This window comes from Pseudoliparis swirei, chromosome 4 (genome assembly GCF_029220125.1).
Source record: "Pseudoliparis swirei isolate HS2019 ecotype Mariana Trench chromosome 4, NWPU_hadal_v1, whole genome shotgun sequence".
NCBI lineage: Eukaryota > Metazoa > Chordata > Actinopteri > Perciformes > Liparidae > Pseudoliparis > Pseudoliparis swirei.
In genome coordinates, this window is record NC_079391.1 from 32,929,363 (window position 1) to 33,072,557 (window position 143,195).

The 143,195-nt window shown below is 47.0% G+C and overlaps 5 protein-coding genes and 1 long non-coding RNA gene across 15 annotated transcripts; 3 read left to right on the forward strand and 3 right to left on the reverse strand.

Moving 5' to 3' along the window:
* Nucleotides 1-3,814: 3,814 nt before the first annotated feature.
* Nucleotides 3,815-5,424, reverse strand: cartl (cocaine- and amphetamine-regulated transcript-like). Its single transcript, XM_056413387.1, has 3 exons — nt 5,241-5,424; nt 4,510-4,584; nt 3,815-4,058 (listed from the first exon to the last, which is right to left on the reverse strand). Exons 1-3 carry the CDS (start codon nt 5,370-5,372, stop codon nt 3,951-3,953), a joined length of 315 nt encoding a protein of 104 aa, XP_056269362.1. The 5' UTR covers nt 5,373-5,424; the 3' UTR covers nt 3,815-3,950.
* Nucleotides 5,425-6,680: 1,256 nt separating this feature from the next.
* On the forward strand, nt 6,681-51,835 carry iqgap1 (IQ motif containing GTPase activating protein 1). Of its 2 annotated transcripts, none has more exons than XM_056413237.1 (37): nt 6,681-6,998; nt 8,038-8,140; nt 24,090-24,246; nt 25,051-25,128; nt 25,740-25,816; nt 26,844-26,911; nt 27,084-27,197; nt 27,681-27,874; nt 28,748-28,832; nt 28,916-29,073; nt 29,157-29,241; nt 29,333-29,496; nt 29,897-30,057; nt 30,360-30,484; nt 30,913-31,076; nt 33,167-33,257; nt 33,372-33,539; nt 34,354-34,496; nt 34,578-34,748; nt 34,834-34,917; nt 35,466-35,537; nt 35,767-35,836; nt 36,217-36,581; nt 36,665-36,828; nt 37,493-37,717; nt 39,459-39,599; nt 39,722-39,806; nt 41,466-41,698; nt 41,769-41,901; nt 42,889-42,991; nt 43,657-43,792; nt 43,863-43,950; nt 44,650-44,859; nt 48,649-48,815; nt 49,554-49,676; nt 49,819-49,927; nt 50,467-51,835. In XM_056413237.1, the coding sequence occupies exons 1-37, from the start codon at nt 6,953-6,955 to the stop codon at nt 50,578-50,580; spliced, it is 4,974 nt and encodes a 1,657-aa protein (XP_056269212.1). In that variant the 5' UTR covers nt 6,681-6,952; the 3' UTR covers nt 50,581-51,835. The 2 variants fall into 2 exon arrangements, with proteins under 2 accessions (XP_056269212.1, XP_056269211.1); XM_056413236.1 differs by having other exon boundaries at nt 6,682-6,998; nt 28,745-28,832.
* LOC130193063 (uncharacterized) lies at nt 13,080-13,664 on the reverse strand. Its single transcript, XR_008831497.1, has 4 exons — nt 13,623-13,664; nt 13,410-13,526; nt 13,204-13,293; nt 13,080-13,110 (listed from the first exon to the last, which is right to left on the reverse strand). It is a non-coding gene; the product is annotated as an uncharacterized LOC130193063 (long non-coding RNA).
* Nucleotides 51,836-53,339: 1,504 nt separating the features above from the next.
* Nucleotides 53,340-75,112, forward strand: crtc3 (CREB regulated transcription coactivator 3). Of its 7 annotated transcripts, none has more exons than XM_056413286.1 (15): nt 53,340-54,495; nt 58,334-58,441; nt 59,195-59,323; nt 61,029-61,090; nt 64,349-64,411; nt 65,329-65,432; nt 67,875-67,925; nt 68,010-68,095; nt 68,309-68,358; nt 69,052-69,287; nt 70,020-70,255; nt 70,338-70,550; nt 71,373-71,456; nt 71,819-72,020; nt 74,713-75,112. In XM_056413286.1, the coding sequence occupies exons 1-15, from the start codon at nt 54,364-54,366 to the stop codon at nt 74,910-74,912; spliced, it is 1,956 nt and encodes a 651-aa protein (XP_056269261.1). In that variant the 5' UTR covers nt 53,340-54,363; the 3' UTR covers nt 74,913-75,112. The 7 variants fall into 7 exon arrangements, with proteins under 7 accessions (XP_056269261.1, XP_056269263.1, XP_056269264.1 ...); XM_056413288.1 differs by having other exon boundaries at nt 70,338-70,544; XM_056413289.1 differs by having other exon boundaries at nt 69,052-69,272.
* A 12,897-nt stretch (nt 75,113-88,009) lies between these two features.
* Nucleotides 88,010-112,617, forward strand: adamtsl5 (ADAMTS like 5). Its single transcript, XM_056413695.1, is given in 15 exon segments — nt 88,010-88,526; nt 94,383-94,458; nt 97,273-97,352; nt 99,626-99,716; nt 100,791-100,896; nt 101,427-101,554; nt 101,665-101,782; nt 102,730-102,816; nt 107,251-107,414; nt 108,879-109,068; nt 109,791-109,965; nt 109,968-110,068; nt 110,199-110,270; nt 110,341-110,659; nt 112,004-112,617. Coding segments are annotated over 15 exon segments (1,782 nt in total). The 5' UTR covers nt 88,010-88,488; the 3' UTR covers nt 112,041-112,617.
* A 797-nt stretch (nt 112,618-113,414) lies between these two features.
* On the reverse strand, nt 113,415-134,575 carry serinc4 (serine incorporator 4). 3 transcript variants are annotated; one of them, XM_056413310.1, is made up of 11 exons: nt 134,085-134,575; nt 130,666-130,833; nt 126,958-127,136; nt 126,315-126,394; nt 126,008-126,101; nt 124,760-124,971; nt 124,214-124,309; nt 115,679-115,805; nt 115,480-115,592; nt 115,200-115,350; nt 113,415-114,216 (listed from the first exon to the last, which is right to left on the reverse strand). In XM_056413310.1, the coding sequence occupies exons 1-11, from the start codon at nt 134,202-134,204 to the stop codon at nt 114,003-114,005; spliced, it is 1,554 nt and encodes a 517-aa protein (XP_056269285.1). In that variant the 5' UTR covers nt 134,205-134,575; the 3' UTR covers nt 113,415-114,002. The 3 variants fall into 3 exon arrangements, with proteins under 3 accessions (XP_056269285.1, XP_056269284.1, XP_056269286.1); XM_056413309.1 differs by having other exon boundaries at nt 115,200-115,353; nt 134,085-134,574; XM_056413311.1 differs by lacking the exon at nt 124,214-124,309 and having other exon boundaries at nt 115,200-115,353.
* Between the last annotated feature and the right edge of the window lie 8,620 nt (nt 134,576-143,195).

The following is a 143,195-nucleotide window of genomic DNA, read 5'->3' on the forward strand; positions in this document are numbered from 1 at the left end:
ATGACGTCACCCCCGTTCTTTTTTAGTACTTTCATAAAGAAACGAATCCCGATTCCAATAAATATTTTTTTTAAATTCAGCTTGATTTTGCTTTAATTATCTCAAAAATAATTACTCCAATCTGGTTCTTCTCAGTCCAGTGTATGTCTTCTGTTCCTTATAATTTAAAAAAGAGCTGGAAAAAACTACTCTGCCTGTTTTGAATTACAGGTGACACTTTATAATTATATATTTTTTTTTCTTTCTTCTTTTCCTTAATGTTTCTTTGAGCGTTAATAAATGCTTCAAGCCTCCGTCGATAAAGCTCAATGTGTTTTCTTATAATAGAGTTCAGTATGTTAATAACTAATTGTCCTATGTGTGTTAGCACTCGCACAACTTTTTATTTATTTGTATATTTGTTTATTTTTGGTTGTAGAATCGTTGATTTAATCGTCTGCTTCTGAAATCTCTCCCTAATGTTTCATCATCATCATCGTCATCAAGAAGCCCAAAAGAGATCAAAGGGAAACAATAACAGGTCAGATTTATATAGATATTATATTATATCAATAAAATGTGATGTAAGTGTTTGTTTTTGGCTCGGTCCTCCAGTGTTTACCATAAAGAGGATGATCAACAGGCTCCATCCTCCACGACACCCATCAGAGAGGATCAATAGTATTGATCAGCTCCGTTCACCGGGGAGGAACTTAGCAATGTTGCGTCTCTCGGTGTTTTGGATGTGTTGAGATAAATGATGACGCTCCGCCTCATCACGGGTTCAAAGGTTAACCGCTCATCCTCTAAAGGACTCTCTGTCAGTCTGCTAGTCCCAGTGAGGCCTTCAGGGTCTCCAGTAGACCACGGCTCTGAATCTGTTGAGGAGCATAAAGACGTCTGAGGAAACCTCCGATGATCAATATCCACCAAGACGGGTCTGGTCTTACATCACACTGCCTATAACACATGAAGAGACTTCTATACAACCAGAGGAGCCCCCTGGTGGTCAGGAGAGAGAAGGCAGCTGTAACACATGAATCATAGGCTTCTATACAACCAGAGGAGCCCCCTGGTGGTCAGGAGAGAGAAGGCAGCTGTAACACATGAAGCCTAGACTTCTATACAACCAGAGGAGTCGCCGCCTGGTAGTCAGGAGAGAGAATGCAGCTGTAACACATGAATCATAGGCTTCTATACAACCAGAGGAGCCCCCTGGTGGTCAGGAGAGAGAAGGCAGCTGTAACACATGAATCATAGACTTCTATACAACCAGAGGAGTCGCCCCCTGGTGGTCAGGAGAGAGAATGCAGCTGTAACACATGAAGCATAGACTTCTATACAACCAGAGGAGTCGCCCCCTGGTGGTCAGGAGAGAGAAGGCAGCTGTAACACATGAATCATAGGCTTCTATACAACCAGAGGAGCCCCCTGGTGATCAGGAGAGAGAAGGCAGCTGTAACACATGAATCATAGGCTTCTATACAACCAGAGGAGCCCCCTGGTGGTCAGGAGAGAGAATGCAGCTTTAACACATGAAGCATAGACTGGGATCTGGTTACCGGGGCAACAGAGCTGCTCTCACACAGGAGCTCCGGACACAATGGAGTCCGAGTGGCTTCACCCATCTAGACTGGATGAATGGATGAATCCACAGAGATAAGAACTGAAATAAAAGAACGTTTTAGTTGCAAAATAGTTGAATCCATAATCAATACAATGCAGCATTCATCGAGTCTCTCGGTCTGGTATGACCGGGAGCTAACGGTGGCTAACGCTAGCTACCTTCCCTTTGTTTACGTTAACTTTACCGACTTCGTGACGCTTCACATCTTCTGCTACAGTGACACAACTTGTATTCGTTGTCTTGTATTTGTTTGTCTCACGTTCACAAGATTGAAGTTGCAATGAAAGTGAGAACATGGAGGCGTGTGCTGCTGCACATGTGACATGTTTACATGCACCTTTTAAATGTTCCTGTGAGAGCTTCTCTTCCACATGAAACACGATGACGGGCCTCGAGGTCACGATCCCGACATATTGTGTGAATGTTCTTAAAGGTTTTACACTATATTTGGGAATGTGAGCACCAGGAGAACCTTTGGAAACATGTGAATGCATATGTGTGTGTGTGTGTGTGTGTGTGTTTGTGTGTGTGTGTGTTTGTGTGTGTGTGTGTAATATATGCCTTTTTATATTTTGACTTGTTGAATCAGGTTTTAACTCAGTACATATTTGTGTTATGTAAAAACTCTAAATAGACAGTTATGTAAACACTCCGGTTGTAAGACCTGTTCACATTACAGTGAGGCTTAGAATTAGCATAATTAGGGGCGTGGCTTAAGCTTTTGCTCTTTAATAATTATCCCCGTGAACGTTGTTGTCCTTTAGGTTCTCCCCCTGGGTTCATCCTCTTCAGGCACGTGCACAGATAGAGCCCTCGTGGTGCTCAAGCTCCGCCCTTTTGCCCTGGATGAGAAAAGTGCCCTTTTTGCTGGAGACACATTTTTCATTCATCAGTATTTAAGAATAAAAGTTACTCTCTCTGTCATCAAGTCCCCCCAAATGTGTTTTAATATCCGACGGGGCATTAATTTGAGTTTGTGTGAGAATTTCGCCCCGACCTGCTCCGCAGCGCTCACGAGACCCCCCCCCTCTCCTCCCCCGCCGCGCCCCTCCCTCCTCCTCCTCCTCCTCCTCCTCCTCCTCCTCCACTTCCTCCTCCGCGCAGTGCTCCTCGCGCCACCAAGCGGCTGCACCTCCTTCTCCTCTGACGCACAGCACCAGACAAACAGGTCATGACGGTGTTTGTCCCCTGACGTTGTTTCTGATAAATCAACCACAACATTAGCGCTGCTGAAAACATGACGTCACAACTGGTCCGACGTTTCCTAAACAAATAAACAAACAAAAACTCACGAAATCCGTGATTTCAAAGCCTCGTCCAGCTGGTTACTGAGTGTTAGTTATGTTTAGAGAATAGAGAGAGGGAGAGAGAGAAGAGAGAAAGAGAGGAGAGAGAGAGAGAAAAGAGAGAGAGAGGGAGAGAGATGAGAGAGAGAAAGAGAGAGAGAGAGAGAGAGAGAGAGAGAAGAGAGAGAGAGAAAATAGAGAGAGGAGAGAGAGAGGAGAGAGAGAGGAGAGAGAGAGAAGAGAGAGAGGAGAGAGAAAAGAGAGAGAAAGAGAGAGAGTATTCTTATTCCGTTCTATTTAACATGGGCTAGTCTAGGATGTGCGTGGCCAGACTGAAAAAAAAATCATAATGCCTCTGGTATTGTTCAGAGGGCCGGGCCAAATGTGGAGGCGGCCGTATCCGGCCCGCGGGCCTTAGTTTGAGGACCACTGCTCTTGGCTGTTGATGTCTATCAATATCGCTCATTTTGAAAATGACGTAAGAGGGCAATACGGATCCGTATCAGACCAGGAGGAGGGCAATACGTGGCCATTAGCCAATCAGAACGCTTGTACTGTTGTTGCTATATAATAATTCCTCTTTATTCATAAAGAAAATGAAAGCTAGTGGTCTGATGCTGCCAGAGGAAATGCATGTCGAGGATGTATTGCTTCATCAGTGTATTGCTGCTAATGCTTCAACTCTGTCAGAATATTTTTTTTGGCATTGGGTGCCCTTTTTTGGGGTTTGAGCACCTGCCCCCCAAAATGTCTGTGCACGTGCCTGATCCTCCTCATCATGTTTATTGGGCGGGTCCAGTTGGTGACAGCGTGGGCTCCATGGCAACGCAGCTCTGACACCTCCATGAAGCAGAGGGGGCGGGGCTTAGCAAAGGGCCAATCAAAACTGGTTTCTCTGTGTAAATAAAGCAGCACAACGACGTGTCCACGGAGATATTTATTGAACATTAAACATGCGCACAGGAAACTATAGTAGTCTCATTCTCAGGCCACGGCTGCCATGACGACGGGATGAGAAGAGGAAGAAGAAGAAGAAGAAGAAGAAGAAGAAGAAGGCTTCAGATGCACTTGAGGAGGTAGGAGTTGCAGTTGGCTGCTCGGCCGCAGTCACACAGCTTCCTGATGCGAGGCCCGAACTTCACGGCACAGCGGTCACCTGTCCCACACTGGAGGGGGGGGAGGGGGTAAAGGGGGTGTATTACATCACTATACCAGGTAACGGTGTATGACATCACTCTATCAGGTAAAGGTGTATTACATCACTCTATCAGGTAAAGGTGTATTACATCACTCTCTCAGGTAAAGGTGTATGACATCACTCTATCAGGTACAGGTGTATTACATCACTCTCTCAGGTAAAGGTGTATTACATCACTCTATCAGGTAAAGGTGTATTACATCACTCTCTCAGGTAAAGGTGTATTACATCACTATACCAGGTAACGGTGTATGACATCACTCTATCAGGTACAGGTGTATTACATCACTCTCTCAGGTACAGGTGTATTACATCACTCTCTCAGGTACAGGTGTATTACATCACTCTATCAGGTACAGGTGTATGACATCACTCTCTCAGGTACAGGTGTGTCACATGATCAGAGAGTAGAGCGTCACCATAGCGATGCTTCCTCTCTTCTCGGCGGGGCGAACCCGACTGTGTTCCCTGAGCAGAACCTCCAGAGCCGAGACCTGCAGGAACCAAGAAGGAGGATTCAGGCCACAAGGAGGAGGAGTCAGGTCACAAGAAGGAGGAGTCAAACACATGGAGGAGGGGTCAGGCCACAAGAAGGAGGAGTCAAACACATGGAGGAGGGGTCAGGCCACAAGAAGGAGGAGTCAGAACACAAGAAGGAGGAGTCAGACGGCAAGGAGGAGGAGTCAGACCACACTCTTAATATGTCAACAACAATTTACACCATTTTTTTTTACCCGGCTTCCCCCAAATTTTACATTTCTTTTTTATAATCTTTCATAAATTAGCACATACTTAATGAGATAATATCTCGGTTGCACATGACGTTTCAGAACATCTGTAATACAGAACATCTGATAATAATAATAATCAAAAATCAACTGATCTATAAGTTATGTTTGACACTTATATCTGTTATGTCTTTTTAAACGGTTGCGCAATAAAACAGATACAAATAAAAACAGTTATTTCAAATAATTTCAGCAAGTTATTTTCCTCTGAAGCTGAACTAAACAAAAAAAGATGCACTTGTTTATTTTTATCTTTATAAAATGTAAATTATAGAAACGTTGAAACATCGACACATGAACAAATACACACGGAAAGAAGAAGCTTGTTAATTCTGAGAAAGTTGAACCCTCCCGGGTCTCACCAGGTCCCGGTCCGGCTCGGCTCGGTCCGGTCCGGAGTCCTCCTCGGAGACTTCCTGGGACGTCAGTCCGCGACACGCGACGCACAGCAGGGCGGCGAGCAGCAGCGCACGCAGCATCCCGGAGCTGTCCATGGTGCTGGAGGAGGAGGAGGAGGAGGAGCAGGAGGAGGAGGAGCAGGAGGAGCAGGAGGAGGAGGAGCAGGAGGAGCAGGAGGAGGAGGTAGCAGCAGGACCACCGGGAAGTCTCGCTCCACACACCGGACCTGCACGCTCTCTTATACGGACTCGGTAAGCCCCGCCCCCGTGAGGTGTTAAGGTGAATGAACCCAACGACCAATCAGATTTTATCCTCTCCGGACAGAATGGATGAACACGTGGTCACGTGACCTTAAATGAGGTCTTCACTCCTCAAACTCCCGAGAGGGCAAAACAAACTAATTAAACACGTAATTTAATCCAATGGAGACATTATTTATAAAGTGTTATCAGAGTTAATGAGTTAATCAGTGTTATCAAAGGAAACACGTTAATGTAGACACTTCTCAGTTACTGACTGTAAAAGTACTTTTCGGACTGTAATGACGTGATTTAATATGCAAATGAGGCATCACATTATTAAATGTGTGAGTTAATTAAATTAATAAAATGTTGTTGTTGTATTTGAGTCAAAGGCAGAAGAGAAATGTTGGATATCTCTTGATATCATAAAACAGAATGCTGTCAGGTTTGTTTTGACTCTGCTTAAAGTATATTTACTGTTTTTTTAGCATGTCTTAAAATATATAAATCCTAAGTAAAGCTTATTGTTTTTTGAGCTGATAAACAAAAACAGAGAATATATGCAATAATAAATAAAGAATAATTTAATGTAACTCAGTGGATGATGATCTGATGTGGAGAAATGAAACTTTGTGTTTATTATTAATAAATGATAAAAAACATAATTACAATTAAAAAGTTAATATATATTCTTCTATCAGAAAATAATATAAAATAATAATCAATGAAACAGAAACCAAAAATATGATACATGAATATTTTCTTTTTTATTGCATTTAAATAAATTAAACAGAGCATACGAAATTAATAAATACAATAAAAAGTGTTTCAATTAAGTTTCTTCTCATTTTTTAAAATAATATAAAATAAAAATGTGAAACAAAAAAACAGAGAAAAAGAGAGAGAGGAGAGAGAGGAGAGAGAGAAAGAGAGAGAAATTGAAGTAGCTGATTATAAATAGATAATTATTTCCAAATTCATTTGAATTAACTTTGACTTAACAATTAATAATAAATGTTATTTTATAGGTGTGTGTGTGTGTGTGTGTGTCCCCCACGCACACACACCTTCGCCCCACGCCTGCCCCGGCCGCCCCGGCCGCCAGGGGGCGCCGCGGCTGCAGGCCCGGGCCGCCGCCCCCTGCAGGCCGCGGAGCTCCGCTTCCTGAAACACATACTTCAGGATTCGGAAGAACACACCCAGTGACATCAGTGGGGTTTGAAAAAGAAGAAGAAAAGAAGAAGAGAAGAAGAGAAGTAGTCTCCAGTCCAAGCTGCGCAGAGGAGGAACTACAGGGCCGAAAGGTCCTCCCGGGTTTCCGTCGTTCTTCATGCTTTAAAAAAAATATTTGTATTGAAGTCTCCGGAAAGTTCGAGAAACAAACTGTCCCCTAGAAAGCTGAAGTGAGTTTGACTTGAGGCGCCGACAGGAGGATGTCCACGAGCGACGAGGCGGACAGGCTGCGGCCGAGATATGGCTGTAAGTTACCCCGTGTGTGTGTGTGTGTGTGTGTGTGTGTCCTGGAGGTGCTTCAGCCCCGCTGACCCGGGACCGGCGGACCGGGCCAGCGGGGCTCCGCTGCGCGTGCACAGGAACTTGAGGGTTTCTTGCGGTGTTCGCGGTGCCTCCTGACAGCATGGCTCCCCGAGACTTCCGCGTTAGTTTAAACGTGTAAAGCAGCGCGAGGAGGAGGAAGAGGAGGAGGAGGAGGCCGCGTGAGACTTAAACGAGTTTAAACAACTACAAGTTGCATGAAGGTGAAATGTGGAGAATATTGTAGGTGCAGAAGTTGTGAACACTCAACAAGCACCACCCGGGGATCTAAAGACCTCTGAACTCTGCTGGGAGCAGCACGTTGTTCCAGGAGAAAACGTGAGGTTCAGGCCTCCATCTTTTATTTTGGTTGCACAGTAATCCGTAGTTTAAGTGTTGTGAACACAGAGGACGGCAGTCCAGCTCCCAGCGGGTGGAATCAGGATTTACCTGTTGATGTGGCCAGAGCTCCCACCTCTGATGTGACAGGACCCCCCGAGACACGCCCCCGAGCCCCGAAACACGCCCCCTCCATGATGACGGAGGATGAACTCCAGTGGGGGACATTTCTCTGCAGGCTGGACTCTGGGAACCGACCCAGTGACCTCCTGACCCCCATTGTTGTTCTGTAGTTTATCCGTGTTAATGAGCACGAGACAACAACGAAGCAGGCCGGGTTCCTCTCGTTAACGGTTCTCTCGTGAAGGAGGCCGGGTTCCTCTAGTGTTTACGGTTCTCTGGTGAAGGAGGCCGGGTTCCTCTAGTGAAGGAGGCCGGGTTCCTCTAGTGAAGGAGGCTGGGTTCCTCTAGTGAAGGAAGCCGGGTTCCTCTAGTGAAGGAGGCTGGGTTCCTCTAGTGTTTACGGTTCTCTGGTGAAGGAGGCCGGGTTCCTCTCATCAGTTATTCTGCACATTCAGCCATTGCATCTTTTCTTGTGTTGCTGTCATTCATTTGTGTTGTTGTTGTTGTTGTTGTCGTGTCCCAGCCGTCCTGGATGGCGTGGAGCGGCTCACGGCGGAGGAGATGGACGAGCAGCGGCAGCAGAACATGGCCTACGAGTACCTGTGTCACCTGGAGGAAGCCAAGCGGTAAGAGCTGGAGCTCAGCGGGACTCGCAATCAAGAAATATCAATAAATATATAAATATATCTTTCTATCTTTTCGTTGGAACCCGTCTTGTTGGCGTGACAACGTCCCGGTTCAGTTATACTTAACATAATTGCGTGTAATTCGTGGACCAATCATGGCGTAATGAGGCGAGCGTTCCCCTCGGCGTCACCAGGACGTTCAGACCGTTGTGGCGTCGTCTGTTTCGCAGAAGAAGAGCGAGGCGACGCTCTCGTTTCACGATATTCAACTTCTAATGCGAGGCGATAAAATAACGACGATATCATCGTAGAGCGTAACTTTTTAAAATCAGCGCACTTCAGAAAAAACTTTTATAATTCTCACTATCTTTTTAATTATTTGCAATTGGTGAACAAGTGGTTGAGGACACACACACACACACACACACACACACACACAGAAAGAGGAAGCGTTGAGCGTGACAGGAAGTGACTCAGTCGGTTGACTTGAGTGTTTCCCACTGTTGCCACAGAAAACCACTGTTGTCATAGCGACCGGTTCCGGTGTTTGAGCGCACGTCGGTCCGTCCGCTCGCCTCGCCTGACGTGTGGCCCGCCGGCCGTCTCTGATCTCCAGGAAGTTCCCGGAAGAACTTCACAAGCGACGGTCCGTCTCTGAACTCGCCAAAATAAAAGCCTTTTTTCCCTTTTATTTAATTGTTAAAGCAGTTTTGTTCCGTTGGAATATCTCACGTTACAATCGACCGTGAAACTCTCTGCCGACGTTCTTCATGTTCATGACTCAACTTTTCCCGCCACATCACCAGAGTCAGACAGCTCCCCCCCCCTCCCCCGAGAAGTGTGCGCGTCAGAGTGGAATTTGCAGTCTTTGTCCAAATGAAAGAAAACTCGTCGTAGGATTCTGTTTCACGGCCCGTTGGGCTGATGAGTGCCGGAGTAGCAGCGCGCTGACGGGAAGCGGGAACACGTCACCGGTTCTGAAGAGGACTTCTTAAATGCAGCAGAAGAATAACTTTATAATAAGAAATGTTAAAGTTGTGTTAACATCAGCAGTGAACTCGAGAAGCATGCTGTCTCCAGCAGTAGCAGTGGTACTAACGGTAGTATTGCATTCGTAGTAGTACTAGTAGCAGAACTAGTAGGGGTAGCAGTACTAGTATTAGTATTAGAAGTAGCACTAGTAGTGGTAGTAGCAGTTGTAGTAGTCGTACTAGTAGCAGTAGTAACATTAGTATTGCATTCATAGTAGTACTAGTAGCAGTACTAGTAGTAGAAGTACTAGTTGTAGTAGGAATAGTAGTACTAGTAGCAGGACTATTAGCAGTAAAAGTACTATTAGCAGTAATAGTACTAGCAGCAGCAGTAGCAGGAGTACTAGTACTAGCAGTACTGTTAGCAGTAGTACTAGCAGCAGTAACATGACTCTGGTTTTCTTCGGAGCCGCTTCACTCAACAAGACGATGAACTACAAAAACCAAAACACAAGTAATTCCTGAATCTTTTAAATTTGCATCAGGAGGAATGTAAACGATCCAATATGGCCGACATCTTCACACTAAGCACCGACACCAGGGATCAACTTTGACTGTATAAACGTTGTCATAGCAACGGGCGCCTCGCTGTGGAGTCCACCTCCTGTCCTCCGCCAGAGAGACGGGGAGAACACACGATGCTGTGTTTTGAGAACACGCATGTGAGGGGGGGGGGACACCTGAACCTGCAGGGGAACGCCGGGGGGGGGGGGGGGAATGCTGTGTGTGTGTGTGTGTGTGTGTGTGTGTGTGTGTGTGTGTGTGTGTGTGTGTGTGTGTGTGTGTGTGTGTGTGTGTGTGTGTGTGTGTGTGTGTGTGTGTGTGTGTGTGTGTGTGTGTGTGTGTGTGTGGACAACCTGAACGCACACACTGTCTCTTTCTCTCGGATGCAAACTCTGTGTTATCGCTCATTTTCATGTTCCCTCCGGACCCAGAGGAGGCGTCTGAGGCTATCGCGCCGTATTTGAATGTTCGCCGACCTGTTTTGTCTTTTATTGCTTTCTCAAATACGAGATATTGTGTTTCAGGTCTCCTCCAGAGTTTGTAGGAATACCGACGCTAAAGGCAGATAAAGCCCTCAGCGGGCGGTAGTGGAGGTGGACGGGTCCGGTGTTGTGTCGCCTCAACCTAACTTGTTGGTGTTGTGTCGCCTCAACCTAACATGTTGGTGTTGTGTTGCCTCAACCTAACTTGTTGGTTAGTGGTGTTGTGTCGCCTCAACCTATCCTGTGTTTGTGTTGAGCTCGTCTGAACAAAGTGAGGTCATGTGACGTGTGATGATACAGAGTCCTCGCCCTCATTATACTCCCCAAATACTCCTCGTCTACCTCACGACGGTCTTCATCCTCTCCCCGAGCCTGTTTAGGTTCTGAGAGGGGGTTCAGGTTCAGGAAATAATGAATATGTTTTAGAAAGAAAGACACTCAAAATATTAGCCCGCATACGCTCTCATACTGGCGGCGCAAATGTGTTTTTTTTCACGTTGCAAGTGAACGCACCTTAACTGAAAAGTTCGCTGGTCATTTGTTTCATTTAATGTATACCGTATGCTTTGGAATTCACATTGTTTAAATACTAAATGTTCTCACTTTTTCATGTATAAACCGAGATTTCAGTTTGGTCATGGACATTTGGTTAAAAGTCCTGGAAGTCCATCGGTCAAAATGTGTAGTAACCCTGTGTTTCACTCTAACTGGTCGACACTCTGCAGGTGTTCTGAATGAACCGTGCAAGAAGGTGCTGACGTTTGTATGTCAAATACTTTTATTTAAATTCCTATTTGCATGCGACTGAGCGGAAGAATAACTGGAAACCTTCCACCGGCGCCCTGAGAGCTCGTCTCCAATGAAGGGAGCCAGACCGCTGCAGAGGCCCGTCCCTTCAGGCTGCCTCCCAAGCCACAGTTATCATAAACAACGGAAACTACAAACATGGCTGCCGTCAGTTTGGGTTCAATGAAGCTTTTTCTACATACTGAAAAGCAACATTTTGGGGCCTGGCGATGGAGGGCCTCAACCAGAATTGTGAATTTCTAGGAAGATTAGAACAAAATCTTGTGTAGGGAGAATTATCTTCAATGTAATTTGTCTAAAGAGTTTATAGTCACTCTGTTTATGTAAGACTGGAGGATGTAGAACATATAACTTCATTAATAATAGTTGTTGGCGCTCATGGTTGTCAAGCAAACGCACGTCTTTTTCATTTCATCATTTTATTCCAGGCGAAAGGAAATTATTGGACGAGCTTATTTCTTGTTTAAAAAATATTTCCAACCTGTCTTTGAGGCTGTGTTGCTCTCCATTTAATTTAATACCATTTTTAAATGCGGTGAGGACTCTGGTTGTAAAGGCCTCCAAACATGACAGGTAAAACCATGTGATGTGTTTGTGTTGTACTTCCTGTTGTAAAACAACACTTCTGTGTCTTTGACATGAAGTATTCGGACTTTTACAACTTTCCAGCTGCAGGCCGACGCAGAAAAGCCGAGAACTTCTCGTTCTCTTCCCACATGGCGGCGCTCACGTCGGCGCTTCTCGGTGCTGGACTGCGTTTTTTTTAAATCCCCGTCTTTCTAAAAAGCCGTCGGTGGCGGAGCGAGAGAATCCTCCTCCCGAAACAGAGATAGCGTGTTTTATCTCGTGTCCATCATGCAGGAGAGTCTTTCATCCTCGGTCCCTCTCTGTCTTCAGACGACAGATAAGGGCTTTCATCTCGCTCGCAACCCTCGAGAGGAGTCTGTTGTGGCGGATGTTATCGGCTCGCCATTAATGGGCGGAGCAAGTAGACTGTGGGCGCCTCCATGCAGCTATAAACACCAGTACATGTGCTCTTTATACTGGGTTACGGTAAAAGAAGAGAAAATCAACAGATCTGTTTAAAATTGGCAAGAGCAAAACTAACGTTAGCTAGTTAAAGTTGGCTGTTGGCGGCACAGTTCTGCTAAGCTAACAGCGTAGCATCGCCTGTTGTTTTTGCTCTGGTTTGTTTGATGAGGGACTTTGCACATTAATAATAACATTTCTGTAAATGTACCAGTTAGCTAAGAGGCTATATTTCATCTGTAGTCACGAATAATAATGTCATGCTCCTCCTCTCTCTGCTAACAGCTAACCGCTAACTCGGGAAGGGTCCATTGATCGACGTTATCGTGCGTTCAAGCTCCAAATAGTTAAAAAACAACTAAATAGATCTTTATTAGATGTAATATACTCTGATCTTGCTGATATCCCTGATGATTAGGGATGGGTATCGTTAGGATTTTATCGATACCGGTATTGCTTATCGGTATCGGTATTTTTCGATACTCTTATCGATACTTTTCAATAATTTGGTGCTCAAAATTATAGACATGAATACAAGATGTGAAGATTAAACAGTTATTTTATTGATATTGTCTTGCAGAAGTAACTGTATAACTTACATTAGCTTCTCAGAAGCAGACAAAAATAAATATAATAACTTAAAGGGGCCTGGCTCTCCCTATCATGCTTTTTGGAGTTTTCCCTCAAACAGAGGATGAACATTTTTTGTAACATTAATGCATGGAAACATGTCCCAGAATGAAAACTAAATACTGCACTCAACAGTTTTTGTTTAAAAGATAAGCATGTTCACTTTCTCCGGAGATCTCTCCTTACTGAGAGTGTTGCCAGCTGTGGAGAACACTCTTTCAGAAGGCGTTGAGGAGGCTTGAACACAGAGGTAGGTGGTGGAGAGCTGAGAGAGGACAGGAAAAGTTTCCTTCTTTCTCCACCACCAGTGGACAGGGTCTTCTGATGTAGGGATGGGAAGGAGCCCTCTGTGCGGACAGCTCATTCCTGATGTTCTCGAGGATTGTTGGCGCTGTTGTTTCCTGTTGAATAAGGCTCCTCCATGACTCTTTATCCTCTTCAGCGAAGAGTTCCTCCCAGAGACCCTGGGTTTCTTGACAACATGAGGCTGAAATATAATATTTACCATGTAAATGTATTCAGGCTTATTGCTTTTGTTAGAACATATATCATTGGTATTACAGAATCATGTCTTACTTACATTTTCCACCTCCTCCTCTTCATCCTCTTCATCCTCGTCCACTTCCACTTCCTGAGCCTCCACTGGCACTGCATCCTCCTCTCCTAACATCTGTGGGATATCAACATATTAATGTTGCTATGCACATTATTGCAATACAAATAAAAATACACTGTAGTAAACATTGCAAACTTTTTCTTAAATATGTAATTTTGATAAATACTTACTTCCCTCAATGCTGCTGCCTTCAGTCGTTCCCAAACTTCATCAGAAGAACTCAGCTTTCCCTTGAATCTTGGATCCATAAGAGTGGCCTCCTCCAGAAAGGCCATTATGTCATGATCCTGTACACAAGAAAATAATAACACTTCACATAACACTTCACAGTGAGGGAGGGTATATATCGTTACTCATTATTAGGGAAAGATATGCAGCTGTACCTGGTAACGTTTGGAGAGGTCACCCCAGACCTTTTCTTTTACACAAATGTGGAATCCTCCTCTTTGACAGTTAAGTGGGTCTTCAGTTTTGCAGAATGGAATTATCTGGCCACATGTAGAAGACTTGTCGCTTGACACACACAGGGTACTTGTATACAGCATGCGCATCAGACTGACAAAGTCCTCAGCCCTCCTGAAGTCTTCATCTGTGATCTCTTCAAGTCTGATATTAAATTACAAAATTATAATGTATACTGTATTGACCATTTAGTTATACAATAATTTGTTTATATCATGACATGGATTTTCTTCATCCTGACAAGAATGAACTATCTTTAAGACTTATTATAATAGCATTATTATGTTTGCTTAGACCATTAATTAATTCATACCTGTCTCTCTTCATGAGCTTTTTGGCACGGGGTCCAAGAATGCTGCCTGCATTGCAGGTTCTTGCTCCACATATCTCTCCACCATGAGATAAAGAGAATTCCAGCGGTTTTGACATCAAGGACCACAGAATGGTCAGGCAGGCCTGAAATATATAAATGATGACCAATTAAAATGTATTTATTCCTCCTGTCCTGTCTGAATTACACTGAAACAATGAGGCAAAGTTTCTTACCCAGAGGCGCTGCTCTTTGAAAATGGTCTTAATCATTGAGGATCTTTTGATCCAAACGATCACATCCCGGATCCTTGCTGACCACTTGGAGATAGCTTGCACATTGTAAACCTTTTGTGCCCCTAGGTTTAGAGAATGCGCAAACATCAAGCTTTTTTGTTTGTAGCTCGTGCACACATCCATATTTGGAGCGTTGTCGACAGTTACGGGCGACGACCTTCTGTCTCACCCCAAATTCAGCCAGGACTTCATCTATTTGTTCAGCAACAACAGGCCCACTCTGAGACTCATATACTGCCTGTGTCTTAAGGACTTTCTGCTTCAACTGGCCTTGGTTAATGTAGTGGGCGTGACCGTTATGTAGTGGTCCTGTGTAATACTGGTCCACCCATCACTTGTAATGGCAACTTTTTCCACACTGGCAAGCTCTGCCTCAGGTTCTCTTTTTCGATGTTATACCAAGCAGGTATGAGTGTGTTGGACAGAGTGTCTCTGGAAGGGGGGTGGTAATTAGGGTTAAGGGCTGTGGTCATCTCCCTACAGTTGGAAAAATAGCAACAAGCATACATATTTAATTATATACATGTATATTGTAATTTATTACATCAGTTAAACTGAATAACTTACTACACTCTCTGTAAATAATATGTTACATCTTTGCACTTCTGTTTATATGCTACCTGCCATACTCTATGCTGTAGATTTTTCAGAACATCCAATTTAAGAAGTAACATAGAGTGCAAGAATGCTCACAACGCAGTCTGCTTATATTCAACACAGAAGAAAACGTTGGCAAGTCAAAACTAGGGCTAACTTACCTAACAATTAGATAGCGATTTATGCTAAGCCAGCTACCGGCCCAAAAAGTTCTAAACCAACTGGACTCCACTGTACTGAAGGGCTGCATATCCTTCACAATATACTTTGCGATAGCCCTATGACATGTTGTTTTCTGATCCTGTGTCATTGTCCCTCGTTTAGCTATAGAGAATGGAGAGGCCACCGCTGTCTGACTTCTCCTAACATTCTCCTGTGTGGATGCTGTCGCTGTTGCTGCTGCTTGACTGACGTTGTCTATGGGATTATTTGGGGACATATATTAGAAGTTGCTTGATGGCTCCGAGTTAATAATTGTAGAGTTATAAACAAAAACAAATGTTACCTTCACGTGTCGAGTCGAGGGCAGCCCGTCCCAACTCTCGCACAGGTTGCACGGAGGAGGAAGACGTTGTTGTTGTGCTAATGCTAGCACTATTAGCACTAGCATTACTAGCAGCCACAGTGTTTACTAGGCTGTCAAATATGCTGCACCGTTTGAGATTCAACGAGTGTCTCGTTTGCAAATGCTTCATCAAGTTGCTTGTGTTACCCTTTACAAGCAACGACTTGAGTACAAAGATTGCACTTTGCACTATCGCCACTCAATTTTGAAAGTGCACCCAGACCTTTGATCGCTCGCTTTCTGTCCGCCATGACTGCGGGAGTCTCACAGTCACAACACAAATCACAACAATGATAAGAGCGCGCCGCTGGCCAATCAGAGGGGTCTCAAACCGGGATGAGGGTCACGTAATATACCGATAGCAGCACCGTATGTCCAGCGGCTTAACGGTAAACCGATACCGTCAAATCAGGTACCGGTATTGACTTAGTACCGGTTCTCGGTACCCATCCCTACTGATGATACTACATTGTGATCCAATCTTTTGAAATCGACAGCAGAGCTAGCTTTAGCATGTTCGAGGATATTTACAAGCATGTGATTATTGGGGTAATGAATCACAATTATTACAATGATCCCTGTTTTCTAAAGTTAACTGTCACAACGTATCTTTTTTGCCTTGGGAAGCAAACGTTTGTACTAGAAATGTTGCCCAATTTCTGTCTTGAAAAAGAGATGACTCGTCTGAATCATTGCTCAAAGCCGAGGCGTAAACTAGACGGCAGTCAAAGACTTCTCTTTCAGATAAAGTGCCGTTGAAGTTCATGCTGTGGGTCGCTCTGTCGCTCTGCCTGCACACAGCTCCTCCTCCGGCTCGGGCCGCTTGTAATTTCCTGTTTTCAAATAGTTTCCAAACACCTCTTGTGTGCAGCCGCTGCTGCAATGCAGGTTGCGTAACCTCGAGCCTCCATATTGTGTTTGATAAGAGCCGAACAATGTGGGTGATACCATCTGTCCTCAGGGGGGGGTTCATAAAGTCATGAATATGTATTCCTCGGTGCCCGTGGATGATAACTTCAGTGGCTCGTCTGGCTGCTGCACACCAACAGACTGTACTCGTGTTAGCGGGCTGTGAGGTGGACGACATGTTCTGGTTCTGGTCATGGAAAACCTGGAAAAGTCATGGAATTTTAAAATGGTCGTTTCCAGGCCTGGAAAAGTCATGGAAAAAACGTAAATCATAAAAGTTTTGGAAAAGTCATGGAAATGTGTTATCACATAATTTAGGCCAAGTTTGAAATAATGAATGTTTTTTAAAGAAAGACGCTCAAAATATAAGCCGACGTACGCTCTCAACACGCAAAATGTTCTAAATTGTTCATGTTTTTCCCGATAATTTCAGTTTGGTCATGGACATTTGGTTTAAAGTCTTGGAAATTCATCGGTCAACATGTGTAAGAACCCTGATCATGTGACCTGTTGAGGTCAACATTCCTGTGCTGGAAAACCCTTTACAGTAAATTACTGTAATCACAACATTTAAGTGGCAGCAGCTTCTCCAGCAATATAATGTACAATTTACAGTATATTTACTGTAAAGGAGAAATACAGTAACCCATTGTAATCTAAATTACAGTAATTAGTACTTTGCTGTAATTTAGAGATTACAGCATTTTAGTGGCAGCAGTTTCTCCAGCACTGTTACATTTACAGTATACCTACTGTAAAGGAGTCATTTATTGTAATAAAAATGTACAGTAATTGGTAAATGCTGTAATTTGAAGATTACGACATTTTAGTGACATTAAGCTTCTCCAGCAATATAATGTTACATTTACAGTATACCTACTGTAGAGGGGAAATACTGTAACTGTATTGTAATCACAATGGGGAGTATTTAATAAGCGGTAAATATCTGGAATAAGAAAACGGTTACGTTCTGAGTCCCAGAATGCATTGCTTTAACAGCAGCATGCCGAATACACGCAGTTACAGTTTCACTGTGACTTTACATGCCGGTGTGATCGCGATGCGTTCGAGGTCTGCAGCGCTGCAGGCCGTGTTTCCGGTCGCTGTGTAAACGTTTCCTGCCAGAACTCTGGCCTGAGTCAGTGTCAACAGCAGAGAATGTGGGAATGAAAGGGAGAGGGATGGGTGCTCCGCAGAGGCCCCGCCCCCTCCGCAGAGGCCCCGCCCCCTCCACTGACTCTCACCTGGCCGTCTGTGAAACACGACGCCGCGAGTTACTCTTCCGGTTCATGGAAATCCGTCACGGGCCTGGGATCAGTGCTTTGAATCGGTCACGGTGATGAAACACACACACGCACACACACACACACACACACACACACACACACACACTCTTACCCCCCCAGGCCTACCTGACTCTCTCTCACGGCTTGATTTCTTAATATTTGCACAGTTTGACCCCGGCTGGTCGGATGTGATTGGTAATGATCCTTTTGGATTGCCTCTGGGGTCAAAGGTCACACCCATTAAAAGTCTGCTCTTCGTAAAGAGAGGGCTTTTCTACTAACATAATGGAGACTGCAGCACATGTGATGTATTATATGTCTAGCTCATTATTAAAACTTTCATGAACCATGATTGTAATGTCACTAATAGAAAATGAATGACTCTCATTTGAGAAAATAAAGATGTTTTTATATAATTGAGCTTGTTCGACTTTTTAGGATCCATTCAGCTTTCACATCAGCGTTTGATTCATCAACTTTATTTCCTCATCACGTTTACTGACATGTGAACTAATGACTCCGTTTGTAAGAAGACGACGTCCCTCTGGGTTAAATGTCCCTCAACGATCAGTTTTAATCACATTAAAAATTAACAAATTCTCAATTTTGAGAACCGTGAAAGATTAGAGGAACGTAAAAGGCACAATGTTGACCGTTATCTAAAAAAAACTAAAACGATGACCTCATCGTAGTGAGTTTGTTAATCTGCAGAGACCCGGCTGCTCGGATTGTTTGTTATTTTCATGTTTTGGGACGTTAACGAGAAAAGAAAAAGAAAATCTCTCCCGTGCAAATATGATATGTCCAGGGCTTTTATTTTGAAAGTTTTTATAAATATGGTGACGTGTGAATGAATAACCCCAAAAATAATACATGTATTGTCTCGTGGAATATGAAGATAACGTCTGTGGAGTCGGGTCACCAGCTCGGCGGCAGCAAAGCATGAAACGGACATCGTGGCTCTCGCGTCTCCTTTCTCTTCTTCTCTTTCTCTCTGTGTGTTTTCCTCTTTTCTTTCCTCTCCTGGTTTCACTCCCCCTCTTTGTGCTTTGTGAGCGCTCGCTGGGTCTGAACCAGACGGCTCTTAAAACCCCGTCTTTAATTAGACTCGTCACAATGGAAGAGGTGGGCGGGTAACAGGAAACAGAAAAGTGTGTGTGTGTTTAATAGCATCTGTACCTCGACATTGTGCTGCTGCCACACATGATTTGCCTTTCCAGATATTCTGTAAAACACACAACACTTCCTCCTTTTCTGCTTTCACTCATTTATAATGGGGAGGGGTGTGTGTGTGGGGGGGGGTGCGGGAAGACGATACAGGACATTGTTGTGTACAATTAGCATCATGAACTTTGGCCCTCCTTTGTGTGTTTCTGGTCGGACTCGTGTTGTGGAGAATGCGTATCTGTGTACAGCGGGGGGGGGTTTCACTGAGGCTCAAGTGGAGGGCGGTTCATGCGCTGGCTGAGCCTCGCTTTAAGGTCTAATGATGAGGCTCGTCGCCTCGTGACGATGGACCGACTTGTTTTCAAGGTTTTAACTAGGGCTGCAACTAACGATTATTTTGATAATCGATTAATCGGCTGATTATTCTATCGATTAATCGATTAATCGGATAAAAAAACAAAAAAACTTTAATTTTCAACCCTTTATTCAAAACAGGGTCCGTACAGTCATGGAAAACCTGGAAAAGTCATGGAATTTTTAAATGGCTATTAGCAGGCCTAGAAAAGTAATTGAAAAAAATAAAATCCCAAAATATTTGGAAAAGTAATGCAAATTTGTTTCATTCAAATTTTAATTTACACTGTATATATACAGTATGCTTTGGAATTCTCATTGTTAGTTTAAATACTACATCTTCTCACTTTGTCACGTATAGACAGAGTTTTCACAAAATGTTTAATCATGGAAATTTGGTTTAGTCATGGAAAGGTCCTGGAGACCCACTGGTCACCATGGTGATGAACCTGTTCACTGGTCACCATGGTGATGAACCTGTTCACTGGTCACCATGGTGATGAACCGTCACAAACAGACTGACAGCTTTCCTCTCCTGAGCAGTGGTCCCCATGTGGCCCCCTGAACAATATCAGAGACGCGTTCCGATTTATTATTTTTCTCACCTGGCCCGCTGCCGTTGAGATTGCAGTGAGACGCGGAAAAAATGTGAAGTGGTGCTCTTCGCAATAAAACATCTTTGATGGACGTGTCGCGTCTCGGCCAATCAGCGTTCAGATGTCCACAGCGTTTGGGAAGTTAGGTTAGCTTGAATGTTAGTCCGCTACATCTGCTGCTGTCACGCTGCACGGTGTAGCGATTCTAACAAAGTACCCGTACGTTAAAAACGATGTGATTTAGCATATTTTTAGTATCGATACTTCATTAAAAGAGCGATCAGAGCACACGCGCTGCTCCGCTCCGTTAAATGGTGTCTGCACGCGCAGCGCTCACAGCGAGTCGTGGTTTATCTCCGTTGCCTTTCTCCATGGAAAAATATTTTCCGCTATCCGCCACGGAATAAATAACCACGTTTTCCACGTTATACTCTTGTGGAAATGCCACACACGTCGTGACATGTAGCGCCCTGGTGTCTGGGTTCATAACGTCACCCGGAGGCTCACTCAGCTCCGTGAATGTCTCCGACGACGTGAATGACTTCCGCATCCAGCGCCACGTGAGCAGCAGCAGCCAATTAGATTCATCAACAGAGGAGCAGCTCAGCGCTGATTGGCTCTCACAACGCAGCGTTCAGTCTCTCCTCTCGCTCCGCTCTTGTTTCTCCAGCGCCGCTCTGCGCTCAACTCAACTTTGTTTATACTCCGTGACTTATTGAGCGCCGTAATAATCGCGCGACACAACGAATCGATAATGAAATTCGTTGCCAACTATTTTAATAATCGATTTTTATCGATTCGTTGTTGCAGCCCTAGTTTTAACCAAAGCTTCGAGCTCTGAAAATAGATATTATTAACTTCATTAAAGCAACAAAGAGGAGCTTTTATTTTGTGTTTGTTCTATCGCCCCCTGTGGACTAAAGTGGTAGTGTTGGTTCTGGTGCCCCCTGTGGGCTAAAGTAGTAGTGTTGGTTCTAGTGCCCCCTGTGGACTAAAGTGGTAGTGTTGGTTCTGGTGCCCCCTGTGGACTAAAGTGGTAGTGTTGGTTCTGGTGCCCCCTGTGGGCTAAAGTAGTAGTGTTGGTTCTAGTGCCCCCTGTGGACTAAAGTGGTAGTGTTGGTTCTGGTGCCCCCTGTGGACTAAAGTAGTAGTGTTGGTTCTAGTGCCCTTCGTGGACTAAAGTGGTAGTGGTGGTTCTGGCGCCCTGTGGACTAAAGTGGTAGTGTTGGTTCTGGTGCCCCTGTGGACAAAGTGGTAGTGTTGGTTCTGGTGCCCCTGTGGACCCCTGTGGACTAAAGTGGTAGTGTTGGTTCTGGTGCCCCTGTGGACTAAAGTGGTAGTGTTGGTTCTGGTGCCCCCTGTGGACTAAAGTGGTAGTGTTGGTTCTGGTGCCCCCTGTGGACTAAAGTGGTAGTGTTGGTTCTGGTGCCCCCTGTGGACTAAAGTGGTAGTGGTGGTTCTGGTGCCTCCTGTGGACTAAAGTGGTAGTGTTGGTTCTGTCGCCCCCTGTGGACTAAAGTGGTAGTGTTGGTTCTGTCGCCCCCTGTGGACTAAAGTGGTAGTGTTGGTTCTGTCGTCCCCCTGTGGACTAAAGTGGTAGTGTTGGTTCTGGCGCCCCCTGTGGACTAAAGTGGTAGTGTTGGTTCTGGTGCCCCCTGTGGACTAAAGTGGTAGTGTTGGTTCTGGTGCCCCCTGTGGACTAAAGTGGTAGTGTTGGTTCTGCTGCCTCCTGTGGACTAAAGTGGTAGTGTTGGTTCTGTCGCCCCCTGTGGACTAAAGTGGTAGTGTTGGTTCTGGTGCCCCCTGTGGACTAAAGTGGTAGTGTTGGTTCTGGTGCCCCCTGTGGTCTAAAGTGGTAGTGTTGGTTCTGCTGCCCCCTGTGGACTACAGTGGTAGTGTCTCCATCTAACGGTGTTGACCTTAATTTGTCTCAAAGTAAAATCAGATTTATGCATTTCAACTCCAGAAGATGCAAAGTGTTCCCCAGTCGACGCTCAATAGTTGCAGAGAATCATGTGGGAAAAACCTTTTATTCAACTTCCAAAAATGTTCTGTCACAAACGGCAAAGTCTTCAGTTCATAAACGTAATGCAGAGAAAAGCTCCTCACTCCTTTTTTAAATCAACAAATTAATTAATTGTTTTCAGCTCGATGACTCACGAGTAATCATCTACTTCCTGTTTCTTTAACATCTCCTGCAGCGATGCTTTTATTGTGAATTAAAAGGGAACATACATTTGACTTTGTAGGACTTTCTTATCGTGGTCCTTTAAATGCTGTTGAAACATCTCAACATTCAGTCTGATTCTATTGAAGAAGTATTTTTCCGTCGCTCCGAGATGACGAGCGATATGATTTGTGGTTCCTTCGCCGGACGCCGCGGCGGTGAGAACCCGTTGGGCCGCTCCCCGACGGACGAGGGAAGACAGCCAGCGCTGACGAGGCGTGTGGTCCGTTGGCTTCAGCTGTATTAAACATCAAGTGCAGCTGTTGCTGTGACTCAGAGGGGAAACCTGGGGGGGGGGGGGCAGGAAGTGAGGAAAGGCCTAAGATGATTCATGTGAATGTACCACCGGACCCCCTGTGGAGAACTTTCTAGGACTCAGAGCAGGAGGGAAGCGACCTCCACACCGCCGGCTTCCGATGAGACCGACCCCTGAACCCGGCGCCGACATTCCGCTTCCTGTCGGCGCCGGGAGGAGACGAGGTCGTTTCCTCGGCTTCCTGCGGCGCTGTCCAATGGTCTTTGATGTAGAGACGGAGTTCTGATCACGTTGTGCTCCTGCCCTTCCCGTGAAAGCCAAACGGCCCAATTTTACATTTAACCTTTTATAATTTGATCATTTGACGGACATCACATTTTGATCGTGGATACGTTTGCAGCCCTGTATCGTAGCTTTGTGCTCCGAGTGCGTTGTCCCATGAACGCCACATCTCGGTCGCCGGAATCACCTTCAGCCTGTGGAGGTGTGTCTGTTTACACTGGCCTGGAGGAGAAAAAGGGTGTGTCGCCTCTGATGAAAGAGCCATTAGTGAGCGGGTCTTTATGGAGCCTTTCACTGCTCCGGCGTGGAGAGAGAGGGAGGGGGGGCATCCCCTCAATGGGGGGCCTGTCTGGAGACCCCGTGTCACGACTTCCTGACAGAGAAGTTGTTTCAGCTGCGTGTTTTACGGGGACCGAATGTCCCAACAAGAATAGAGAAAGCTACCAACACACACACATTTGTGTTGCTGTGTGTGTGTGTGTGTGTGTGAGGGGGAGAGGAAGAAAGGAATCTCTTAATCTCACCCAGGATAGAGTTAACCTTGTTGTTGCTTGACAACCCTTTTGGTTACAGAGGAGCGTTTCCTGATGGGAAGAGGGCGGCCATGTTTGACCTCACACTGATACGCTCGAGGTCGCGTGGTAATGTTTGGAAGAGGAGACGATGTGGGCTGAAAGATAAAGACATACAAGCACAACCACGAGAGATTAAAGGGCACTTCTGATAGCTCAGGAATAAATATTTAATTTAAATAAGCTGATTCTACAAAACAGCGTAGTAGAGAAAGTAGATTATCTGAATTTATCACATCAATTAGTTCTCAAAGTAGAGTAAGAACACTTCTAAGTGCTAAGTCCCGCCCTCAAACACAGACTGGCCAATCACTGCGTAGTATGGATATATACTTAAAACGCATATATTAGACCCGTCTTCTTTATTACTTGAGATGAAGCCGTATATCTTCAGGGAGTGCGGTTGGTGACGGTGTGGTCTCCATGGCTCTGACAGCTAGACGGTGTCGCCGCAGGGGGCGGGGCTTAGCCGTGGATCAGTCGGGGCCATGCATCAAAGGAAAACCCACAAACAAATACATGTTGAACAGCAGAGAGCTAATCACCGCCAGCGGTGCATTCAGGCTCTATTTAGGAAAAACGGTTATAAAAAGTCATTAAGATTTATGGCTTTGCTTGTAGTTTTTTTTAACTCTGTCTCTGTGGCAGGAATGTGACTGGTTGACCTAAAATAAATGAAATGTCACACATGAGGAATGCTGGGAACTCGAGGAGGAGGAGGAGGAGGAGGAGGTACACTAGTGATACAGTTACAGAGTGTAGCAGTATAATGTTTGTACATCAACATGAAGTTGAGCCTCGTGGAAATGGAGGTGAAGCCCGATGAAAAGTCAATAAATCTCATTATAAAATGTTCAAGCTTTCTATTTCCAATAAAAAACAGTGAATCTTCCCCTAAGCCGTGTCTTTAAGTGTGTTACCTCGTTGTGTTCACTGTGATATTCATGTGTGTGTGTGTGTGTTCTCTGCAGATGGATAGAGGCGTGTCTGGACGAGGAGCTGCCTCCCACCACGGAGCTGGAGGAGGGGCTTAGGAACGGCGTCTATCTGGCCAAACTGGGCAACTTCTTCGCCCCGAAAACCGTCTCCCTGAAGAAGATCTACGACCGCGAGCAGACGCGCTACAAGGTGACCACGCCGCGCTTTGATTAAACACCTCCAAGTTACGTGAAGTAAACGCAGCACATCTAATCCAGGCTTGACTACCATCAGTTTATCAAGTAATCCAGGCTTTAGTTCTCAAGTAAAGGTGGTGCTATCTGAAAGATGTTCCTCTCGGCACTATCGATATCCAAATGAGTTTAAAAAACTCTCCCGGCAGGTTTTCTGAAAGACAAAACTGTAAAAAAAACATTTAAATCTCCATTATTTAGTTCTGAGGTGAACTGTGAGGCGTTTGTGGTTCTAGAAACCTCCGGAGAACCTCGGCGTGCTGCTGCAGGTCCGGTGTTGGACTTTGAGTCATGACCTGGTTGTGATAATAAAAATAATTCAAACTTATGTAGCGCTTTTGAATCCACCAAGACGCTTTACATGGGGACAAGAGACACTGACAAACAGAACAAACAAACAAACAAACAGACAAACAGACAGACAGGACATATTGGCAGCAGAAGGAAAGGAAAGCAAACTGGAGAAGCTGTGTGGGTCATATGGGAGGGAGCCGGCTAGCTCGACAGTAGCCGCCGGCTAGCTCGACAGTAGCCGCCGGGTAGCTCGTGAGCTAGCTGTTCGTAGCAGGTGCAACAGGTAACAAACAAATCCGAGTCGAAGCTAAAACGTAGAACAATGGCTGCATCCGGTGACACAACTCAACTCCACCGGTGAATAAGGACTAAAGTAAATTGTGGAAAAGGTCAAAATCAAAACTAAGAGCCGTCCAGACGGAGCGGCGGGTGAACCGGTCGTGACCTTTAGGTTCTTCTCTTCCAGGCCACCGGGCTCCACTTCCGACACACGGACAACGTCATCCAGTGGCTGAACGCCATGTCGGAGGAGGGGCTGCCCAAGGTGAGCTAACGCCGGCCGTCGGGCGGGGATTCAAACCTGCAACTATAAATGTCTTGTTTTTTTTTATTGATTTGTTCAACCTCGAGCCGTGAAGGACCGGATCAGAAGCGTGACGTTGACTTCCTTTAGTGTTAACTTCAACGCTTCATGTGAAAATGAAGAAACGTTTTGGTGTCGTCAGAAATAAGTTTAACTTTAAGAAGCGCGTTACGAGCTGTTTATGAATGTATTTTGTAAAGAACCAAAACAGAGTTATTGGTCGCAGATCTGGTTTTTTCTTCACGATTCCACTAGCGGAGCACAATGACATCAATCTGGTCATATTTCACACTGGGAAAAACTAAATATTTTGCTTTTAAATGCGCTTATATTGGTTAAAGTTTAAGTATATGAATCGGGAGGGGGGGGGATTCAGATACTCGGAAAACATCCAGTGTGTTGAACTCCACTGCAGACGTGACTTATAGTGTCGCTCCGCGCGTTGCCAGGGCGTCTCCGATCCCCCGATCGCAGCGACTAACCCTCAATCACGGCCGTGTCGGGACACGCCCGGCGTGCCGATACCCCCCCTCCCCTCCCCCCTCTGATCCGTGTCCTCGCTTGTGTTTCAGATCTTCTACCCAGAAACCACGGACATATATGACAGAAAGAACATGCCACGCTCCATCTACTGTATACATGCTCTCAGGTAGGCTCCGCCTCCTCCTCCATGAACTCCTCATTCATTCACTGAGAGAACACAGAGCAGAGTGTTGAGCTTCATGAGGCGAACAGGGCGGCTCCTCCGCTGAAAGGGTTCTGTGTGTGTTTGTGTGTTTTATATATATATATGTGTATTCATATTCCCTCGCTGTATGAGTGGCCCAAACACAGAGCAGTAACATCCACATGCCACAGAGACTCCTCCGGTTGTATAGAAGTATGTGCTGCATTCTCTCTCCTGACCACCAGAGGGTGACTCCTCTGGTTGTATAGAAGTCTATGCTGCATGTGTTAAAGCTGCATTCTCTCTCCTGACCACCAGGGGGCGACTCCTCTGGTTGTATAGAAGTCTATGCTTCATGTGTTAAAGCTGCATTCTCTCTCCTGACCACCAGGGGGCGACTCCTCTGGTTGTATAGAAGTCTATGCTTCATGTGTTAAAGCTGCATTCTCTCTCCTGACCACCAGGGGGCTCCTCTGGTTGTATAGAAGTCTATATAATGACTCTACTTCTCTTGATGTATTCCCTCAGTAAACATTGTAAACATGAGTTTATGTCTCAGTCTCTAGTCTCAAGTCTTCTTCTATACAGCATGATGTCATCATTTATACTTTATGGTCATTTAGAGTCACACAGACCATGAAGCAGGGGGTGCTTTAGGGGCGGAGCTACCAGGTGATTGACAGGTAGCTACCACGCCGTAGCTCCAGCTCTTATTTGACTCCTGGTTGAAGAAGCGACCCCGTTGATGTGTTTATGACCTGCAGCTTCACACGGTGACGACATCTGTTTCCTCTTAAAGGACAGGGCGGCGCTCCGATGTCCGCGCCGACCTGCCGGTCTTTGAACTTCTCTCTCTAGGGCAGTATTTAGCTTGTAGTGCAGTTCTGAATATTCAACTCACACCAGCAGTGTGTCAAAAGTATTGTTTCTGTCCTCTTCCGGTTCTTCCACCGTCTACGCTGCCATGTTCCTTTGTTGTTTATGTACTTGTGTCTGTATCGTCTCACAGCCTGTACCTGTTCAAGCTGGGCCTGGCCCCTCAGATCCAGGACCTGTATGGAAAAGTAGCTTTCACCGGTGAGTCCGTCTGTTCTCCTCGTTCTGCTGGAAACATGAAAGTCATTCGTAGATGTGGAACTTTTCCTGTCAGTTGAGCCAGGAATGGTTTGTCTCCTCCTCCTCCTCCTCCTCCTCCCCTGTTCATCTGCTCTGTGCGTTGATGTCTTCCTTCTGCTCCGTCTTCTCTCAGAGGAGGAGATCGACAACATGAAGAGCGAGCTGGAGAAGTACGGGATCCAGATGCCCGCCTTCAGCAAGATCGGCGGCATTCTGGCCAATGAGCTCTCGGTGGATGAAGCTGCATGTGAGAGGGGGCGGGGCCTAAATTGATTCATGCATTCATAACTAAAGCGAGGTCATCCAGACATATTTATTTGTTGGGGATATATCAACTGTTTGAAGAATAAGACTTTGCATTAGTTTATTGTTGAAAGTCGACAAACAAGAGACTTAATTATAGAAGTCGAGGTAATTGACTCTACTTCTCTCTCCTGACCACCAGGGGGCGACTCCTCTGGTTGTATAGAAGTCTATATAATGACTCTACTTCTCTTGATGTATTCCCTCAGTAAACATTGTAAACATGAGTTTATGTCTCAGTCTCTAGTTTCAAGTCTTCTTCTATACAGCATGATGTCATCATTTATACTTTATGGTCATTTAGAGTCACACAGACCATAAGGCAGCTTTAGGGGCGGGGCTTACTGTGATTGACAGGTCTCTTAAAATGTCCCAAAGTTCATTGTTGATTGATACTAATATTCAAATCTCCTCACCGCCTCCTCAGTGCACGCCGCCGTGATCGCCATCAACGAGGCGATCGACCAAGGCGTCCCGGAGGGCACGGTGGCCGCCATGCAGAACCCCAACGCCATGCTGGTCCACCTGGACCCGGTCTCCGCTCGCCAGTACCACGACACGCTGTACCACGACACGCTGTACCAGGCCAAAGGCCAGAAGGTGGCCAGCTCACGCAAGCGGGTACGAAGCTTTTCATTTGTTTAAACCCTGAGGACGGGTGGCGTCCCCCAGGAGACGCAGCGATGGTCATGTGACCACAAAGCGGGCACGACGCGTTGGGATTAGAAAAATAATGGAACCGCGCCGCCTGAAGCGGGACGGGGTGAAGAAGCTGAGGCCGGCATGAACCACTCAGGAAACCACAGATAAATCAGCCGCGTCAGCATTAGGCACGAGGAGGGGGGGGGGGGGGGACATCACTCCATCCTCTTTCAGCGAGATGTACACAAAGGATTTATGATAAATGTTTAAAAAAAAGATTTGCTAACAGGGAAAGCAGAAAAAAATCTCATATCATATATATATACGTGTGTAAATATATATATCTATGTATGTATATATATATGTGTGTGTGTGTAAATATACACACGCATGCATATATATATATTAATGTATATATATTTACACACACATCATTACATATATATATTTACACACATATATATATATTAATATATATACAAATATATATATATATGTGTGTATATACTAATATATATTAATATATATATATATATGTACACATATATATTTATATATATATGTGTGTAAATATACACACGCATGTATATATATATATATTAATGTATATATATTTACACACATATATTAATATATATATATATACAAATATTTATATATGTGTGTATATACTAATATATATTAATATATATATGTACACATATATATTTATATTTATATGTACATATATATATATATATATGTGTGTGTGTGTGTAAATGGTGTCCTGCAGGCGATGATATAATATTAAACTGTAAAGCTTATAACTTTAATAATATCTCTGCCTCGTTTCTCGTTCTGGCCGAGCAGCAGATGGAGAACGCCGACGCGGATCGAGACATCTACGACGAGCTGCTCACGCAGGCGGAGATCCAGGGCAACGTCAACCAGGTCAACGGTGAGTCCCGCGACGCGTTCGCGGCCCCTCAGTCATCACGGCGCTCTCGGTGACCATCGACTCTCTCTCTCTTTCCCCCGCAGTGAGCCGCGCCCTGATGGGGGCGGAGCAGGCGCTGCTGAGCGGCGACGAGGACAAGCTGTACGAGGCCCTGAAGGCCGTGGGGGTCCAGAACCTGCAGGTCCAGAACAAAGGCTGGTACCTCAAGCAGCTGCAGGCGGACCGGGAGAACAAAGACCAGGTAGCGGAGCGGTGTGCAAAACACAAAGAACAGTACGAGTCCGTCTGCTCCGCGTGACCTCATCCCGACTTCTCCCCCGCCAGGCGTCTCCAGGCGAAGCGCTGACCCGGGACGAGCTGCAGGGCGGCGTGGACGTGGCCAACGAGGTCGCGGACGGCTTCCTGAAGAGTACGCACATCCACGCCTTCCACCCGACGCCACGCCTGCAGCCGCTCCTCGAATCAACCCTGTGTGTGTGTGTTTGTGTGTGTGTGTGCAGTGTTGAAGGCGGTGGAGCGCATCAACGATGCAGTGCGTGCCGGCGTGCCGGAGACGACGGTGGAGGAGCTGATGAACCCCGACGCCCAGCTGCCGGAGGTCTACCCCGGTGCGGCAGACCTCTACCAGAGAGAGCTGCTCAGCCTGCAGCAGCAGAGCCCCGAGGTACCGGCACGTGGTCATGAGGTCATGTGGTCATGAGGTCATGTGGTCATGTGATCATGTGATCATGAGGTCATGTGGTCATGTGGTCACGTAGTCATGTGATCTGTTGAGGCTACATTACACGCATATTTAATGCAAATATTGTTTCATATTTTACGGCGCAGTAATTTTGTATAAATTATTAAAACATTTTTTACAGTTTTATAATGAGTTTTTTTAACTGAACAGATTAAAAAGATAATTAGATTTTATATTATTTAGATAATTATGAAAGTAAGAACCAACAGTTGTGAAAAACCTGAAAAAAATCAAATAAACCAAGAAGGTTATTGGCAAAGTCGTGTAATTTTTCTGTATATATATATATATATATATAGCTAATGGTTAATTTGCGGCTCAGGGCTCGCTGTCGCACCCCGAGCTGCTGGTTGCCGTGGAGATGCTGTCGTCGGTGGTGCTGATGAACCAGGCGATGGACGCCGGGGACCGAGCGGCGCTCTGGAAGCAGCTGAGCAGCTCCGTCACCGGGCTCAGTAACGTGGAGGAGGACTACGCCCAGAGGTCTCACACACACACACACACACACACACACACACACATTAAGCCCCGTCCCTTGAGAGGTCCAAAGAGAGACTGAATAAGTAACAGATGAAAATATAAAAAAGTTTAAATATTCACTGTTTATAAACTTTGTTTGTGACGTGACGCAATGTAGCTTCTACTCATCGGTCGCCTATATTTTACAAGTTTCCCCACGTTTAAACATCATAATTTAAGCTGGGGAAAAGGATATCAGGTTGTTGAGGTTTCCCCGTGTTCCTTGAACGCACCGCGGCGTGCGTGACGTGCCGTGTGCTCCTCAGGTACATGGACGCGCTGATGCTCCTGAAGGCGGCCGCCAGGGAGGACGGCGGCGACTTCCTCACCTGGAACGACATCCAGGCCTGCGTGGACCAGGTCAACCTGACGGTGCAGGAGGAGCACGAGCGTAAGATTTAAAGAGACGGCGTCTATTTAATACAAGCTAAATGTGTAGAGACGTTTAATAGCATGTGTGCTAACGGAGGACCTCATTTTGTGTTGAGGTTGGCGCCCCCTGTGGACAAACGCGGTAGTGTTTTCTCGTAATGGGGATGCACCGTGACTGGTCCAGGTCCTAGTCCTGGTCCAGGTCCTAGTCCTGGTCCAGGTCCAAAGCGGGAGCTAGCTTTGTTTTAGCGTTAATACATTTATTGATGTATCTCAATATATTTAATACATAAACTAAACATGTTACAGATCAGTCTAGGAGGAAAAGGTTCAGTTTAGTTTTGACCCTTTGCTAAGCCCCGCCCCCTCCTCAAGCTGCCGTTAGCACGCAGCCCACACCGTCACTAGCTGCCTGAAGAACGTCGTGGTCCTCTCGTCCTCCTCCAGGCATCGCCGCCATCGGCCTGATCAACGAGGCCCTGGACGAGGGGGACCCCGCCAAGACCCTGTCCATGCTGCAGAACCCGTCGGCCAAGCTGTCGGACGTGGACCCGGCCGTGGCGCAGCACTACCACGACAAGCTGCTGGAGGCCCGCCGGGAGAAAGCTCACGTGAGACCAGCGACCGCCCCGCTCGCCTTTCTTTACGGCGAGGAGCTCGTCGTCGTGCAGAGATCTGGTGTTAAGGTTCTCCGCCTTTTGATTTGCATCGTCCTGTGTGCCTCGGCCTCAGGTGAGCGCTATGCAAACAGCACCTGGGGCAGTTAGACTGCAGCGCACAGGAGCTATTAAACTATTTAAATTAAATTAGTGAAGGTGCATTCCCTCTTTTAGAAAGTGGGAGATAGTGAGAGCGACGACAAGCCAGTATTTTAATTACTTTTTTTAAAAATTAAAGCCATTTTATTGGAACAATTCAATTAATCCGAACAAAAAAATAATCAAATTAATTCAAATTCATCTTTTGAGGCTGATTTGGATCACATGACGCACAGAACAGCGTTTTATAAACCTCCTGTTTGTTATGAAACGAGAGCCTCGGGACGTCTGGTTGGTGTTTCGTGAGCGTCGTCACGGTTGTGAGTGTGTGAGTGTGTGTGTGTGTGTGCCGACTGGGCAATAGCCCATGAAGCGTTTGTTCTGTGTCTTGAGCTCTGAATGGAGCGGTTCTCCGGTGGTTCATCCCGTGTAAATAAGGGGAAGTCTCTTTTCGCGCCGAGGCTCCAAAATATTTAGCCGACGCCCACGCTGCCGTTTTAAAAGTCGGCTAGACCCTGAATGCATCATGCGAGGGGGGAAAAAAATCACTATTGCAAAAACAGGAGAGGGAAGGAAGAAAAAAAGGCAAACTATTCTCCTGATGTCACGGCAAAGAAACAACTCTGCTTCCATAAAAGGGCAGAAAGCTGAACACACACACACACACACACCGCTGGTTGGCATTGTGAGGTAATTGGCTGAAGGCACAGGAAGTAGTTATGGGGCCGCGTGTGGACTTCCTGTTGGCTTCCACAGGTTGTTCCCCAGCTGAGAGGAGAAAGACCCAAAGATGGAGAGGGGGTCCTCCAGGAGGTCAGAGGTCAGAGGGCCCGACGAGGAGATGTCTGAGGGTGTAAACACCTCCATGAATCCCTCTCAGCGGGTCTGGATCACACAGGAAGTCACATGGTTCTCCCCTCGCAGCGCAGGGTTCTAGTCGGTTCTAGTCAAAAGCAATGAGCTCATGGGTTTAACTTTAGACGGTTATTACCCAGCAGCTTCACTTCCCCTATTTCCATGATGTGCTGTAACGTCTGATGAGCTCCAGCAAGCTACGCCCGAGTGTCTGACAACCACACCCCTGTTTCTCTCACACACACACACACACACACACACACACACATCAATTACATATTACCAAGTGTAAACATAGTGAACGGGTACAGCTGTTTACTATACAGAGTTTGAGCCTCCTTCCCTTCACAAAGAAATCTTCCTCCATGATCGAGTATCAGTCGTACCCGCCCACCTCTTTCACACACACACACACACACACACACACACATACACATACACATACACACACACACACACCTCCTCTCACCATGAAGGGGCGGGACACTGAAAGGCCTGAAACCAAAATGAGTCTAGGAAGAAGTCGTAGGCGGCGACCGCCATCTGGTGCCGGTTGGTGTCACTGCGGGTTGACTGGTCAGGTGAAGCTGCTGTGACGTCATGGTCACGTTTATTTCCAGCAGCTGGAGGAGCAGTTAAAAGCTTAAAATGAGTCCGCCCTCCTATTTAGGCTTTCCTAAACATGTTAGACCAAAAAAGTGGTTTGGTGGACGATTCAATAAAATTAATTTTACAGTTTTGATAATAATCTTTTTGTCTTCTTATCTCCTCTGTGACAGTTAAACTGACTTTATGGAGTTTTTGGGCTTTGAGGAAACATTTTCATCATTTTTCCTCCTTTCAGAGACTGAATAACGAGAATAGTCGTGAGTTGCAGTCAGTTCAGTGCCGACGTCTCACTCCACTCGTTCTGAGCGATGGGATGTCTTCTCTTCTGAGTTTGAATGAATTCTGGGAAAAAACTGAGCATCTTTTAGTTTAAGGCTGCAGCATTTAGAGGAGAAAACAAAGACGTTCAACCATGACGATGAATTGGAAGAGAGTGTGTATGTGTGTGTTTCTGATCACATGGTCTCCCCCCCCCCCAGGAGACCCAGGACCCCTCTGCTGTGCTGTGGCTGGATGAGATCCAGGACGCCGTTCTGCGGGCCAACCAGGACACTGAGGAGGCCTTACAGTGTAACGCTCACTTCCTTTTCACACGTAACCCCAGAGCCTCCTCCTGGACGTCCAGGGTGAAGGTGAAGAGGAGGATGGGGCTCCGTTCTTATTCGTTTGTTTTTGCGCCCGCAGTCTCTCAGTCCATCCAGGCCGTGAACGAGGCGGTGGACGCCGGCGAGGCGGCCCAGACGCTGGCGGCCCTGAGGAACCCCGGGGCGGCGCTGTACGGCGTCACATCGGAGTGCGCCAGCACCTACCAGCACGACCTGTCCACGGTCAAGGACGGGAAGAAGAGCGAGGGTGAGGAATTATGGGATGGATGACGCAGTTTCACTGTTATTGGAGATGTATGAAGAGCCTGATGGTGTCATATTACAGTGTTTCACTGCAGCAGTAAAGTTCTAATGAGGAAGTATTTTAGACGCCTAAAAAGAAGGATTATCAATTTAACTGAATATATAATTAATTATTCATAATAATAAACGTGTATATATATTATTATTATTATTCATCATATTTAATGTTATATATTATATATATTATTAATACAATATTTAATCTTATATATATTATTATTAGTAATATTTAATATAATAAATATATATATATATATCCAGCAGAACATCTTTAGAAATTATTCTTAATTGTTGGACCATGTCCAGGTATATATTGTTAATTATTATTAATAATAAACTTGTATATTTATTATTATTAATCATATTTAATGTTATATATTATTAATACAATATTTAATTGTATATATATATTATTATTAGTAATATTTAATTTTATATATGTATGTATATATAGAGAGATATATCAATATCCAGCAGAACATCTTTAGAAATTAATCTTCATTGTTGTATCGCATCCAGGTATATATTATTAATTCTTAATAATATGTGTGTGTATATTGTCAGTGTTTCACCGGAGCAGATAGAGCTGCTGTGGAAGTATTTTAGACTCCTCAAAAGAAGAAAATCAGTTGAATTGAACGCCATTTTTAGAATATTTCCATATGGAAATCTTCTAAATGTAGCGGACAATTTAACGGACATTGACTTTTTTCCAGGTGTGAAAATGAATCTTTAATTATTGCTCCTTGTTGCTCCAGGGGACAATGGCGGCGTGTGGGTGAAGCACTGGGTGAAGGGCGGACACAACTACTACTACAACCTGCAGAGCCAGGAGGGCACCTGGGTGGAGCCGGAGGACTTCCTGCAGAACAACACGCAGCTCAACAAGGAGGACATCCAGGTGGGCGGAGCCGCACACAGCGGCTTCTGTTAGTCTACTCATCAATGTGGTCGAGCGTTTAACTGGTCCCCCCCCCTCCAGTCGGTGGTCTCCGGCGTGACCACGGCCTACAACCGGGAGCAGCTGTGGCTGGCCAACGAGAGCCTCATCGCCAAGCTGCAGGCGCGCTGCCGCGGCTACATGGTGAGGAACGGCCAGAAGGAGAGGAAGAACTTCCTGCATTCGCAGGACCCCGCCGTCACCTGCATACAGGTGAGCTGCACCGGGGGTCTGGGGGGGAGGGGGGACCACACGACTTTCAGGACCCCCCCCCAGCTGACGGGCTCTTTGTCCTCAGGCGCACTGGAAGGGCCACAAGCAGAGGAAGACCTTCAAGGACAGGAAGCAGTACCTGGAGGACCACAGCGCCGAGGCCGTCAAGGTGAACCCCTTATGACCAGATTATTACATCAACAATATTACTCACTCTTATTAGACACTGGTGGTAGTTTCACTCATTCGCATTTTTACTCTTGTATTACATATTTTCATGAAACTTCTTTATTGTTTGTTTGTTTTATGTTTGTTGACATTACTCTTATTGCGATTTGAGTCTATTTTGCACTGGTGTCAGTTTTACTGATTTTACACTTAATAGTTATTATATTGTTCATATACTGTATGTTTATATTATTCTATTGTTTTTTGTGTTGAAGTTTTAACCAAGTCCTAACTTATTTTTACTTATATTTCCTTATTTTACTTTAACTTATCTTATCGTCTCATACATTCAATTATGTTTCAGTAAGATTTACACACTGATCTGATTGTTCGAGTCTTGTAGTCGAATCATTTTGTGTTTTTACAATAAATTACTATATTACTATATAAGTTACTATCACAGAGTTTGACATGGAAAGAAAAGGAGATGTTCTCGTTGTTGTTCACTTGAAACCCAGTTGAAGGTTTCATCGTGGTTCTGTTTCTCAGATCCAGTCCATGGTCCGGATGCACCAAGCGCGTAAGAAGTACAAGGATCGCCTGAAGTACTTCCAAGATCACGTGAGTACTCAAACAGAAAATTATTTATTCCGTGTCCCGGTGGTTTCAATGGGCGAACGGACACATTTATCCGTGTCCCGGTGGTTTCAATGTATGAACGGACACATTTATTCCGTGTCCCGGTGGTTTCAATGGTCTCATTCAGCACTGCCAGTGGATTCCTGTGTAACGGTGGCTTTAATGAACCCAATCGATCAGCCCAGTGATTGATCACCGTCTCCTCCTGCAGATCAATCAGGTGGTGAAGATCCAGGCTTTCATCAGAGCCAACAAGGCCAGAGACGACTACAAGACGCTGAGTGAGTAGAGACGCTCCTGATACACATGAAAACCAAGGATTTTATACATTTGTATTCTTATTTATTTATTTATCATAATTTTAGTTATTATATAATGTATTATGTTATATTTATATATCATTGTGTATATATATTTCTATACTGTATATATATATATTTAATATATTTTAATATATTTCTGTATTTATATATATATTTATGTGTGTGTGTATGTATGTGTGTGTATATATAATTTGTCAGTAAGTTATTTGATTAATTATATGATAATCGGGATACGTGATTGGTCCATAGCCATCTTTGGTTATCCAAAGATGGCTATGGACCAACTCTGAATCTTTATTAATCTAGTTCTTCATGCGCTGACCCATTCCCTCCCTCAGTCAGCGCCGAGGACCCCCCGATGGCCGTGGTGAGGAAGTTCGTCCACCTGCTGGACCACAGCGACCAGGACTTCCAGGAGGAGCTGGAGCTCATGCGTCTCCGCGAGGAGGTGGTCACCAAAATCCGCTCCAACCAGCAGCTGGAGAACGACCTGAACCTCATGGACATCAAGATCGGCCTGCTGGTGAAGAACAAGATCACGCTGCAGGAGGTGGTGTCCCACAGCAAGAAGCTGACCAAGAAGAACAAGGGCCAACTGTCCAACATGATGATGATGAACAAGCAGCGGGGCGGGCTGAAGGCGCTCAGCAAGGAGAAGAGGCTCAAGCTGGAGGCCTACCAGTACCTCTTCTACCTGTTGCAGGTAACACACACACACTCCGCCTTGTCTCTGGGTCCTAGAACCTTAGAGTCTCCTGTGACACCAGCTCCTCTCGTCCTTCTCAGACCAACCCGACGTATCTCGCCAAGCTGATCTTTCAGATGCCGCAGAACAAATCCACCAAGTTCATGGACTCTGTGATCTTCACGCTGTATAACTACGCCTCCAACCAGCGGGAGGAGTACCTGCTGACCAAGCTCTTCAAGACCGCCCTGCAGGAGGAGATCAAGTGAGGCCCGGTTGGATTTATTATTATTTATACGCACAAAAAGTGTTTTCGAGCAGAATTTTTTTTAGGAAAACGATGAGATTCAATAAAATAATATTCTAAAGGCAGAAAGAAAACGTTGGCTCCAGATGCACTGAATGGATTTGTCGAACAAAGTGAAGTGTTTAAAACATTATAATGTAATGAAGGTTGAATATCTTTGATTTGGCTGCAAAATATTTACACAAATGTAGATTTTCAAGACCACCGTCGGTTTATTTGAAAATATTTTATATTATTATAATAATAATTTTTATTTTATTATTAGTTATTTTATTTTTACAGTTATTTTATTGTTATAATTAGTATTTATTATTATAATATATATATATATATATATATATTATTCGGTACACATGACATAGAGACACTCCTCTGTTGATCTCCAGAAGATTTCTTTATTTTTTCTTTCCGTTAACAAAATCTTTTTGGGGGAGTTTTTCCTGTTTCTGATGTGAGGGTCAAAGGTCAGAGTTGTGTGAATGCTCGTCTTCGTCTCAGGACGACCTAAAACATGGCCGACGTAAACATGGCCGACGACAAAATAACCGTTGTTCTCACGTAGTTCTGTCGTGTGGTTGTCGGGGAATAGAAGACTTGTTGAGCGTTTGAATTTCCCTCGCAGGTCAAAGGTCGACCAGATGAAGGACATCGTCACGGGGAACCCCACCATCATCAAGATGGTGGTGAGCTTCCACCGCGGCGCCCGGGGGCAGAACGCACTGCGGCAGATCCTGGCGCCGGTCGTCAAGGAGATCATGGACGACAAGACGCTGAACATCAAGACCGACCCGGTGGACATCTACAAGAGCTGGGTGAACCAGATGGAGACGCAGACCGGGGAGGCCAGGTATACACATGAATATATAAATATATATAAATATATAGGTGAACCAGATGGAGACGCAGACCGGGGAGGCCAGGTATACACATAAATATATAAATATAAATATATAGGTGAACCAGACGGAGACGCAGACCAGGGAGGCCAGGTATACACATAAATATATAAATATATATAAATATATAGGTGAACCAGATGGAGACGCAGACCGTGGAGGCCAGGTATACACATGAATATATAAATATATATAAATATATAGGTGAACCAGATGGAGACGCAGACCGGGGAGGCCAGGTATACACATAAATATATAAATATAAATATATAGGTGAACCAGACGGAGACGCAGACCGGGGAGGCCAGGTATACACATAAATATATAAATATATATAAATATATAGGTGAACCAGATGGAGACGCAGACCGGGGAGGCCAGGTATACACATAAATATATAAATATAAATATATAGGTGAACCAGACGGAGACGCAGACCGGGGAGGCCAGGTATACACATAAATATATAAATATATATAAATATATAGGTGAACCAGATGGAGACGCAGACCGGGGAGGCCAGGTATACACATAAATATATAGGTGAACCAAATGGAGACGCAGACCGGGGAGGCCAGGTATACACATAAATATATAAATATATATAAATATATAGGTGAACCAGATGGAGACGCAGACCGGGAGGCCAGGTATACACATAAATATATATATATAGGTGAACCAGATGGAGACGCAGACCGGGGAGGCCAGGTATACACATAAATATATATATATAAATATAAATATATAGGTGAACCAGATGGAGACGCAGACCGGGGAGGCCAGGTATACACATAAATATATATATATATAAATATATAGGTGAACCAGATGGAGACACAGACCGGGGAGGCCAGGTATACACATAAATATATATATATATATAAATATATAGGTGAACCAGATGGAGACGCAGACCGGGGAAGCCAGGTATACACATAAATATATATATATATAAATATATAGGTGAACCAGATGGAGACGCAGACCGGGGAGGCCAGGTATACACATAAATATATATATATAGGTGAACCAGATGGAGACGCAGACCGGGGAGGCCAGGTATACACATAAATATATATATATATATATATATATAGGTGAACCAGATGGAGACGCAGACCGGGGAGGCCAGGTATACACATAAATATATATATATATAAATATATAGGTGAACCAGATGGAGACGCAGACCGGGGAGGCCAGGTATACACATAAATATATATATATAAATATATAGGTGAACCAGATGGAGACGCAGACCGGGGAGGCCAGGTATACACATAAATATATAAATATAAATATATAGGTGAACCAGACGGAGACGCAGACTGGGGAGGCCAGGTATACACATAAATATATAAATATATAGGTGAACCAGACGGAGACGCAGACCGGGGAGGCCAGGTATACACATAAATATATAAATATAAATATATAGGTGAACCAGACGGAGACGCAGACCGGGGAGGCCAGGTATACACATAAATATATATATATATAAATATATAGGTGAACCAGATGGAGACGCAGACCGGGGAGGCCAGGTATACACATAAATATAAATATATAGGTGAACCAGACCGGGGAGGCCAGGTATACACATAAATATATATATATATATATATATATGCCCCCGTGGTTCCTCCCAGTGCTCCCATAGCAGGTTAACCTGTGCCCTGTGGTCCTCAGCAAGCTGCCCTACGACGTGACCCCGGAGCAGGCCATGGCCCACGAGGAGGTGCGGACCCGGCTGGAGGCCTCCATCAAGAACATGAAGAGCATCACAGACAAGTTCCTGTCGGCCATCATCGTGTCTGTGGACAAGATCCCGTACGTAGCACTGTTGTTTACACTGTGTGTGTGTTTATATACTGTATGTGTATGTATACTATGTGTGTGTGTTTGTGTGCATGTGGATATGATATTTTCTTTTCATTAAATATGTTTTTCAGCTATGGGATGCGTTTCGTCTCCAAAGTTCTGAAGGACACGCTGCATGAGAAGTTTCCAGATGCTACAGAGGACGAGCTGCTCAAGGTCAGAATCTTTAGAATATATATATATATATATATATATTAGGGCTGTGAAACGATTAAAAATTTTAATCGGATTAATCACAGGTTTTTGTGGATTAATCATGATTAATCACATATTACCTATATTCTCGGTATATTTTGTGAGAACATAGAGATTTATGACAAAAGACGGATATATACATTTATACATTCTTCTATACAATGGTGCTGCAACTCAGCAGTTATTTAGCAGTTTTCTTCCATATGGAACATTAATACATCTTCATCCTAAACAGAATGTTTAACCCTCCTGTTACCTTTCGGGTCAATTTGACCCCATTCAATGTTTAATGTCGGTGTTCTTTGGGGTCAATTTGACCCCAGGCTGTTTTTCACTGTGTCAAACATATCAGAAATATCAACTTTTTATTTATTTAAAGGGCTATTTAGGTAGTCAACAAACAAACATAAAGTACCTCACACTTAAACTTGGGAAGCAATATTAATTCTAATAATTTTCTGGAGGTTTTAATTGCTGGGGTCAAATTGACCCCGAGGGTAAAATATGTTCGTAAATGTAAAGGTAACAGGAGGGTTAAACAGAGCATTTGTCTCTTGTTTGTCAACCATTAACTCCACCATGATACAATCTAAAGGCCTCTAGTCTTCCTCTAGCAGCTGCTGAGGCAAACTGACTGTGTGGGTTTTCTTCATGAACTGGGCCGTGATGAAAGGGACGGCGGGGACACCGCTGCAAAGCTGAAACCTCACCGGCCCGGACAGGTGGACAGATTGACAAGTGACTTTTTTTGCTCGGTCGATGCGCGCACGGAGCTCTGTGGCGCGCCAGACGGAGATCGATAAGTGTTAACGCAACGCGTAGAAACAGAAATGACATGCTGCTGTGGAGATACGATCAACAACAGACGTTTAGTTTAATAAAAGAACAAAGACGTGCTCTAGAGAACATGTCAGGGGGCGGGCCAATCTCTTTAATGTCATGCGATCTACCAACACTACGCCGCGATCGACTGGCAGGTCGCGATCGACGTGTTGAGACCCTGATCTACAGGAAGTAAAAGTCGTAACAAGGTTTCCGGAGGTGAACCTGCGGAAGGATCATTACCGATGAACAGACCGTCTGCATGAGAGCGGACAGAGTTCAGATTGAAGGTGTATTGGAAGCTCATCTTGCAAGTGACTTTTTTTTCGTCCCGACGACCAACAACAGACGGATTGGAAGCTCATTCTGCGCATGCGTTAAATGCGGGAAAAAAAAAAAACTAGTTAAACCTGTAATTGGATTAACTGAGTTAACGCGTTATTTTTCACAGCACTAATATATATATATAATATATATATATTATACATACATATAATATATACATATAATATAATATATACATACAATATATATATATATAATATGTATATATATATTATACATACATATAATATATACATACAATATATATAATATATACATATAATATGTATAATATATACATATAATATATATACATTTAACATATACATATAATATATATATAATACATACTGATAATAAAATACATATACATATAATATATATACATATAACAGCAACATTTCTTTCCAGAGATCTTGACTCTCTTGACCTCTAAAGACATTTCTCTGATTAATAATAATTCTCTGTGTCCAGATCGTGGGCAACCTGCTGTACTACCGCTACATGAACCCGGCCATCGTGGCGCCCGACGCCTTCGACATCATCGAGGTGTCGGCGGGCGGCCAGCTGACCACGGAGCAGCGCCGCAACCTGGGCTCCGTGGCCAAGATGCTGCAGCACGCCGCCTCCAACAAGATGTTCCTGGGCGACAACGCCCACCTCAACCCCATCAACGAGTACCTGGGCGCCTCCCACCAGAAGTTCAGGTGCGCCTCCTCCTCCTCCTCCTCCTCTTCTTCTTCTTCGTCTCCGTCTGACTTCCTGTTTCCGTCCCAGGCGCTTCTTCCTGGCAGCGTGCGACGTTCCCTCGCTGGAGGACAAGTTCAACGTGGACCAGTACTCGGACCTGGTCACCGTCACCAAGCCGGTGATCTACATCTCCATCGGGGAGATCATCAACACCCACACGGTGAGACCGGGTCCACATGCGGGCCCCCGTCATGTGACCAACATGGATCCTTCTGGTCCACATGTGTACCCCCCGTCATGTGACCAACATGGATCCTTCTGGTCCACATGTGTACCCCCCGTCATGTGACCAACATGGATCCTTCTGGTCCACATGTGTACCCCCCGTCATGTGACCAACATGGATCCTTCTGGTCCACATGTGTACCCCCCGTCATGTGACCAACATGGATCCTTCTGGTCCACATGCGGGCCCCCGTCATGTGACCAACATGGATCCTTCTGGTCCACATGTGTACCCCCCGTCATGTGACCAACATGGATCCTTCTGGTCCACATGTGTACCCCCCGTCATGTGACCAACATGGATCCTTCTGGTCCACATGTGTACCCCCCATCATGTGACCAACATGGATCCTTCTGGTCCACATGTGTACCCCCCGTCATGTGACCAACATGGATCCTTCTGGTCCACATGTGTACCCCCCATCATGTGACCAACATGGATCCTTCTGGTCCACATGTGTACCCCCCATCATGTGACCAACGTGGATCCTTCTGGTCCACATGTGTACCCCCCGTCATGTGACCAACATGGATCCTTCTGATCCACATGTGTACCCCCCATCATGTGACCAACATGGATCCTTCTGGTCCACATGTGTACCCCCCGTCATGTGACTAACGTGGATCCTTCTGGTCCACATGTGTACCCCCCGTCATGTGACCAACATGGATCCTTCTGGTCCACATGTGTACCCCCCATCATGTGACCAACGTGGATCCTTCTGGTCCACATGTGTACCCCCCGTCATGTGACCAACATGGATCCTTCTGGTCCACATGTGTACCCCCCGTCATGTGACTAACGTGGATCCTTCTGGTCCACATGTGTACCCCCCCGTCATGTGACTAACGTGGATCCTTCTGGTCCACATGTGTACCCCCCCGTCATGTGACTAACGTGGATTCCCTCCCCCCCCTCCAGCTGCTGCTGGACCACCAGGACGCCATCGCCCCTGAGCACAACGACTCGATCCACGAGCTGCTGGAGGACCTGGGGGAGGTTCCCACGGTGGAGTCGCTCATCGGTGAGTGACAGGTGGAGCTACCAATCGTGTAGAGACGACGTTTAAATAGACCAATAACTATTTATTATCTTTGATTAAATAAAAATGTGGCGGAAAAGTTTTTGGGGTGAAATGAATTGTTAATATTAATCTTGAATAAAGAAATTAAATAATATTAATATATCAAATAATATATAATATTATATAATATTAGTATATAAAATAATATATTATTTAATATTAATCTTGAATATAGAAATGGTATAATATTAGTGTATAAAATAATATATAATATTAGTATTTAAAAGAATATATTTAATCTTGAATCTAGAAATTATATAGTATTAGTATATAAAATAATATATTATATAATATTAGTATATAAAATAATATATTTAATATTAATCTTGAATATAGAAATTATATATTAGTATATAAAATAATATATTATATAATTTGACTAATGTGAAATCTAATTGTTCGATAGTTTTTTTTAAAATAATCGGGAATATATAAATAATGTTATATTCATATTATATATTTATATTATATATTCATAATAAATTTTTTTTTTAAATAATCGATACATTTATTTTTAGATGAAAATTTAATCAGAAATATAAGTGTTAGATTAATCTATTGGAGAGCAGTCATAAGCAGAGCCAACATGCCCCCCCCCCCCTCAGGTGAGAACCCCCTCCCCCCCAACGACCCCAACAAGGAACTGATGGGGAAGACGGAGGTTTCCCTCACGCTCACCAACAAGTTCGACGTCCCCGGCGAAGCCAACGTGGAGATGGATGCCCGCACGCTGCTGCTCAAGTGAGTCGCGCCGCACGCCGCTGGCTCCACGCCGCGACTTTGTATTCAACCACTTCCTGTTTCCTCTCAGCACCAAGAGGCTCATCGTGGACGTGATCCGGTTCCAGCCCGGAGACACGCTGACGGAGATCCTGGACCACACGGCCGGGACCCAGCAGGTCAGAAACCACATGGAGCATAGACTTCTATACAACCAGAGGAGTCGCCCCCTGGTGGTCAGGAGAGAGAATGCCGCTTTAACACATGAAGCATAGACTTCTATACAACCAGAGGAGTCACCCCTGGTGGTCAGGAGAGAGAATGCAGCTTTAACACATGAAGCATAGACTTCTATACAACCAGAGGAGTCTCCCCCTGGTGGTCAGGAGAGATAATGCAGCTTTAACACATGAAGCATAGACTTCTATACAACCAGAGGAGTCGCCCCCTGGTGGTCAGCAGAGAGAATGCAGCTTTAACACATGAAGCATAGACTTCTACACAACCAGAGGAGTCGCCCCCTGGTGGTCAGGAGAGAGAATGCAGCTTTAACACATGAAGCATAGACTTCTATACAACCAGAGGAGTCTCCCCCTGGTGGTCAGGAGAGATAATGCAGCTTTAACACATGAAGCATAGACTTCTATACAACCAGAGGAGTCACCCCTGGTGGTCAGGAGAGAGAATGCAGCTTTAACACATGAAGCATAGACTTCTACACAACCAGAGGAGTCGCCCCCTGGTGGTCAGGAGAGAGCATGCACCACAAAGACCGGGGTGGATCCCTTAATGGCACATGGACAGGAAGCGGGCGCTCTACTTCCTGTCCGAGCGGGCTGAGCAGCATCACTAACTCTGGTCCACCTCGCTGCCCACAGGAAGTGGAGTACCAGCGGGCCATGCAGAGGCGGGCCGTCCGGGACGCCAAGACCCCCGAGAAGATGAAGCAGGCGGCGCCCGCGGTGGACGACGGCCTGACGCTGCAGGGCAAGAAGGACAAGATCAAGAGCAACCTGCAGCGGCTGGCCGAGCTCGGCAAGGTCCAGCCCGAGAACCGGTACCAGGACCTCATCAACGACATCGCCAAGGTCCGGGTCCACGGGTCCTCACCTCGCACGCCTCTGTGTGTGTGTGTGTGTGTGTGTGTGTGTGTTCTGTCCTAAACGTGTGTGTGTGTGTTCTGATCTAAACGTGTGTGTGTGTGTTCTGACCTAAACGTGTGTGTGTGTGTTCTGTGTGTTCTAAACGTGTGTGTGTGTTCTGACCTAACGTGTGTGTGTGTGTTCTGACCTAAACGTGTGTGTGTGTTCTGACCTAAACGTGTGTGTGTGTGTTCTGACCTAAACGTGTGTGTGTGTTCCTACCTAAACGTGTGTGTGTGTTCTGACCTAAACGTGTGTGTGTGTGTTCTGACCTAAACGTGTGTGTGTGTTCTGACCTAAACGTGTGTGTGTGTGTTCTGACCTAAACGTGTGTGTGTGTGTTCCTACCTAAACGTGTGTGTGTGTTCTGACCTAAACGTGTGTGTGTGTTCTGACCTAAACGTGTGTGTGTGTGTTCTGACCTAAACGTGTGTGTGTGTTCTGACCTAAACGTGTGTGTGTGTTCTGACCTAAACGTGTGTGTGTGTGTGTGTGTGTTCTGACCTAAACGTGTGTGTGTGTGTTCTGACCTAAACGTGTGTGTGTGTTCTGACCTAAACGTGTGTGTGTGTGTTCTGACCTAAACGTGTGTGTGTGTGTGTGTGTTCTGACCTAAACGTGTGTGTGTGTTCTGACCTAAACGTGTGTGTGTGTTCTGACCTAAACGTGTGTGTGTGTGTTCTGACCTAAACGTGTGTGTGTGTGTTCTGACCTAAACGTGTGTGTGTGTGTTCCTACCTAAACGTGTGTGTGTGTGTTCTGACCTAAACGTGTGTGTGTGTTCTGACCTAAACGTGTGTGTGTGTGTTCTGATCTAAACGTGTGTGTGTGTTCTGACCTAAACGTGTGTGTGTGTTCTGACCTAAACGTGTGTGTGTGTTCTGTCCTAAACGTGTGTGTGTGTTCTGACCTAAACGTGTGTGTGTGTGTTCTGACCTAAACGTGTGTGTGTGTGTGTGTGTGTTCTGACCTAAACGTGTGTGTGTGTGTTCTGACCTAAACGTGTGTGTGTGTGTTCTGACCTAAACGTGTGTGTGTGTTCTGACCTAAACGTGTGTGTGTGTGTTCTGTCCTAAACGTGTGTGTGTTCTGACCTAAACGTGTGTGTGTGTGTTCTGACCTAAACGTGTGTGTGTGTGTTCTGACCTAAACGTGTGTGTGTGTGTTCTGACCTAAACGTGTGTGTGTGTTCCTACCTAAACGTGTGTGTGTGTTCTGACCTAAACGTGTGTGTGTGTGTTCTGACCTAAACGTGTGTGTGTGTTCCTACCTAAACGTGTGTGTGTGTTCTGACCTAAACGTGTGTGTGTGTGTTCTGATCTAAACGTGTGTGTGTGTTCTGACCTAAACGTGTGTGTGTGTGTTCTGACCTAAACGTGTGTGTGTGTTCCTACCTAAACGTGTGTGTGTGTTCTGACCTAAACGTGTGTGTGTGTGTTCTGACCTAAACGTGTGTGTGTGTTCCTACCTAAACGTGTGTGTGTGTTCTGACCTAAACGTGTGTGTGTGTGTTCTGACCTAAACGTGTGTGTGTGTGTGTGTTCTGACCTAAACGTGTGTGTGTGTGTTCCTACCTAAACGTGTGTGTGTGTGTTCTGACCTAAACGTGTGTGTGTGTGTTCTGACCTAAACGTGTGTGTGTGTGTGTTCTGACCTAAACGTGTGTGTGTGTGTTCTGACCTAAACGTGTGTGTGTGTGTTCTGTCCTAAACGTGTGTGTGTGTGTGTGTGTTCTGACCTAAACGTGTGTGTGTGTTCTGACCTAAACGTGTGTGTGTGTGTTCTGACCTAAACGTGTGTGTGTGTGTTCTGACCTAAACGTGTGTGTGTGTTCTGTCCTAAACGTGTGTGTGTGTGTTCTGTCCTAAACGTGTGTGTGTGTGTGTGTGTTCTGACCTAAACGTGTGTGTGTGTGTGTGTGTTCTGTCCTAAACGTGTGTGTGAGTGTGTGTGTTCTGTCCTAAACGTGTGTGTGTGTGTTCTGTCCTAAACGTGTGTGTGTTCTGTCCTAAACGTGTGTGTGTGTGTGTTCTGACCTAAACGTGTGTGTGTGTGTGTTCTGACCTAAACGTGTGTGTGTGTGTTCTGTCCTAAATGTGTGTGTGTGTGTTCTGACCTAAACGTGTGTGTGTGTTCTGACCTAAACGTGTGTGTGTGTGTTCTGTCCTAAACGTGTGTGTGTGTGTGTGTTCTGACCTAAACGTGTGTGTGTGTGTTCTGTCCTAAACGTGTGTGTGTGTGTTCTGTCCTAAATGTGTGTGTGTGTGTTCTGACCTAAACGTGTGTGTGTGTGTTCTGACCTAAACGTGTGTGTGTGTTCTGTCCTAAACGTGTGTGTGTGTGTTCTGTCCTAAATGTGTGTGTGTGTGTTCTGACCTAAACGTGTGTGTGTGTGTGTTCTGTCCTAAATGTGTGTGTGTGTGTTCTGACCTAAACGTGTGTGTGTGTGTTCTGTCCTAAACGTGTGTGTGTGTGTTCTGACCTAAACGTGTGTGTGTGTGTTCTGTCCTAAACGTGTGTGTGTGTGTTCTGACCTAAACGTGTGTGTGTGTGTTCTGTCCTAAATGTGTGTGTGTGTGTTCTGTCCTAAACGTGTGTGTGTTCTGACCTAAACGTGTGTGTGTGTTCTGACCTAAACGTGTGTGTGTGTTCTGTCCTAAACGTGTGTGTGTGTTCTGACCTAAACGTGTGTGTGTGTGTGTGTGTTCTGTCCTAAACGTGTGTGTGTGTTCTGTCCTAAACGTGTGTGTGTGTGTTCTGTCCTAAATGTGTGTGTGTGTGTTCTGACCTAAACGTGTGTGTGTGTGTTCTGACCTAAACGTGTGTGTGTGTGTTCTGTCCTAAACGTGTGTGTGTGTGTTCTGTCCTAAACGTGTGTGTGTGTGTTCTGACCTAAACGTGTGTGTGTTCTGACCTAAACGTGTGTGTGTGTTCTGACCTAAACGTGTGTGTGTGTGTTCTGACCTAAACGTGTGTGTGTGTTCTGTCTTAAACGTGTGTGTGTGTTCTGACCTAAACGTGTGTGTGTGTGTTCTGTCCTAAATGTGTGTGTGTGTTCTGTCCTAAACGTGTGTGTGTGTTCTGTCCTAAACGTGTGTGTGTGTGTGTGTTCTGACCTAAACGTGTGTGTGTGTGTTCTGTCCTAAATGTGTGTGTGTGTGTTCTGACCTAAACGTGTGTGTGTGTTCTGACCTAAACGTGTGTGTGTGTGTTCTGACCTAAACGTGTGTGTGTGTGTTCTGACCTAAACGTGTGTGTGTTCTGACCTAAACGTGTGTGTGTGTGTTCTGACCTAAACGTGTGTGTGTGTTCTGACCTAAACGTGTGTGTGTGTGTTCTGTCCTAAACGTGTGTGTGTTCTGTCCTAAACGTGTGTGTGTGTTCTGACCTAAACGTGTGTGTGTGTGTTCTGTCCTAAACGTGTGTGTGTGTGTGTGTTTTGACCTAAACGTGTGTGTGTGTGTTCTGTCCTAAATGTGTGTGTGTGTGTTCTGACCTAAACGTGTGTGTGTGTGTTCTGTCCTAAACGTGTGTGTGTTCTGACCTAAACGTGTGTGTGTGTTCTGACCTAAACGTGTGTGTGTGTGTTCTGACCTAAACGTGTGTGTGTGTGTTCTGACCTAAACGTGTGTGTGTGTGTGTGTGTGTGTTCTGACCTAAACGTGTGTGTGTGTTCTGACCTAAACATGTGTGTGTGTGTGTGTTCTGACCTAAACATGTGTGTGTGTGTTGCAGGACATCAGGAACCAGCGGCGGTACCGTCAGCGGCGGAAAGCCGAGCTGGTGAGGCTGCAGCAGACCAACGTCGCCCTGAACTCCAAGACCGACTTCTTCAACGTCCAGATCGACTCGTACAACCAGTACATCAAGACGTGCATGGACAACCTGGCCAGCAAGGGCAAGTGAGTGACCTTTGACCTTTGACCCCGCGGCCTCAACGCGTCACGGCTCAGTGTGACTCGCCACCGTGTGCCGGAGTTCTCTCCATCATAAATCACTCGTTGTTCATGGTTAATTCTCTTTTTTAGTGAATAATATTTGAGGCCAATGAATATAAGTAATGAAATAGATGATAAGCTTTAATAAAAGAGCAAAACATTGTGAAATAAAAATACACTAAGAGCAAAAAAATGTATAACTTAAAAATAAAGTGAGTGATTTAAGAAAATAATCATATAATTTAATTTGGAGTTTTAAATGCATTAGAGTTGGATGGAATAACAATTAAATTAAATGTTACATTTTAAATACAATACAGTCGTAACAGTGTACAACCTAAATACAAAAATATAAGTGTTTAATAAAATAACAAAACAATGAAATCTTACCATTTTAACACAATAAAATGGGTGTTTAATGAAATAAACACCCAATAACAAGTACGTCACATTTTTAAATGCAGTATATTGATCAATAGAAATAACAACAATAAAGTAGAATAACATCATACATGAAGTGAGTGAGCCCGGTTGATGGTAGACCAGAACCCACAGGGACCAGAACTCAGGAGCCGGATCCAAACCACCAGGGTGTGAGAGTCAGAAGTGTTTTCATCATGAAGCTGTGGCCAATGCAAACAGGTTGTTGTTGTTGTTGTTGTGTTTGGTTCCTGCTCCTGAGCCCCCCGTCTCGTCTCTCAGGCTCTCAAAGAAGCCGGGCGACAACAAGGCCAAGAAGAGTAAGCAGGTGTCCCAGAAGTACACGGCGTCCCGCCTCCACGAGAAGGGCGTGCTGATCACCATCGAGGACCTGCAGCCCAACCAGTGAGTCTCCACAGGCTCCGCCTCCACAGGCTCCGCCTCCACAGGCTCTGGACCAGGCGTCGGACGAGTGTCTCGCGACCGAACGGCCGATTTAAAGGTCATCCCGTCGATCGGCTCCTTGACGACGTTTCTCTCTCCGCAGGTTCAAGAACGCCATCTTTGAGATTTCTCCGGCGGAGACGGTCGGCGTGTTCGAGGTCAAAGCCAAATTCATGGGCGTCCACCTGGAGACGCTCCAGCTGGAGTACCAGGTACGGGGCTCTGGTCCCACGGCAACGCGACGCACGATGCTCTGGTTCCATTGTGATGAACGGGCAAAGAGATCGGACCTAAAGTATAAATGATGACATCATGCTGTATAGAAGAAGACTAGAGACAGACATAAACTCATGTTTACAATGTTTACTGAGGGAAGACATCAAGAGAAGTAGAGTCACTATATAGACTTATATACAAACAGAGGAGCCCCCTGGTGGTCAGGAGAGAGAATGCAGCTTTAACTCATGAATCATAGACTTCTATACAACCAGAGGAGTCGCCCCCTGGTGGTCAGGAGAGAGAATGCAGCTTTAACACATGAAGCATAGACTTCTATACAACCAGAGGAGTCACCCCCTGGTGGTCAGGAGAGAGAATGCAGCTTTAACTCATGAATCATAGACTTCTATACAACCAGAGGAGTCGCCCCCTGGTGGTCAGGAGAGAGAATGCAGTTGGTTTCACTGGTAGCAAGTGACACGTTGTTGTTGTTGTTGCTGATAATGGATGTTGTTGTTGTTCCGTCCCTCAGGACCTCCTCCAGCTGCAGTACGAAGGCGTGGCGGTGATGAAGCTCTTCGACAGAGCGACCATCAACGTCAACCTGCTCATCTTCCTGCTCAACAAGAAGTTTTATGGGAAATAGAAACCGGGTCAGAGGTCACGCCGGCTGCAGACACTGAAAACCACAAAGCCCCCCCCCCCACTTCTCCCTCCTGCCGATGCAGCTTCACGTGCATTATTATTTTAATAATAGTTCTTATGATGTGGATCACCAGGCATGCTTTAGGGTCTGCTTTGTGGCGCGAGGTTTAAGATGTTGATGTTGTTTTGTTTCCTTGTGAGGGTCACGATGTCTCGTGCTTGGGCCTGGAGTAGTTCTATAAACAGAAATATGTATGTTTTATGTTAAGAGGCGTTTGTGGTCTTTCTTAGCCTCATGACTTTTAGTTCCCCTCCTCCCTTTGGAATATTAATATAATACAATGTCGCCCCTTTCACAATGTTTTGGGAGCGCTGATTCCATTCAATAACTGTTCCCGCTTATTCTCCGAGTTGTTTTCAATGACGGGGAAAACGGTTTTCCAGGATGCGTTTTTTTAAATGTTGAATTGGTTGACTGTAGTTCGTATTATTGGTATTTTCTCACTTATTTTATTATGAATATAGAGATTTAACTCTGATAAGCAAAGAGAAAGTGGCATCCCACATATCATTTGACATGCACATGCATGAAGGCATGCTCATATTGAGCTGCTGAACTTTAATTTGACTATTTCAAGCTACACGCTCACATCTGGCCCCGGAGTCTCCTGGTGGGTCGAGTGTTTGTTGTGAAGTGGACCGCTCTAAAGACTTTACTGGAAATGAGATGTATATATATTTATATTTATATATATATAACAAATATATTTTTTATATATATATTTATAAAATATATATATTTTATATATATAAAAATGTATTTTATATATATTTATAAAAATATATATTTTACAGATATTTATAAAATATATAAATATATATACATATTTATAAAATACATATATAATATATTTTATATATATCTTTTTAAAATATATTTATATATATTTTATGAATATATTTATAATTATATATATATATCTTTTATATATATATGTATTTTATATTATATATATCTCTCTCATGGGCTGTTTGTTGTATAACTGAAAGCACAGATTAGTTACATTCCAGAATATGGTTGGTAAACGAAACAAAAAAACATGTCAAATTTTAACTATATCGGCACGAAGACAACTCTTTTTCCTATCACAAGTAGTCTGAAATATGATGTTTAAATATGCAAATGAGGCATCATCTTATTAAATGTGTGCTAATTTCTTGAATGGAATATAATGAATATTGGATAAAACCTCAAATGTTTGTTTCATTTTGTTGACACATGAGAATCAAAGGTTTTTACACAAGGGGCATTTTAATATCTCTTCATATAAATAAAATACAATGTAGTATGCTGTGTGAACAAACCCCTCTGCATAAAGCTTCAGAATATGTAGTTATTATTAATAAATGTGTATAAATCACATGTTGAAGACGACAGGTGAAGAGGGTCAACACATTAACAACTAGAATGGGCACTCGGTAGAGCGCATACCTTCGCATATCACAAGATTGGGCATTGAATTATGAACATTTTGGCATTAGTTGCATGCCAATTGGACAAAAATGTATCGTGCTATGGTTAAAAAAAAGATTTTGACCTTTCCATGACCTTGACCTTGACCTTTGACCCGATTGATCCCAAAATCTAATCAAATGGTCCCCGGATAATAACCAATCATTCCACCAAATTCCATGTGATTCAAGAAGATTTGACCTGTTCATGACCTTTGACCTTGACCTTTGACCCGATCGATCCCAAAATCTAATCAATTGGTCCCCGGATAATAAACAATCATCCCACCAAATTTCATGCGATTCGGTTCAATACTTTTTGAGTTTTGCGAATAACACGCATACAAATAAATAAATAAATAAATACACGCCGATCAAAACATAACCTTCCGGCATTTTCAATGCGAAGGTAATAAATAGATATTACCATGAAACCGTACCAGCTCATTACTGATAAGATACTTATCTGTATTACAATTTTTCTGAGGTTTTATGTTTAGATATGCAAATGAATCATCTCATGTTAACTTTAGCAGAACTTCGGAGGAATCTACAGACAAAAAACAATCACCTGAATGTGGAATTAAATCTTTTCTTTGAATAAAAATAGAAGTTAAACCCAGTGACGTGTGCAACCATCTCAAACGGATCTTGAGGGTGTACATTGCGCTGGTGGTCCAGTAGGTGGCGCTGTGCACCATCCTCACAGACCTGGAGTCAGACCCTACTGAACGAGGTGTGGAGGAGGCCGTTAATGGGTTCTACCTGTTCGAGAATAAAGTAGTATTAAGGCAGTCATTATTTTGAGATACTATGTCATTATGTTGAGACGCCATGTCATTATGTTGCAATTATAATTCACAGTTCAGACACAGTCATTATTTTGAGATTTTAAGTTATTTTGACAGTTTCTTATTTGGAAACACTAAATACAAATATGAATTAAATATATCATTATTGTGAGATACTTAACATATGTTTAATTATGTCATTCTTTTGTAGATAATTAGTCAAAGCATTTAGAAAGTCTCATTTCCAGATTTTGAAAAATCTTCTCATAATAAATAAAATGCTTTTTTTTTTTTGTTCACCGTTTTCAATTCCATAGTAAATAAATAAATATTTGTTAACGTCATAATAATTAAGAAGACCGTAATAGATAACGAGTAATCCCGTAGAGACGCGTCCCTCTGTCGCCGCCCTGTGGACGCCGCGGGTACTGCCGCTGTTTAACGGGGGAATGTTTTTCTCTCTCGGAGGATAACGAGCCAGCGGATCTTCTCCGCTGTCAACCGACGGGCGACTAAGCTGGAAAACACGAGCAGCAAATGTCGCAGAAGACTTGTGGTCTTCGCGGGCGAGACGAGCTTCTCTTCTGGGTATCTTTCACTGGACTCGTTGGAGTTTGTCTTGAGATCTCTCGTGGATTTACACACGCCGAGGACTCGTCAGTTTAACGGCGGAATTGTGGATTACTTCCATATTTGTGTGGCTTTTTTTTACCGGCTCGCTTTGGGGGGTTTAAGACACACAAAAAGAGACCAACGGACACTTGTTTGAAAGGCGACCCGTTTAACCCCGACGGCTCGGGGGAGCTTCGCCAACTATAACCTCCGTAGAAAACACTTCGGCTCTTCTTTTCTTTTTTTCGCGGCACACAAAAGTTGCTTCTAACAATCTCTCGCGCGCCCTTTGGACGGGGTTGCCCGATGTCGAGGGAGAGACGGAGCGGTTGACGAAGTGCGTCGGTCAACCAGAACCGGCCGTTGAGATGTCGCGGACGGCGGCTTAGAGCTGCTGCCGTTACTCCCCGACGGCTCGAGCGCGATGCTTTCAAACAAGTGGTTCGCTGGAGGAAAAAATAATACGTCAACGTGAAGTTGTGTCGCGCCGTTAACTCCCTTTCAACCGACACGTCGTTTGCTTCTGAAGTAAATAAGAAACAACAAACACGTAAACAGACACGGTGTTTTTTTTACGTCGCTCTTCAGCTGTCAAAAAAAGATAACTTTTTTTAAATTGAGCTTTAACTGCGTTAGCTTAGCCGCGGGAGCTAGCGGCGCTAGCTCGGCTTACGGTCACACACAAAACTACTTCCGCCGACCGGGAATGTGTGTTTTTTAAAACTCCCGATGGATTCACGGCAACGCTCACTCGGAGACTTTGAGCAATAAGACTCCGCGGCACCTTCTACCACTTTTTTTATATTCATAGTTTTACCCCCGCCACCCTCAACCCGAGTAGCTAAAGTTGTGACACTGCGGCCCGCACGATGTCCGGATCCCCGGGAACTGGTGGCTCGAACCCCCGGAAGTTCAGCGAGAAGATCGCGCTGCACAATCAGAAGCAAGCGGAGGAGACGCGGGCCTTTGACCAGCTGATGACGGACCTCACCGTTTCACGGGTAAATGCACTCGTGTACTCAGCTAGTTGTCATTTTTATTGGTGTCTTTTTTTGTACTTTTGTGGGTGTTTTATTCTCTGCACGGATGCGTCCGGAGGAGCTCTCGGCCGCGGCTGCTGCTGCCGGGTTGCTGACTGACATCGCTGGTATTCAACCAGTACTTCTTGTCTTCTCTCCATGCATCATTCAGCAAACCCCGTTTTATGCAACACAAAACAATGAAGAAAGCACAGTCTGGAACAGCATATTATAAAATTAAAAAAACACATGCAAACAAACAGATTTTCAGAAATCTAAATATACTGTATAAAACCTTTAAATTGTAACCTACAGTGAAACCGGAAATGGAGAGAGTAGCTCCTCTCCATCTGCAGCAGCCACCTCCTTATCCAGAGGAAGCAGTTAGGATGCAGTCTGCAGGCTTGTTACCTTCTGGTTCTCTTCTGGTTCATTAATTCCCTCTGATTATGTGAAACCACACAGGGACAAGCAGCTCAAGAGCATGGTTCATCATATATATATACACTACCGTTAAAAAGTTTGGGATCACCCAGACAATTTTGTGTTTTCCATGAAAACTCACACTTTTATTTATCAAATGAGTTGCAAAATGTATAGAAAATATAGTCAAGACATTGACAAGGTTAGAAATAATGATTTGTATTTGAAGTATTAATTGTTTTCTTCAAACTTTGCTTTCGTCAAAGAATGCTCCTTTTGCAGCAATTCCAGCATTGCAGACCTTTGTCATTCTAGCTGTTAATTTGTTGAGGTAATCTGTTGAAATGTCACCCCACGCTTCCTGAAGCACCTCCACCAGTTGGATTGGCTTGATGGGCACTTCTTGCGGACCATACGGTCAAGCTGCTCCCACAACAGCTCAATGGTTGAGATCTGGTGACTGGCCACTCCATTACAGACAGCATACCAGCTGCCTGCTTCTTCCCTCAATAGTTCTTCACAATGTGGAGGTGTGCTTTGGGTCATTGTCCTGTTGGAGGAGGACATTGGCTCCAATCAAGCGCTGCCCACAGGGTATGGCATGGCGTTGCCAAATGGAGTGATAGCCTTCCTTATTTAAAATCCCTTTTACCTGGTACAAATCTCCCACTTTCCCAGCACCAAAGCAGCCCCAGACCATCACATGACCTCCACCATGCTTGACAGATGGTGTCAGGCACTCTTCCAGCATCTTTTCACCTGTTCTGCGTCTCACAAATGTTCTTCTGTGTGATCCAAACACCTCAAACTTGGATTCATCTGTCCAGAACACCTTTTCCAATCTTCCTCTGTCCAATGCCTGTGTTCTTTTGCCCATACCAATCTTTTCTTTTATTGGCCAGTCTCAGATATGGCTTTTCTTTGCCACTCTGCCTAGAAGGCCAGCATCCCGAGTCGCCTCTTCACTGTCGACGTTGACACTGGCGTTTTTGGTACCATTTAAAGAAGCTGCCAGTTGAGAACCTGTGAGGTGTCTATTTCTCAAACTAGAGACTCTAATGTACTTGGCTTCTTGCTGAGTTGTGCACCGGGCCTCCCACTTCTCTTTCTGCTCTGGTTAGAGCCCGTTTGTGCTGTTCTCTGAAGGAGTAGGACACACCGCTGTAGGACATTTTCAGTTCCTTTGCAATTTCTCGCATGGAATAGCCTTCATTTCTAAGAACAAGAATAGACTGGCGAGTTTTACATGAAAGTTCTGTTTTTCTGGCCATTTTGAGAGTCTTATCGAACCCACAAATGTGATGCTCCAGATTATCAACTAGCTCAAAGGAAGGCCAGTTTTATAGCTTCTCTCATCAGCAAAACAGTTTTCAGCTGTGCTAACATAATTGCACAAGGGTTTTCAAGGGTTTTCTAATCAGACATTAGTCTTCTAAGGCGATTAGCAAACACAATGTACCATCAGAACACTGGAGTGATAGTTGATGGAAATGGGCTTCTATACACCTCTGGAGATATTTCATTAGAAACCAGACGTTTCCACCTAGAATAGTCATTTACCACATTAACAATGTATAGAGTGTATTTCTGATTGATTTAATGTTATCTTCATTGAAAAAAACAATGCTTTTCTTTGAAAAATAAGGACATTTCTAAGTGACCCCAAACTTTTGAACGGTAGTGTATATATATATATATATATATACACACTCATGCTTGTCATATCAATATTTGCTCTTGTAAAGCTTGTACAAATATTGAGACGTAACCGCTCACAAACAAAACAGGCTGTTAGATTTTTTTCTGTCAAAAGCATTTTGATTTATCTGCTAATATTTCTGATTTGATCAATCATTTCATTATTTTAACTCTAAAATAGTACATAGAATTTTTTTTAAATCCTCTCGTATCGAGAAGTTTACTGCAAAAGAGAGATTATGAAATACATATTACATCTTTACTGTTGGATGGCTAACGTGCACCCACACAAATACAAAGTAATCGGATACATTTTAAACTCAATTCATTTAATTTTTGGAGAAATTTGAGTTAATATGCGTTTACTATTCCTAATTTAGACGATGTAATCGTGCATCACAATAACAAAATGAGCGTCAATACATCTGATTATCGCAGCGCCTCAAGTTTCCCAGTCAAAGGAGCCGTTTGATTTTTAATTTTTTAATTTCTCCTTTTTCACGACAATTTGAAACGTCCACACTGCACTCTGAGTCATAAAAATAGTCTCCGCACAAAGACCCTTTTGACATTTAGCTCACGCGTTCACAATGCGCTCTTTCTCCAAGCGGCCGCTGGCGGAGGATGTGGCTTTTTCTTTTTACTTTAGGTGGCGACACCGAATGAAGTTTGCCTCGAGGCGTGAACTGTCGGCGACCCGCGGGGGGGCGGGCGGGTCCGGCCGGGGGGCGGCGGGCCGGGGCGAGGAGTCGCTGCTCCACGCTGCCGAGAGGCTCCGGACCCCGAGCCTCTGTGCTGCATGTTACGCAACACTAACGACGTTTAAACGGGGATTTTATTTTGTAATATTGTCTTTTTGTGTGTGTCCTAGATGGAGGTGTTTCCAGCACTTAATGTCCCTCTGATTATTGGCCGCGGTTAGCAGAGAATGAGATTCTCCTCTCGGCTCCCCGAGGTGTGAGAGGAGAGGAGGCTGCTGGCCGCTTCTTTTCTCATCATCTTGCAGGGCAAAAAAAAGACAATTAATCAAGAAAAGAATCAAAGTTGATTTGTTTTATTCTCGTCTTTCTTGAGCAGCAATACGAAAAAGTCCCCAAATCTTTAAAAGACACTCACTAAGCGATCGTCTTTCATCGCCGACCCCTCCTCCCGATGACATCACACTCGTGACCTGCTGCTCCTCCAACAGGTGGATGCTGTGATGCCGGGGCGTCTCACTCGTGCCAGATCACCACGGACAATATCTCAAAGGTTCTAGCCTCACAGCAGTACATCTAAATATTGCTTCGTGGCGTTGCTTTCAAGGCGGTCAGAATTCTAAGCGTCTTTCATCGGCGCCTCGTCGTGGCTCCCGATTGGCCGAACCGACACGGCGAGCTCCGTCTCCGGGCTTCAGTTGTTTCCCTTCCGTCAGTCTGAGGAAGAACAGCTCCTCTGATTTGGCGTTCCTCTGATGGAAGCTGTCGATTGGCTCCCTGTGGCAGAACAAGCCTCCTCCTGTGTTCGGCATCGTCTCCTGGAGGAGGCCCGAGATGCCCCCCCCCCCCCCCCCCAGTGCAAATTGTTTGAATTCATTTCGTTGCGTTCATCCATCGCAGTCAACGGAAAAAGAAGAGAGTCCTGAACGACCTTGACCGTGGGTTCCTCCCTGACCCATAACCCCCCCGACCTGACCCGTTGTCCCTCTCTGGACCGCCAGGTGCAGTTCCAGAAGGTCCAGCAGCTCCGCCTGACCCAGTCGCGGGCGCAGTACTACGGCTCGCTGCCCAACGTCAACCAGATCGGCAACAGCGGCGCCGAGTTCCAGGTGAGAAATCCGTCGGTGTGAACCTCTCCGACCGGGACCGCAACATTCTGGACCGCTCGGCGGGCCCGAGTGGCGTCGAGTCCAGGTCCGTAAACGATTCAATTGGCTTAAAGTTACTTTGAGGAACTTTTATTCTTCAATCGTTGTGATATTAAAGCCATCCCTGATGGAATGTAACGAAGTACATTTACTCAACTTTTGAGCTTCCAGTTGGTACAAATTGTAAATATTGTACTTTTTACTCCTACATTTATGCGACGGCTTAAGTCCACCCATCAGCTGACAGCTGACATGGTTCATTACCGGTTAAGCCAATTAATCACTCGCATTACTCCAGCCTCCTCCCTTCTGTTGGTCGGCTTTGTGCCGTCACTTGTTTTACTTTGACTTCTGACACGAGACAAACTGAAGTCGAATATTCATCACGATGTTTCCATCAGTGGCCGATCAGCTGACGCCTGAAGACGCCGTGTTGTCGTTATCTTATGAGCCTTCAGTCCCTTTTTAATAAACAATGCACGAAATATGTTCAACGTGTCGTTGCTTTTCGCCCTCTTTCAGTATTTGGAAATGGAGCCGATTTAAATTATCGAAATGTTTGAGAAGCGTAACCACGGGAACACGACCTGACGTCGAGCGGCGCGGCGTCTCCCGAGGCGCTTAAACAACGCCGGAACGAAAGATCGGAGCGGCGGTCAGAGCTGTGAGCTGAGTGCGTCTGACAGTCTGACTCACTGGCTCCTCCCCCTTCAGGGCGGCTTCCTGTCCGGTCTGGACTCGGCCAGAGGGACCCGGCACCACGGGCTGGTGGAGCGGGTCCACCGGGACCGCGGCCGCATCAACCCGCCCCACCGCCGGCCCGTCGACAAGCACGGGCGCCAGATATCCTTTCCGAAGCCGGAGACGGCGTTGTGGCCTCCCGGTGGCGGCTCTTCGTCGTCGTTGTTGTTGTTGTTTATTTTTAATGGCGGTTTTGTCTTCCGGCGGCGTGACGACGCTCGCCGGTTCGGGCAGCTGCTCGGTCGCCTCGGGGAACAGAATCACTCATTATGTGTGTGTGTGTGACCACTGTGTGTACTGTGGACATCAGGAGGTGTGTGTGTGTCCCAGTGTGTGTGTGTGTGAGTGTGTGTGTGTGTGAGTCCCTGTGTGTGTGTGAGTCCCTGTGTGTGTGTGTGTGTGTGTGTCCCAGTGTGTGTGTGTGTGAGTCCCTGTGTGTGTGTGTGTGTGTGTGTGAGTCCCAGTGTGTGTGTGTGTGTGTGAGTCCCAGTGTGTGTGTGTGTGAGTCCCAGTGTGTGTGTGTGTGTGTGTCCCAGTGTGTGTGTGAGTCCCTGTGTGTGTGTCCCAGTGTGTGTGTGTGTCCCAGTGTGTGTGTGTGTGAGTCCCAGTGTGTGTGTGTGTGTGTCCCAGTGTGTGTGTGAGTCCCTGTGTGTGTGTCCCAGTGTGTGTGTGTGTGTCCCAGTGTGTGAGTCCCAGTGTGTGTGTGAGTCCCAGTGTGTGTGTGTGTGACACGTTGAGGTTTTCAATCCTGTGTTTTGGGCGCGTTGAGTGAAATAAAGATAAAGCCACAGTGAGGTCATCGTGAGGTCATCGTGAGGTCATCGTGAGGTCATCGTGAGGTCATCGTGAGGTCGGTTGTGTTCCTGGTGTAAACAGTGGACACACGTATTTGTTATGTTGCTGCAGCATTAATAAAGTTATTTGAATAACAGCCTTCTGTGATGCATGCAGCGCTTCATGTGAAGGGGGCCTTTAACTTCCTGTGAGAGCTTTGAGTGATTTACAACCACGAGGAGCAGCCCGTGGCTCGGCCAATGAAAACAGGACATTGTGGTTTGTTGAGCTCTGATTGGCTCCCGTGAGTTTGAGTGGTCGTGCGGTTGCTGGTCTCCGTGGTGACGTAAGACCTCACGCAGCAGACAAACAACCGGCTGGACGGGATGCTGTCGGCTCCTCCTCCTCTGTCGTGGAGTGTGTATATTTGGAAAGGGGCGTGGCCTGTGACAGCGGTGCCACGGCCGATGATCATAATAATTCGTCCGGAAGTCGTCCTTGTGTCGCACCCGGTGTGTGTTTGTTTATTTGGTCCACACACACACAGCGTTTGTAGAGTGTGACGCCGCCCTCCTCAGAAGATGCCAGGAGCTCCGCCCCCAGCAGTCAATGAAACGGTGATGTCATTGTCTGCTCCATTGTTCTCCTCTCGCACACCATGTGACCCACAATGCATTGTGAACGTGAACGCTCGTCGGGCGAGGTCGGCGTGTAAATTCCTTTCTCAGGTCGTAAAATCTTGAGTTATGAAGATGAAAATCAAAACAGACGGTTGTCACGGTTACGCTGGTGTCTGGCTCCACGGTGACAAAGAGAAGGTGGATGAGGTTTATAATAGACTGTGTGTGTGTGTGTGTGTGTGTGAGATATCCCTCTTGTAACCGCCACAAGTTCATTTAAAAAAAGTAGCAATCTCCTCGTAGACTTCTATACAACCAGAGGGGACGCCCCTGGTGGCCACTAGAGAGAATGCAGCTGGCCGTTTCAGAATGTGTTTCCTGTGTCTGCCCATACTTCCCTTGACCGCGCCCACATCGAGAGCTCCCCGTACGGGGCGGTGTACCTGTCCCCACCTCTGGACAACAGCTGGAGGAGGTGAGTGACCCCACCTGGACGCCTGTTGTTGTCTCTTCCTCCTCAACGTCGGGGAGCGTTTCCTGTCCCGGCCCCCACCCTGCTGCTCTCTGTGTCTAATGTGTGGCCGATTGGAGGCGGGGGGGTGTGTTTTTGCAGGATTGTTTCAGGTGCTCGTCCCTGAAGGTGTTTGACGGAGTGCCTTTCCCCCTAAAGGTCACGCCCCGCTGCACCACCCGGCCCTCGCGGAGCGGGCTGGTGGTGCAGGCGGTGTTCTGGGACTCATGGTCCTGTGATGAAGAGGGAACACGAAGCGCCTCACTCTCACTCTTGTGTTTCTCCTTATTATTTATGTGCTGGCTTGGCCGGCTGCCAGTCGCCCTTCCTCTCGTCTTCCTCCACACACACACACACACACACACACACAGACGGTTCTCCGCCCGTTAGCTGTGGAAGCCGAGGGAGGCCCCGCGTCCTCCTCGTAGCGCATGAAGAACAAGACAAGAAACCAGCCTGGCAGACGAGACTGAGGGCGTCAGGAGCTGCCTCGCGATTGGTTGAACACGGTCACGTGACCTTGTGACGCGGCTTTCACCTCCTTACGCTCAGATCGGGCCTTGAGATGTGATCCTCCAGCTCCTCCTCCCGCTCCTCCCGCTCCTCCCACTCCTCCCGCTCCTCCCACTCCTCCTGCTCCTCCTCCATTCACCTCCACGTCACGCTAAAACTTTAAAACACAAACCACTCCCAGACATCGCCGTGGTGTCCACCTGGTCAATCATCTGTAGCCCCGCCCCTAAAGCGTGCCCTGCCTCCTGGTCCGTGTGACTGAATGAGCGTCCTGTGCTGAACGATGACATCATGCTGTATAGAAGAAGACTTCAACTAGAGGCCGAGACGTGTCGTCATTCACTGATTTACATCATTCCAAATCTTCTGGAAAAGTTCAAGCAAAGTTCCACAATTTCAACATTTAGTTTGCGTTGCCCTCGTGTGACGCGTGTCGGCCTCTCGGGAACCAGAGTTGCGTCATCGCTCATGTCTTCACGAACGCGGTCCTGATTCTGAGGCGTTGCCGCGCCGACCGGGTTCTCACAGGCCGGACCTCACGGGATCTCCCTCTGGACTTCATTTGACCATCTGTAGTGTCAAGCCATCGTTTTATTTATATATTTATATAAATGTATCCACCAGCTGTCCGCTACAGTAGTTCCCAAAAGGTTTTTTTTTCTGGGGGCCGACTTAAAAAATGACAAACCGCCGTAACCCGGTTCACAGCGGACCTCATCCACTCATCATGAGCTCATGAACCGCTTCACGCTTGATAAGTCACGACCGTGCGCTCGCCTTCTCACTCCGTGTTACAAGTAGCTTCATTTCATTCGTATAAGTCGGCATGAAGGAGTCTTCCTGGACGCCCTCGGAGTCTTGAAAGGTGTTTGGTCCTCGAGTCCCGAGACGTGGTCGAGCATCTGTTCGGGGGGCGGAGCCTCGGTCCAGTCCCACGCCCTCGCCCGGCTCCGCTCGCCCCTCTCCGGTCGGCTATTCCTGACCCGGCCTCTCGGGATGGACTCCTCCGACCGGAGACCGCTCTGGAGAACGGAGCGTTCCCCTCGGTGGGAGAGGCGGGGTGAAGGTTCTCCGAGGTGGCCTTCTGGAAAAATACTTCCTTCTAACATCACATGACTAACTGGTTCTGTGACCATTCTTTATTAATATAATATAATCAAAGCTGCATTCTCTCTCCTGACCACCAGGGGGCGACTCCTCTGGTTGTATAGAAGTCTATATAGTGACTAGAGATGCACCGATCAGGTTTTTGGTGCCGATCACTGAAATCAGTATCTGCCGATCCGATAATACCGATCACCGATCACGGTGTTGATTGAAGCATTCTATTTATTGTGTTGCATTATTGCCATGAGGACTATGAGGAAATACATATATAAAGCACCTCAAACATTAAAGAAATTACCGATTCGATATAGACCCCAGGAATCTGATTCATCAATCCGACCACAGCTTGTTGTAGTCGCCTCAATGTGGACGTCACAGAATGAATACGGGAAGACAAGAAGAGGCCTCTCTGTCTCTCTCTCTGTCTCTGTCTCTCTCTCTCTCTGTCTCTGTCTCTCCGTCTGTCTCTCTCTCTCTCAGTCTCTGTCTCTCTCTCTGTCTCTCTCTGTCTGTCTGTCTCTCTCTCTGTCTCTCTCTCTGTCTCTCTCTCTCTCTGTCTCTCTCTCTCTGTCTCTGTCTCTCTCTCTGTCTCTCTCTCTCTCTCTCTGTCTCTCTGTCTCTCTCTCTCTCTGTCTCTCTGTCTCTCTCTCTGTCTCTCTCTCTCTGTCTCTCTCTCTGTCTCTCTCTCTCTGTCTCTCTCTCTCTCTCTCTCTCTCTCTCTCTCTCTCTGTCTCTCTCTCTCTCTCTGTCTCTCTCTCTCTCTCTGTCTCTCTCTCTCTCTCTCTCTCTCTCTCTCTCTGTCTCTGTCTCTCTCTCTCTGTCTCTCTCTCTCTCTCTGTCTCTCTGTCTCTCTCTCTCTCTCTCTCTCTCTCTCTGTCTCTCTCTCTCTCTCTGTCTCTCTCTCTCTCTCTCTCTCTCTCTCTCTCTCTCTGTCTCTGTCTCTCTCTCTCTCTGTCTCTCTCTCTCTCTGTCTCTCTCTCTCTCTCTCTCTCTCTGTCTCTCTCTCTCTCTCTCTCTCTCTCTCTGTCTCTCTCTCTCTCTCTCTCTCTCTGTCTCTCTCTCTGTCTCTGTCTCTCTCTCTCTCTCTGTCTCTCTCTCTCTCTCTCTCTCTCTGTCTCTCTCTCTCTCTCTGTCTCTCTCTGTCTCTCTCTGTCTCTCTCTCTCTCTCTCTCTCTCTCTCTCTCTCTCTCTCAGTCTTCAGTGGATAATCTCTGCATCCGGTTAGAGCGCCCTGTTATGTCACATGTTGCGTAACCATGTTGTACGCTGTGGCCCGACGGGAGACTGAGTTGTCCCGTGTTCCCTGAAGGCCACTCGTCCTCCTTCCTGAGTGCTCTCCTCCGGCCTCGCTCCAGTGAAGTCCTCTTCAGACGAGGACCCTTCACATCCAGTGTCCCCCCCCCCCCCCCTCAGGTTTATAAACATGCCTCTCCGCTGTTGATCGGTTCTCCTCCACGTTCTCTGTGTTTGTGTCTCTGGATGTGGGCGGTGTGGTCCTGAGTGTTCCTCCAGGGTCTTTCTTCCTTCCACTCGAGGCCCGGCGTTCTTTAGGGGCGGGGCCTCCACATGTCTGTCATCTCTTTCCTCTCTCTGTCTCTGAAGGGAACAGCAGCCATGGACCGAGGAAACACGTCCTGGGTTGAGATTATTATCACAACTCAACAGGTGACCTTTGACCTCCCCTCTCTCTGCTTCATCCCTCGCTCACTCAGAGGAACATTTCTGATCTTTGTCTTGTTGTCTCTCTGCTACACGGCGTCCTGCTCTCAATCCTCCTTTACATCTCAATAATCCTCTTTTCTTCCTCTGAAGGCTGAGATACAAATCTCCACTTGAGGCCTCTTCATCATTATGATGATGATGATGATGATGTTTTCCTCTGCTGAAACATTAATCAATAGTTCCTGTCTGACTAACCGGCTCTAACACCAGGCTCCTTTAACCGCTCACTTTCAGCCTGTTCCAAGTGTCTTTGTTTGTTTGTCTGTCAACATGAGTTGAGTCACATCAATATTTGCTTTGTTTAGATCTGAAAATGTGCTTATTTGCCGTCATACTATGGAAACGCCCGGGATCATGCATCTGTTAAATATGTCACAGACATTGATGTCATCATATATTTGTGTTTTTATTATTCACCTTTTTCTTTCTAAACTACAAACAAATGTTATTTATAATAAATAAATAAAACCATAAAGTAACGGGGGTCAGAAATGTCTCCGATAAAGGCCTTATATTGTTATATATTTGAGTAAATCACAAGTGGATATATGAATATATACATTTATTTAAAAGGGTAAATGAATGATTTAAATAGAACAATTTACAAAAACATCAGAATAGCAGACAAACTCATTCTGGATATAAACGTGTTCTTTATGATAGAAACAGGCGTCTTAAAGATGTGTAGCTTTTTAAATTAGGGGGAAATATTCAAATTGTGTACAGTGAGCTAAAAAACAACAACACACGTGTGTGTGTGTGTCCACCGTGATGACGACTAATCTCTTCCCCCGTGTTGGCTCACTTATGTATAACAAACTCGTCCTCTTCATCTTCCTCCTCTTCTCCCTCCCACACAGAACCAACTCTGACTCGGCTCTGCACACGAGCGCCATGAACCAGAACCCCCAGGACCCCTTCGGCCTGAACCAGCAGATGGGCCGAGGTCCCCCCCAGCGCAATGGTGAGAGTAACACACACACACACCACGAGCTACTTCAGGGGAGACGTTTCTGTTGGTTTCCTCTGCTCCCTCTGACGCGTCCTCGCTGTCGTCCTGTTCCCTTCACTCGTGTCCTAGTCGAAGGAAACACCACCCCGTTGAGAAGGAGCCTTCCTGTCTTCCACTGGATCTCATCCAGGTCCTGTTGCCGTCTGTTAACTTTCACTCGAGGTTACCCAGGGAACGCCCGGTTGCCTCTGGCGCCCCCTGTGGACAAACGCGGTATTGTTTACAAGCACCAGATATCCTTTTTAGAAAAAACTCATTTTACTGCCGCAGATGACGGTCATTAAATCTTCTCCTGAACGACCACATCACGCGGTCGCTCTGCGGCCGCCGTCTGAAAAAGCTAAAGGGCTCGATCTGAGTTACCCTGACGTGAATTAAACCCGCGTGGTGTCCTGGAGTATGAACGAGAGCAGAGAGAGAGCAGAGAGAGAGCAGAGAGAGCAGAGAGAGCAGAGAGCAGAGAGCAGAGAGAGCAGAGAGAGCAGAGAGCAGAGAGAGCAGAGAGAGAGAGAGAGCAGAGAGAGCAGAGAGAGAGCAGAGAGAGCAGAGAGCAGAGAGAGCAGAGAGAGCAGAGAGAGAGCAGAGAGAGAGAGCAGAGAGAGCAGAGAGAGAGCAGAGGGAGCAGAGGGAGCAGTGTTGGTTTACAGTGTTTGTGTTTCGGGTCGATCATTAACAGAACTACAGAACTCGGTCCAGCCGGCTGCTCGTCGGCCTCCGTCGGTTTTAAAAGGTTCTGTTTATACCTTTTGAAGCCGTTTTATTCGCTCCAAAGAAATTCTTCTTCCTCCTCCTCCTCCTCTCCCCTGAGCGGTTTCCATCGGAGCGTCCAGCTCGTGATGAAGAGCGGCCGAGACGAGGGCTCGTCCCGCTGTGTTGGGCCAACAAGTTTAAACAGGATATTTAAGATCGGAGCCAAGTGAGAGTTTAACATACAAACAGCAGCAGCCCAAAGTGGATATACCAGTTACTGTCTGTTGCGCTTTACTGGGCTCACCTTACACCCAGTTGGAAAAGGTGTGTGTCTGTGTCGATATCAAGTAATACGTTTGAAAATATCGGCAACCTCCTTCACACACTCGGGCTGAGACGAATAAACTGCACGACTTCGCTCAAAGTGTTGATGCCGGCGATGTGATGTTGCGTCGTGTAACGGGCTGGATGGATTCTGCCGTCTAGACTAAACTTCCGTCAGATGGTTTATTTAGTGCTCCGAGGGAATGTGTTACTTCTGTTTGTTGTGCAATTTACATAGCTCTGGCTTTTATTGTGAAAGGTAGGAACAGCAGGGGTGGATCTGGTCTGCGTTGCCTTTTGTCAAGGTTAAAACAAGTAATAAAGTTTGTGTGGAGATATATTTATATTTGTATATAAATATATATAAATGCTCCATAAATATATATATTTCTATATATATATATAGAAATATATTTCTATATATATATTTATATATAAATCAGGGTTTTTCCTGCATAGAGAAAATTTGGGCGCGCGCCTAAGCCGTTTTCCCGAGCGCCTAAGGCAAAAAAAAGTCTGCGATGGGAAAAAAAAAAAAATCACCGCTGAGCGAGGTGCGCGCGAGCCGAGAAGAGTTGTTGACGGGGGGGTGAGAGCGTGCTCACCCGTGTGCGCGCATCACAGCAGAAATTCGATGCCGGCGCGCGCCTCGCTCAGCGGTGATTTTTTTTTTTTTTTTCCATCGCAGACTTCTTTTTGCCAAATTTTCTCTATGTAGGAAAAACCCTGTAAATATATTTATATATATTTATATAGAAATAACCCTGTGTGTGTGTGTGTGTGTGTATATATATATATAAAATCAGAAACATTATTTTCCAATTTTGGGAACATTAGAAGAAGCTTTCTGGAACAACAGTTCAATCTCCTCTGGTCCTTAAGCCGAGCTGAGCTCCTCCAGTCGGGGAGCGTTTCCATCTGAAAGAGATCATAGATGTTCAGAGGGGTCGATGAGCAGCGAGACGTCAGCCTCCACGTTCACAGGCCGCTCGCTGGGAGCCGTCATCACCGTCTTATTTAAAGCCACGTGGATTTATGATCACTTTAAGCACGTGAGGCCCTCGAGCGTGAAGGAAAGCTTCAGACGGACGACCACGGCGGCCTGATGAGGACCAGACCGGGAAGGGGCGTGGCCAAAGAGTCCGACACGGAGCAATGAAGTGTGTGTGATCTGGTCTTCAGAGGCCTCTTCTGTGGCTCAATAAAAACAATGGCCGCCTTCTTCCTCCCCGTCGTCAGCCTGACATCCGATTGTTGTGCCGGATACAGAACAGCTGGTTGTGTTCCTGAATATCCTCTGAAGTTCCTCGGCTTTAGTTTTTTATGACTTTTCTTTATTTCCCCCCCCCCCCCCTCTGTTTGTTTGTTTGTCTCGTGGAGGCTGGAACGCAGCCAGCGTGAACGAGGCCGAGGTGGACGGCTCCGGTAACGGTGAGTCAGCACGTTCCCTCGAGTGACCGAGAGAAGACGGCCGAGATCGCTTTGAGACGCGTGTTTGATTTCCCCCCCCCGCAGTCTTCTCCTTCCCCGCCATGACCACGGAGGAGAACCTCATAGGAGTCAGCAAGCCGCTCCCCAAGCAGCTGTGGGAGGCCAAGAAGGTGAGCCGCCATGTTTGTTACACCTGAGCGGACCGTCGTCTGAGGGAAGAAACGTTCTTCTTCTTTAAAATGGCCAATTACACTGGAAGGGGAGGGGCTTAGCCTCTGGACCAGTCTCCTGGTCCCAGTCTCCTGGTCCCAGTCTGAACATCTCCAGTCTGCCGTAAACCTGTCCACAGTGTGTGACCTCACTCGCCCTCCTCTGGGTTCCAGGTCCAGTCTCTGGCATCGAGGCCCAAATCCTGTGAAGTGCCTGGAATCAAGTAAGTCTGAAGTCTCACACAGACCTCCTGTCTGGACCTCATGGTCGCCGTGACGATCCTCCATGGAAGCCGGTCAGACGGGACGTGTGTGTTCCTCTTCACGCCCGGAGCTCTTTTCAGACGCCACTCCAGTCGTCGGACGTGGTCCCCCCCACCCCTCCCCCCCCCGTCCCGGCAGCTCGTTAGCTTTTGTTGCCGCGGCCTGTCGGAGGTGATTTGGTGGTTTTATTGTGGCGCACAAAGCAGCCCAGTCTTCTACGGAGACTTGAGATCCTTAGAAAGATTAGAATCTGGACCCGGCCTCTTTGTTGTGTGTGTGTGTGTGTGTGTGTGTGTGTGTGTGTGTGTGTGTGTGTGTGTGTGTGTGTGTGTGTGTGTGTGTGTGTGTGTGTGTGTGTGTGTGTGTGTGTGTGTGTGTGTGTGTGTGTGTGTGTGTGTGTGTGTGTGTGAGACAATGAGTCATTGTTGCTGTTAATGCAGCATATGAGCAGCAATGGGATAAATAATGGAGGAGATGGAGAGAGTGTGGGGGAGGGGGGGACGAAGAGGACGGGAGTGGAAATAAAACCTCCTTTCAGTTTTGAAATGGCACATTTAATGACCCGGCGCTCTGATTATGCACAATATTTACATTGATTTGAAACGCTGTCGTTGTTCTCCGTCAAGCGGGTTCTCTCTCCGGTTCCCCCGCAGCATATTCCCGTCTCCGGAGCAGAACCCGGGCCCGTCCCACTACCAGGGCCTGTTGAACACCAGCGGCTCGCTGCCCGACCTCAGCAACCTGCACTTCGCCTCGCCGCTGTCCACGCCGCTGGACCCGGAGGACAACGGCGGCTACTCCAACCTGAGCGGCGGCAGCAGCACCGGGAACCTGCCGGCCGCCATGATGCACCTGGGCATCGGCAACTCGCAGGGTGGGTGGAGCACAGGTGTGTGTGGGGGGGGCGGGACTTATGACTTTGTCTCTTTCAGTCTTTATTTAACACTGTGACACATATTTATTTATTTATGTATATATTTATATTTGTTTATATTTATTTATATAACTATATATATATTTATTGATATATATTTATATAGATTTATTTTATATATATATATATATTTATGGAATACCTATAAAGACACACTATGAACAGGGTAACATTCTCTGTTCGTCTCTCACGGCCACTTTAAATAAAGTTTTCTGATCTGGTTCCCATGAGAAGTTCCTCCTCCTCCACATTTGGACTTTTCCTTCGTTTCTTTGCCCTTTTTTCACCGTTTCGTGCCTGAATGAAAAGACTGAGCCACGTGGTTCTTTGGGGAATGTCCGCCTCCGCTTACGGGAATCTGCCTCCTGTTGCCTGGCAACGGGACTCTTAACCGTAAGTCCACGTGGTCGTTAAGGTGCGAGAACCTGGTCTGCGGAGGTTCTGAAGGTCTGGCGTCTGAGCCGGGTCCGGTCCCCCCCCCCCCCATGTCCAACGCGGCGCCACTTGGCCGAGCGCCAGCGCCGGAGAGGCCCTCTGACCTCGCTCCGGCTCGCTACAATCGCCTCTCTTCTCCTCCCTCCAGATCCCTCTTGTCTTCATTCTTCCTCTCGGCTCACAGACCGTTTCTGTGTCCGGGCGCCGGAGAGCACGCCGTAAAGCCCCCCCCCTCCTCCTCCTCCCCTGCAGGTCTGTCCTCGTCCCTGAGCAACCCCTCCATCCAGGCGTCGCTCAGCCACTGCCAGCTGCAGTCGTCGCTCAGCAACCCGTCCATCAACTCGTCCCTGCGTCTGTGCAGCAGCTCCCCGCGGCGGCGGGCGGCGCCCATCAGCCCCCTCACGCTGTCGCCCGGCAGCGAGCAGCGCCGCGGGCTGGCCAAGCAGCTGTCGCCCACCATGTCGCCCTCGCTGTCGCCCATCACGCAGGTACCGGTAGCGACAGGTGTCTGGCTCCTCCTCCTCCTCCTCGAGCCGCACCTCCTTTACCTCCTCCTCCTCCTCTCCTCAGGGCGTCGCTCTGGATACCAGCAACATGCCCAGAGAGCCGCCCCCCCCCTACCCGCTCTACCAGCAATCCCAGCATGCAGTGGACCAGGGCCGGCAACATCAACAACAACATCAACAGCAGCAGCACCAGCAGCAACAACAACAACAACAGCAACAACAGCCTCTATCGCCGCTTCAGAGCATCTCACTGGACTTCAACATGAGCCAAGTAAACGTACGTGTGTGTATGTGTGTGTGTGTGTGTCTGTATGTGTGTGCGTCTGCCTGTGTCTCTGTGTGTGTGTGTGTGTCTGTATGTGTGTGTCTGTATGTGTGTGTCTCTGTGTGTGTGTGTCTCTGTATGTGTGTGTCTCTGTGTGTGTGTGTGTGTCTCTGTGTGTGTGTCTCTGTGTGTGTGTGTGTGTGTCTCTGTGTTTGTCTCTGTGTGTGTTTGTCTCTGTGTGTGTGTCTCTGTGTTTGTCTCTGTGTGTGTGTGTGTCTCTGTGTGTGTGTATGTGTGTGTGTGTCTCTGTATGTGTGTCTCTGTGTATGTGTGTCTCTGTGTGTGTGTGTCTCTGTGTGTGTGTCTCTGTGTGTGTGTGTCTCTGTGTGTCTGTGTGTGTATGAGTGTGTGTGTGTGTATGTGTGTGTCTCTGTATGTGTGTGTCTGTGTGTGTGTGTCTCTGTGTGTGTGTGTCTCTGTATGTGTGTGTCTCTGTGTGTGTCTCTGTGTGTGTGTCTCTGTGTCTGTATGTGTGTGTCTATGTGTGTGTCTCTGTGTCTATGTGTGTGTCTCTGTGTGTGTGTGTCTCTGTGTTTGTCTCTGTGTGTGTGTGTCTCTGTGTGTGTGTGTCTCTGTGTGTGTGTCTGTGTCTCTGTGTGTCTGTGTGTGTATGAGTGTACGTGTGTGTGTGTGTGTGTGTGTGTCAATATTTTCCCAGAGTTCCTAGTTGTGTCCAGAAGTCCGTCCCTCAAGGTGTTTCCTCCTCTTCCCCCTGAGAGAGTTTTCTTTCTCCAGAGTTCATGAACTTTTGTTTCTGATGTTTTCGCCTCGCAGCAAAACAACATGGCGGCGCTCTTCAACGACCCCTTCATGGAGCAGCAGTTCTCCAACCGCCAGAGCAAGACCCACCCCTACCAGGTACAGGTTGACACACACACACACACACATATGTGTGTGTGTATATTAATGTGATGAACACGAGGGCGTTGGATCCTCAGACGTGTGTGATGTCCTCAACAAGGATGAAGCAGAACCCGTGGGTAGTTCTTCATGCTGGATGAACGAGATAACTGTTTCCACGGAGATAAGCCCCGCCCCCTCTCCGATGAGAATAAACCACAAATAGTCGTGCGAGTAAACGCTTTTGGTGTGAACGCATCTTTCGGTGTGTGTGTGTAAAGAGAGGGGGGGAGAGAGAGAACTTGTTAACGGTCCAATCAAACGTTTTAAGTTGACCTTCCTCCTCTCGTTCGCCCCGTGTTCTTCTCCTCTCCGTCCAGCTGGACCAGTTCGCTCTGCTGGAGAACGCCATGAGCTCGGTGGCGGCGGGCGGCGGCTCGTACTTCGACCCGTCCTCCTCGCTGCTCTACTACTCGCAGGCCGCCCTGGCGGGGCTGGGCGGCGGCCTGCAGGACTCCAACATGAGGTCCAACATGCTGTACTCCAACTGCAGCGGGGGGCTGCCCAACATCATCCTCACCGGTGAGTCGCTTCAGCACAGGTGCATCCTGGGAAAGTTTTCTCAGAGATTGTCGTATGAAATAACGACGCAGCATGCGGCAAGCACAGCGTGGCGTTCATTTAGTAGACGATGGTCCATCTAGAGCACGGCGTCAAGCCCCTGCTCACCGTGGGCCACATCGGCATCATAAAGGACCGGAAACACTTTGTGAACTCCTCCAACATGTTGTTACATAACTCTCTTTGCATTTGATTATTGTTTATTTGAGTGTAGAAATATTGTACATAAGAAAATGTCTCTAATATTACAACATACATGCATTTAATCCTAAACCTTCAAATAAATGCACGGGATATTATTTTTCAATTTCTTTAAGAAAAGGTGATCACGTGTCTTTAAAAATATGTTTGGGGTAATAAATACCTGTTATGTTCTGGTGATGTTCTGGTTTACAAATAACATACTTCTACATTTCTGAAATTGATTTTTTTTTCCTGGGATCAAATTGACCCCGAACATAATCCATGTTATTATTCTTGATAACAAAAATAGTTTTTCATTCCAAATGTTATAGATATTAAAAAGATGTACTTAGAAGTAATATAAATCCATTAAAACACCAAAAAGATAATAGTAGAGGGTAATATACGACTTGGAGGAGAAATATACGACTTGGAGGAGAAATATACGACTAGGAGGAGAAATATACGACTTGGAGGAGAAATATACGACTTGGAGGAGTAATATACGACTTGGAGGAGAAATATACGACTTGGAGGAGAAATATACGACTAGGAGGAGTAATATACGACTAGGAGGAGTAATATACGACTTGGAGGAGTAATATACGACTAGGAGGAGAAATATACGACTTTGAGGAGAAATATACGACTTGGAGGAGTAATATACGACTTGGAGGAGAAATATACGACTAGGAGGAGAAATATACGACTTGGAGGAGTAATATACGACTAGGAGGAGTAATATACGACTTGGAGGAGTAATATACGACTAGGAGGAGAAATATACGACTTTGAGGAGTAATATACGACTTGGAGGAGTAATATACGACTTTGAGGAGAAATATACGACTTGGAGGAGTAATATACGACTAGGAGGAGAAATATACGACTAGGAGGAGAAATATACGACTTTGAGGAGTAATATACGACTTGGAGGAGTAATATACGACTAGGAGGAGAAATATACGACTAGGAGGAGAAATATACGACTTTGAGGAGTAATATACGACTTGGAGGAGTAATATACGACTAGGAGGAGTAATATACGACTTGGATGAGTAATATACGACTAGGAGGAGAAATATACGACTAGGAGGAGAAATATACGACTTGGAGGAGAAATATACGACTAGGAGGAGAAATATACGACTTGGAGGAGTAATATACGACTTTGAGGAGTAATATACGACTAGGAGGAGAAATATACGACTAGGAGGAGTAATATACGACTTGGAGGAGAAATATACGACTAGGAGGAGGAATATACGACTTGGAGGAGTAATATACGACTTGGAGGAGAAATATACGACTAGGAGGAGAAATATACGACTAGGAGGAGTAATATACGACTAGGAGGAGAAATATACGACTTTGAGGAGTAATATACGACTAGGAGGAGTAATATACGACTTGGAGGAGAAATATACGACTTGGAGAAATATACGACTTGGAGGAGTTAATATACGACTAGGAGGAGTAATATACGACTTGGAGGAGAAATATACGACTAGGAGGAGTAATATACGACTTGGAGGAGTAATATACGACTTGGAGGAGAAATATACGACTAGGAGGAGTAATATACGACTAGGAGGAGTAATATACGACTTGGAGGAGAAATATACGACTAGGAGGAGAAATATACGACTAGGAGGAGTAATATACGACTTGGAGGAGAAATATACGACTAGGAGGAGTAATATACGACTAGGAGGAGAAATATACGACTTGGAGGAGTAATATACGACTTGGAGGAGTAATATACGACTTTGAGGAGTAATATACGACTTGGAGGAGAAATATACATCCTCCGGCGTGAGTCAGCGAGGCGCCGTGTGGGCGGGAGCCGCCGATCGCTCACTTCCTATCAAACGTTCGCAGGTCGGGAGATGGAAATCTCATCTGATGCAACTCCCAGTGTTCCTGAACGCATCATTCTTTACGTCCTCACGCAGCTTTTCATTATTTCAACTCGTGTCTCGTTGAAATATTGCAGCGAGTTGTGTAACCAGCAGCCGCAGGGAGCCGAGTGTATATATATATATTATATATATGTGTATATATATATGAAAATATATGTGTGTATATACATATATATATTGTTTATATATGTATATATATTATATATATGTATATATATATATATACATATATGTGTATATATCTATGTATATAGTATGTATATTATATATTTATACATATATATATAATATATGTATGTATATATATAGTCTGATGGAAACGGGCTGTAGTTTGTATTGTATCTTTTGAACATGAATAATTCCTCTGCTTGTTTTCAAGCTGCTCTTCTTTCTGTGTTTCGCCGTGAGGGAGTTCGTCTCTTGGCGTTACTCCAGTTAAAATGCGTCGGCTGAGTGTCTGAAGAGGAGTCGTGACTCACGGCGAGCGCAGTGAGTCTGTAGGGCGAGAGGAAGACGAGTCACCTTCGTCATCTGCTTCTCCCCCTCAGACGACTCCAGCCTGTCGAAGGACCTCGGCGGCGGCCTCTGCTCGCTGCCCGAGTGCTTCGACTCGGAGGGCTGCTTCCCGCTGGAGGACGAGCTGCGCATCGAGCCGCTCAGCCTGGACGGACTGAGCATGCTCAGTGACCCCGACATGGTGCTGCCCGACCCGTCCGTGGAGGACAGCTTCCGCAGCGACCGGCTCTGAGGACGCCGCCGCCGGGCCGCCGCCAAGCGTCGTTTAATGTGAACACTCTGATGCTCCACCAGCTCCTTGTTTTACATCAGCTCTGAGAGTCTGGACCCCCCAGACCCCCATCCTCCTGGACCCCCAGACCCCCCAGACCCCCATCCTCCTGGACCCCCAACCCCCCCAGACCCCCATCCTCCTGGACCCCCAGACCCCCATCCTCCTGGACCCCCAAACCCCAGACCCCATCCTCCTGGACCCCCAACCCCCCCAGACCCCCATCCTCCTGGACCCCCAGACCCCCATCCTCCTGGACCCCCCACCCCTCCAGACCCCCATCCTCCTGGACCCAAGAAGACTCGGACGAACACGTGAGCCCCGATTCCCGCTTCTCTCATCAGCAGCTCACGGCCCCCTGGAGCCATGGCAACGCCATCACCATGGTTACCACGCCACAGCAACCCCCCCCCCCCCATCGCTACGCCGAGGCAGCAAAGCTAACGCACACACTTTACGTACAGCACCTCTGGAAGCTGAGGAGCCGTGACGCGTGTCGGTGAACATCTGGAAGCTGAGGAGCCATACGAACCAGCTGTGGCCACTTCAGGCTCTTGAACAATCGTGATAGAAATGAAGACTCGGGAGATTACGGCTTGTTTTAAATGTATTTTCACGATGCATCAGATTATTTTTGAGATGTTTGCCACAGATGTATGTAGATATATATATGTACACGTAAAGATGTTTGGGGCGGCTTTAGCTCAGTGGGGTAAGAGGGCCGTACTTCAACCGCAAGGTCGTGGGTTCGATCCCCGCTCTCCCCATTAGTTGCAAGTCGAAGTGTCCTTGAGCAAGGCACTGAACCCCCAGTTGCTTCCCGGGCGCTTCACCGCAGCCCACTGCTCCTTAATGACCAAGGATGGGTTAAATGCAGAGAACTAATTTCCCCTTGGGGATTAATAAAAGTGTATATTCTATTCATATGCATATAGTTAAATATATATCTTTATATATATACATACACAGATATAAGTATATATAAAAGCCTCTATTTCAGTCGGATTAGAATGTATTTTCAAACTCTAAACAAAAAGGGCAAACTGTTTACAAAGATGAGATTTTAATAAGTAAATATTACTTCAGAGTTTAGATTTTTGGATTTATAATTAATAAATTCTCAGATGAATTTTGAACGAACATTATATTTTTCCTGGAGATTTGGTCTTTGACCAAATCCTCTTCATTTAACTTTGAACGTTTAAAAAGACGAAACAAAACTTCTACGTACGTGAAACGCTCGTGTTTTATGTTTTATTTTAACTTTTGTACTCGTGCCCCCCCCCCCCCCCCTGTGGACATCGGACATCATGTGACGTTGCACTTAACCTCTTTTGCACTAATTGGTTCACAGACTTGTTGACACCTAATCATGTTGTTGTTGTTTACCTGCTAACCCAAAGAAGCCGCGGCGACTCTTCACGTGACTTCACGTGTTCACCAGCAACCGGTGGTGAGAAAGCGTCTCTTTCTGGAGGCGCGTCCATCCCATAATGACATGTTTTTGTACAGCGCTCATATTCACCATGATTATGTAATAACGGCCATTGGAGGCACCGAGCGCCCCCTGGTGGCCGTTTGTAGTAAAGTCAGAGGGCAATTATTCATGTTGATAACTATGCAACCGTTTCCCCACGGAGCGCCACCTGTTGAACAGGTGACGCGCACAAAGTGGGAGGAGTCAAATTAGCCAGAAATCCCAATTTTACATGAGTCCAGTGTCCACGGTGCGAGAAGAGCCAAAAAAAGAAGATTCAACGTCACTTTTTATTTCTGTTTTTTCGGGGACTGCATGCAAAATGAAAATGGTGCATGGCACTTGTTTTCTGTGTGTTTTTATATTTCATTTTTCATTTGACTGCACTGTGAACGATTCAGTTTGATTTAACGTGTCGACCAGAACATGAAGAGCGGTTGACGTCTCGGTTTATTCTCTCGTTTTCTCTCCCTTTAAGACGGAGCCGCGGCGCAGTCCCACGGCCCTGATCGTTGTTGTTGTTGTTGTCTCAACGTTCGCCTTCTGCTGCCTTACTTTGTTGTATCCGATGACGTTTGATATTCCAGCAGTGACTCGTCCCCCAGGAGAAGCTTTGACTCTCCAGTCCCTCGCTCTCTCTCTCTCTGGTTACTGTGTGTATTAAAGAGAATGTACAGTTCTGTTATTTAAAGAATGTTTTCGTCCACCATTATTACTACTTTTAAAAGTCTGATGTCATTTGAGCCCCGCCCCCGCCCCCCCCCCCCGAGATATAAGATGTTCTTGTATAACGTATATATCTGTTATAGTGCTTATCTTTTCTGATTTAATATACACAATAAAGCTCTGTCCTGTGTATTAACGGCTCTGCGGTCTCGTTTCCCGCCAGCAGGGGGCAGCAGAGTCCAGAAGTTCAAGCACTTTAAGCTTTTTTTATTTTTGCAAACTGAAGAGAACGAGAGCCAGAGGTGATTTTTAAATTAACTTCAGTGCAACATAATAATAATCTCTTCTCAAAACTACGTCAACGTTTTTAGTGAGAAATATCAGATGGCGGCGCTCTGGTGACGGAGGAACTCACCTCCACCTTCCTGCTTTGTGCTCCAGCAACAACACAGCTACTCTGGAAATGTGAGAAAAGATTTTTATTATTATCAGGGCAACACAAACGTTCAGTATCAATTTAGTTGGACGTCGTCATGGTGACGTCACCCGTTGGTTTGTGGACGGATGTCATGGAGCCTCGAGTTCACCGAGACCTGTCGATCACAAAGTAGCCCCGCCCCTAAACAATGTCTGAGTCATTATATAAACTTCTATACAACCAGAGGACTCGTGTGTGTGTGTATATATATATGTAGAAAGAGAGAGGAGTGTGTGAGGACAGTATAGTCTGGCAGATGGACAGTGTGGGCTGCTGGAAATCAGCCAAACACAGAAAGCAATCTGGGAGTTAGTTCCCAAAACTACACACACACACACATACACACACACACACTGTGAGGGAGCTGAACAGATAATCACAGTCATCAATTAGAGAGCTGGAGTTGGTCCATGAGGGAATCTGGGCAGGTTAGGTTGCCAACCTCAAATTCCTCTGAGGATGGTGTGTGTGTGTATGTGTGTGTGTATTTGTGTGTGTGTGTGTGTGTGTGTGTGTGTGTGTGTGTGTGTGTGTGTGTGTGTGTGTGTGTGTGTGTGTGTGTGTGTGTGTGTATGTGTGTGTGTATTTGTGTGTGTGTGTGTGTGTGTGTGTATATCTGTGTGTGTGTGTATGTCCAGCTGGTGGGAACCTGATGGAGAACTGAACCGAGCTGCTGGCTGAAGTAATTAATGATCTCCGTTAAGCCGACTGACTGTAGCTGCAAACGGCTTTTATTGTATTTAAGTTTAGATCATTTAGGGAGATAAAGTTAGAAGAAAGCTAAATACTTTCATTGTGTTGGTTCTGCTGCCCCCTGTGGACTAAAGTGGTAGTGTTGGTTCTGGCGCCCCCTGTGGACTAAAGTGGTAGTGTTGGTTCTGCTGCCCCCTGTGGACTAAAGTGGTAGTGTTGGTTCTGATGCCCCCTGTGGACTAAAGTGGTAGTGTTGGTTCTGCTGCCCCCTGTGGACTAAAGTGGTAGTGTTGGTTCTGGCTCCCCTGTGGACTAAAGTGGTAGTGTTGGTTCTGCTGCCCCCTGTGGACTAAAGTGGTAGTGTTGGTTCTGATGCCCCCTGTGGACTAAAGTGGTAGTGTTGGTTCTGCTGCCCCCTGTGGACTAAAGTGGTAGTGTTGGTTCTGGCGCCCCCTGTGGACTAAAGTGGTAGTGTTGGTTCTGCTGCCCCCTGTGGACTAAAGTGGTAGTGTTGGTTCTGATGCCCCCTGTGGACTAAAGTGGTAGTGTTGGTTCTGCCCCCTGTGGACTAAAGTGGTAGTGTTGGTTCTGCCCCCTGTGGACTAAAGTGGTAGTGTTGGTTCTGATGCCCCCTGTGGACTAAAGTGGTAGTGTTGGTTCTGGTGCCCCTGTGGACTAAAGTGGTAGTGTTGGTTCTGATGCCCCTGTGGACTAAAGTGGTAGTGTTGGTTCTGCTGCCCCTGTGGACTAAAGTGGTAGTGTTGGTTCTGGCACCCCTGTGGACTAAAGTGGTAGTGTTGGTTCTGGCCCCTGTGGACTAAAGTGGCAGTGTTGGTTCTGGTGCCCCCTGTGGACTAAAGTGTTAGTGTTGGTTCTGGCACCCCCTGTGGACTAAAGTGGTAGTGTTGGTTCTGGCGCCCCCTGTGGACTAAAGTGGTAGTGTTGGTTCTAGTGCCCCCTGTGGACTAAAGTGGTAGTGTTGGTTCTGGTGCCCCCTGTGGACTAAAGTGGTAGTGTTGGTTCTGGCGCCCCCTGTGGACTAAAGTGGTAGTTCTGGTTCTGGCGCCCCCCTGTGGACTAAAGTGGTAGTGTTGGTTCTGGTGCCCCCTGTGGACTAAAGTGGTAGTGTTGGTTCTGGCGCCCCCTGTGGACTAAAGTGGTAGTGTTGGTTCTGCTGCCCGCTGTGGACTAAAGTGGTAGTGTTGGTTCTGGTGCCCCCTGTGGACTAAAGTGGTAGTGTTGGTTCTGCTGCCCCCTGTGGACTAAAGTGGTAGTGTTGGTTCTAGTGCCCCCTGTGGACTAAAGTGGTAGTGCTGGTCCTGCTGCCCCTGTGGACTAAAGTGGTAGTGTTGGTTCTGCTGCCCCTGTGGACTAAAGTGGTAGTGTTGGTTCTGGTGCCCCTGTGGACTAAAGTGGTAGTGCTGGTTCTGGTGCCCCTGTGGACTAAAGTGGTAGTGTTGGTTCTGCTGCCCCCTGTGGACTAAAGTGGTAGTGTTGGTTCTGCTGCCCCCTGTGGACTAAAGTGGTAGTGTTGGTTCTAGTGCCCCCTGTGGACTAAAGTGGTAGTGTTGGTTCTGGTGCCCCCTGTGGACTAAAGTGGTAGTGCTGGTTCTGCTGCCCCCTGTGGACTAAAGTGGTAGTGTTGGTTCTGCCCCTGTGGACTAAAGTGGTAGTGTTGGTTCTGCTGCCCCTGTGGACTAAAGTGGTAGTGTTGGTTCTGTGCCCCTGTGGACTAAAGTGGTAGTGTTGGTTCTGGTGCCCCTGTGGACTAAAGTGGTAGTGTTGGTTCTGATGCCCCTGTGGACTAAAGTGGTAGTGTTGGTTCTGGTGCCCCTGTGGACTAAAGTGGTAGTGTTGGTTCTGGTGCCCCTGTGGACTAAAGTGGTAGTGTTGGTTCTGCTGCCCCTGTGGACTAAAGTGGTAGTGCTGGTTCTGGTGCCCCTGTGGACTAAAGTGGTAGTGTTGGTTCTGGTGCCCCTGTGGACTAAAGTGGTAGTGTTGGTTCTGCTGCCCCTGTGGACTAAAGTGGTAGTGTTGGTTCTGCTGCCCCTGTGGACTAAAGTGGTAGTGTTGGTTCTGGTGCCCCTGTGGACTAAAGTGGTAGTGTTGGTTCTGGTGCCCCTGTGGACTAAAGTGGTAGTGTTGGTTCTGCTGCCCCTGTGGACTAAAGTGGTAGTGTTGGTTCTGCTGCCCCTGTGGACTAAAGTGGTAGTGTTGGTTCTGCTGCCCCCTGTGGACTAAAGTGGTAGTGTTGGTTCTGGTGCCCCCTGTGGACTAAAGTGGTAGTGTTGGTTCTGGTGCCCCCTGTGGACTAAAGTGGTAGTGTTGGTTCTGGCGCCCCCTGTGGACTAAAGTGGTAGTGTTGGTTCTGCTGCCCCCTGTGGACTAAAGTGGTAGTGTTAATTCTAGTGCCCCCTGTGGACTAAAGTGGTAGTGCTGGTTCTGGCGCCCCCTGTGGACTAAAGTGGTAGTGTTGGTTCTGTCGCCCCCTATGGACTAAAGTGGTAGTGTTGATTCTGGCGCCCCCTGTGGACTAAAGTGGTAGTGTTGGTTCTGGCCCCCTGTGGACTAAAGTGGTAGTGTTGGTTCTGGCCCCCTGTGGACTAAAGTGGTAGTGTTGGTTCTGGTGCCCCCTGTGGACTAAAGTGGTAGTGTTGGTTCTGGTGCCCCCTGTGGACTAAAGTGGTAGTGTTGGTTCTGCTGCCCCCTGTGGACTAAAGTGGTAGTGTTGGTTCTGGCGCCCCCTGTGGACTAAAGTGGTAGTGCTGGTTCTGGTGCCCCCTGTGGACTAAAGTGGTAGTGTTGGTTCTGGCGCCCCCTGTGGACTAAAGTGGTAGTGTTGGTTCTGCTGCCCCCTGTGGACTAAAGTGGTAGTGCTGGTTCTGGCGCCCCCTGTGGACTAAAGTGGTAGTGCTGGTTCTAATGCCTTTATTGATGTTTGAAGTGTAAAGTCAGAAGACAATGTAAGTCCATACAGGAACTCCACCACAGGGCGACTCCTCTGGTTGTATAGAAGTCTATGCTTCATGTGTTAGAGCTGCATTCTCTCCCCTGACCACCAGGGGGCGACTCCTTGACAGGTCGACATCAGAGACGTATACAGTGTCTACGTTGCTCGTCCGCATCCCAAATATGGTCACTTCCAATCATCTGTATAAGTAAAGAAAATGTATGCTATCACCCCCCCCCCCCCCCCCCCAAGAATCATTCATAAGTTCAGGAACATGTGATGACAACAACAACAGAAGTCTCCATGGTAACCATTGTGCTCGTGATCTGTATTTATAGCGTGTCGGGACTCGATCACCGTGTGTGAGGGACTGAAATAGTTTTATTTAATCCCACACGGCCCGAATGAAACCCCGTGTGAAGAAGAAGAAGAAGAAGAAGAAGAAGAAGAAGAGGTCACTGCTGGTTCTGGCTTTTGTTTACATGCTTGCGGCGAGTTATTCTCAGCCCTGTTTACTGTGTTGGTTATCTAGTTCTTACACACTGTGTGTGTGTGTGTGTGTGTGTGTGTGTGTGTGTGTGTGTGTGTGTGTGTGTGTGTGTGTGTGTGTGTGTGTGTGTGTGTTCAGTGGACCTGGTTGTCGTGGCGTTTGGAAGCCTCGAGTTTGTTGAATTCGCCGTCGGCCATCTTGGATTACGGACGTTAGCTCGTTGTCGTTGTCTTTTTGCAGCTGATGGACACAAGTAAACGTGTCAATTTCCTCTTTCAAAATAAACTTCACATGTCTTTATGTCTTCACATGTTCATGTCTTCACGTGTTCACATGTTCATGTCTTCACGTGTTCACATGTTCATGTCTTCACGTGTTCACATGTTTATGTCTTAACATGTCTTCACGTGTTCACATGTTCATGTCTTCACGTGTTCACATGTTCATGTCTTCACGTGTTCACATGTTTATGTCTTAACATGTCTTCACGTGTTCACATGTTCATGTATTCACGTGTTCACATGTTCATGTCTCATGTCTTCACGTGTTCACATGTTTATGTCTTAACATGTCTTCACGTGTTCACATGTTCATGTCTTCACGTGTTCACATGTTCATGTCTTCACGTGTTCACATGTTCATGTCTTCACGTGTTCACATGTTTATGTCTTAACATGTCTTCACGTGTTCACATGTTCATGTCTTCACGTGTTCACATGTTCATGTCTTCACGTGTTCACATGTTCATGTCTTCACGTGTTCACATGTTTATGTCTTAACATGTCTTCACGTGTTCACATGTTCATGTCTTCACGTGTTCACATGTTCATGTCTTCACGTGTTCACATGTTTATGTCTTAACATGTCTTCACGTGTTCACATGTTCATGTCTTCACGTGTTCACATGTTCATGTCTTCACGTGTTCACATGTTTATGTCTTAACATGTCTTCACGTGTTCACATGTTCATGTCTTCACGTGTTCACATGTTCATGTCTTCACGTGTTCACATGTTCATGTCTTCACGTGTTCACATGTTTATGTCTTAACATGTCTTCACGTGTTCACATGTTCATGTCTTCACGTGTTCACATGTTCATGTCTTCACGTGTTCACATGTTCATGTCTTCACGTGTTCACATGTTCACGTGTTCACGTGTTCATGGCCCTGTTGGGTCCCAGTGGAAGGTGTTCTGTGGAGGTGAATCTCTCGTGGGTTTTGTCTCTGACTCGTCCGTGTGATTCTCTCCTGAACCCCGGACTTCAAACGGACTTCAAACGGACTTCGGCGGTTCTGTGTAACACCACTCGTCGCCACGGTGACAGACGGCAGGAAGCGCCCGCGGCGTCTCCCGAAGACGCGTCACGCCGTCTTCACACCTCCGCGTCGAACACCGCTCGCAGTGCATGCTGGGACGGCGCCACGGTCGCCACACATGTTTACAATCGGGGCGGCTCTCCACCTCCTCCGCTCGTCTTATTTGTTCTGTGTGTTTTACATAATTATCATTTGTTTCCACGCCGACGTTCCGTCAAGGAACCGGAGTCCCTCGCGGTTCTCCCTGTGAGCAGGTTCAGGTCTCGAGGCTCAACACACCTTCATCCTGGTGTCTCCATTTAAATAAGTCAAACCGCTTTCTGCCACTTTGTCTTGTGTTGTTAAAACGAGACCAAAGGAGAGGCGAGCCTCCTGTCTTAATAGACAACCTCTGTGGTCGAGGCCTGCTGTTAACGAGCTCGTTAGTGTACATGACGGACAGCTGGTGGGGTGTGAACAGCAGCCTGCTCGTTAAGCCCACAACGAGAACCAGGAGAAGGTTTTAAAGAGTGCATTGTTTTTCATATGAACGGTCAGTTGCTGCATTCTCTCTCCTCACCACCAGGGGGCGGCGACTCTGGTTGTATAGAAGTCTATGCTTCATGTGTTAAAGCTGCATTCTCTCTCCTGACAACCAGGGGGCTCCTCTGGTTGTATAGAAGTCCATGCTTCATGTGTTAAAGCTGCATTCTCTCTCCTGACCACCAGGAGGCTCCTCTGGTTGTATAGAAGCCTACAGGAGTCTGTAGAAGTTGTTGTTTCTTGATCACGTGACTTCCTGCTGCCTTCAGGCCACATGTAACGTTAACGAGTTTTCACGCCGCCGCCGGTGCTCTCATCGGGCTGCCGTGTGAAACCCAGTCCGCCCACCAAGGAGCTGGCAGACTGCCCAGTGGGAACATGAAAGAGAGAGGGGGGGACACTCTATCTCCACCCCCCCTTTAAGCAACATCCCCATTAACGACTTGGAGGAGCGGCAAAGTGCCTCCTCTGCTCCCAAGCCTCTTATTACAGAGTGACACACACACACCACACACACACAAACACACACGGACACACACACACACACACACACACAGCGTACATGAATGTGATGATTACTGTAAACACTTGTTCTCTGGTTCTCGGTAACGACGCTCATTAAAGATGGAGGTGAAGGCCCGCTGTGTCTTTACAGGTTACAGACGCTCACACACACACACACGCACACTCACACAACACACACACACTCACACAACACACACACGCACACTCACACATGGCTACACAGTTAATGAGCTCAAAGTCAATGTTGTTGCAGATGCCTCCTCGTGGCCCTCGTCCCGACGTCGCGATACGAACGCGTCGGACCAAACTAAATATGTGTGAGTGTGTGAGTGTGTGTGTGTGTCTGTGTGTGTGTTTGTGTGTGTCTGTGTCTGTGTGTGTGTGTCTGTGTGTGTGTGTGTGTGTGTTTGTGTGTGTCTGTGTTTGTGTGTGTCTGTGTGTTTCTTTTAGAGCTAAATTCCGTTCCCTGGACGACGTGTCCCCGGTGAGCACGGAGGAGGAATGTCATCTTAACTTTACTCGATCCTGAAGAGAGCTGCAGGCTTCAGGACTGTTGACATGTCGACATGTTGACATGGTGACATGGTGACATGTTGACATGTTGACATGTTGACATGGTGACATGGTGACATGTTGACATGGTGACATGTTGACATGGTGACATGTTGACATGATGATATGTTGACATGATGACATGGTGACATGTTGACATGGTGACATGATGATATGTTGACATGATGACATGGTGACATGGTGACATGTTGATATGGTGACATGATGATATGTTGACATGATGACATGGTGACATGTTGACATGATGACATGGTGACATGGTGACATGTTGACATGATGATATGTTGACATGATGACATGGTGACATGTTGACATGGTGACATGTTGACATGGTGACATGATGACATGGTGACATGTTGACATGGTGACATGTTGACATGATGACATGGTGACATGTTGACATGGTGACATGTTGACATGGTGACATGATGACATGTTGACATGATGATATGTTGACATGATGACATGGTGACATGGTGACATGTTGATATGGTGACATGATGACATGTTGACATGATGATATGTTGACATGATGACATGGTGACATGTTGACATGATGACATGGTGACATGTTGACATGGTGACATGATGACATGGTGACATGTTGACATGGTGACATGTTGACATGGTGACATGATGACATGTTGACATGATGATATGGTGACATGATGACATGGTGACATGTTGACATGGTGACATGTTGACATGGTGACATGATGACATGTTGACATGATGATATGTTGACATGATGACATGGTGACATGGTGACATGTTGATATGGTGACATGATGACATGTTGACATGATGATATGTTGACATGATGACATGGTGACATGTTGACATGATGACATGATGACATGGTGACATGTTGACATGGTGACATGTTGACATGATGACATGGTGACATGTTGACATGATGATATGTTGACATGATGACATGGTGACATGGTGACATGTTGATATGGTGACATGATGACATGTTGACATGATGATATGTTGACATGATGACATGGTGATATGTTGACATGATGACATGGTGACATGGTGACATGTTGACATGATGATATGTTGACATGATGACATGGTGACATGTTGACATGGTGACATGTTGACATGATGATATGTTGACATGATTACATGGTGACATGTTGACATGGTGACATGTTGACATGGTGACATGATGACATGGTGACATGTTGACATGATGACATGGTGACATGTTGACATGGTGACATGTTGACATGGTGACATGATGACATGTTGACATGTTGACATGATGATATGGTGACATGTTGACATGATGATATGTTGACATGATGACATGGTGACATGTTGACATGGTGACATGATGACATGGTGACATGGTGACATGTTGACATGGTGACATGATGACATGGTGACATGTTGACATGATGACATGGTGACATGTTGACATGATGACATGGTGACATGTTGACATGGTGACATGATGACATGGTGACATGGTGACATGTTGACATGTTGACATGATGACATGGTGACATGTTGACATGGTGACATGTTGACATGGTGACATGATGACATGTTGACATGATGACATGATGATATGGTGACATGTTGACATGATGATATGGTGACATGTTGACATGATGACATGATGACATGTTGACATGTTGACATGATGACATGTTGACATGTTGACATGATGATATGGTGACATGTTGACATGATGATATGGTGACATGTTGACATGATGACATGTTGACATGATGATATGGTGACATGTTGACATGCTGACATGTTGACATGATGACATGTTGACATGTTGACATGTTGACATGATGATATGGTGACATGTTGACATGATGACATGATGATATGGTGACATGATGACATGTTGACATGTTGACATGATGACATGTTGACATGTCTAGCAGCTATCAGCTATATTTATACTTGAGATAAATATTCCTCTTAATTCCCTGATGGTTGATAAATGTTCTGAGGAGGACCGACCAATGGGCGGCCTGCACACGCGTCTCCATCCTGTTGTCAACATGTGGCCCGTAAATCGTCCACGTGACCCCCAGGGGGTCAAACACGAGCTCACGAGTGTAGTGACAGCGAGACGCGTGTGTGTGTGTGTATGTGTGTGTGTGTGTGTGTGTGTGTGTGTCCGTGTGTGTGTCTGTGTGTGTCCGTGTGTGTGTGTGTATGTGTGTGTGTGTGTGTGTGTGGACGGACACTCTCAAGTGGCCCGGGCTCCTCTGTTATGTCTGCACAGGCTCCAGGTGATGAGTTCAAGGTCGCCCGTTGGAATCGTTGCACGGCTCAAAAACATGTCTCTTAAAGGGACAGTGACGGGGGTCAGCGGGAGGCCACGGCACGGCTTCATCGCCGCGGGTGGATCGTGAAATGTTTTGTAAAATACACTGAATGTACTTTTATTGATCCAATTACAGGACATTCTCTGTAAAAAACTTTTTATTGGAAGCTTACAGTAAAATACTGGAAGCCATTAAGCTGATGGACGTAAAGCTCTACATTTATATATATATATATATATATATATATATTAATATAATATATACTCTACATTTATATATAGATATGTAGAGCTTATATTATATTTATATATATATATATATTATAATTATTATTATATATTATAATCTCCTATTTAATGTAATACTAATATATATATTATTGAATGTTTCCATATTTTATAATCTAATGAGACATTTAATAATATGTATATTTGGACTTTTCTCCAACTTTTTAAGTTTATCCAACAGTTTCTAAAATAACTTATTTTTCCCTTTCATGAAAATATGAATGACAATAAAATATCATTGTAAGAGTTCAACATCCATTGAAACAGTTTCATCACTTTATTAACTCAGCGATCAATAAGTTTACAATAAATTCGTTTTTTTGTTTCTATTATTACTGATCTTGTTTGTTTGTTCACATGCGCTCAACACAACTCTACAGATGAATTCATTTAATAAATATGAAAATCTAAATATTATTTTTTATTTTATATGAATGAGTAAACTTTAAAACAATAAAAATAATTCTTCTTTAAAGAGTTCACAGTATATTTTGACATGTTCAAGGGAATTCAACTTTAAAGTCATTTAAATAATGTAAATAATGTAAATAATGCATTATAATTATCCTCCTCGTGAGGAGCTGCTGGGCTGTGATTGGAGGAGAGAGGCGTGTCCACCGCAGGAATGCAACGCGCTCAGGTGGAGAGAGGGAGGGAGAGAGAGAGAGAGGGAGAGAGAGAGAGGGAGAGAGAGAGAGAGAGAGAGAGAGAGAGAGAGAGAGAGAGAGAGAGAGAGAGGGAGAGAGAGGGAGAGAGAGAGAGAGGGACCGCAGCTCCTCGCGCTCAGAGGTCTGACTCGCGGTGCTCCGGTGGCTATCTGCGGACTTCTTTACACCGACTGGACCCGTTTGTCCCGAGAGGAAGAGAAGGAGAGAAGAAGAAGAGAAGGAGAGAAGGAGCTCCACCTGGCCGGTCTTTACACGCTTTACCACCTTTTGGGTTCAATCTGGATTATTAATATTGTGGATCCGATTTTAATGGAAAGAAGAATCTCAACGTGACCAGCGGAGGATGCGCTTTGTTGTTGTTGTTGTTGTTGTTTGTTGTTGTTGTTGTCTGTCCCGAAAGACACAACTGATGCGTTTTGGGAACTGAGTGACAGCTGATTGGATGGACGAGCTCTACAGCTGAAGAGAGAGAGAGAGAGAGAGAGGCTTCATGGAGCCCGCAGCCGGGATGCGCTGCGCATCTGAACCGCGACGCGGGAACACAACGGCGCACCTGAACGCAACACAACCGTGAAGGATCCACCATGTCTTCTTCCTCCTCCTCTTCCTCCCTACTGACGAGGTAAGGCGCGTGAGAAGTGGAGTACAGTGATTTATAAGAAGTGTCCAGTTTTGATGGGAGGTGATACATTCCAGAGACTTCTTCTTCTTCTTCCTCTTCTTTTCTCCTGGAGACTGTTTGGGCCTTTTAAATATTGCCCCTCCTCATGCAGGGTGGAGGTGGTACATTCCCCACCATGTTGCTTTGTGCTCCTCTTCATCACAAGCGAAGAGGGAACGAGGGGAACTTGACTGAGCCGTTTAGATAATCCCGGTGTGTGAAGGTTTTCCTCTCGAGGGGTCAGAGGTCACGTCCAGGGGGTCGTAAGTCACTTCCTGCGGTGAGGTAATCCTCCCGTAGACTGGACACATCACTACTCCTCATCAGGCTTCACTATCTCACACATGTGACGGGCTATAAATACACCGGCTCCATGGATCTAATCCTGCAACACGGTGTGTGTGTGTGTGTGTGTGTGTGTGTGTGTGTGTGTGTGTGTGTGTGTGTGTGTGTGTGTGTGTGTGTGTGTGTGTGTGCGTGCGTGTGTGTTCCTTTAAATCTGTCTCTTCAGATCATAAACTTAAATCCACTTTGACTCTCATGGGGGGGGAAATATGTCAAAGGGTGATTTCTTTCCCTTTTATGGGCCGCATGTGGATGTAATGTGTCGGGAGGAATGTGTGTGTGTCCGTCACATGGACCGCTGTCATCCTGTGAGGAAGAGGAGGAAGAGGAGGAGAGGAGGGAGAGAGAGATTTAGCTCAGGGCACACATGTCCCTCCGATAACTCCCTGGAGGAATGTTTGTTTGGACTTTAATCTGCTCGCCATGCCACACGAGCTCATGGCTTCTAACGTGGTGTTACACGCTTTAATGTTGGTGTTACACGCTATGATGTCCCTCTCTTTCATCGCCTCTCTTCCCTTCGAGATGGATGGAGCAGAGGAGACGGACGCCGCTTCAAATGGACTGATTTATCGTGAAGATAAAAGACCAAACATCTTTAAAATGGTCTTTCAGAGGACGATCCTCTTTTATCGTACACTGCGAGGTGCAAACACGACTAAAGGAGGCATCGCACATCGTTATTATGTAGTGTGTGTGGCTCTGCAGGTGTCTATAGTTTCTATGGATGAGAAAACGTCGGGAGTTAAAAGAAACATTTGCGAACCGACGGTTAAAAACCTTTTTTTCAATAAAAATGAGGATAGCTGGTCCACCTTTAAAGATCAGACCACCTTAAGTGAGTTTGGGTCGAAGTTGTCCAGCAACACGTGGAAATTCACGCTAGTTACGTGAATACGGTCTAGAAAAGATCGTGAAAAATAGTTTGGTTAAAGAAAAGATCGTGAAAAATACTTCGTTAGTTTTGGGACAAATACTTAAATGAGGATAGCTGGTCCACCTTTAAAGATCAGACCACCTTAAAGTTGTCCAATGTAATTCATGCTAGTTACGTGAATACGATCTTTTTAAAATATACTTCCATCTTCACATAGTTAGGTTTTGGAAAAGATCGTGAAAAATACTTAGTTAGGTGAAAGAAAAGCTTGTGAAAAATACTTAGTTAGGTTAAAGAAAAGATCGTGAAAAATACTAAGTTAGGTTAAAGAAAAGATCGTGAAAGATACTGAGATAGGTTCAAGAAAAGATCGTGAAAGATACTGAGATAGGTTCAAGAAAAGATCGTGAAAGATACTTAGTTAGGTTAAAGAAAAGATCGGACAAAATACTAAGTTAGGTTTAAGAAAACATTTTAAAAAGGATTAGTTTGTGTTAAAACAACTATGTGTCGCTACTGAAGTACACGAGTCACGTGAGAAGAACATCAAGCTTGCCTTCTGGTTTCGGGGATGAAGATCTGCTGCTGAGCGCCGGTCGCTCCTCGCGGTGCGGAGGTCAAAGGTCAGAGTTCAGTCAGATAAGAGTTTACAGCTCTTGAACTCTGAAGAGTCCAGAGAGATTACAGATCCTCAGATCTTCTAGAACTATCAGAGCGACGTCAGGTTTGACGTGTTTGCCGATTGTTGGTGTTTGGGTCACGACATCGGACAACGAGTCTGTCTTACAGCCGTCTTCCTTTTTAATATTCGTAACTTTTAAATATTTCGTGACTGTCTTTTTAATATTTCGTGACTCTTTGTCTTTTTAATATTTCGTGACTCTTTGTCTTTTTAATATTTCTCGCGGGCGTCTTTGCATATTGTTCCCATCGTTGCCACGGCGACCCGAGATGCTCCGCTTCGGTCCAAATGGCTGAGAGAAGATAATCTGATAATTCCTGAGGTATGACGGAGGAACGGGTTTGTCCTCTATGTTGGGGAAGCGGTGAAGCGAAGTGAGGGGAAAGGAAAGGAAAGGAAAGGAAGGAAAGAGAGGAAAGGAAGGAAAGGGAGGAAAGAGGCGAAGCGAAGGGAAAGGAAGGAAAGGAAGGAAAGGAAAGGGAGGAAAGAGGTGAAGCGAATGGAAAGGAAAGGAAAGGAAAGGAAGGAAGGAGAGGAAAGGAAGGAAAGGAAAGGGAGGAAAGAGAGGAAAGGAAGGAAATTAAAGGAAAGGAAAGGGAGGAAAGAGGTGCAGCGTAGCGAAGGCAAAGGAAAGGGAGGAATGGGAGTGAAGGAAAGGGAGGAAAGGAAATGAAAAGGAGGAAAGGAAGGAAAGGAAGGGAAAGGAAAGGAATAAAAGTGCAATGGAAGGGAAAGGAAAGGAAAGGAAGGAAAAGGAAAAGAAGGGAGAGGAAGGAAAGGAAATGGCAAAGGAAAGGAAGGCGGACGTTTCGGTAACAACTAAATCTGTGATATATTTGCCTCTCAAAGGCCTTCGACGTCTTGCTCTGAGACAATGTTTTTATTGCTCTTCACGCCGAGCAGCTGGCGAGGACACAAAGGCCTTAAAGAGGCTCGTCCAATGAGGTCAGGCGGCCCAGCGGGGTCATGGCGGACCCATTGGGGTCATGGCGGACCCATTGGGGTCATGGCGGACCCATTGGGGTCATGGCGGACCCAGCGGGGTCATGGCGGACCCATTGGGATCCTTCACGCTGAACATCTGTTAAGAGTTTGTGTCAATTAATTCAGCGGCGTGCTCCCACAAACGGGGGGCGGGGTCACAAGCTCAATCTCCGTTGAGGGGGGGAGGGGTCAAAGGTTAGGACCGACTCCTCGGTTGGAGGACTTCTGGGGAGCGTGGTGGGTGAGCAGACACTTTAAAGAGGAGCGAGGGAGCAGAGGACTTCAGTCAGGTGGCTTCTGGCGGAGGTCAAAGGTCAAAGGTCACATTCTCTGGAACTGCTTGATAACAGCACGTTGTGTATGTGTGCAGGGCGGGAAGGTGAGAGCTACCTGTCGGCTGGGGGGGGGGGGGGGACTGTTATCGTGCCTCATATGTAATAATATATGTAATAATATATGTAATGATATATGTAATAATATATAAAATAATATATGTAATAATATATATAATAATATATGTAAAAATATATATAATAATATTTGTAATAATATATGTTATAATACATATAATAATATATGTAATAATATATATAATAATATATGTAATAATATATGTAATGATATATGTAATAATATATAAAATAATATATGTAATAATATATATAATAATATATGTAAAAATATATATAATAATATTTGTAATAATATATGTTATAATACATATAATAATATATGTAATAATATATATAATAATATATATAATAATATATGTAATAATATATATAATAATATATGTAATAATATATGTAATAACCACTTAGAGAACATTCTGTTTTCTCCTGTGTGAAACGTGACAAATTAAAAGTAATTTCTCATTTAATTTGTAACTTTCAGGCTAAATTATCAGATTTATTTTCACGATTACAGAGAAAAAAAGAGAAATATTAATAACTGCAGCCATATACAAACACAGTGTAAGACAGGAGTCAGATTTATAATATATATATATATATATATACAGGACTGTCTCAGAAAATTAGAATATTGTGATGAAGTTCTTTATTTTCTGTAATGCAATTAAAAAAACAAAAATGTCATGCATTCTGGATTCATTACAAATCAACTGAAATATTGCAAGCCTTTTATTCTTTTAATATTGCTGATTATGGCTTACAGCTTAAGAAAACTCAAATATCCTATCTCTAAATATTAGAATATCATGAAAAAGTATACTAGTAGGGTATTAAACAAATCACTTGAATTGTCTAATTAACTCGAAACACCTGCAAGGGTTTCCTGAGCCTTGACAAACACTCAGCTGTTATAAATCTTTTTTTACTTGGTCTGAGGAAATATTAAAATTTTATGAGATAGGATTTTAGAGTTTTCTTAAGCTGTAAGCCATAATCAGCAATATTAAAAGAATAAAAGGCTTGCAATATTTCAGTTGATTTGTAATGAATCCAGAATGCATGACATTTTTGTTTTTTTAATTGCATTACAGAAAATAAAGAACTTTATCACAATATTCTAATTTTCTGAGACAGTCCTGTATATTCATTTATCTTGTTATTATAACTCTAGACGACATATGACGTCATCACACTGTGATAACATCTATATTCAATAACACATGCTCATTTACATATTCAATCATATTTTCATCAAACTTGACATAAAATAATATTCTTGAAGTCAGTAATGTGAAGAAGTTTCATGATATTAGTTACAAGTTTTTAATGAATACATCAGTGAATTTGATCAAATGATTATCTTTCCATTGATAATCCAGTCAGGCCTCATGGTCTCACTCTGTGGTGAGTTGAAGATAACTTCATCTTCTTCATCTTCTTCATCAGCGCGCCTCATCTCAGTCAAAATAAACAGCAACAGTCTCGTGTTGATTAAATCTGGTTCCCTCCCCAAAGCCACTCGCTATAGTCTTAATGAGGGGGGGGGGGGGGCTGACCCCTGCTCACCTCCGTGGGGAACCCTGTAGGGAGGGGGGGGGGGGACCAGAGCGACTGTCCTTTCATGTTCGGAAACCAGAGATCAAGTGAGAGGAGTGACCTCATCGTCTCTCTGGGTTACCACGGAGTGAAATACATAAATAAATAAATAAAAATCTTCCACGGCCGATGTTTAAAATACATAAAGATTAGTGGACTAGAGAGGAGGCGGAGCTTCTTTATTTGTGTTATTAATCTGAAGCCAGATGGAGTCAGAGTAGATTAAAAGTCCTCTTCCTCTCATCGTGACCCGTGATCGTGACCTCAAGGTCACGGCGACCTCCCTCGGCCCTCGGAGGCTCCCCCGTGTAAGGCGGGAGCAGCCGGTCTCTGATTGGACGACTGACCTGGGACCAGCCGAGGGCTCCGGAGGGGAGATGAAAGAGAGAGAGAGAGAGAGGGAGAGAGAGAGAGAAAGGACTGGAGGCTGATGGAGGAGGTGATGTGTGGGAGGGAAATAAAGAGAGTAACTTTCTGTCTTGTTCCTCTGAGCGGTCAGAAAACATGAGGCGTGACGAACATCAAAGAGAAGATTCTGGTCCTTCGATCAGAGAGAGAGACACACTCGATCGCCCCGAAGGGGGAGGAGAGAGAACGCAGCTTCTACACATGAAGCAGCGACTTCTATACAACCAGAGGAGTCGCCCCCTGGTGGTCAGGAGAGAGAATGCAGCTTTAACACATGAAGCATAGACTTCTATACAACCAGAAGAGTAATAAGACACTGTTAGGGGGGCATTCCTGACCTTGGCCCCGGGCCCCAGGGGGCTCACAGTGCTGCGGTGGACCTAAAGACCTCTGCTGTCCCTTCCTGTCCGTTCCCTCTCGACGGTACCGAGTCCCGTGTGCTTGGCGTGTGCTTGGCGTGTGCTTGGCGTGTGCAGCTGGCTGACGGTGTCTCCTCCTCCCTCCGTGTGCAGGACGCTGACCCAGTGCCGGACCCTGGCCTTCATGCTGCTGTTGCTGGCTCCCGGCCGCCCGGCGGCCCCGCAGAGCGTGAGTGTGACCCGCACGCCGCTCACATGGACCCCCATTTGTGTATATATATACACATATATATGTGTATATATATACATACATATATGTGTATATCTATGCATATACAGGACTGTCTCAGAAAATTAGAATATTGTGATGAAGTTCTTTATTTTCTGTAATGCAATTAAAAAAACAAAAATGTCATGCATTCTGGATTCATTACAAATCAACTGAAATATTGCAAGCCTTTTATTCTTTTAATATTGCTGATTATGGCTTACAGCTTAAGAAAACTCAAATATCCTATCTAAATATTAGAATATCATGAAAAAGTATACTAGTAGGGTATTAAACAAATCATTTGAATTGTCTAATTAACTCGGAACACCTGCAAGGGTTTCCTGAGCCTTGACAAACACTCAGCTGTTATAAATCTTTTTTTTTACTTGGTCTGAGGAAATATTAAAATTTTATGAGATAGGATTTTAGAGTTTTCTTAAGCTGTAAGCCATAATCAGCAATATTAAAAGAATAAAAGGCTTGCAATATTTCAGTTGATTTGTAATGAATCCAGAATGCATGACATTTTTCTTTTTTTAATTGCATTACAGAAAATAAAGAACTTTATCACAATATTCTAATTTTCTGAGACAGTCCTGTATATGTGTATATGTGTACATATATATATGTGTATATATATATATGTGTATTTATACATATATATTTATGTATCTATATATATATATATACAGATAAATATATATATATATAATTATATGTGTATATATATGTGTATGTATATAAATATATATACATATATATATATGTATGTATATATTTACACATAGCTATGTGTATATATACATGTATATATATGTATGTATGTAAATATATATATTTATGTGTGTATATACATATATATATATGTACATATGTATATGTGTATATTTATGTACTATAACTAAATTAGAGATAACATGTAACACGTGGAGGTCGTGGCTTTAACCTCGGGTAGCAGCTGCTTTGACTAAAAATAAAACAAACATCTATATTTATTATATTATAATTTTATCACAGAGATCACAGATGTCTCAGGAGTGAAGTTGCGGAGCGCCCGAGGTCATTTCCCACAATGCACCTCCCCCCTCCTTCCGGCCTTCACGTCCTCTGAGTTAAACGTCGTCATTAGGATAATCGGCGCTGTCCGGTTCCCAGAGAGCAAAACAAACCAATCAGGGCCCTTTGACTGGCGGGGCGCCGTGAGCTGATTGGTTCGTTGATGCTCGTCTGCTGATGGGACTTCCTGTTGACTTACGGTTCACGGGAAGAACTCGCAGTCATGAAAGAGAAGTGACCACGCGGAGTCACGGCACGGTGCCGGTACTCACTGACGTTGCCATGGTGATGTCACCCGTGGGGCTGAAGGGCTCCATGGCAACGTAGCTATGACTGTTGTGCGGAAATGCAGATAAAATATCAAATATGTTTATGAATATAAATATAATAATTTCAGAAATTGAAATTGAAATATTTGAAGAAAAAAAATTAATTTACAAAATGAAGACTAATAAAAACTTTTTTAAATGTAGCTATTTGAAAGTTTGTATGTATTCATGTTTATTTGATTTTATTCAATTAGATTGATATTTTTATTCCCGGAGCCTCATCAAAAATAAAACTTCATAAATTGACATCTGTTCATACAAACATACCAGACACTTTAGACTGTTATTAAATATAATAATACAATAATAATACAGTAATAATACAATAATAATACAGTAATAATACAATAATAATACAGTAATAATACAATAATAAATAAATAAATATTACAACAAGTAATAACACAATAATAATACAATAATAATACAGTAATAATACAATAATAATACAGTAATAATACTATAATAATACTATAATAATAATACAGTAATAATACAATAATGTGATGTTTTTTGCACATAATCAGATTATTTAGATGTGTGCCTGTAGAACTGGTGTTACTGGTGTAGTTCTTCACCTTTAACTCTCTTCCTGGAGGCAGTTGTTCTTGAAACACAGAGCAGGTTTCTCTCCCTCTCATGTAAAGGGTGGGGGGCATTGTAAAGGTCAAAGGTCACTGTCATTAATCTAGAAAGCCGGCCCAGCCCACCTCCAACTGTTATCAACGCTAATGAGGCCAACCTCAGGGGACCCCATGGAAACGATGGAGAGGGAGTGTGTGTGTGTGTGAGCATGTGTGTGTGTGTGTGGGGGGGGGGTCTGTGTGTGAGTGTGTGGGTGGGTGCATGTGTGTGTGTATAAGTGTGTGTATATGTGTGTGTGGGTGCATGTGTGTGTGTGAGTGTGTGTGTGGGTGTATAAGTGTGTAAGTGTGTGTGTATGTGTGGGTGCATGTGTGTGTGTGTGAGTGAGTGTGTGTGTGTGTATAAGTGTGTAAGTGTGTGTGTATGTGTGGGTGCATGTGTGTGTGAGTGTGTGTGTGTGTATAAGTGTGTAAGTGTGTGTGTATGTGTGGGTGCATGTGTGTGTGTGAGTGTGTGTGTGTATAAGTGTGTAAGTGTGTGTGTATGTGTGGGTGCATGCATGTGTGTGTGTGTGTGTGTGTAAGCCAACTCCTGGATGACATGCCAGTGGGCACGCTGCCAGTTCTCGTCCTGCGGGGGGAAACACCCTGGAATGTGTTTAAGGAGCGCCGTCGAGTTCTCTAATCACTTTGATTGTTTGGCTCTGATGGTCACACACACACACACACACACTCACACACACACACACACACTCACACGCCTGCACACACACACTTTAACACGTGTCTCCTCTGTGGCTCAGTCCTGGGTGTCTTCATGGCCTCCCTCCAGCGAGGACCCGTCACGTGGCGTGGTGCAGAGGTCACGTGGCGTGGTGCACAGGTCACGTGGGCGTGGTGCTGGTCGGTCTGCGTGGTGCATGAGGTCACGTGACGTGGTGCAGGAGGTCACGTGACGTGGTGCATGAGGTCACGTGACGTGGTGCATGAGGTCACGTGACGTGGTGCAGGAGGTCACGTGATGTGGTGCATGAGGTCACGTGACGTGGTGCATGAGGTCACGTGACGTGGTGCAGGAGGTCACGTGACGTGGTGCATGAGGTCACGTGACGTGGTGCAGGAGGTCACGTGACGTGGTGCAGGAGGTCACGTGACGTGGTGCATGAGGTCACGTGACGTGGTGCATGAGGTCACGTGACGTGGTGCAGGAGGTCACGTGACGTGGTGCATGAGGTCACGTGACGTGGTGCAGGAGGTCACGTGACGTGGTGGAGGAGGTCACGTGACGTGGTGCATGAGGTCACGTGACGTGGTGCAGGAGGTCACGTGACGTGGTGCATGAGGTCACGTGACGTGGTGCAGGAGGTCATGTGACGTGGTGCAGGAGGTCACGTGACGTGGTGCAGGAGGTCACGTGACGTGGTGCAGGAGGTCACGTGACGTGGTGCATGAGGTCACGTGACTGGTGCAGGAGGTCACGTGACGTGGTGCATGAGGTCACGTGACTGGTGCAGGAGGTCACGTGACGTGGTGCAGGAGGTCACGTGACGTGGTGCATGAGGTCACGTGACGTGGTGCAGGAGGTCACGTGACGTGGTGCATGAGGTCACGTGACGTGGTGCAGGAGGTCACGTGACGTGGTGCACGAGGTCACGTGACGTGGTGCAGGAGGTCACGTGACGTGGTGCACGAGGACACGTGACGTGGTGCACGAGGTCACGTGACGTGGTGCACGAGGTCACGTGACGTGGTGCAGGAGGTCACGTGACGTGGTGCAGGAGGTCACGTGATGTGGTGCATGAGGTCACGTGACGTGGTGCATGAGGTCACGTGACGTGGTGCATGAGGTCACGTGGCGTGGTGCACGAGGTCACGTGGCGTGGTGCATGAGGTCACGTGGCGTGGTGCGAGGTCACGTGACGTGGTGCAGGAGGTCACGTGACGTGGTGCATGAGGTCACGTGACGTGGTGCAGGAGGTCACGTGATGTGGTGCATGAGGTCACGTGACGTGGTGCAGGAGGTCACGTGACGTGGTGCATGAGGTCACGTGACGTGGTGCAGGAGGTCACGTGACGTGGTGCATGAGGTCACGTGACGTGGTGCAGGAGGTCACGTGACGTGGTGCATGAGGTCACGTGACGTGGTGCAGGAGGTCACGTGACGTGGTGCATGAGGTCACGTGACGTGGTGCATGAGGTCACGTGACGTGGTGCAGGAGGTCACGTGACGTGGTGCATGAGGTCACGTGACGTGGTGCATGAGGTCACGTGACTGGTGCAGGAGGTCACGTGACGTGGTGCAGGAGGTCACGTGATGTGGTGCAGGAGGTCACGTGACGTGGTGCAGGAGGTCACGTGACGTGGTGCATGAGGTCACGTGACGTGGTGCAGGAGGTCACGTGACGTGGTGCATGAGGTCACGTGACGTGGTGCATGAGGTCACGTGACGTGGTGCATGAGGTCACGTGACGTGGTGCAGGAGGTCACGTGACGTGGTGCATGAGGTCACGTGACGTGGTGCAGGAGGTCACGTGACGTGGTGCATGAGGTCACGTGACGTGGTGCATGAGGTCACGTGACGTGGTGCAGGAGGTCACGTGACGTGGTGCATGAGGTCACGTGACGTGGTGCATGAGGTCACGTGACTGGTGCAGGAGGTCACGTGACGTGGTGCATGAGGTCACGTGACGTGGTGCAGGAGGTCACGTGACGTGGTGCATGAGGTCACGTGACTGGTGCAGGAGGTCACGTGACGTGGTGCAGGAGGTCACGTGACGTGGTGCATGAGGTCACGTGACGTGGTGCATGAGGTCACGTGACGTGGTGCATGAGGTCACGTGACGTGGTGCATGAGGTCACGTGACTGGTGCAGGAGGTCACGTGACGTGGTGCAGGAGGTCACGTGATGTGGTGCATGAGGTCACGTGACGTGGTGCAGGAGGTCACGTGACGTGGTGCACGAGGTCACGTGACGTGGTGCATGAGGTCACGTGACGTGGTGCAGGAGGTCACGTGACGTGGTGCAGGAGGTCACGTGACGTGGTGCAGGAGGTCACGTGACGTGGTGCACGAGGTCACGTGACGTGGTGCACGAGGTCACGTGACGTGGTGCACGAGGTCACGTGACGTGGTGCATGAGGTCACGTGACGTGGTGCAGGAGGTCATGTGTCGTGTTCTCTCCACAGGAACCCGGTGGGCGGGCCTTGTGACGGGGATCCCAGACAATACAAGATCTGCAACACGAAGGTCGTTTCACTCTTATGAAAAAATAAAATGAGCCGACGTAAAGAGTTGAGAGCGGATGTTGGATGTTTGCTCCGGGAGGCGTGTGTGTGTGTGAGTGAGTGTGTGAGTGAGTGTGTGAGTGACTGTGTGTGTGAGTGTGTATGTGTGTATGTGTGAGTGAGTGAGTGTGAGTGACTGTGTGTGTGTGTGTGTGAGAGTGAGTGTGTGAGTGACTGTGTGTGTGTGAGTGTGTATGTGTGAGTGTGTATGTGTGTGTAAGTGTGTGTGTGTGTGAGTGTGTATGTGTGTGTATGTGTGTGTGTGTGAGTGTTTCAGGGCGTGAGCTGGAATTTCACTGACATATTAACTCACGTCTTCGCCGCACCGATGCAATGAACTCTGGGAGATTTTCATCCGAGTCGCGCCACAGCCAGACTGGGTTGTGTGTGTGTGTGTATATGTGTGTATGTGTGTGGGTGTGTGTGTTTGTGTGTGTGTGCGTATATATGTTTGTGTGTGTGTATATGTGTGTGTATGTTTGTGTATGTGTGTGTTTGTGTGTGTGTGTGTGAGTGTGTGTATATGTGTGTGTATGTTTGTGTATATGTGTGAGTGTGTGTATATGTGTGTGTATGTGTGTGTGTATGTTTGTGTGTGTGTACATGTGTGTGTACATGTGTGTCTATGTTTGTGTATGTGTGTGAGTGTGTGTGTGTATATGTGTGTGTATTTGTGTGTGTGTGTGTGTGCAATGAAAGGTCGATGAAAGTTGTTCATTTTGAAGCATCAACTTCATCTGTCACACATGATGTGTTCAAGGACCGTTGGAAAGTTCCCACAATTCAACAATAACGTCTGTTTTTATCGTGTCTAGCTACTATTTGATTGAATAAAGTTTATTTTCCATGAAGTTCAGATAGTTTCTGTTTATCTTTTTGTCTGTTTTGACTTTTTATTTGATTAATAATATTTAAAGAAGGTTTAGTCGACACAATAAACGGTTGAATCGTCTGAAAAGCTGAAAAAACGTCCTCACAGTGCGTGTGTGTGTGTGTGTGTGTGTGTGTGTGTGTGTGTGTGTGTGTGTGTGTGCAGGAGTGCCCCCCCAGCTCAGAGGACTTCAGAGAGATGCAGTGTGCTGCCTTCAATGACCGGCCGCTGGTGGCTGGAAACTCCTTCAGATGGACGACCTTTCACGGAGGTCAGTGAACACAACTCGAATGTTTAAATAAAAACAAAATCGCTTATTTAAAATGTTACAAACGTGGTTTAACGAACACTTTAAGTAAATGAGAAAACATGACATTAAATAAGAAGATCAGATAATTCGAAAATAAAGTTAAACAATATGATAAAGACAATATAATAAAAAACTTAAACAGTCGACTGCAGTAAAGCTGTTTTATGACGACGGCGTTCGTCGAAACTTTATTGACAAAATGAAAATAAACAAAGAAATTAAAGGTTATGAAACACAGAAATAACACAATAAAAACAACATTAACGTTATGAGAAGAGACATTAAACGGTCCCTGCTCTGTGATGATGATGATTATAGTGATGATGAGGATGGTGATGATGAGGATGATGATGATTATAGTGATGATGATGATGATTATAGTGATGATGATGATTATAGTGATGATGATGATGATGATGGTGATGATTATAGTGATGATGATGATGATTATAGTGATGATGGTGATGGTGATGATGATGATGGTCCTGCAGGTTCTGACCCGTGTGAACTGAGCTGCTTGGCGCTCGGTCACAACTTCTACTACGACTTCGGCCGCGTGCTCGACGGCACGCCGTGCGACAAGGAGCCCGACGCGCTGTGTGTCAACGGCCGCTGTCTGGTGAGGGAGACGACCTTCCCGTTGACCTCTGACCTCATCTCTCTGGAGACGCCGTGTGCAGCTCTGCTCAGTCCTGTGTGTGTGTGTGTGTGTGTGTGTGTGTCCTGCAGAGGCCCGGCTGTGACTCCATCCTGGGCTCCCAGCAGCAGGAGGACGCCTGCATGGTGTGTGGAGGCCTGAACACCACCTGCCTGCACCACAAGAGCGTGTACCAGAGTCTGGAGGCGGGTAGGCGGATCATACCATCTCGTTTTTTATGTCGGGGGGGTTCCGTACCGTCGTCAGAGGGCGTGGCTCTGTGGCGGAGGGAGAGGTAGCCATGGCAACCCTTTTTTTCTTTTGACAAACAAAAAGCTGTTGGCGGCCGTCCAGGAAGAAATGAGCCTCGCAGCACGTCGTCCTCACAGAGCGCCGGGCAAACATCACGACACGCTGCCCTGAAGCCCAGAAACGAGAAACAAAAGAACCTCAACTCTGTTGAAAAGGGAGAATATATCACTTTTATATAGAAGTCGACTCCTCTGGTTGTATAGAAGTCTATGCATCATGTGATGAAGCTGCATTCTCTCTCCTGACCACCAGGGGGCTCCTCTGGTTGTATAGGAGTCCATGCTTCATGTGTTAAAGCTGCATTCTCTCTCCTGACCACCAGGGGGCTCCTATGGTTGTATAGAAGCCTACAGGAGTCTGTAGAAGTTGTTGTTTCTTGATCACGTGACTTCCTGCTGCCTTCAGGCCACATGTAACGTTAACGGGGCGATCGAGTGTGTCTCTCTTCTCTTGTCTTCTCTTGTCTTCTCTTCTCTTCTCTTGTCTTCTCTTGTCTTCTCTTCTCTTGTCTTCTCTTGTCTTCTCTTCTCTTCTCTTCTCTTGTCTTCTCTTGTCTTCTCTTGTCTTCTCTTGTCTTGTCTTCTCTTGTCTTCTCTTGTCTTGTCTTCTCTTATCTTCTCTTCTCTTGTCTTCTCTTTTCTTCTCTTGTCTTCTCTTGTCTTCTCTTGTCTTGTCTTCTCTTCTCTTCTCTTGTCTTCTCTTGTCTTCTCTTCTCTTCTCTTGTCTTCTCTTCTCTTGTCTTCTCTTGTCTTCTCTTCTCTTCTCTTCTCTTCTCTTCTCTATCCCCAGGTTGTAATCATAATGAAGTCGTCTCTTCTCCTTTAAAGCTTCTCTCTGTTTGCCAGGCGGACCTTTTGGCTACAACCAGGTGGCCATGATCCCCGCCGGAGCCACGCACCTCCGAGTCACGGACAACAGCAGGAACTACCTGGGTGAGACACACACCTGGGTAGGACACACACCTGGGTGAGACACACACCTGGGTAGGACAGGCACCTGGGTGAGACACACACCTGGGTGAGACACACACCTGGGTAGGACACACACCTGGGTGAGACACACACCTGGGTGAGACACACACCTGGGTAGGACACACACCTGGGTGAGACACACACCTGGGTGAGACACACACCTGGGTGAGACACACACCTGGGTAGGACACACACCTGGGTGAGACACACACCTGGGTGAGACACACACCTGGGTGAGACACACACCTGGGTAGGACACACACCTGGGTGAGACACACACCTGGGTAGGACAGGCACCTGGGTGAGACACACACCTGGGTGAGACACACACCTGGGTGAGACACACACCTGGGTGAGACACACACCTGGGTGAGACACACACCTGGGTAGGACACACACCTGGGTGAGACACACACCTGGGTGAGACACACACCTGGGTGAGACACACCTGGGTGAGACACACACCTGGGTGAGACACACACCTGGGTGAGACACACACCTGGGTGAGACACACACCTGGGTAAGACACCTGGGTAGGACACACACCTGGGTGAGACACACACCTGGGTGAGACACACACCTGGGTGAGACACACACCTGGGTGAGACACACACCTGGGTGAGACACACACCTGGGTGAGACACACACCTGGGTGAGACACACACCTGGGTGAGACACACACCTGGGTGAGACACACACCTGGGTGAGACACACACCTGGGTGAGACACACACCTGGGTGAGACACACACCTGGGTGAGACACACACCTGGGTGAGACACACACCTGGGTGAGACACACACCTGGGTGAGACACACACCTGGGTGAGACACACACCTGGGTGAGACACACACCTGGGTAAGACACACACCTGGGTAGGACACACACCTGGGTGAGACACACACCTGGGTGAGACACACACCTGGGTGAGACACACACCTGGGTGAGACACACACCTGGGTGAGACACACACCTGGGTGAGACACACACCTGGGTGAGACACACACCTGGGTGAGACACACACCTGGGTGAGACACACACCTGGGTGAGACACACACCTGGGTGAGACACACACCTGGGTGAGACACACACCTGGGTGAGACACACACCTGGGTGAGACACACACCTGGGTGAGACACACACCTGGGTGAGACACACACCTGGGTGAGACACACACCTGGGTGAGACACACACCTGGGTGAGACACACACCTGGGTGACACACACCTGGGTGAGACACACACCTGGGTGAGACACACACCTGGGTGAGACACACACCTGGGTGAGACACACACCTGGGTGAGACACACACCTGGGTGAGACACACACCTGGGTGAGACACACACCTGGGTGAGACACACACCTGGGTGAGACACACACCTGGGTGAGACACACACCTGGGTGAGACACACACCTGGGTGAGACACACACCTGGGTGAGACACACACCTGGGTGAGACACACACCTGGGTGAGACACACACCTGGGTGAGACACACACCTGGGTAAGACACACACCTGGGTGAGACACACACCTGGGTGAGACACACACCTGGGTGAGACACACACCTGGGTGAGACACACACCTGGGTGAGACACACACCTGGGTGAGACACACACCTGGGTGAGACACACACCTGGGTGAGACACACACCCGGGTGAGACACACACCTGGGTGAAACACACACCTGGTTGAGACACACCTGGGTGAGACACACACCTGGGTGAGACACACACCTGGGTGAGACACACACCTGGGTGAGACACACACCTGGGTGAGACACACACCTGGGTAGGACACACACCTGGGTGAGACACACACCTGGGTGAGACACACACCTGGGTGAGACACACACCTGGGTGAGACACACACCTGGGTGAGACACACACCTGGGTGAGACACACACCTGTGTAGGACAGGCACCTGGGTGAGACACACCTGGGTGAGACACACACCTGGGTGAGACACACACCTGGGTGAGACACTCACCTGGGTGAGACACACACCTGGGTGAGACACACACCTGGGTGAGACACACACCTGGGTGAGACACACACCTGGGTGAGACACACACCTGGGTGAGACACACACCTGGGTGAGACACACACCTGGGTGAGACACACACCTGGGTGAGACACACACCTGGGTGAGACACACACCTGGGTGAGACACACACCTGGGTGAGACACACACCTGGGTGAGACACACACCTGGGTGAGACACACACCTGGGTGAGACACACACCTGGGTAGGACACACACCTGGGTGAGACACACACCTGGGTGAGACACACACCTGGGTGAGACACACACCTGGGTGAGACACACACCTGGGTGAGACACACACCTGGGTGAGACACACACCTGGGTAGGACACACACCTGGGTGAGACACACACCTGGGTGAGACACACACCTGGGTGAGACACACACCTGGGTAAGACACACACCTGGGTGAGACACACACCTGGGTGAGACACACACCTGGGTGAGACACACACCTGGGTGAGACACACACCTGGGTGAGACACACACCTGGGTGAGACACACACCTGGGTGAGACACACACCTGGGTGAGACACACACCTGGGTGAGACACACACCTGGGTGAGACACACACCTGGGTGAGACACACCTGGGTGAGACACACACCTGGGTGAGACACACACCTGGGTAGGACACACACCTGGGTGAGACACACACCTGGGTGAGACACACACCTGGGTGAGACACACACCTGGGTGAGACACACACCTGGGTGAGACACACACCTGGGTGAGACACACACCTGGGTGAGACACACACCTGGGTGAGACACACACCTGGGTGAGACACACACCTGGGTGAGACACACACCTGGGTGAGACACACACCTGGGTGAGACACACACCTGGGTGAGACACACACCTGGGTGAGACACACACCTGGGTGAGACACACACCTGGGTAGGACACACACCTGGGTGAGACACACACCTGGGTGAGACACACACCTGGGTAGGACACACACCTGGGTGAGACACACACCTGGGTGAGACACACACCTGGGTGAGACACACACCTGGGTGAGACACACACCTGGGTGAGACACACACCTGGGTGAGACACACACCTGGGTGAGACACACACCTGGGTGAGACACACACCTGGGTGAGACACACACCTGGGTGAGACACACACCTGGGTGAGACACACACCTGGGTGAGACACACACCTGGGTGAGACACACACCTGGGTGAGACACACACCTGGGTGAGACACACACCTGGGTGAGACACACACCTGGGTGAGACACACACCTGGGTGAGACACACACCTGGGTGAGACACACACCTGGGTGAGACACACACCTGGGTGAGACACACACCTGGGTGAGACACACACCTGGGTAGGACACACACCTGGGTGAGACACACACCTGGGTAGGACACACACCTGGGTGAGACACACACCTGGGTGAGACACACACCTGGGTGAGACACACACCTGGGTAGGACACACACCTGGGTGAGACACACACCTGGGTGAGACACACACCTGGGTGAGACACACACCTGGGTGAGACACACACCTGGGTGAGACACACACCTGGGTGAGACACACACCTGGGTGAGACACACACCTGGGTAAGACACACACCTGGGTGAGACACACACCTGGGTGAGACACACACCTGGGTAAGACACACACCTGGGTGAGACACACACCTGGGTGAGACACACACCTGGGTGAGACACACACCTGGGTAAGACACACACCTGGGTGAGACACACACCTGGGTGAGACACACACCTGGGTAAGACACACACCTGGGTAAGACACACACCTGGGTGAGACACACACCTGGGTGAGACACACACCTGGGTGAGACACACACCTGGGTGAGACACACACCTGGGTAAGACACACACCTGGGTGAGACACACACCTGGGTGAGACACACACCTGGGTAGGACAGGCACCTGGGTGAGACACACACCTGGGTGAGACACACACCTGGGTGAGACACACACCTGGGTAGGACAGGCACCTTCTTCTTATTCTCCTCCTCCCTCCTACGCCTTCCCATCAGTTGCTCTCAAACCCTTTTCCCAGCACCTCCTTCCCAGCGTACCTGATCCCCCTCCAGTATGTTCCTCAGTTCTCTTCCTTCCATATCTCCCAGCATGCACCTCCTCTCTGAGCTGTACCTATTCCCACCTGCCTTCACCTCAACGAGGCCCTCTTACATGGAGAGATAATAGCTACGCCCCGCCCATCGAAGGCAGCCTGGCCAATCAGACCAGTTAGTGACAGTGTCCATGGTAACTTGATTGAGGAGCAACGGGAGGAGGCGGGGCTTAGCGTAGGTTCGATTAGCGACACCAATCTTTGTACTTCCTTTCCTTCCCGCCTCCTCCAGCCCTCCAGAACGGGCGATCCCAGTTCGTGATCAACGGCAACTGGAAGATCAGCGTGCCGGGCGAGTACAACGTGGCCGGGACCAAGCTGCTGTACCGGCGCTCGGCCGACACCTGGGAGAGCTTCGAGGTCCCCGGCCCGACCAAGGAGGACCTCCATTTGATGGTGAGAGATACACCCAGATGCAGCTCGTGCTAAAACAAGGCCCAGTTCACTTCATTGGGACATTCCACTCCCTCACGCTGCGCAACACACCGCGAACGACTCCTCGTCGTGGTTATCGGTTAGTTCACGAGGTCAGAGGAACATCGGGTTTGATTCAGTGTTTAATAGTTCCCATCCAGGGGGCAGGTATTCCTCAAGCAGCCACCAAACAGCTGGTAGCCATTGCTTCCTGCTGGTGAGCATCCTCTGAACACTGAGGACTCTTTGTTCCCTTTGGCCGGTTCCACGTTTTACAGGGAGAACGAATGCAATCGGCCCTCGTGACTTCTTCCTGGGGGGCCGGCGCTCTGATTTATGGCCAATGATTAGTTAACCCTCGGGGTGACGACGTTTATCTCAGGCTTCATGAGGCGTAAGGAAAATGTGTTTCCATGCCTTTTTATTAACCCCCCATTTAGTTAAAATACTCGTGGGCCACAAGAGTATGAAGACAAATTATAGGCTTTAGACATCTGGAGCCCGTCGCCCCAAAGAGTTCCATGAGCTCATAAAGAATGAGGAGATCAGTCAACAGCTAAGACACAAGGAGCTGCCATTTAAAGTTGGTTCTGGCGCCCCCTGTGGACTAAAGTGGTAGTGTTGGTTCTGGCGCCCCCTGTGGACTAAAGTGGTAGTGTTGGTTCTGGTGCCCCCTGTGGACTAAAGTGGTAGTGTTGGTTCTGGTGCCCCCTGTGGACTAAAGTGGTAGTGTTGGTTCTGGTGCCCCCTGTGGACTAAAGTGGTAGTGTTGGTTCTGGCGCCCCCTGTGGACTAAAGTGGTAGTGTTGGTTCTGGTGCCCCCTGTGGACTAAAGTAGTAGTGTTGGTTATGGCGCCCCTGTGGACTAAAGTGGTAGTGTTGGTTCTGCTGCCCCTGTGGACTAAAGTGGTAGTGTTGGTTCTGGCTCCCCTGTGGACTAAAGTGGTAGTGTTGGTTCTGGCGCCCCTGTGGACTAAAGTGGTAGTGTTGGTTCTGGCTCCCCTGTGGACTAAAGTGGTAGTGTTGGTTCTGGTGCCCCCTGTGGACTAAAGTGGTAGTGTTGGTTCTGTCGCCCCCTGTGGACTAAAGTGGTAGTGTTGGTTCCGGTGTCCCCTGTGGACTAAAGTGGTAGTGTTGGTTCTGGCGCCCCCTGTGGACTAAAGTGGTAGTGTTGGTTCTGCTGCCCCCTGTGGACTAAAGTGGTAGTGTTGGTTCTGGCGCCCCCTGTGGACTAAAGTGGTAGTGTTGGTTCTGCTGCCCCCTGTGGACTAAAGTGGTAGTGTTGGTTCTGCTGCCCCCTGTGGACTAAAGTGGTAGTGTATCTACCAGGGTCCTTTTAGAAAACCTCTTATTTTACTGCAGCAGGTCTGACAGTCTTCCCCTCTCAGTCCTGCTTCTGGTTCTGGTTCTGGTCTCCATGTTCTCTCATGTGGTTCTTGTGTCCAGGTGCTGGCGACCGACAGGAACCCCGGCATCGAGTACGAGTACTGGCTGCCGCTGGGCCAGTACGCCCTCCACCACGGGGGGAGGAGCCCACTGCGTCAAGCTCATCACACTGACAACTACCCCTGGGCCCAACCCCCCCCCACCTCCACCTCCACCAGGCCTCCGCCTGTCACCACCCGACCCCACTGGTGTAAGTCCCGCCTCCATCCTTTATTTAATCCCCCTTAAATGCATTAATACAGTAGATTAAAGATGGATTTTAAATGAATGTCTCACATCGCTGCGGTATGGCCACGCCCACAACGAGCGGAGCCACCTGGCCACGCCCACAACGAATGGAGCCACCTGGCCACGCCCACAACGAGCGGCGCCACCTGTCCGCCTCACGGCTGATTGACAGAGTTTGCGAGGCCGCTGAGGAATGCGGCTGCTTTATCTGTCTCGATAAGCAGGTCACGCGTGTTATGACTCCTCCCCCAGCGCTCACGTTCGCCGGCGAGCCGCGAGCTAAATCCGAGCGGCGCCTCCGGGAACATTTTTCCGACCGATGAACTCGACCTGACGCCGCGGCGACGCCAGAAATAGAACGTTGACTTGTTTTGTTTGAGGGGAACTTTCACGCCGCTCGGTTGCCGGGGAGGATACGGTGATCTGCGGGAGCAATGCATGCTGGGTTATGTCAGATCTACGTTACCGTGGGCGACAATATGTGTTTGCATGACATCTCCAGAATATATCAGTGGAAGCGGTTCGTCACGTTGGTGGTTGTAAACTCAGATTATGGATCTTAAATTACTTAAAATGTTCAAATCTCATAAATTAATGGATTAAAAATAATTTGGGAGAATTTAAACAAACCGAACCACCTGTTGAGCATCATGTGTGTGTGTGTGTGTGTGTGTCTCTCACTAGTTTTAAGGCCTGTGAAGCCGCCCCGCCAATCTCTCCACCTGGGCCCCCACCAGGACCCCCACCACCAGAACCCCCACCAGAGCCCCCACCACCAAGGCCACCACCAAGGCCCCCACCAGGGCCCCCACCACCAAGGCCACCACCAAGGCCCCCACCAGGGCCCCACCACCAAGGCCCCCACCAGGGCCCCCACCACCAAGGCCCCCACCTGCCCATCCTGCCCCGTTTGGAGCGGGAGGAGAACCACAGGAACCTCCTTCCTCATCCTCCACCTGGAAGTATGTCCCCCCAACACACACACACACACACATATAACAATCTAAGAACAGGACTCCCAGAAAGAAAGCCCACTGCATATCTCTCAGGAGGTTTTAAATGTACCGTATATGTGGCTTCTGCCCCCTGCAGGGCATTGTGGGAAGTGTCGGCGGGTCAAAGGTCGGAGGGAACGCCAGCGACAGTACTGCCAGAAGGACTTTGGTGAGTCTCGTTGCTTCTCTTGTCTCCAGCTGAACTCTTCCTCCTGAACTCTCCTCCTCCTCCTCGCCAGTGTTCCGCGGCCGCGTCCTGGGGAAGCTGTACCGCGGCGAGGAGACGCGCTACGACGTGCAGGTCATGCACACGTACCGCAACGGCTTCCGCCTGGAGCACCGCGAGTTCCTGTGGGTGCAGAACGTGTGCGACTGCCCCGACCTGCGCCGGGGGAGCCAGTACGTCCTGATGGCGCGGCGCCACATCAACCACGAACGCACGCTCAACCGCATCCTGCTGGAGGAGGACAGCTACGTGGCGCCCTTCAGGCCGCGGGAGGAACTGCTGCTGCGGCCGCTGGAAAGACTGTGCAGCAACCGGGGGGCCAAGCAGCCGGCGTGAGAGAGTGTGTGTGTGTGCTCCTGAACCTCTATGCCAGTGGGGACTTCAAACTGACTGCACACAGACCCATGGGGACTTGTGTGCGTGTGTGTGTGTGTGTGTGTGTGTGTGTGTGTGTGTGTGTGTGTGCTTTCATCCACTTCCTCTCCTGACCTTCAAGGCATCTCTGGAAGAAACAAAACCCCCGAAAGAGACTCCAGGATTATTTAAGAGCCCGACCAGCTGACTGTACCACGTAGAGCACTTTAGGTGGAAGCTCGTGCCCACCTTTTAAACATTAAAAAAAACTTTTAAAAACCTTTTAAAACCTAAAAATTAAAAAAAACAATTAAAATTTTTCTAAAACCTTTTTTAAAAACAGTTTAAAACCTTTTTTAACCTTTTTAAATGCATACCAAAGAGAAGGACATTGACCCAAATGGCCTTTTTGTTATTGCTGTTTTTCTCCCACAGCTGTCATTTCATTTCTTTCTTTATATTGTATTTTTTTGTGAGTAAACTTAAAGGAAAAAAATCCACCTCAAAACACGCAGACGCACTTCGACCACCAGCTTCACTTTCTCCCGCTTATTTTTAACCCATATAAATATATTATTAGATATTAGAGCACAAAGTGCTGCGATGATAAAGTCATGAACCTGAAGTATGATGACATGATGACAGCAACGTGTTTCCTGTCTGGTATCGAGCGTATTTTACATTTTATTTCCATCGTTGGGTCAGAAGTTGTCGCTGCCCAGTACAAATGTCTGTAATCTGCCCGGCGACAGAGGAGAAGGAGAAGGAGAGGTCGTCTATGATATTAATAGCCGTGTTTCCTTGTGTATTATTACGCGCATGAAATATAGCTTTTTAAAAAGATCTATAAAACAAGGCAAAAGTGAGCTTAAGAAAACTCAAATATCCTATTTCTAAATATTAGAATATCATGAAAAAGTATACTAGTAGGGTATTAAACAAATCACTTGAATCGTCTAATTAACTCGAAACACCTGGAAACACATTTTCAAATGTTTGATTTTGTTTTGCTGTTATAAATCTTTTTTTTTACTTGGTCTGAGGAAATATTAAAATTTTATGAGATAGGATTTTAGAGTTTTCTTAAGCTGTAAGCCATAATCAGCAATATTAAAAGAATAAAAGGCTTGCAATATTTCAGTTGATTTGTAATGAATCCAGAATGCATGACATATTTGTTTTTTTAATTGCATTACAGAAAATAAAGAACTTTATCACAATATTCTAATTTTCTGAGACAGTCCTGTATATGTATTTATATATATATACATATATAATATTATTATTATATATATTCAGAACCTCTACTTCTTCTTCGACAGTTTTCTGGCACGTGTCGCCTGCAGCGCCAACGTCTGACCAAACCAGCGGATTCTAAAAGTTCTGTTAACATCTGCAGCTCCACTGAACCTCCAGCACCATCATGAAGAACAACATATTACTATTTACTTCTTTTTAAACTCAATGCTCACCAAGGCCCCCGGTGACGCCACCGGCCGTCTCCTCACGGCGAGTTGCAACCTGCGCTCAGGACTCGGAGGGGAGGAACTCGAGATCGTGAAAACACATTGCTTCACAATATATTCATGCATATAAAGACAACGCTTACGCCACAACTCAATAGCCAGCGTGTCACTCGTGTAACGTCCTTTGTGTGTCCGTGTTGTGGTGTTTTTACCGCGTGTTTGCTTTAACGTGAAGAGATTATGAGTTTTCCAGTATTGTATTGCGTGGCACTGATATAAGTATAAGTTGACTATATATGTTTTGAGAAAACTTGCAGTCAGTTCTGTGCCTTGTGTTGTTTGATATATAACAAACCTCATCTACGTGTGCCAAAATAATGTCTTTTTGTACCTTTTTGTCCATGGAGTGAATGAAAATTCTTCTATTTAACACTTATTACCACAAATAAACAACAACAAAGCAGACGGGACGACGGCAGCGTTTTTAAGAAAACAATGTATTTACAAGAAAAGCTTCACATCTAGAACAAAGGAAACACTATAAGTTATAACTAGAGATAGTATAACTATGTATTCACGTCATGCAGAGCGCCTCGTATCATATCAGGAGGAAGTCGTCACCTGGGAAGAGATTATTTACCTTCACGGTTCATCTCAACCGGCTCTCACAGGACGACTCTGACCTCCATTCTCTCTCCTGACCACCAGGGGGCGTGTTATCTGGTTGTATAGAAGTCTATGCTTCATGTGCTAAAGCTGCACTCTCTCATGACCACCAGGGGGCGACTCCTCTGGTTGTATAGAAGTCTATTGTATTGCATCTGTCCATCCTATTGAATGTGTCAAAGCTGCATTCTCTCTACTGACCACCAGGGGCCGACTCCTCTGGTTGTATAGAAGTCTATGCTTCATGTGTTAAAGCTGCATTCTCTCTCATGACCACCAGGGGGCGACTCCTCTGGTTGTATAGAAGTCTATGATTCATGTGTCAAAGCTGCATTCTCTCTCCTGACCACCAGGGGGCCCTCCTCTGGTTGTATAGAAGTCTTGACTTTTTAGTAATTATTCTCTCCTTTTTTTTGAGCACTGTCGGTTTCTTAAGTTTTAAAATAGAGAAACACATGCGGAGCAGAACGGCACGGAAACAGGACAGGTGAGCGGGTTGTCTGTTTATTCTATTCTGGAGGAATAAAAAAAAAGTGTTTCAACTAATCTGGAGGAATAAAAAAAAAGAGTTTCAACTAATCTGGAGGAATAAAAAAAAGTCGAAACTAATCTGGAGGAATAAAAAAAAGTTGAAACTAATCTGGAGGAATAAAAAAAAAGTTGAAACTAATCTGGATGAATAAAAAAAAGAGTTAAAACTAATCTGGAGGAATAAAAAAAAGTTGAAACTAATCTGGAGGAATAAAAAAAAGTTGAAACTAATCTGGAGGAATAAAAAAAAATTGAAACTAATCTGGAGGAATCACGTTTTCATGAAAAGTAAACGAGAGAAAAAAGTTTGGACGCCACCGACGAGCCACGAAGATATTTAGTTCCCGAGCGTCAACACGGCCCAGAGACGTGTTCATGATCCAAGCCGTGGCCGGAGACCCGAGGACGGCCGTCGGTTTCTGTACTCGAGGACATTCTCTCCACATGGAGGAAACTTCTCCGCATGCGGCCGAGTGTCTACAGTCCTCCGCGTTGGAAACCAGAACTGATGTGACGACTCATCGTCGGGCCGAGAGTTCGGATCCCTTTGGCAATTCGTCCAGCGGAGTCCTCGCAGGTTTATAACGCCATCGACCCAGCGGGGCGCGGAGCTCTCCGATTGGTCCGGAGCGAGTCTTTGACCCCGCCCCCTCCCCGGTCAGACGGTCACGGAGACGTGGCGGCACGAGCCGGCGGCCGGGCGGCGCTTGATGCGGGCGCGGCGCGGCCGGGCCTCGGCCTGGCAGCTGCACAGCGGGCCGAGCAGCAGCCACAGGTACAGCAGCACGCAGGCCCAGCACGACGACAGCTTCACCCAGAAGGTCGACCAGCTGCCGTGGGTGAAGGTCGTCTCCAGCACGGCCGACTCGTAGCTGGGGAGACACGGCGGTTGACCTTTGACCTCTCGGCGAGTCGTCAGCTATTCTATTCACCACCAACGGCTTTGAGCGATCTTAAAGATGTTCTGGTGTCTTTACTCTGGGACGGCTTTCCTCTTTTAGACCCAACAAATAAAATAATAATAAACTCTTCACTGTTTGTTTTTTTTATTCCTTTTTTTTTTTTTTTTTACCTCAGAAAAGAGATTTTAAATCTGAATGTCCCAAAAAATAAATGTAAAATAATGAAATATTTGACAGAAATTATTTAAAGTGAAAAAATTATTCTAATAATTAACATTGCATAAATTATGCAACTAAAATAATCAACAATTATAATCGTTAAACTCCTCACTGTTTGTTTTTTTATTCCTATTATTTACTTTTAATTTACCTCAGAAAGAAGATTTAAAATTTGAATGTCCAAATAAATAAAAAAATGTAAAAAAAATTATTTGGTAGAATTTGACAGAAATTTTTCAAAGTGAAAAAATTATTGTAATAACTAACAGTTGAACTGTTTCTTTAGTTTAAAAAAAATTCTGTTTACTTTTAATTTTCCCTGAAAAGAGATTTTAAATCTGAAAGTCATGAACCTGTAAGAAAAATAACGGTTAAATAATAAAATAAAGTGAAACTATTTGGTAGATTTTGACAGAAATTACCAGAAGTGCAAAAACATTCATTATAATAATGATTAACATTGAAGAAATTATATGCAATTATACTTCGACTACATTATTACTTGGTTAGGTTTCAGGAAATGTTATTTTGTTTTATTTTGAAACTAAAAACTAGACCCTGGACCCTGGACCCTGGACCAGGTCCTCGTGGCCCTGGACCCTGACAATGACCCTGGACCCTTTACCCTGGACCCTGGACCAGGTCCTCGTGGCCCTGGACCCTGACAATGACCCTGGACCCTTTACCCTGACCCTGACCCTGGACCCTGGACCAGGTCCTCGTGGCCCACTCACCTGAACCAGTTGGTGAGGGTCATCATGACATACAGCGACGCCAAGAAGAAGACGAAGTGGAAGAAGAAGTAGCTGTAGGCCACATGCTGAGTCTCGTTGTGGACCACCTGCTGGCAGCCTCGGTTCTCCTCCTCCATCACGAACACCTCCTCTGCTGGAGGTGGAGGAGGAGGAGTCAAAGAATGAAGAAGAAGAAGAATGGAAGAAGAAGAAAAATGGAAGATTCAAGAAGAAGAAGAAGGAGGAAAGAAGTAGTAGAAGAAGAAGAAGAAGAGCTCACCCTCCTCTTCCTCGGGGCAGCAGAAGCAGCAGGTGGCTTTCTGGAACTCGTAGTGATAAACTTTGATCATCCAAAAAGGGCCGAACACCTCGGCCAGGTAGGAGGCCTCGTTACTGCAGAGGGGGCGGAGTCAGGCGTGTTATAACATATAACTGGTTACTGCAGAGGGGGCGGAGTCAGGACCCTTCTGTCCACTCACCAGGCGAACAGCACGCAGCTGTACATGATGGCCGCCCCGATGATGGCCACGGCGTTGCTCTCGCTCTGGGCGCCGTCCTGCCCCACGCTGGGGAAGCACACGGTCATGTTCACGCCCTGGTACACCACTGGGGGGCGGAGGGGATAGTGGTGTTAGAAGAAGATGATTGTGAGGGTGAATGTTATATTTTATATTTGACTGACCAGCCTCATGAAAAAAACACTTAAATTACTGTACATTCAATGTTACATTTTTACTTACTGAGAATAAATAAAGAATATAATTAAAAATAAATCTAGTAAATGCAGTTTTTTGTTCATTCAAATACAATTTTCCCATTTATTGATCACATATTTCATAAATCCAATTTATTTATGGGGAGAAACTTCAGTCAAAAGCATTTACATTCGAGATTTTTATGTATTTTTCTCCCATAACACGTTTTTCCTTCAGACTAGTGAAAATAAAACGTTCAAATTACACATTCAGGTTTATATTTTAATACTTTGTCTCTTTACGTCTGCAGATTAATCTTAAATTCACCAATAGTTTCTATTACATAATGCCTCATTTGCATATTTAAACAAAACATTTCAGAAAACTTGCAACACAAAATAATATTGTTTTAATGTCAGGTGAAGCTTCATGATGAGTTCACGTTTCTTCAACATCCATCCATCCATTCTCATCCGCTTATTCCGGGGTCGGGTCACGGGGGCAGCAGACCCAGCAGGTTGACCCAGACTTCCCTCTCGCCCGCGACACTTTCCAGCTCATTCTGGGGGATCCCGAGGCGTTCCCAGGCCAGCCGGGAGATGTAATCTCTCCAGCGTGTCCTGGGTCTTCCCCGGGGTCTCCTCCCAGTAGGACGTGCCTGGAAAACCTCTAACGGGAGGCGTCCAGGAGGCATCCGAATCAGATGCCCGAACCACCTCAGCTGACTCCTTTCGATGCGAAGGAGTAGCGGCTCGACTCCAAGCTCCCTCCTGATGTCCGAGCTCCTGACCCGATCTCTAAGGCTGAGCCCGGCCACCCTACGGAGGAAACTCATTTTGGCCGCTTGTATTCGCGACCTCGTTCTTTCGGTCACTACCCAAAGTTCGTGACCATAGGTGAGGATTGGAACGTAGACCGACCAGTAAATTGAAAGCTTCGCCTTTCGGCTCAGCTCTCTCTTCACCAAGACGGACCGGTACAGCGCCTGTTTTACTGCTGCAGCTGCACCGATCCGCCTGTCGATCTCCCGCTCCATCTTACCCTCACTCGTGAACAAGACCCGAGATCCTTGAACTCCTTGGCTTGGGGCGCTCTGTCCCCACCTGGAGGAGCAATCCACCGGTTTCCGGCAGAGCACCATGGCCTCAGATTTGGCTGTGCTGACTCTCATCCCTGCCGCTTCACACTCGGCAGCAAAACGCCCCAGTGAGTGCCGGAGGTCATGGTCTGAGGATGCTAACAGGACCACATCATCTGCAAACAGAAGAGAGGCGATCCCAAGACCCCCAAACCTGACCTGCTCCACCCCCAGGCTGCGCCTAGATATCCTGTCCATGAAAATCACAAGCAGGACCGGTGATAAAGGGCAGCCCTGGCGGAGACCAACACCCACCGGGAACGTGTCTGACTTATTGCCGAGGATGCGAACACAGCTCCTACTGCAGGCGTACAGAGACCGGATAGCCCGTAGCAACGGGTCCGGAACCCCATACCCCCGCAGCACCCCCACAACAATTCCGAGGACCCGGTCGAAAGCCTTCTCCAAGTCTACAAAACACATGAAGACTGGTTGGGCAAACTCCCAGGACCCCTCGAGGACCCTTGCGGTGAAGAGCTGGTCCACAGTTCCACGACCGGGACGGAATCCGCACTGCTGGTCTTGAATCCGAGGTTGGACCAGCGGTGAGCCTCCTTTCCAGTACTCTGGCATAAACTTTCCCAGGGAGGCTGAGAAGTGTGATTCCACGATAGTTCGAGCACACCTCCGGTCCCCTTTTGAAAATGGGAACCACCACCCGGTCTGCCAGTCCAAGGGCACTGTTCCTGACCCCCATGCGACATTGAAGAGGCGTGTCAGCCAAGACAGCCCAACAATGTCCAGCGCCTTCAGCATCTCAGGGCGGATCTCATCCACCCCCGGCGCCTTGCCACCAAGGAGCTTTTTAACAACCTTAGCGGCCTCTGCCAGGGATATTGGTGCGACCCCCCCCAAGTCTACAGGCACTGCCCCCTCTAGAGGGGACATGTTGGCCGGATTTAGGAGTTCCTCAAAGTGTTCTTTCCACCGTCCGACGATGTCCCCTGTCCGGGTCAGCAGCTCCCCCCCCACGCTGAGAACAGCCTGGGGTAGACCCTGCTTTCCCTTCCTGAGCCGTCGGACGGTTTGCCAGAACCTCTTTGAGGCCGATCGAAGTCCTTCTCCATGGCCTCCCGAACTCCTCCCATGCCCGAGTTTTGCTTCGCGACCTCCGCAGCTGCAGCCCTTCTGGCCTGCGGTACCTGTCAGCTGCTTCAGGAGACCCCCGGGCCAGCCAGGCCCGGTAGGCCTCCTTCTTCAGCTTGACGGCTTCCCTGACCCCCGGTGTCCACCACCGGGTTCTTGGGTTGCCGCCTCGACAGGCACCGATGACCTTCCGACCACAGCTCCTGTCGGCCTCTTCCACAAGAGAGGCTTTGAACATGGTCCACTCGGATTGCATGTCCCCAACCTCCCTCGGGATGTGTGGGAAGTTCATCCGGAGGTGGGAGTTGAAGACCTCCCGGACAGGGTCCTCGACCAGACGTTCCCAGTTCACCCGCACTACACGTTTGGGCTTGCCAGGTCTTTCTGGCCGACTCCCCCGCCATCTGATCCAACTCACCACCAGGAATGTGGAATGTAACTTTAATCTATTTAAACTTTATATTCTAAAATATATTCTGTGTCCATCGCACTCAATTTCTGGATAATTATCTAAAAATATGGGTTGTTGTGAAATCTATTGAAATTAATGACAGACATTTTCCATCCGTACTGAACAGGGAGGAGAGGAAAGAGCGAGAGAGAGAGCGAGAGAGAGAGAGAGAGAGAGAGGGGTGAGGACCACGGAGTGTCTGTAGGAAGTGGGCGTGGTCGACGTTGTGACCGACGCCATCTTGGATTTCTGGGAGCAGTGAACAGGACGTAGAGACCTGTCAATCACCGTGTAGCCCCGCCCCCAAAGCCTCCCCTGCTTTATGTTCTATTTGACTCTAAATGGACCGTAATTTACAAAATGAATATTATAAACATAAATAATAAAACATAAGCTACGTCTCGTCTGCCTCAACAAAATGTTTCCCCACAATCACGTTGATGTTTTTCTTCAGCATGGAGGTCGAGCGTCTCTCCTCTCCTCTCTCCTCTCCCCTCTCCTCCTCTCTTCTCTCCTCTCTCCTCTCTCCTCTCTCCTCTCCTCCTCTCTCTTCTCCTCCTCTCTCTTCTCTCCTCCCCTCTCCTCTCCTCTCCTCTCCTCCTCTCTCCTCTCCTCCTCTCCTCTCCTCTCTCCTCTCTCTCTCTCCTCTCTCCTCTCCTCTCTCCTCTCGTCTCTCCTCTCTCCTCTCGTTCTCGTTTCTTTTATTTGCTGGAGAATTCCTCTCTTTCTTGTAAAAGCTGCTCTCTCTCTTCTCTGTTTATCGACTCGCCCCCTGGACCTCCTGGGGTCCTCACAAATATGTGCATGCATGTGCACAACACTCGCACTCACACACACACACACTCACACACACACGCACACACGCAAGTACGTACACACACACACACGTTTGAGCCAGCTGGTGGTTCCTGTGTGTGTGTGTGTGTGTGTGTGTGTGGGAGGGAGGGAAGGGGGGGGGCACCTGAACTTCGTGAAAACATTAGCTAATTACATCATTCAGACTGTATTATATACACACACACACACACTCACACAAGTGAGTGTGTGTGTGTGATGAGCCTTCCGGGGACAGTCGAGGTAAACAAGGACCTAAGAAGACAGGAAGGAGGATGAATCTCTTTGGTTAATGGAGGCAAGCACACACACACACACACACACACACAGACACACACAGACACACACACACACACACACACACACACACACACACACACACACACACACACACACACACACACACACACACACACACACACACACACACACACACAGACACACACACACACACACACACACACACACAGACACACACACACACACAGACAGACACACACAGACACACACAGACACACACACACAGACACACACACACACACACACAGACACACACAGAGAGACACACACACACAGACACACACAGACTTTCTGGAGACGTTAGCATGTCAGCTGACAAACCCCTAAATTAAAGCAGCGGTAATGTAATCTCACTAAGCTGTAGATCAGGGGTCCCCAAACTTTTCCCTGAGAGGGCCACATAACGTTTCCCTTGTCTGCTGGAGGGGGGGGGGTGCTAGTGAGGAGTGAGTGTGCTCACCTGTGCATCACGGCTGAGCACTGCAGACAGCATTTAACGGAGCAGCGCGTGCGCTCTGATCGCTCTTTTAATGAAGTATCGATACTAAAAATATGCTAAATCACATCGTGCTTAACGTACGGGTACTTTGTTAGCATCGCTGCACCGTGCAGCGTGACAGCAGCAGATGTAGCCGACTAACATTCAAGCTAACCTAACTTCCCAAACGCTGTGGACATCTGAACGCTGATTGGCCGAGACGCGACACGTCCATCAAAGATGTTTTATTGTGAAGAGCACCACTCCACATTTTCTCCGCGTCTCACTGCAATCTCAACGGCAGCGGGCCAGGTGAACAAAATAATAAATCTGAAAGCGTCTCTGGTATTGTTCAGGGGGCGGGGCCACATGGGGAGGCGGGCCGGATCCGGCCCGCGGGCCGTAGTTTGGGGACCACTGCTGTAGAGTGTGTGTGCCTGTGTGTTTGTGTGTGTGTCTGTGTGTGTGTGGACAGTCTCCGGTGGTAAAAAGGTGTTTTTAAAACCGACTGAGTGCATATTTCCTCAACAAGTTGCTACAATGTCCCGTGCTGCACACGCTCACACACTCACACACCGTCACACACACACCGTCTCACACACCGTCACACACACCGTCACACACACACCGTCTGACACACCGTCTCACACACTGTCACACACACACCGTCTCACACACTGTCACACACACCGTCAAACACACCGTCTCACACACTGTCACACACACACCGTCTCACACACTGTCACACACACACCGTCTCACACACCGTCTCACACACTGTCACACACACCGTCTCACACACCGTCTCACACACTGTCACACACACTGTCACACACACACCGTCTCACACACTGTCTCACACACCGTCACACACACCGTCACACACACCGTCTCACACACGTCACACACACCGTCTCAAACACACGTCACACACCGTCACACACACGTCTCACACCGTCTCACACACACTGTCACACACACACCGTCTCACACACAGTCTCACACGTCTCACACACACTGTCTCACACACCGTCACACACATATCACACACATCACACACCGTCACACACCGTCACACACACCGTCACACACACCGTCTCACACACACCGTCTCACACACACCGTCACACACACACTGTCACACACACCGCCTCACACACCGTCACACACACACTGTCACACACACCGTCTCACACACCGTCTCACACACCGTCTCACACACTGTCTCACACACACCGTCACACACACCATCACACACCGTCTCAAACACACGTCTCACACACCGTCTCACACACACGTCACACACACCGTCACACACACCGTCTCACACACCGTCTCACACACACCGTCACACACACACCGTCTCACACACTGTCTCACACACACCGTCTCACACACTGTCACACACACACCGTCTCACACACACTGTCACACACACCGTCACACACACCGTCTCACACACACCGTCTCACACACCACACACCGTCTCACACACCGTCTCACACACACCGTCTCACACACACCGTCTCACACACTGTCACACACACACCGTCTCACACACACCGTCACACACACCGTCTCACACACACGTCACACACCGTCTCACACACACCGTCTCACACACCGTCTCACACACCGTCTCACACACACACACGTCTCACACACCGTCACACACACCGTCTCACACACACCGTCTCACACACAGTCTCACACACACCGTCTCACACACCGTCTCACACACACACCGTCTCACACACACCGTCTCACACACCGTCTCACACACACCGTCTCACACACACAGTCTCACACACACGTCTCACACACACACACCGTCACACACACCGTCTCACACACACCCGACGGCCTCCGTGGACGACGCGTGGGGGACAATGGAGACCTGCAGAGTTGAATCTCTTGCAGGATTGGAAGACTCTGAACGAGTTCAGAGTTGTGAGACGGAAAAGAAGGCGGGCGGCTCGTGGTGGTCGAGACCTGTCAATCACCCTGTAGCCCCGCCTCCAACGAGCTCATCACAGAAGGATAACGCCTGCAGGCTCCATGTTCTGTTACTTCGTGTTGGGCTTTAATTTCATTGACAAAACTTGTTTTACACATTTCCTTTTCAAACTCAGTTTTATTATAATTTCAGGGAACTTTTGTTTCTGCAGGAAGATATTCAGTGTTTTTGTGGAAGGGAGTTGGTTCTCAGGCGTCTTCAAAAACAATGTAAACCCGGAACAGAGTCCATGTGATATGTTCAAATCGCTTTTTTAAAAATTCGGCGCTAGAAATGCGTCGCCAGAAACACGTTGCATGTAAATAAGCGTGTTTTTTCTACGTTCCGGCACTCCCAGCATGCACTTTTTCAAGCGGCAACGCTCGTCAATGTCACACTTGGCCCACGCAGCCAATCAATCACTCTGTTTGGGTGCCGTCGATGTGGCGGCTAGCTCGTTAGCTAACTCGTTAGCTTGATCGATAACTAGCTCGCTAGCTCTTGAGATGCGACTTCTCTGCTTTCTGAACACGGCAAAGTGACAGAAGGACGCCGCCACCCGGTGAATCGATTGCTGTTGACGTCGGAAATATCAGTCTCCAGTTAGAGCGTGACAGGATCTCCAAGAACAAGACAGAACACACAGAACAACACATGGGGCTCAGGCTGTGTTGTTGTTGTGGTGACTTTGTTTTGACTTTTGACCTTTTCCTTCCGGGTAAGAACACACGCAGCGACGCTGTGATTACGCCGTCAATGGCTCCACCAGGAATGTGCAACACATATCCTTCTGTCTGCCCTCACCACGGCCCACCAGCCCAGCAGGCAGCGTGTCAGAGCACATCTCATCCCAGATTATCCGTGTGTGTGTGTGTGTGTGTGTGTGTCTTTATTTGCATGCATGCCATTAAGATGTAACCCCCGGATGAGACAGGCCCTTTGACGGGTCTCTGCGCTAATGTTTCAGTCATGTGGAGGCTCTTTGTCTTACCTGGAGCCAACAGGAGAGTCATTACGGGGGGGCAAATTATAGAGGATTACAAAAAGTGTGTGTGTGTGTGCGTGTGCGTGTGCGTGTGCGTGTGTGTGTGCGTGTCCGTCATTCTTAACAGGATGATGAGATACAAACAAAAACACGTTTTGCAACCTTTCACAGTTCATCTTGTGGTGACTGTAAAGAGGTTCAGGAGTCTGGAGGACTTGTTGTTGTTATCGTTGTTCTCAAATCTTTGCTCCTGCAGCAAAAATAATAAAATGCCGTTTTAAAACCCACATATCTGTATGAACATGAACACCTTTGTTCACACCCTTCAGTGTCTCGTAGAGCGCGGTTCCAGCCGCATTCCTTCATGATGTGTTTTTATCATTATAGTCGTCATCTAATTCAAGTGCTCCAAGCGTTTCCTCCCTCAGGACCTCGACTCCTTCACTCTCGCTCTTCTAACCCTAAACTCAGCGACCGCACTCACCGGGTAACCTGGAGAGGATCTGTGTCTGAACCCTGCCCTCTCACTACGGGGGTCCCTCAAGGCTCTGTCCTGGGTCCCCTCCTCTTCCTCTCATTGGGGTCCCTCAAGGCTCTGTCCTGGGTCCCCTCCTCTTCCTCTCATTGGGGTCCCTCAAGGCTCTGTCCTGGGTCCCCTCCTCTTCCTCTAACTACTGGGGTTCCTCAAGGCTGTCCTGGGTCCCCTCCTCTTCCTCTCATTGGGGTCCCTCAAGGCTCTGTCCTGGGTCCCCTCCTCTTCCTCTCATTGGGGTCCCTCAAGGCTCTGTCCTGGGTCCCCTCCTCTTCCTCTCATTGGGGTCCCTCAAGGCTCTGTCCTGGGTCCCCTCCTCTTCCTCTCATTGGGGTCCCTCAAGGCTCTGTCCTGGGTCCCCTCCTATTCCTCTAACTATTGGGGTTCCTCAAGGCTCTGTCCTGGGTCCCCTCCTATTCCTCTAACTATTGGGGTCCCTCAAGGCTCTGTCATGGGTCCCCTCCTATTCCTCTCACTACGGGGGTCCCTCAAGGCTCCAGGTTGGATTAGATTAGTTACCTTTCTCTGGCGGGCGGCTGGATAGCGCGGAGAATGTGAGGTACATGACATAACAGCTGATGATGGAGGCTTGAAGGAGCCCCGACTGAGGCTGCTCTGCAGAGACAGGCAGAGAAAATACATCCCATAATGTACTCGTATGGCCAAATATCACTGTGTAAAATTATAAAGTTCTTCCTTCCTTTTGGATTATGGAAAAGGATAAATGGAAATCCATATACATGTACCAGTACCTATAAGGTTTATACTTGCACAATAGTGGGAACAAAGTTCTCTATTTACTAGAGTACTTGAGTAAATGTCCTTGTTCCACTCTGCCGTCAGTATGTTTCCATCCTGAAACCCAGACGTGTGCAGACAGAGTTGGAGTTGACGTTTGGCTCTCAGGCGGAGAACCAGATGATATTATCTGACAGCACATCTAATTATTATTATCTGGTTTCAACAGGGGGATGTTTGCTTAGCTGGAGACGGACTAAGTGTTATTTCACCGCAGAGAACCGCCGACAGACGAGAGGGGGGGGGGGCGTGGCCTAACCGACTCACTCTGCTTCACGCACGGCGTGACGGCAATGAAGGACATGAGGCCGCAGAGGCCCAGGTTGATGCACAGCAGCGCCTTGTTGAAGTGGCAGGCGATGGGGTGCGTGTAGTACTTGTACATGAAGGTGAAGGCCATGGTGGCGATGGTGTAGAAGAAGAGGGTGGCGGACAACACCGCCAAATACCAACGCTTGTTCTCTGCCGCTCCGGTCAGCCTGAGGGGGCAGAGAGAAGACGTGTTAATTCTCTCTCCTGATCACCAGGGGGCGACTCCTTTGGTTGTATAGAAGTCTACGCTTCATGTGTTAAAGCTGCATTCTCTCTCCTGACCACCAGGGGGCTCCTCTGGTTGTATAGAAGTCAGGGACACAGTGAACACACAGACGGCAGGTCGACGGTGACAGACGTCAGAGTTGAGCAGCTCGTCTTCAGAGGAAGAGACGAAGAGGATTGTTGGCTTTGCGCATCTGTGATGTCAAAAGGCTGCGAATGAGCGAGTCCTCTGAGTTGTTGGTGCAACAACAGAGGTCAGAGGTCGCTCAGACAGACGGACGGCAACCACGGCAACAGCTGGAGGAGGCAAATAACATCTGGGACGAGTCTAGCAGCAGAGGATCTTCATCATCATCCCCATCATCATCATCAGAGTCTCTTTGTGTGATACGTTTTGTTTACTTTTTGTAGAATATTTAATTAAAGCAGCAAAGATCAGCTGATTGACAGAATATCAATCACATTAAAAATATATATTTTAATGAATTTCTGATAATTTTCCGCTTCTCAAATGTCAGGGCATCTTCATATAAATATATTTTTTATTTAATTTATCTAGTTTATAATGTTATTGTTTTTATTATTATTGCAGATTATTCAGTCTGATTTTTAAAAGTGTGTTTTTATGCTTTAGTGTTTATTATTTATTTGTATCTAGTGTTTTATAATTCTATTGTTTTTATTATTATTACTGATTATTTAGTCAGATTTTTAACAGTGTCTTTTGTGTTTTTAGGCTGCAATATTTAAAAATATATATTTATATTGTATTCCTCCCTAACAATTTAGTTTTCTCGTGACCAATTTATTCAGCGTTGTTTTATTTTGTTTATTTTCTTAATTACTTCCTTAATTTGCAGTGTTACTTTTAGTCAAATAATTCACATTATTGTGTTTCACCTAAGGTTCATGAACGCGTCCTGATTCACAGACAATAAAACAATATAATAATATGAATGTTTGTTCCCTCTCACGCACCAGTTCTTGTTCCAGGTGTGAGCGAACGCTGTGATGAGGCTGAGCTGGATGAGGATGAAGGCAAATCCTCCCACCACTCCAACGTAGTGCCACGCTGGGGGAGAGAGGGGGGGGGGGAGAGAGAGAGAGAGAGAGAGATTTATTTCAGAGAGAAGACAATCTGCGGATCATAACTCACATTTATTGTGCCCCACACACAGTGAACTGGAGCTGCAGAGATTTATGGGTCCAATAAAGCTCGGAGCGGCGGCTCTCTGGCGCCCTCTAGCAGGACGCAGAGGGAACTGCAGCCCGCGGCGCGTCTCACCGTGCAGGAAGGACTCCGTGGGGATGAAGAAGGCCGCGGTGCACGAGCCCAGCAGGGTGATGAACTTCAGGAACCAGAAGCTGCAGGAGGACACAGTTCAGTCTGAGGAGATGGCGCTCGTGTTGTTGTTGTTGTTGTTGTTGTTGTTGTTGATTTCTCCAACAATAATAATAAAACAACAACAATAAAAGAAGAATAATGCTGATGATAATTATAATAACATCACGGTTGTGTTAAGAGGACCAAACCGTTTGTATTTATTTTATGTGGCTTCATGAATATAATATAATTAATTTTGTTGTTTTATGGGTCCTAAATGTCCAAATCCTTTTCACAGAAAATACTTCCTAGTACAGATGTCTGAGGTCTCAGCGGGGCACTGGGGTCCTCCCTGACCCCCTACAGTCCAAGGACCCTGGGTCCCTGAACCTGAACCCTGAACCTGAACCCTGCCCCCTGAACTTGAACCCCTTCCCACCGATCAGGTAGATTTTCCCCGTGAGACAATCCGGGCTGTCAAATCCTAATCTGAGCTCTACGCCAGCCTCTAATCGATCACCATGGAAACCACAGAGCTTTAAATAGAGCGAGCGGGTCAGGTGTGTTGTCTGTCTGTCTGTATGTATATATATGTATATCTGACCCGTTGTGGATCAGCGCTCTGTAGTCCTGACTGGACTTCACGTCGATGAGGAAGAGCGCCATCATCAGGTAGAAGCAGGAAGTGCCGAAGCAGACCCGGTAGACCGCGGAGTAGCCCACCAGCATCTCACAGTGGCCGCCGCCGTGCGCCTGGTCACACACCGTGTTGAAGAAAGGCACCTGAAGCGCGCACACACACACACACACACAGTATTTTATCTTACCAGAACATAACAACAGAAATCCCTCGTGGTCGTTCTGTGTGTGTTTCAATTTCAATTTCAAGTTTTTATTGTCACATCCCCTTTTATACAAGTATAATCGGTTTGTGAAATTCTTATGTGCAAAACACCCGACAGCAGTAGCAGACTAAAAAAAGAATAAGAATGAGAATAAACTATACAATATCCACACAAAAAAAGAAAGTATTAACAATATATGTATATAAAACAATGTAATAGAATATACATCATGACAATATATATATATAAAACAATGTAATAAAATATACACTTTTTTGAGACAATATATATATATATATGTATATACATACAATATATATATATATATATATAAAACAATGTAATAAAATATACACCATGGCCATAGATATTCACAGAATATGTTCTGGTGTGTAGTGTTAATGAGGGTCTCAGTCCTTGTTCAGCAGCCTGATGGCCTGACTGAAGAAGCTGTCCTCAGTCTGTTTGTCGGCACTTGATACTGCGGTATCGCCTGCCTGACGGTAGAAGGGTGAACAGTTTGTGGCCGGGGTGGTTATTGTCTTTCATCATCCGTTTGGCCCTGGCCACGCACCGCTTGGTGTATATGTCCAGGATGGAGGAAGCTCACCTCCAACGATGTACTGTGCCGACCGCACCACCCTCTGTAGTGCCCTACGCTCCAGGGCGGTGCAGTTCCCGTACCAGACGGTGATGCAACCTGTCAGAACACTCTCGATGGTACTGGTGTAGAATGTTCTGAGGATGCGGGGGGCCATGTTGAATTTCCTCAGTCGCCTAAGGAAATACAGGCGTTGTTGGGCCCTTTTCACCACGTGAGTGGTGTGCGTGGTCCATGTGAGGTCCTCGGAGATGTGCACGCCGAGGAACTTGAAGCTGCTGACCCTCTCTACTGCAACTCCGTCTATGGAGATGGGGGTGTGCTCTCCTCTCCGCTTCCTGTAGTCCACGATCAGCTCCTTGGTCTTCTTGGCGTTGAGGACGAGGCTGTTCTCCTGGCACCACTGTACCAGTGATCCAACCTCCTCCTGTAGCCTGCCTCGTCGTCGCTGGTGATCAGCCCCAACACTGTTGTGTCGTCAGCAAACTTGATGATGACGTTGGAGCTGTGCATGGCCGTGCAGTCGTGGGTGTACAGGGAGTAGAGAGGGCTCAACACGCATCCCTGAGGGGCTCCCGTGTTGAGGGTCAGCGGCTCTGAGGTGGTACCGCCCATCCTCACCACCTGGCGGCGGCCCGACAGGAAGTCCAGTATCCAGCTGCACATGGTAGAGTGCAGGCCTAGACCTCTGAGCTTGGTGTCGAGCTTGGCGGGAACAATAGTGTTGCGCGCTGCGCTGTAGGCCACAACCAGCATTCGCACACAACAGTTCCTCCCTCCAGGTGGGAAAGGCGGTGTGAAGTGCCATGGCAATTGCGTCGTCGGTGGATCTGTTTTGACGATATGCAAATTGCCATGGGTCCAGCGTGGCAGGCAACATGGAACAAATGAAGTCCTTGACCAACCTCTCGAAGCATTTACTGACAATCGAGGTGAGGGCTACGGGTCTCCAGTCATTCAGGCAGGTTACCTTGGGGTGTTTGGGGACAGGCACAATGGTGGACATCTTGAAGCTCTCAGGAACAACAGCCTGGGACAGGGAGAGGTTGAAGATGTCTGCGAAGACTCCTGCCAACTGGTCTGCACATGCTCTGAGGGCGCGCCCGGGATGTGGTCGGGACCTGCCGCCTTCCGGATGTCCACCCGCTTGAAGGCTCTGCGCACGTCAGCCTCTGAGATGATCAGCAGGCTGGTCTCCTCAGGCGGCGCTGCCTTGGCGGGCTGCCGTTCACGTCGAACCGAGCAAAGAATGTATTTAGCTCGCCTGGGAGGGAGGTAGAGGAGTTCTCTTCACCGCTGGTTCTCCCTCTGAAGTCCGTGATTGTCTGTAGCCCCTTCCACACACCTCTCACGTCATGGCTCTTGAGCTTTTCCTCCACCTTGTTCCTGAACTCCCGCTTGGCAGAGCCGATGGTCTTACGGAGGTCGTAGCGGGCTCTTTGTATTCCGCCATATTCCCGAGTCAAAGGCGGTGTTACGCGTCGAGTGCAGCGAACATCGCCATTTATCCACGGTTTCTGGTTGGGATAAATCCGAACCGACTTGGTAGGAACAACGTCATCTATGCATTTCTTGATGAACCCGGTGACTGAGGACGCGTACTCACTGGCGTTGTTGTCCGACGCGACCCTGAACACATCCCAGTCAGCACGTTCAAAACAGTCCTGTAGCATAGACTCCGATTGGTCCGACCAGCGTTGCACTTCCTTCACAGCGATTGGTTGCTGCTTCAGCTCTGCCTGTAGGCGGGAGTAGTTGGATGGGCGGTGGTCCGATTTGCGAGCGGTGGGCGGAGGAGGGCTTTGTATCCATCCCGGAAGGGAGTGTAGCAGTGGTCGAGAATCCGCTCCACCCGTGTTGCTTGTTATGTGTTGGTAGAACTTGGGAGAACTTTCTTCAGGTTCGCTTTGTTGAAGTCCCCGCCACAATGAAAGCAGCCTCGGGTGTGCCGACTCCTGCTCGCTGATCGCCCGTAGAGTTCCTTCAGCGCTATGTCCGTGTTAGCTTGAGGCGGAATGTACACAGCAGTTACGGTGACTGCTGTAAACTCCTTGTAGCCAGAATGGTCGACACATGAGCATTAGGTACTCCAGGTCCGGGGAACAGAACGACTTGAGAGTATGTACATGACTTTGGTTGCACCAAGATCTGTTTATCATGAGACATACCCCTCCACGATCTTTACCAGAGAGAGTCTTTGTTCTGTCCGCGGTGGGACGGAAAATCCTGCCGGCTCGATGGCTGAGTCGGTAACCTCCTCCGACATCCATGTCTCCGTAAGGCAGATGATGCAGTTGTCCTTAGTTTCCGGTGGAATTGAATACGAGCCTGTAGCTCGCATAGCTTATTGTCCAAAGACTGTACATTTGCCAGTAAAATGGTGGGTAGTGGGGTCGATTGGCTCGACGTCTCAGCCTAACCAGCACGCCAGCTCGCTTCCCCTCCGTCGGCGACGCTTGCGTGAGATCGCGCCTAAAATGGACGGAGATAGTTCCGCTACTGTTCCTGGCGGGACGTCCGAGTAAGAGTTGAAAAACTCTGGTAGGCGGCGAGCAACTGCCGATCCAATCTCCAGAAGTGTGCATCTGTCGTACGTTAACTGGCTGCTAACGTTTTGTGCAAAAATAGTCGCAATAAGAAGAATAAATAACAAAAAACTACTACAAAATCCGGGAGCTCGCAACACAGCAGCCATCACGTACGGCGCCATATCTCCGTGTGTGTGAGCATGTTTGTGTGTGAATGTTTGAATGTGTGTGTGTGTGTGTGTGTATGTGTGTGCATGTGTGTGTGTATGTGTGTGTGTGTGTGTGTCTGTGTGTGTGTGTCTGTGTGTGTGTGTGTGTGTGTGTCTGTGTGTGCTCACCTTCTCCCTCACCAGCTCCGACACGGTGCGTGACAGCATGAGACAGGACACGGCGCAGCTCAGCACGTGGAACATGGCGTACATGACGCGCGTGCTGCTGGAGGACCGCACCGGCGGGCAGAAGGCACAGCACAGCGAGCAGGGGGCGGGGCCACAGCAGCAGCAGATCTGAGGTCAGTTATTACATATGAGTTATTAAACTGAATGCAGGGGGCGGGGCCACAGCAGCAGATCTGAGGTCAGTTATTACATATGAGTTATTAAACTGAATGCAGGGGGCGGGGCCACAGCAGCAGATCTGAGGTCAGTTATTACATAAGTTATTAAACTGAATGCAGGGGGCGGGGCCACAGCAGCAGCAGATCTGAGGTCAGTTATTACATAAGAGTTATTAAACTGAATGCAGGGGGCGGGGCCACAGCAGCAGCAGAGGTCAGTTATTTCATATGAGTTTTTAAACTGAATGCAGGGGGCGGGGCCACAGCAGCAGATCTGAGGTCAGTTATTAAATATGAGTTTTTAAACTGAATGCAGGGGGCGGGGCCACAGCAGCAGATCTGAGGGAGACACACAAACACTAAATTGAAGTTACATAAAGAAGATTTTCTCTTTCTTCACATATTTCGTGTCTTTCTGCACTAAATAAAAAGACAAAATGCCTAAACATTTTATTTAATAAACTAACAGATGAACCCGTCAGTTATTAAATATGAGTTTTTAAACTGAATGTGATTAGTGATTATTTGCGGTTTCATCTGAGCAGGTGAAATATGTTTCATGCAAAAATCATTCTGGAGAAATTGTTCATCTTTGTGTATGAATGCTGGTGGATCCAGATAGTATTATTAATTATTATTATTAGTATTATTATTATTAGGAGTAGTATTATAACTCTTCACATGCACAGGAAGACTTAATAAAAGAAGAGCTGTATACATGTGCAGCAAAACCAAATTATTTGATTAGATTAAACAGATTAAAAAAGGACAGTTTGTCCACATTGTGTCTCCATCGATTGAGTTTTATTATTTATTATTCATGTTTTATCTGGATCACATTATTCTGCAGCAACAACGTTGCCAAGAGGGTAAACTCATCGTCTGTTTGTTGACCTCTTGACCTTTTCTCTATCGGATTCATATTTACATATTTAATCCGTTCCTTCTGTTTTTTTTGCTCTCTTCTCGTCGTCTTAGATGCTTTCATGTCTTTTTTTGGGGGTGCAAATTCCTCTGTAAAGCTCTTTAAAAGTGGGAACATTAAAAATACATTTAGTTTATTATTTAAACAACGACTGCGTTCGTTTTTGTTCATCATTTGATCAAATATCCTGTAATAGGAGATAACAAGTAACATTTTACAGATGGAACAAACGAGTTTCTGTTCTGATTTAAAATGTGAAAAACATAAAATAAATTAAAAGATAAATAAATAAATAAAGGTCTGGCCTGGTGTAATCCTGCATGAGGGAGGATTAATACTGGAGCATATGTGCGGTATAGAAGTTGTTGCAGCCGGCTCAGATCTGCCAGAAGCATTAAAATAATGACTTTAAAGCATCCACTGAGTCCAGATGCTTCAGTCAGTTATTTTAGTCATGTTTTAGTCGCGTCATATTTTCCAGACACTCAGACTCGCTCCAGTTATTTGTTCCTACGATTATCGGACCTCCCGCACCCCTCACAGTATTATAATCTGGGAGCTAATCCTGCATGAATCACACGCAGCGCTGAGCCGATCCTCTTCCATGCAGCGACGACTTTCATTTCATGCGTATGCATTTAGTCAGACAGTAGATTTTATTCATCTGTGGCGTCTGCGAGTTGATTTGACGCAATAAAAAAAACGTGAAAAGCGTCCGCCGAGATCGAGACCGTCTGGTAAAGTCCCCGTGACACGGTGGACACGAGCGGGTAAAAGCAGGAAGTATTCGTCTGCGTGAAATAAAACTTGTTATTGGTGGCCCGAAATGTAGAAGAACCAAATCGTTTAAATAAAATACCTGTGCACGTGGGCTTGAGTTATTAAATGTGAGGTGAGCCGCCACCTGTTGCTAGGTGATGAGTGACAGACACATATGTTTACCCCTCGTGTCCGTCACTTACATTAAAATTGGCCATAAAAGTTAAAACAGATAATGCTGCACAATGTCGATCATCAGCAACACTATAATAATATATAATAATATAATATAAAATTAATTATTTAAATATACAACATGCATTATATCTCTGCACTGCGTTAGGACGACACAGACCACGAAATATGTATACATATTTATAAATATGTATAAACATGTATAAATATGTATAAACATGTATAAATATTTATAAACATGTATAAACGTGTATAAACATGTATACATATTTATAAACATGTATAAATATTTATAAACATGTATAAACGTGTATAAACATGTATAAACGTGTATAGATATGTGTAGACCCCTCCAGGTCTTCACTCGTCCACATGGGGATCAAACAAACACGAGACCTTCACCCAGGAGAACAAGTCAATGTCAAGTGTTGCGCAACCGGACTCCGTTAGCTAGGGACGCTATGGGAAGAAGTTAAGAAACAAACTTATTTGAACCCAAACATCTTTTCCTAAACCCAAACAACTACTTGGGTCTAAGAAAACCTTCATTAGAAATATATTTGGTCTGGTTTCAAACTATAAAGTTATTTAATGTGTCCATCACACGCTCGGTTAACCAGAAACTCCTTTTCAAAATAAACCTCCGTCGACCCAGGAAACAACTCGGTTACTTTGAGTCAACAAAATAAAAGTAAATGAGCGTCGTTTGGGTTTTAAATTGTCCTGAAGTACCCGAGTAACGGGACGAATCAATCAACGCTGACCGGTAGTTTCACATGTAGCACGAACAGCTGAAAGTCTGTTTGCTGGACACGCCCACTAAGCCCCGCCCCCCCACCCTGGGTGGGCTTTTGGGGCCTTTTCTGGCCTTTATACTTCCTGGTTCATTATTAGGTGGAGTAGGGCTGTATGGGTCCATAGGGGCCCATGGGGGTCCATAGGGGTCCATAGGGGTCCATAGGGGGCCAACCGGGCGTCGGTATTTGACGAGTTCCACCGCTCGCATCCCTCGCCCTCCGCCTGGTGCATGTCTGTCATTTCTTCCTCTTCTTCTTCTTCTTCTTCTTCACCGTTGCCATGGTTATTGGCGCTTCATTTAGACCCTCACACACGCCGTCCCGCTGCCACACACACACTCACCAGAGCACCGAATGTGGATTAATCCGCCGCTAAAAATAGTCCCCGACGAAACGCACTTTTTTCCGCCTGTTTTTGGTAACATTTGCCAACAGGCCTCCAGTGACCTCCGGGCGTCTGGAGGATTTGAGAAACACAAGAATGTCCTACGAGTAACAAACACAGGCCTCCGCCGCGGCTCTCACCTGATAGGCCACCATGTTGAGGAAGTAGCCGTAGGCGCCGCCGCGGCTCACCCCCTGGCCGGCCGGCATCGCGCCCCTGAGCGGCTTCTCATCGACCGCGACCACTCCACATTTGGCCATGAACGTCCGGCTCGACGAGGGTGTGTTTGTTTTCTCAGCTTCTCTTCAAAGACGGCATCCTCACATCCTCACGAGGCCCCCGGGGGCAACGCCGCTTCTGAACGGGGAACGCCACTTCTAAACGGGCCTGGCGGGCAGCGGGGACAGAAGAAAGGGAGAAGAGAAAAGTGAAAGAGGGCCGGCGGGTTGCCTCCTACAGCTGGTGGATCTGGTCCCTGGGGGGCTTCTAGTCCCTGGGGGGCTCCCTGAGGGTCTGAGCCGGTCTCAGTGCGGCCTCGGGGGGGAACACGCCGTGCTGTCGCCCATGGGTGCTCTGGCTCCGTGAGAAGAGGGAGAGGAGGCGGCGGTGGCGAATGCCCAGGGTGCCCTCCCCCCACCCAGCACCCGCCCTACACCCGCTCAGATTAGGCAAAGAGGCAGTGAGGGGAGGGGGGGGGAGGGGGGGACCATGTGTCAGTCCCATCTGTCCCTCCCCTCCCCCATCACAGCACACTGGGATTGGGCAATACTCCGGTTTAATCCAGATTTACCATAATTAAACAATTAACCCTGTGATGCCTGACACCTCACAGCCCCAAATGTCTGACCCCCCCCCCCCCCGAAAAGCACAAACAGGCAGAGAATTTTTTATATTTCAGCTTTCCAAATGATTTGCATGTTTATTAATCTGCCGTTTCTTTAGATTTAGAGGTAACAAAAGTACAAACATTCTGGCAACAAGAAAATTGCCTCAAATCCGGAAACTAATCTTCCTGTTCGCTCGTCTCGAAATCCATGTGTGTGTGTGTGTGTGTGTGTGTGTGTGTGCTGTTTTACACCTTGTGCGACTTTCCCCGTTGACTTCTTTTGGGAAAGTGTCGTCTGTAACTCAGTGGATCGAGGGTAAGGGGGCGGGGCTAAAGGAAATGCTGGTGCAGGTAATTTTCCCACAATTTTTCCACGAGGAAGTTTCCATTTTTTTAAGGACTTATTAAGACATTTACAAATGAAGGAACAAATAATTTAAATTGTATTTAATTACATTTTGATTTAATTAAAATGTGTATTATATTTTATTTTAATTACAGTTTAATTATATTAAAATGTATTTAATTCAAACTAAAATTAAATTAAATAGTGCGAGTCCTCGATCTGGTCCCGTTTCATACCTGAAACATGAGACTGTCCCAGAGGCTCAGGATGCTTCAGACAATGGCTGTCAGATTATAATTGGGTTTGTGCGCAGGGCGGAGCGTCGGGATAATCCCGCTCGGCCACGGTGACCTTCTGCAGACACCGAGTCTGACGATGTTCTCTACCTCCTCTCACCTGAGGAAACACTTCCTCTCACCTGAGGAAACACTTCCTCTCACCTGAGGAAACACTTCCTCCTCCACGGTGACAGTTTGTGACCTGCTGACCTTTAGCCGGGTTGTGTCTCGATGTGCGAGTGGCCCAGCGCCTCTTTAATTATTCATGAGAGTAATTAAATGGTCAATAAAATAAAACTCAAACTAAAAACCCTCCAAACTGACTAATTACCCAGAAGTCTCTTGGGTACTATTCACATGTACCCGAGTACTCAGAAAGAGTGTGATTGGATTAAAGGGTTGAGGCCAGAGTGATGACATCATCACGGTGACGTCAAGGTGAAACCTCTTGAGCCGCTTCGAGGGAGGTCACCGAGAGGAACCGAGAGGTCACCGAAAGGAACCGAGAGGAACCGAGAGGTCACCGAGAGGAACCGAGAGGTCACCGAGAGGAACCGGACCTCGACCCCGAGGTCTCGAGAGGCTCAGGGTTATGAAGCTGAGGCACCTCTGCCTTCAGAGACTGTTGTTGTTGTTGTTGTTAAAACAAGAAGTGATAGACATTAAGAAACACGTGTTGCTCCCAGCGGCATTCCTGGGGGCCCCCCTCTCTCTCTCTCTCTCTCCCTATAACTCTCTAACCATATCTCTCTCTCTCTAACCCTCTCTCTCTCTCTCTAACCCTCTCTCTCCCTCTCTCTCTAACCTCTCTCTCTCTCTCTCTCTCTCTCTAACCCTCTCTCTCTCTCTCTCTCTCTCTAACCCTCTCTCTCTCTCTCTCTCAGTTTACGCTGAGCGTCAGAGCGACAGGGTGTGTGTTTGGGAGCTGTGGAGCGTTGTCTGTGTGTTTCTCTCTTTTCTGTTTTTTCATAGTTGTGTGTATTTAGTTTATGTGGTTTATTAGTTGGGTTTCACAGTAGTTTAATTTGTTTGGTGATTAGTTGGGCTTTTCTCTGGGTGTCTTCCCGCTGCCGGTGCCTCACCGGGCTCGGTGCGTGGCGGAATGTTTGCCCCGATTCCCCCCCCGCTGCTCACGAGGAGACACGGGATGAAGATTGCCGGTGACTCCTCGTGCAGCGTGGAGGAATTGGCTCGGGCAGTCGGGAAGAAAGTCGGGTTCGGCAGCGTGAAGTCCGCCGCCAAGATGAACGGCTCGGTCGTGATCTTCCTGGATCAGGTGGGGAAGGTGAGCCGCGTGGTAGAGGAGGGTCTCTCGGTGGGAGATTTGTTTGTGCAGGTGTTTCCGCTGGACCAGCCGTCCACCAGAGTCCTCGTTTCAAACGTCCCTCCGCTCATCTCCGATGAGTTTCTCAGCAGAGAGCTCTCCCGCACGGAAAGCTGGTCTCCCCGATGAGAGAGATCTCATCGGGGTTCAAGGAGAGCTCGATGAAGCATATCATGAGTTACCGTAGATCGGTTTATATGATACTCAACGACCGGAGCGCGGAGTTAAACCTGCGCTTCAGCGTCAGAGTAGATGATGTTAACTATAACGTCTACGCGTCTTCATCGGCGATGAAGTGCTTTCATTGCGGGGAGGAGGGGCACACCGCGAGGGTCTGCTCGAAGCGAGGCGACCCTGCGCCAGCTGGTCCGGGCGGCTCGGGTCCGGGCGGCTCGGGTCCGTCCGGCGCGCTACACCAGCGTGGGGAACAGCAGGTGAGGCGGCTGCCGCTGCCGCGGCTGCGGGGCTCGCGGCGGCAGCGCCGCCGATTCCAACGGAGAGCGCGGCGAGCGGCGTCACTGCTGCTGCACCCGACACACATGTGGTGGGTATGAATGAGGGAGTGAGTGATGGGGGTGATGCGGGCAAGGGTGGTGAGGGTGGGGATGAGGGTGGGGATGCTGGACAGGGCAGTGAAAGGCAGGCTGTGGGTGGAGTCGGGAGCGGTGAGAGGAAAGGAAAAGAAGGAAAAGCGGACCAAAAAAATGGAGGGGATGTGGGGGGATCTGCCAAGAGCAGTGGGGTAGAGGCTGGGGGTGAGGTGGGAAGTGGGGAGGAGGAAAGAAAACAAGAAAAAGAAGGGGGAAAAAAACAAAAAAAGATTTAAAAAACAAAAAATAATATTGGTGGTGGTGGTGGTGATGGTGGCACGGGCTTAGAGGTGGAAGTGGGGAGTGGGGTGGAGAATAATGAGGAAAGTGAGAAAGAGGAGGAAAAGGAAAAAAGACGAGGACAGGGGTGGCGAGAAGCCCATTGAGGGGGTAGGACAGGTGGGGGGAGGCGAAGAGGCGGAGGAGGACGGTGCAGGGGAGGAGGGGGCGGAGCAGGTGGAGATGGACGAGGAGGAAGCAGGGGGGCAGAAAGGAGCCTCAAAGAGAAAGAAGAGTGGCCAGAGCGCTGGCAGCGAGGCCAAAGCCAGCAGGGTGGAAGTGAGGAGGAGGAGTCAGGGGGCGGGCGGTGGAGGACAGTAGTGACGAGGAGGGTCAGAGGACAGCGACTCTCCTCTGTTTTTAACAAATAGTCAGACGCAAAAGCTGTACACAGATGATGAGATCAGGCTGTTTCTGCACAAAACAAAAGGGAAAAAAAAAGTAGAGGTCAAGGATCACTTCCCTGACCTCGTGGCCTTTGTACACTCGTGCCATTTCCACATGAGGGAAAAAATTAGACAGACAAGAGGTTTTAGGATCAAAAGTTTTGCCCAAAGTAAAGGAGTGCATCCAGCAGGGGGAGGTGGAGAGCTCCAATGTGTGTTTTATTTGATTTGTTGGTTTTAAGTTTTATTTGTTTTTTAAACTCTTTTCTTTTAATGAACACATTCAGAGTCGGAGTTTTAAACGTAAATGGAGCGAGGGACAGTAAGAAGAGAACATCAATTTATGAATTTAACAAGATGAAGGCCCAACGATGTTCTCTTCTTACAAGAGACGCACAGCGACAGCACCAACGAGGCGGACTGGAGGAGGGAAGTCCTCCTGAGCCACAACACCAACCTCAGCGGAGGAGTGGGCTTCCTCTTCTCCAGGGCCTTCAGCCCTCGGTCACTGGAGGTCAAACACATGGTGGAGGGGAGGCTGTTCTTTGTGAAAGCACGGTTCGACCTTTTTAACGTGGTTTTTATAAATATCTATGCTCCAACAACTGGGACAGAGAGGCAGCTGTTTTTATCCAAAGTTAATGATGTTTTAAATGACTGTGCCTCTGAGGATTTTTTATTCTTGGGGGGGGATTTTAACTGCACAGAGGATGATTTTAATGACAGAAACCACACAGAGCCACATCCAGCTTCACAGCAGGTGCTGAGGAGGCTGGTCCATTCTCATGGTCTGGTGGATGTGTGGAGAAGGATGCATCCGGACTGCCGACAGTACACATGGTCCCACGTTAGGGAGGGAAGGATCTCCTCAGCCAGGTTAGACCGTATTTATGTTTTTAAGCACCATTTTAATATTTTTAAAATGTGCAGCATTGTTCCGGCTGGTTTTACTGATCACTCTTTGGTTTTATGTCATGTTTTTATTAGGAATTTTTTACCCAGGAGCGCATATTGGCATTTTAATACAGTTTTAACTTTCGATAGGAATTTTCGAGAGGTGTTGTTTTATTTTTGGGGCATTTTTAGGCTGAGGAAGAGTGATTTTAATAATCTTAGGCAGTGGTGGGACCGTGGTAAGGTAGAAATTAAGCTCCTTTGTCAGCAGCACACTTTCAACGTCACTAGAGACGTCACCAGATCTATGAAGGACCTGGAGACTGAGATAGTGGACCTAGAAAGTTTAAGCGAGTCCACAGAAGATCGAGGACATATTGAAGTCCTCAAAAGTAAAAAGGCGGCTCTCGCCGACCTGTTCGAAGTAAAAGTGCAAGGCGCACTGGTCAGGTCCCGATTCCAGACCATCGCGGAGATGGACACTCCCTCTAGCTTCTTCTTCGGCCTGGAGAAGAGGAGTGGGCAGGGGCGAGTGATCCACTCACTGCTGACGGACGCAGGGCAGCCGGTTGTGGAGCCAAGCCAGATCCGGAAGCGAGCGGTGGGGTTTTACTCCTCCCTTTATGCCACTGAGTATAGGGAGGAGGGAGAGTCGACGGAGGGGCTCTGTGGGGAGCTGCCTCAGGTCTCCGAGGAGACTAATGAGGAGCTCGACAGACCCATAACCCCCCAAGAGTTGAAAGCTGCCCTGCAGGGAATGCAGGAGGCGCCTCCCGCTGAATTTTACAAAAAATACTGGGATGTCCTCGGAGGGGACATCCTAGACGTCTTCAACGAGAGTCTGGCCTCTGGTTCCATGCCGATGTCCTGCCGGAGGGCAGTGCTGACGCTACTGCCTCAAAAAGGAAACCCGCAGGACATCGGTAACTGGCGCCCTGTGTCTCTGCTGTGTGTGGATTACAAGCTTCTGTCCAGGGTCCTCGCCTCCAGGCTGAGGGGAGCTATGGAGCAGGTCCTCAATCGGGACCAGACCTACTGTGTGCCCGGCAGGTCCATGGTGGACAACGTCCACCTCATTCGGGACGTTTTGGAGGTCTCCAGCTCGTTGGGTATGGATACTGGTCTGATTTCTCTAGATCAGGAAAAGGCTTTTGATCGCGTTGAACACGGCTTCCTCTGGAAAGTTCTGGGGAAGTTTGGGTTCAGCGCTGGTTTCATAGCTAAGATCAAGGTGTTGTACAGTAATGTTGAGAGTGTGCTGAAGATAAACGGCAGGCTGTGTGCTCCTTTTAGAGTGAGTAAACGGCAGGGCTGTGCTCTGTCCGGGATGCTCTACGCACTCTCCCTCGAGCCCCTCCTCATTAAAATACGCTCTAGCCTGCATGGTTTAGTTTTACCTGGTTTTAATGGAAGAATGATTTTATCGGCGTATGCCGACGACGTCGTTGTTTTTATTAAAAGCCAAAAAGATGTAAACCTTTAAATCAAATAGTACATGATTTTAGCACGGCATCATCAGCGAGGGTGAACTGGAAGAAAAGCGAAGCCCTCGCTGTGGGGGAGTGGCGTGGCGGCCTCCCGGTTCTTCCACAAAAACTCATATGGAAGACGGACGGTTTTAAATATTTAGGAATATACCTGGGGAAACCGAGCATGGTCCAGAAGAACTGGGAGGGCGTCACAGAGAAGATAGAGGAAACTTTCCAAGTGGAAGTGGCTGCTCCCCCAGATGTCTTTTAAAGGTAGAGTACTGGTTTTAAACAATCTTATTGCATCCCAACTGTGGCACAGGTTGACCGTGTTAGACCCTCCCTCGGGCTTCTTAGCCAACATACAAAAGAAGATGGTGGATTTATTTTGGGAGGGTCTACACTGGGTGCCACAGGGGGTGCTGTTTTTAGCCAGAGAGGAGGGGGGACAGGGCCTTGTCCACCTGGCCAGCCGGACGGCCACTTTTAGATTACAGTTTGTTCAGAAGTTTTAACGAGTCGGGGTTTTTAGTGTGGCGAGACGTGGCCAGCTGCATCCTCAGACGTGCTGACAACCTGGGGCTGGATACTGCTCTGTTTTTAGTAGACCCCAGCTTTTTAAAACTAAGTGGGCTGCCTCCTTTTTATCAGGGTGTTTTTAAGTCGTGGGCCCTTTTTAAGCACGAAAGGTGCCCACAGTCTGACTCTCTGTTCTGGTTGTTGAGAGAACCATTAATTCACGGTGCAAAACTAGACATTAGCAGCAGCGTCACCCCTGGACTAACGGGGGCGCTGCTGCGAACAAAGACCCTTTCTCTGCAGCAGTTGGTGGATGCAGTGGGGCCGACGCTGAGCGACCCCCCGGCCCTGGGCTCCCTGCTGGGTCTGCATTCCGACCGGGTGGCGAGGAGGCTCCTGGAGCTGTGGAGGCAGAGGCTGACCGGGTTGGAGAGGAGCCTCCTCAACGACTACAGCCAGCAGAGAGCAGAGCCGGACCCTGCAGACCCCTTCCCAAACATCTCCCTCAGCCCGGGGCTAGGGGGACTCACCGGCCCCTGCTAAGAACGAGCCACCCAGAAAACTGCACACTGAACAAAGCAGACAAGAAGACTTTGTATTTTAACCTCGTGAAGAGCATCAACAGGTCCAGACTGTGCAACAGACCGCCCACTGTGTGGTCAGAGAGACTTGGGCATGGAGGCCCTGGCCCGCAGTGGGGGTCCTATACAAGCCTCCCCTAAAGAAAAGGACCGCTGACCTCCAGTGGCGGATTTTACACGGTGCTGTCGCGTCCAACGCTTTTATTTCGGTAATCTATCCCGCTGTCCTGAGCCAGTGCCCCTTCTGTGACCTCCGGGAGACTATTTACCATGTTTTTAACGAGTGTAAGAGACTTTTGAGTTTCTTCGCTCTTTTAACAGTGGTTTTTAGTCTTTTTAATGTGGCTTTTACAGAGAAGGTTTTTATCATGGGAGCTGCCTACAAAAAAACAGAAAAAGAAAAGTGGCAGCTCCTAAATTTGTTATCCGGTGAAGCAAAAATGGCAATTTATTTAACTAGGAAGTCCCGGGTGGAAAACAGAGAGGGGCAGGAAGCCAAGGCAGTGTGGCTCTGCAACATCAGAGCCAGACTCTGGCTGGAGTTCAGGTTTTACAAACACATTGGAGACCTGGATGCTTTTAAACAACGCTGGTGTTTTAAAGATATTGTTTGTTCTGTGGTAGAGGAGGAGCTGGAGTTTGCACCACTTTTTATTCGGTAAAACATGTTTTCTTTTTTAATGTTTTTAATGTTTTGTTTGTTTGCTTTTATTTTAAATAACCTGATTTTTAAAACACTTTATTTGTAGAGAAACGTTGTGATGGAAAAAATGTAAATAAAGTGTTTTTCAAAAATCAAAAAAAATCTCTCCTCTCTCCAACCTCTCTCTCCCCCCTCTCCCTCTCTCTCTCTCTCCCCCCCTCTCCCTCTCTCTCTCTCTCTCCCTCCCTCCCCTCTCTCTCCCCCCCTCCCCTCTCTCTCTCCCTCTCCCTCTCTCTCTAACCCTCTCTCTCTCCCTCCCTCCCCTCTCTCTCTCCCTCCATACTTACGGCTGCCCCGTGAGAGACAAAGAGGGCGAACAAGACAAACTCTGGGATGCGTCGCTCGATCTATGGTTTCAATAGGATTGCGCAACAGCCGTTGGCTGACATCCAAGAATGTTTACGAATAAATAAAATGATCCATTCATCACCGGCTAACGGCGAGAGGCGGCTTCGTTTAGGTTGTTGTTGTTGTTGTTGTATTTAATCCTGTTTTGGATCTCAATTCATAAATAAGAGTTCTTCGTTCATAACTTTTTTTTTAAACTGCAAATATTCTGAGGAACTAATTCATGAAAAGAGTTTAAAGAACAGAAAGAAATGAGAGAAACACAACATGGAGGATGGATGGATGAATGGATGATGAATGGATGAATGCATGGATGGATGAACGGATGGATGGACAAATGGATGGATGGATGGATGAATGATGAATGGATGAATGATGTATGGATGAATGGATGCATGGTGAATGGATGAATGGATGATGAATGGTTGAATGTATGGATGGATGATGTATGGATGAATGATGAATGGATGGATGATCAATGGTTGAATGTATGGATGGATGATGTATGGATGAATGATGTATGGATGAATGGATGCATGGTGAATGGATGAATGTATGGATGAATGATGGATGAATGATGAATGGTTGAATGTATGGATGGATGATGTATGGATGAATGATGAATGGATGGATGAATGATGAATGGATGAATGAGTGGATGAATGGATGGATGCTTGTTTGTTTTTGGTCTCTACCTGAGTTTCTACT

What these genes read in the sequence shown, in the direction of transcription:
- cartl (XM_056413387.1), bottom strand. Translation starts at nt 5,372, where the DNA reads ATGGACAGCTCCGGGATGCTGCGTGCGCTGCTGCTCGCCGCCCTGCTG. An exon ending in CCGAGCCGGACCGGGACCTG is followed by an intron (nt 4,585 to 5,240) that starts GTGAGACCCGGG and finishes TGGTTCCTGCAG; the next exon opens with GTCTCGGCTCTGGAGGTTCT. An exon ending in AGAGAGGAAGCATCGCTATG is followed by an intron (nt 4,059 to 4,509) that starts GTGACGCTCTAC and finishes CCCCCCCTCCAG; the next exon opens with TGTGGGACAGGTGACCGCTG.
- serinc4 (XM_056413309.1), bottom strand. Translation starts at nt 134,204, where the DNA reads ATGGCCAAATGTGGAGTGGTCGCGGTCGATGAGAAGCCGCTCAGGGGC. An exon ending in TCAACATGGTGGCCTATCAG is followed by an intron (nt 130,834 to 134,084) that starts GTGAGAGCCGCG and finishes AACTGACCTCAG; the next exon opens with ATCTGCTGCTGCTGTGGCCC. An exon ending in CAGCCGCCCGCCAGAGAAAG is followed by an intron (nt 115,806 to 124,213) that starts GTAACTAATCTA and finishes TCCGCCCCCCAG; the next exon opens with TGGTGTACCAGGGCGTGAAC.
- iqgap1 (XM_056413236.1), top strand. Translation starts at nt 6,953, where the DNA reads ATGTCCACGAGCGACGAGGCGGACAGGCTGCGGCCGAGATATGGCT. An exon ending in CTCGGTGGATGAAGCTGCAT is followed by an intron (nt 27,198 to 27,680) that starts GTGAGAGGGGGC and finishes CCGCCTCCTCAG; the next exon opens with TGCACGCCGCCGTGATCGCC. An exon ending in GAGGACCTGCAGCCCAACCA is followed by an intron (nt 49,677 to 49,818) that starts GTGAGTCTCCAC and finishes CTCTCTCCGCAG; the next exon opens with GTTCAAGAACGCCATCTTTG.
- crtc3 (XM_056413286.1), top strand. Translation starts at nt 54,364, where the DNA reads ATGTCCGGATCCCCGGGAACTGGTGGCTCGAACCCCCGGAAGTTCAGC. An exon ending in AGGTCCCCCCCAGCGCAATG is followed by an intron (nt 65,433 to 67,874) that starts GTGAGAGTAACA and finishes TGTCTCGTGGAG; the next exon opens with GCTGGAACGCAGCCAGCGTG. An exon ending in GCAGGGTGGGTGGAGCACAG is followed by an intron (nt 69,288 to 70,019) that starts GTGTGTGTGGGG and finishes CCTCCCCTGCAG; the next exon opens with GTCTGTCCTCGTCCCTGAGC.